This window comes from Lemur catta, chromosome 2 (assembly GCF_020740605.2).
Source record: "Lemur catta isolate mLemCat1 chromosome 2, mLemCat1.pri, whole genome shotgun sequence".
Classification (NCBI taxonomy): Eukaryota; Metazoa; Chordata; class Mammalia; order Primates; family Lemuridae; genus Lemur; species Lemur catta.
The window spans coordinates 107,543,245-107,646,593 of NC_059129.1; the positions used below are offsets into that span (position 1 = coordinate 107,543,245).

At 38.9% G+C, this 103,349-nt stretch overlaps 2 protein-coding genes across 7 annotated transcripts; both read left to right on the top strand.

Moving 5' to 3' along the window:
- Positions 1-4,862: 4,862 nt before the first annotated feature.
- Positions 4,863-72,779, top strand: DSE (dermatan sulfate epimerase). Of its 6 annotated transcripts, none has more exons than XM_045544225.1 (6): positions 4,863-5,076; positions 34,085-34,553; positions 61,344-61,597; positions 65,478-65,717; positions 67,862-68,069; positions 70,067-72,779. In XM_045544225.1, the coding sequence occupies exons 2-6, from the start codon at positions 34,138-34,140 to the stop codon at positions 71,820-71,822; spliced, it is 2,874 nt and encodes a 957-aa protein (XP_045400181.1). In that variant the 5' UTR covers positions 4,863-5,076; positions 34,085-34,137; the 3' UTR covers positions 71,823-72,779. The 6 variants fall into 6 exon arrangements, with proteins under 6 accessions (XP_045400181.1, XP_045400182.1, XP_045400185.1 ...); XM_045544226.1 differs by lacking the exon at positions 4,863-5,076 and adding an exon at positions 6,303-6,447; XM_045544229.1 differs by lacking the exon at positions 4,863-5,076 and adding an exon at positions 45,996-46,188 and having other exon boundaries at positions 34,477-34,549.
- A 19,258-nt stretch (positions 72,780-92,037) lies between these two features.
- On the top strand, positions 92,038-94,051 carry CALHM6 (calcium homeostasis modulator family member 6). Its single transcript, XM_045542295.1, has 2 exons — positions 92,038-92,750; positions 93,552-94,051. Exons 1-2 carry the CDS (start codon positions 92,217-92,219, stop codon positions 93,972-93,974), a joined length of 957 nt encoding a protein of 318 aa, XP_045398251.1. The 5' UTR covers positions 92,038-92,216; the 3' UTR covers positions 93,975-94,051.
- Positions 94,052-103,349: the final 9,298 nt, after the last annotated feature.

The following is a 103,349-nucleotide window of genomic DNA, read 5'->3' on the forward strand; positions in this document are numbered from 1 at the left end:
GCCAATTAAAATATATATATACAAAAAAAAAATTAGCCGGGCATGGTGGCACACGCCTGTAGTCCCAGCTACTGGAGAGGCTGAGGCAGTAGGATCGCTTAAAGCCCAGGAATGTGAGGTTGCTGTGAGCTAGGCTGACGCCACAGCACTCACTCTAGCCAGGGCGACAAAGCGACTCTCTGTCTCAAAAAAAAAAAAAAAAATGTAGGTAAATGTTTCCTTTTGTTCTCAAGATGAAAACTAAGCTCAGGAAGCTTGAGTCATCTGCAGTAGCAGCAGAACAGTCTCTGTAATGGGGAGGAGCAAGTCAGCCCTGGAAAAGTCAAGGAGCCAGACCTGAGGAAGGAAGGTTGGAGAAGTCTCTCGTGGATATCTGGTCAGGGCTGAATGCTCAGAAATGGAAGGAGAAACTACAGGGCAATATGGCTTGGGCAAACCAAAAGGATCATACCTCTTCAGTGACCTGAGGATGAGAGAATCTATAGGTGTAGGGTAAGGCAGTTTTACAAATAGAGTAATTTTGGCTTGAAGAAGAAAAAGAAAAAAAGCATTTCAAGGATTGAGGCAGTTGTACAGTCACAGACCAGCTGACTGGTTGGTAAAAGCTAAAGGGCAGAAATGTAAAACATAACCATAACAGCCCTGTAATATTGGGGTCTGTTAGGCTGGAGCCAAGAATAAACTAAGGACAACAAAAAATACATTTTTTTTGTTTTGTTCAGACAAGAACATGGAAGGGATGCCTCTGCTTGAGAGAAATGGACAACAAAACAGAACTAATTCCCTTTTTTTGTTTTTTCTATTATGAAAAAAAAACAAATCCTTAAATCGAAGGACAAAATAAACTTTTATTCAAAATTAATTGAAAACTAAGATCGGTAAAGAAACTTGTTAAGAAAATATAACTTAGCTCCCTTTAGCTTAACTTCTTTTGCCTAGAAAATTTACATCTCAGCAAGGAGAGTTCAGCAATAAGGAGTCTCAGCTGGAATCAGCACAGAGGGATCCTAAAAAACTGGAGGTGGACAAATGGAATTTCTGTTTTCAAAAAAGAAATTTCTGAAATCAAGACAAGAGACTTTTCACAGATATTGAGCAAAATTAATAAACTATCATTAGAGTAACATCTGGGCACTTAGAAAAGGAAGACACAATTTAATAGACATTAACAAGAATTCAGTAAGTAGTCATTTCCTTTTTTTGACAATGTTGCTATACCAGTAGAGCAAAGACATCTAATAGACAAAGCACAGCTGCTGTCTGTTTGGGGTAGCATGTGGGAGGAAGGAGTTGCTTTTTCCTAATCCTTCAGCTGGGGTGAGGGTGGGGGTGGCTTTTTCTAATTTCTGTAAAGGTGCCATGCACCCATGCACACTGGCTGCCACACTGGGACAAGGGAAGAAAAGATGGCTAGGTAACACGTGGGTTCTCAACTGATGAGAATATTCATCAATAGCATTCAAGTTAAGTTTCAGTTGGCAGTGGAAAGTGCCTCAGAATGAGAATAAAATGATGACCTGGCATACAGACCAAATTTACAGAGGACATGAAATTAGATGCAGAATTACTCAATTATGTAAATGGCACCTAACATGTCAAGAAGCAAAAAGAAGAGGCCCAATTTAATACAATAAAATTGAATAGCATCAGGCCAGGCGCAGTGGCTCATGCCTGTAATCCTAGCACTCTGGGAGGCTGAGGCGGGAGGATCGCTTGAGGTCAGGAGTTCGAGACCAGCCTGATCAAGAGCGAGACTCCATCTCTACTAAAAATAGAAAGAAATGATCTGGCCAACTAAAAATATATATAGAAAAAGTTAGCCGGGCATGGTGGCGCATGCCTGTAGTCCCAGCTACTCGGGAGGCTGAGGCAGGAGGATCACTTAAGCCCAGGAGTTGCTGTGAGCTAGGCTGACGCCATGGCACTCTAGCCCCAGCAACAGAGTGAGACTCTGTCTCAAAAAAAAAAACAAAACAAAAATTGAATAGCATCACATGTTAAGTGCTGAACACAAACTGCAATGAGTGTAGCCTGCGAAGGTGTGTCATAGCAGCAATTGTGAAAAAAACTTTCACATTTTAGGATTTTAGTAGATTGTAATATAGGAGTCAATAGGGTAATATTGCTGCCGTTAAAGTTCAACGATATACTTAGGGCAATACAGTAATTAGAACAAAGCCATTAAACATCTTTATATTCTGTTATTTGGATGAAACCATAAACCAATTCTGTTATTTGGATGAAACCTTGAATTCTGTTCTGCGATCAGATTTTGAGAGGGCCATTGGCAAAGCAAATCAACTCCTGAGAGCTTTCAGAATGGATGAGGAAAAGCTAATGGAATTAGTATGTACCTAGGCACATGGAAGCATTCTCCTGTGGAATCAAGGCTAACTTCATCCTGTAGACTCCAGAAAGCAGAACTGCAGATCTTTTGAGATGTACAGTAATGGGGGCCCTTTACAAGAGGTGGATGTAATCCAGAGGCAGATTTACAGGTCAATCAAAGGCAGTATCGGGGCCAGGGGAGCTAATGACTATGGGCACTGCCTCCTTTGAAGAGTTATCAATCCTGGTTGACATATGATCATCTGGAAAGAGACTTTAAAATGCTGATGCTGATGCTTAGACCATAACCTCAGAGATTCTGATTTATTGGTCTGGTGTGGGAACCCCATTAGAAAGAATTTATTAAAGCTCCCCTGATGATTTTAACATTCTAGGTTGGAGAATCACTGAACTAGAAGACTACTTGCTGGGAGGTTAAAGAAATAAAACCAGATTTGAGAAGATAAAGAGAAATTAATACTCATGGATAACATAATACAGCTAGGCACTTTCACCAGTTATCCTCTCTAATAACTGTAGGGTTTTTTTTCTTTTTTCTTTTCTTTTGTTTTTTGAGACAGAGTCTGTGTATTGCACAAGCTGGAGAACACTAGCATGATCATAGCTCACTGCAGCCTCCAACCCCTGGGCTCAAGCTATCCTCTTGCCTTGGCCTCCCACAGGGCTGGGACTACAGGCATAAACCACGGAGCCAAACCATAATAATTGAATTAACACATGTGATTCTCTTCGCACAGTGCCTGGCATGGTGTAGTAAAATCTCAAAAAAACATTAGCTATTTTTATTGTATCTTCTCTATAACTGTTCAATGGAAGTATCATATCAACACACTACAGATGAGGAAACTGAGGATCTAAAGTTGAGCTATTTTCCAAGGCCCACAGTAGTAAATTGCAAAGTAAAGACTTAAACCAGATTAAAGCTAGTTTTAGTTTCCAGAGCTCCTTCTCCTTTATAGGCTTCCTCTAAGGCATCAGGAAGTTTATACAAATCAGTGGTTTACCCGAGTGAACATTTAATTTTTTTTTTTTTAAACACAGGATCTCTCTCTCTGTAGCCTAGGCTACAGTACAGTGGCATCATCATAGCTCACTGCAACCTCAAACTCCTGGCCTCAAGCGATCCTCCTGCCTCAGCCTAAGAATAGCTGGGACTACAGGTATGTGCTACAAGGTCAGGCTTTCTATTTTTTGTAGAGATGGGGTCTCAACATGTTGCTCAGGCTGGTCTCTCACTCCTGGTCTCAAGTGATCCTCCTGCTTTGGCCTCCAAAAGTGCTGTGCTTATAGGTGTGAGCCACCACACCCAGCCACGTTTACAAAACTTAACAGTATCACTTCCTTCTGACCTGTTTGTGAAGAATCTCTCCTAAATGCAATTTGTGAAAAAGATAAGTATAAAAGTAAACATCCACAGTTTTTCCTAAGATGGTCAGATGGAAGTGCTTTCCTCTGTAGGTCTTGAGAACCTCTGAGATGGAGTTGGCCTTTCAGAATTCAAACAAAGCACCTGGAAGCAAACATGGAGAAAAGCACTGCTCCCAGTAAAACATTTCCTATTCTAATGAAAGGGTGAGTAACCTACACTTCTATCACTTCTGGACAATCAAGCTCTGCAAGGTTAATTACATGCTAACACTGAGAGAGGGGAAACTAGCCCTGAGGTGATGGCCCTGGTCACAGCTGACACCTCCCTGAGGTGAGAGTGTTTGAATGCAGTGGCTGGTTTTAAGAGAAGGGAGGAAATTTCTCCAAGAGGCTGTGACTACCAAGATTGTAAATGCTCCTCCAGAAGAACTCCAGTGGATGAGGTCTCTCACTCTCTCATCCCTGTGAGATCATTCCCTCTTGTGAGCTACATACATCAGATGCTCTGCTTACCGATCTTTTGTGATTGAAATCTGTCTGCAGGGCTCAGTGGTTTTGGATTTAGTGTATTTTGTTACTACCGTCAAGGCAAGAACTGCTTCTGCATAGGTGATTTCCCCCCCTTCTCTTTGAGAAGAGAGTAAAATCAAATTGGGAGAAAAGGGTCAGGGAACTATTTGGAGAAGGCGGAGGGGAGTGGGCACCAGATGGGCAGTAAGCTTCTCAACGTCCTCCTCGCTTTCCTCTCTCAGGGCTGCACGGAAGCATCAGCTCCTCCCCTTGGGCCTCCAAAAGTTATCTTTCCTTTGGGTGCGATTTCAGGGTCGAACCCAAAGCGTATGTGTCTTAAGAAACTAGAGCAATTTAGAGCCAAAGAGGCCTGGAGAGCGGGGGTGCGTGCAGTGAGGGCGAGTGGTGAAGGCCGAGCACAGTGGCGAGTCCTGGGGGAGGAGGAGGAAGAGAAAGCCGGGCGGGCCCGAGGTCGGGTGCGGCCGGGGAAGGGGGGGTCCCAGTTTCCCGCTCCCCATCCTCGCCTCCCCGGGCCCTGGTGACGTTGCGGTTTCCTCCTCCCTCGAGCGGAGCCTCAGCGCCCGCCGCGTCCAGCCCTCCGCCCCTTTCGTCCACACCCCACCGGCCCGCGCCAGCCGGGCTCTCAGTAGCGCCGCCCGAGGCTGCAGCGGCGCGTCACGGGGCTCGGCGCCCATCGGCACCCATGGCGCGGCGGGCGCGCCGAGGGCTCGGCTCCGAGGGAGCCGGGGGCCCGGGCACCCTGGAGTGAGAGGGGCCGGGAAGGGGCTCTGGAGCCTGGGCCGAGGCTGGGGAGGCGACACCGGAGAGGACGAGCCGCGGCGAGGAGCTGTAAGTCGAGGGGCGGGCAGGGGCGCGCGGCGGGCGCCGTTCTGGGCCCCGCGCGGCGCAACTTTCTTCCGGAGTCTCGGGCGGGTCGCGTGCGGGGCGGGCCGGGCGCCGGCGGGCGGCTGAGAGCCACGTCCCCCGCTGGGCGCCGAGCGCGGAGCGCCGCGGGCTGCGCGCCCGGCCAGGTCGGGGAGGGCGCCCGAGGCGTGAAGCCCCAGCCCTGGGCTTTCCGGCGGGCAGAGCAGCTTTTAGTCCCTTCCCACCCCTTGCACGCCCAGCACCGAGGCAAGAGCACGTATAAGGACCTGGGGATCGCTTTTGGAGCGCCGGGTCTGGCCGGCCCCGCCGTGATTTCCCTGACGGCCCACGGGGCTTCAGCTTCTCTCTGCCGGCTTGGGTGGCACAGCCCCGCGCCTTCTTTTCCCTGCGTACCCAGCCAGTCGTGGGGTTGGGGTGGTCGCGTGCGCCGATTGCGGAGCAGGCAGCCCGACCTCGCGGCTGCGGAAGCCGAGGAAGCGCGTCCCGAGCCTCCCCCAGACGCTGGATTCCGGCGCTCCTCGGCTCCGCCGACACCCGGAGAAACTGTTGGTAAACCTCGTCCCAGGGTCAGGCAGCCCCGGAGCGGGGACGGGATGGGGGCCTGGATTCACAGGCTGGGGAGCTCTGTGAGCGATGCCACCATAGACTCAGAGTCTGTCGCGGCTGGAATCTGAGCTACGTTTTTGCCCTGAGAACTTTTCCGTTTGCATCTCTCATTTAAGGCAGCAGCAGCCTCCACTTAGGCTGGCTGGCATTAAGATTGAAACCGAATCCACTGGTTGAAAAAATGAAGTGAACCTCTTTACCTGGGCTTCATTAGGTCAGGAGATGATGACACGTTTAGTTTCTAAGGATCTTGGTGTTATAAAGTCCTTTTTAAAAATTTTTCGTTCGTCATGGTGTAGCTAATAGTACATTAAATGTGAGAATGGACCTTCTCACTTAGAAAAATTTTCAGTATTTTTCACATTGTAAAATTTAACCTTTCGATAATCTCTTTAATGTTTTTTGATTTCTCAGCACATGATAATCTATGTAGAATATTGATGTGCGATATTTTATAGAGTATTCAGACTAAATGGGCTCACAAAAATGCAACGTACGTAGAAGAAATAAAATATAAGACTATATTTGAGTATTTATTTCATGTTTTACCTTTTTTTAAGATCATTATACAGATATAGGTCCTTTTATGGAATGTGTAGGTAAGCTCTGTTCTAGTAAAAATGAAGAAGAGGAAAGATTGACTTTGATGCCTCGATCACCTAGTGACTGCTCTGTGTGGGTTCAGCATAAAGTGCAAGACAGTGCTGGCTACTTAGGAGACATACAGAGGTATGTAAGACACAGCTTTAGTTCTTTTGGAGCTGCTAATGTAGAACTTGATAGTTTGAGCTGGGAAGAGTTCTTTTTCATTGACTGGTACATGATGTCAGTATCAGTTTCATCAAGTTTTAGTTAAATAAACACAGTGGCCTACAAAGTACATTTTGACATTAAAGTTAAAAAATATTGATATTCTAAGATGACTTTTGTGGAAGAAAAAAATACTAATAGTCTGATCACCAAATAAAAGAGAATTCTTGAAAAAAAGAAGTTGACAAAGAGGAAACTTTCCAAGAGAATACAGGATAGGCCTTTGCCATGTTGGCGTTATTAGGTTCTGTTCCTGGTCCTGATGGGTAGAGGCTGTTTAAAGTTCCTCCCTCTGAGGTTGGGGACCTGGTGGATGGAAAACACTGGGTAAAAAATCAGCTAGGTTTGCTATGTGAAGTCACGACCATCTTAGTGACTAATGTTTGTGTGTGCATCTACTTTAGTATTTATAAAATTAGTTCACAAATAAGCTAATACAGTTAATTTCAATGAGATTTGCGGGCTGCCCAGTCCAATGTTTAGCAGTGCTGCCCTGAGAGGACCTGCTAGTTATTCATCAGGTGAAGTTCTTAGCTTCACTGATGTTTGCTAGTGCCTCGTTACAAAAATCTTTTTTAATCTCTGAAAGTGTTTTAAAATCATAGATGAAAATGCATTCTGTAATTAAACAGTAAATTATTTGTTTATACCTTTCTTAATGTTATTTGTTATAGAATATTTTGGTATTTAGTTTTACTTGCATTGGCTCACACTGTGTTGCATGAAAGAAATTACAATCTCAATGTTATGATCTCAACGACTGATTAGAGAAGAAAAAAAGAAGATATTTAAATTTGGATTTTAATATATAGGTGATCTTTATTTTCAAAAGGAGTGAAGAAATTAGCAAAAGACTACCATGTTGTAGTTGCAGTATATATCAAATACTAAACATGTTTGAATCTTAAGTATAGTAAATATTCTTATCCTTTTTTACTGTTCCCACTGTACCCCCTGCAAATAAAAAAGAGAAATACTGTTATTGTCCTGGAATGTGTTTGTGGCAGGCCTTTGAGGAGAAGTAGGTAGAGGGAACTTCATCGTAGTGGATGCCATTAGTCCATTAACTGAGGGGGGCTGGATCTTTGCCATTCTGAAGGAGTGGCTAAGGCACCTGAGGAGATTCTACAACCAGTAAACTTACTGAAAGAATGTGTCTGAGCAGAGGACAGGACAATTCTTATTACTATATTAAATGTTATCTTAGTCCATTTTCTGTTGCTTATAACAGAATACCTGAAACTGGGTAATTTATAAAAAAAAGGAATTTATTTCTTACAATTATGGAGACTGAGGAGTCCAAGGTCAAGGGGCTGCATCTGGTGAGAGCCTTCTTGCTGGTGGTGAGGACTCTGCGAAGTCCTGAAGTGGCACGGGGCATCACATGGCAAGGTGTCTGTTCGTGCTAGCTCAGGTCTTTCTTGATATTCTTGTAGGAACTACCAGTCCCATTCCCATGATAACCCATTAATTGATTAACTCATTGATCCATGAATAGATTAATCCATTCATGAGGGCAGAGCCCTCATGACCCAATCACCTCTTAAAGGCCCTGTCTCTCAATACTGGCACACTGGGGAGTAAGTTTCAACATAAGTTTTGGATGGGACAAACATTCAAACCATAGCAAATGCCTTTAGGTTTTCTTATCTTGGAATAATGTTATCTTCCTCTGTAGTGATTTATAGAATAAAACTTGGGGCAATGGGGGGGGGGTGTCACCAAATTACCAGCAGATGTTTGAATGATGCAGAAAAATTCTTTAGACCTCAAGTTAGTGTTCAACATGGGAGTGAGGCAAGTGTATAAGCCCATACTACCAAAAAGGAAAATTATTTTCCTATGAAATTCATATGGTGAATTAGAATGGGAAGTAGAGACTAAAATCCCAGACTTATTCATGTTTCCATTTGGTGATAGCAATAATTAGAAATGGATATTTGAAAAAGTCTCCTCAGCTCTAATGCCCTTTTCTAACGGGAAATTTACTTTTAAAATTTATAATTTGCATTAAATGGATTTTTTAATTGAAATAATTATTCATTAAAATCTTTCTATGTGTATAGTAAATAAATGTAATCTCGAATTCTGATCATCTAACTTCAGTGTTTCACAACTTCTACTTATGTATAGAAGAGTGGTTTGGTTAGCTGATGGTGAAATGTTGCAGAAAAGAATCAAACTAGAAAGAGAAGTAGAAAGTATTGTGGATGGCATAACGAGGGACCCTTAGAATTAATAAACTCCTGCTTATAAATTCATTTGCATTTAGATAACTGAAGAAAAGGAAAAGCCACTGACCATACAGCCACATGAATACTTGCATTTTAAAATTGCCTAATACTTTTAACTTTTTCAAAGAATTGTAATATTTTCATACTTTAGCTTAGTGGAAATGCAGAGCAATGTAGAGGAGGTGTCTTACCTCATTTTAGGGGTATGGAATGGAAATTCTGAAGGTAAGAGACTTATCTTTCATTTTATAAGTAATTAGTGGCATAACTTAAATATGAAATTAACCTAAATTGCACGTTTAATTCTACTTTTCTCTTTTGTGACTCCAAATTCATATTATTAGGACTCCTACATCTCATTTTTCTGTAGATTATTATCCCTGTTATTACTCAGTACTGCCCATGAACTGTCAGCTCCCTAGAGTGCTTCTGTGCTTCCCAGGGTTCTGTAACTGGCTATGCACAGATCCCCTTTCTGCAGCCCCCTCCCCTTCCACTCCTCGGTATCTCTTCTCATGCCTTGTAAGGATTCCATTGTGGGGCCTCTTCTAATTCCTGCAGAGCCCTAGGCCGATTGTTCAGTTCTCGCTGGCTTCAGGTCTTTTCCCTTTACTGACTGTGTTGCTCACTTCTGCCATTTGTAGGCAAGCTCCAGCCTGTTGAAGGTGTGGATTCCAGATCCTCTTTCAGATGCCCAAAAGAGTATAAACCTGTTGGAAGAAAAGTGTTCAGAGAGCCTGTTAGAGATCACAAAGAAGACAGGGAATGGTTTTAATTTGGAAAGGGAAGAAAAGATTGTCTAGGGCATCTGTTTATTTCTTGAATGGAGTAGTTTATTCAGTTTTTAATTCAGAACAACACTGTGAATTTTAATGTGTATTTATTACCAGTGGATTTCCTTCTATTTGTTTCAACTCCCTTGGAGTATTCTGTACACATGATCTTGGTGAGTGTTGTCATCAAATGGTAGTAAACGATTGCTGAAAGAACAGAATTTGCCTCTTCAGTAATATGTAGAAGTTACAAACAATACTGATAATAAGCATGTTTTGCTTTGACATTTTATATTTGGGGATAGTTATAACCATTATATAAATATAGTCCTGTTATAAAAAATATAACAGAAGGCATACATGAAGTTAGCTTTCAGTTTTGCATACGTGTCATATCCATTGTGGATTGTGTCCATCTGCTTTGTCTTAGGATCATAAAGAGTTTGCAACTGAATGTATGTGTCTTCATGCCAAACAAACCTTTTTTATTGGTACTATTTATAGACTTACTAGTGCCTGTCTTCTCTCCAGTTAGTGTGGAAAGATAGCAGGATAATCATACTAAGGGTTTAAATTAATATTTGTGCTCTTTTAGTAGAAATTGAATAGATCCACAGTCAGTTTAAAATGCTGTCATTTACATCTTTCCATTTGAAACATTCATTGCATACATAGATGCCATAAAGTTGTAAAGCTGTTTCTTGATTAAATCAGGGCTTTTGTGTTTTCCTCATGTGTAAGGAACTTAGATACTAAGTAATAGGCATTTAACGCATGCCAGTTATACCACAAAAAAGTTGAATCATCATTTCCTAACTCTTAAAAGGAAATGGCTCACCAAGCTTGTGGGGCTGTGATATTTTTATTGATGAAGTACGCAGGGAACATATCAGCTTGCCGTCAAATGGCTATTGCAAGAAAAGTGAGGATGTTTGTTAGGAATTCCTGAAATAGGAGGTAGCAACATTATATATATATAATATATATAACATTATATATAATGTTAATTTATATATGTATAAATTTTGGTGTCAAATGTAGTAATCTGCAGATTACGTTGTGAATCTGGTACAGATTACTCATTTAGAGAAATAACTGACTAGAAATGGGTACTTTTGTTTACAGAGTAGACCTTTAAATTGAAGTATTGAAAGGGTTATTGCATTTCTAAAGTTACTTACATCCAGAAAATTGCCTGAGTGACAAGAGACTCCACACTTACTTTTCTACTTGCTGCGGCTGCTATTTTTGTTGTTTGAATATATCTAAGGACAGACTATAAGCGATGGATTTCTAGAATTCCACAAATTCTGGGGGAAAAAACTTTTCTTAGGGCCTTTGCAGTTTGCTATCATTCCAGGAAGGTTGAATGGGACAAGACTCTCCAACCCCTTGGATAATTTTGGAATCACCTGCAGTGTTTACATTTCTCCCAAGGGGGGAAGGGTCCTGGCAGGAAGGAAAAAAGTAGCCTGAAGGGAATGTTGAACAGCTGTTTTCCATCTTTCCTCAAGAAAAAGAAGGGGAAATTGACTTAAAGCAAGTATCAAGAGGGATTTATGCTAAATACAGGGAAGTTTTTCTCAATGTTTTTATCCTTTAGGATGGATTTCTGAAGGAGACCTTCGAATTCTTCTCTGTTTAGAAAGGTTTAAATGAGGTTGCCTTGAAGGGATGTTAGAATTTTTCTTCTGGAGCTCTAATTTATGACTTCTGCTCATCTGAATTTGAAAATCTTAAGAATTAAAAATGATTTAATTGTATAAATGGAGAAGAAATGGTTAGTTTTAATGTTTTAAATAAAAGATGCCTTTACATTTTCTACTTAGCATTTTTATTAGAACAAAATATTTATTGTTTTATTGCCTGATTACATATTGATCATATGTAACATTCCTTCAACCTTTCATTTAGGTAAACAGTACAAAACTCCTCTACTGTATGCTTTGTATGTTTTGTACTCTACTGTATGTTTTGTCACCCAAACAGGTCATTTTTCCTCACATTCCTTTTGTTATCATTTAAAAAAAAAATTTAAGAAATATCTGATTGACAAAGATTATATACACATCAGGGTGTATAACCCAATGATTTGATATACACTGTGTAATGATTGCCACAATCAAATTAATTGACACATCCATCACCACCTTAATGTACCTTAGATCCTCATCTATATTTTTTTTTATTCTAGAAAATCTTTAAAAAAAACAGCCTTGACAGCAAACTATGGCATTCCATTTGGACTGTCATTCATATCTTTACCTTTATCTACCCCATTTTCTATGATAGAACCAGACTGGCAGCAGGAGGGAAGGGATCTCAGTGGTCACATGAATGCACGGGGCATTCATCTGCCTTGTGGTCAATATATGGAGGTTGCCCATGTCAGAGAGGATCTGGAAACTTCTCTCATACCAGGCTTCTTGCAGCAGTGTTTATGGTTAAAAGCAATCATGGTATTTTTATAAATAGATTGTGGACTTTGTTTCATTTTGTTAAGGAAGGTAGAATCCCCAGGAGAATTAATCTTGTGGTTTTTAGGCTCATGGTTCTGCTTTTTCTCAATATTAAAATCAGGTATATTAAAACTAAGGTGGAAGTATCTTGAAAGCAGTTTCATTTTGATGCAGCAAAAGGTGTTTGGAAAATGCACTGTGACCTGACACTGGGTCAGTGGGTGTGAGGGTGCCAAGAAATGGAGCTCAGCAAAGTCACTGTCGTAGGCATTTAGAGTTAAGTGTTTCACCTTAGTTTTATAGCCTGTAGTTTTAAAGCAATTTTGAAATGCTTTTCACAATTGCCTTTCTCAAAAGGAACTCCGATTTTTGGAAACACTGAAAACCTACAAAATTATCTTAGGTAAGAGTGTCTTTTGCTGGCCCCTTTAGTTTTGAGGTTATTTCTTTTGTCTTCCTCCTCTGTTGTTACCTTTAGTCTTTAAAAGTTACAGCCTGTTGGTTCTACTGAGAACCCAGGAGAAATAGGGAGCAAAATAGAAATCTATCTATTACTTTTATCAATTTATTCCTTCTTAAATTACAGTGTGAAAGTTTAAAATCTATTTTTTTCCTGAGGAAACGAGTATTGTTCAGGTTGGATTTATCCTATTATCCATGTGCTCTGTTAGAGTCCTAAGATTTTTACCATTAAAATTTTTAGACTTAATGTGACTTACATAGAATTATTCTGTATAAAATTCAAATTAACAAATGGCATTTGAGTGTCTGCTATGTGAACTTTAAAGGTACAGTTTCACCTTGGCCTATTAAATTTCATCTTGCAAATTTTAGATTGTTGGACTATTTCCAGTATCTCTTTCTTGGGGAAGGTATTAATGACAGTATTTATACTACCAAACTGTCACAAAACGATAAACCCTGTGCCTAAAGAAGTTGAGTTTAGCTAGCAGTGTTAGGGTGATTATTTTACAGATCCTTCTTTGTGTGCTTGCACCTTTTTTTTCTTGTTGGTGAAGCAACCGACCTTCCATTCAGTGATTGCAAGTTTTAGAAAAGATAAATCTGTGTTACTTGGGAATGAATGCTTTGATACATAACTTTTTCCAGTGTACTTTTGAACTTGAAAAGTCAGATGAAAGAACATTATACTTTAGCAATAGAAATACTGAAAGGATTTAGTCATTCAGCAAGTATTTGCCAGGTACTTCTGTGTTTGAGGGGATATCTGGGTGGAGGGAAGGCGAGAGGCATGAAAAATAATTATGACATGGTTTCTGGCCTTGAGGAGATATAAAATCTGGTTGGAGAAGGACAACTGAGTATGAAACTTTATGAGAACAGTTAAATGCTGAAGGGAGATAAATGCATGCAGTAGGATTGCAAGAAGAAGGAGATCCAGAGGGTTCCAAGGGCAGAGAATACTCAGCTAGGAGGGGGAAGAATGAATTGGGCCTCAGGAGATTTTATGCCAAAAAGGGGAAGGGAGAAAGCATTGCCAGCAGGTCAGCCAGCAGAGCAAAGACACGGGAAGAGGAGCAAGCAGAAATGGCGAGGCTGCCAGATTGAGGCAAACGTCTTGGAAAAAGCATGGGAATTCACTCATCTCCTTTTATGACGTTCTCTTTTTTTTTTTCCCTTTCCTTCTCATATTCCTTTATTGTCCTCCACACATATTTTTTGAAGGCCCATATTGCATGTAATCAGTGGGGTTTAACACTAAAGGAAAGACAAAGCAGACCAAGGCCCTGCCTGCCAGCAGCTTATATGTGAGTAGGTGAGATCTGCCTCAAATCCCTTTTGGACCCAGAGAGGACTGAAACAATAATTGTGAGAAAGGGAGATAACATGTATACTCAAATAATTCAGTATGCATATAATTAATACTAAATGTATAGTAGAGATAATTAAAGCTGTAAACATTCTTATTCATCCCGTCTTAAGGCCCAATTCACATACTACTTCCTCAGTTCATCCTTCCTCCTTCACCCCAGCCAGAAGTGTTAACTACCCTCTGTAAATTTCAATAGTACTTTGTCATTCTCCTACAAAGTTACTTCATTTTTCTTTAGTGGTTTGCATAAATATTTTATTTCTTCCGTCATCTCATAAGATGACACAAGCACCTTTGTGGCTGGTACCATCCCTGAATTCTCAAAGAATACTGAGCAATGCATAGGTATGTTTTCAGGGGAGATCTCTGTGGAGTTGCCAGGAAAGGCTTAATTAGAGAACATTGTGTTCTTTGAGTGAGAAATGTACCAGGTTGGGTATGGAGCAGGTGGAGAGAAGGAATCGCATGAGAGAGAGTAAAATTGGGGATAAAGGACACAGGTGTGAGTGGTACTCAAGCAAGGGTGAGCAGGTGAGTCTGAAGGGAGAGTTTATGTAGAGAGGAAATGAGTGATGAGATGGAGAAGGTGGGCCAGAGCTGGATTGTGGGACTGTTAGGTAAGAAAGTAGTTCATTTTGCTGAGGGAAATAGAGGCTCTTGAGTAGGGAAATGATGTGGTGATGGTGACTTCTTTAGTTTGTGAGGCACTTTTTGATTTGTGAGATAGTTATTTCCTGAGTAGTGTTGGTCAGACTGCCTGGGTTGGTATCTTGGCTCCTTCACTTGCTGTGTGACTGTGGGTAACTTATTTAATTGGTTTATGCCTCAGTTTCTTCTGCTGTGAAAAGGGGATGAGGAATAAATAGCAAGGATTAAATGAGTTAATGTATGTGAAATACTCAGCATAGTTCCTGGCACTTGGTAAGCACTATATATTTGTTGTTTATTGGTGTAGATGTAATAAGAATTACAATGTCTCTTTTAGAAATGAGAAAATTGTAGAGCTTAGAATTCTATATTAATTTGCTAGGAATGCAGTAACAAAGTACCAAAACTGGGTGGCTTAAAGAACAAAAATTTATTGTCTCACAGTGCAGGAGGCCAGAGTCCAGAATCCAGGTGTCAGTGGGCTGGTTTCTTCTGAGGTTATGAAGCCTTCCTCCAAGCTTCTGGTGGTTTCTGGCAATCTTTGCCATCCTTGGCTTATAGAGGCTTCACCCTGATCTCTGTCTTCTTCTTCACATGGCATTCCGTCTGTCTGTCTCCACATTTCCCCCTTTAAAAAGATAGTAGTCATATTGCAATAGGGCCTGCCCTACTCCACTATGATTTCATCCTAACCAATTACATCCGCAATGACCTATTTCCAAATAAGGTCACATTCAGAGGTATTGGGGGTTAGGATTTCAACATATGAATTTTTGTGGGGCAAAATTTAACCCTTAATAGACTCCAAGTCAGATCTTTTGAATCTATGATACTACTCTATGGCCTACCGAAAGGATTGTAGGAAAGAGGAGGATTCTGTAGGTTTATATGATAATTGACTAATGAGCTCTCATTGGTTCTGTCTCCTGTTTGCCTGGACCTGCACCATTCCCTCAATAGCCACAGTGATGGGCGTGCCACAGAGGGCATGGCACTCTCTGTGGCTTTGTTCTGTTTGGGATTAAAGATAAGGATATTAAGATAAATTCAAAGACAATATACTTGGCACTGGATATTCTCATTCTCTCTAAATTTGGATGATATGTCACTGTCCCAGTGGGCAGGTGATAAGGGAAGAACTGAATGCCTTTGGAAAGAGGCAAAACTCTTGAAGTAAGTATCAGTGGTGAGGATTTTACTAAGGAGTCAGTTGGAGAGGAATAAGTGGGTAGGGGTACCGCTGTGCATTAAGATAGAAGTTGATACTTAACGGTAGGGATTGGGTAAATGGACAAATAGGACTGAGCTTTCTTAAGTCACTGAAGAAGTTAGAAATATCCCCAAAGCAATAGAATTTACCTATGAAGACTACAAAGAGTTCATAGAGAATACATAGACAAATGGTGATTTCAAATGAGGAAAGTGCCAGGAGAGTCCTAGAGAGTCAGTTAGAGAACTAAGGTGTCTCCAGGCATTGACGAGGCTGGCTCCATCTTGCTTGTGGACTGGGAGAATGTGAGATTTGGCCTCCAAGGGAGAGCACAATAAAGGACAAGGTGTCATTGAAAGAGTCAGTTACTTTATAAAATATTTAATTTTCAAGGGTCCTAAGTGACATTCCCCTCCCTGGCTCCCTGCCACCCTCATTTAACTCAGGAGTGACCTGACAGGTGGTCATCTAGTCTCCATATCCATTTAGGACAAAACATGAGAAGAAGTTTTGACAAAGATTAGTACAAGAGGGAGTTTCTTCAGCATGGACAAAGAGGAATTCATCAGGTTTGACCAAAAGAAGCAGCTAGGGAGAATCTGGCTGTGAGTAGACATGGGTGAGATGGGTAGGTGTTTATAAAAGTGTGGGTAGAGAAGTATATGGGGGGAAAGGTGAAAGCCTTGATTAAGAGATGCAAAGAATGGGGCTAACACTACCAGAGTAGGATGCTAAAGACAATAAAATGTACACAGTTGATTCTCCAAGACAAGAATCAAGGATACAGACTTTGAGTTAAGCATTCATGACCTTGTACGTGCACACAGACGTAAATGTTAAATATCTGGCCATGTGTCAGGCTCTAAGTTGGAGTATTTTTTTAAAAATTCATAATTATTAAGTACCTTTTATATGCCAGTCATGGCTCTGAGCACCTTGCTCAAATTATCATTCATCTTTCCTACAGTCCTGGGACATGGGCATTTCCATTGTCATGTTACAGATATAGAACTGAGCTGGAGCATGTTTTTCATCCTGTGGATCCGTGGCCATCAATTCAGAGATCATTCTCTTGTTCCACGTCGTGTGTGTATTTACCAGCCATCTAGTAATGCTTTGCTTTTCCTCAATAATTATTTCCTGACTGGTAACACTTTATACATAGAGCTTAATACTCACCGTAAGAAGTTTTTGTGTTTTTTTTTCTTACCACAAAATAATAGGAATGGTGTAGGTGTAGAAGAAATAATAATTAGAGTGTATCCTTATTCTTTTGAATTCTCTAGGTACAAGAAAAGTTAGCAATAGAGAAAGATTTTTTTTACACTGCAAATAGTAACACTAATAAAGCCCTCATACCAAACTGTTAAAAAAATAATCATAATCCTTGGGAATATGTTTAGAAGTGGGCACATGAAGGGAATCACTTTAAATTTCAAAACAGAACAACCTAAGTTAAAGTCTTAGCACAGGAACAATCATCCAGCAGAAGGGAGGACGTGGCTGGTCTGGGCATGGGTAGGCGAGGCAGAGTGGTGAGATGTGCAAGGTGTGCAAGGTGCTGAATGTTTTGAGGTGGCATTTACAAAAAGACCCTAAGAAGACTCATGAAAACCACCCATGGAATGTCAGGAAATAACAAGGGACATTCAGGGAGTAGAATGCGGTCAGAGGCATGTTAGGCACATTAATAATGGCATAGAGAGACTGGGGATAAAGCGAGCCACCTAGCAGACCGGGCTGGACTTAGTGAGAGCCTTGTGCCGCAGGGAGGGTAGGCAGGGCCCTGGGTATGACCAAAGCTCAGTCGACTCTATAAAAATCACCCTGGGTAACCTGAAGGTTCAATCAGTGTATAGTACATTTCACCTCTACATGGTTTGTCTTGGTACACAAAGATTTTTATTGCTTCTTTTTATGTAATTATATTTATGTAGTTGTATAATTGTCCCTGAGTATTTAAAGGTTTACATCTTGACATGTTAGTTAAATTTATCCATTCAATATGTATGTTCTGAGTGTTTATTAAGTGATAGGCCTTCTTTTAGGTGCTGGGGATATAGCACAAAGCAAAGTGCCCTCCTGGAGCTTACATTCTAGGGCATGGGAGCCAGGCACACATAAGAAATAAGTGAATTATATAGTAGATTAGAAGGTCGTAAGTGCCATGAAGAAAAATAAAATCCAAAGGGAGTTAGGGAATGGTGGTGGTTGGGTGTGGTAAGGATGTAATTTAAGTAAGATGGTCTTTGCTAGCCTCAGTGAGAAAATGACATTTGGGCAAATACTTAAAGGGGATGAGGGAGCAAGGCTTGTGGATATCTAGGGGATTCAAGGCAGAAGAAACAAGTGTATAGGAACTGAGGAGGGAACATACAGGAAAAGCAAGGAGGCCAGCATGACTGGAGCAGAGAGGGAGAGAGGCACAGGGCATGTTGTAAGACATAAGGCAGAGCAGTAGCATGGCCAGACCATGTAGGGCCTTGAGAACGGTTATCAGGACTTTGGTGCTTACTCTGAATGAGATGGGATGCCACTGCAGCAGAGCAGTGTCATAATCTGAATTGCATTGAACAGGATCACTCTGGCTCCTTTGTTAAGAATGCCCTTAGGGAAGTAAGAGTGAAGACAGGAAGACTAATTTGGAGCCTGCTACAGGCAAGACATGTGTGGCTTAGGCCCCTTGTGGTGGTGAAAGTGGCTGGATTCTGGATGGATTTTGGGGTAGAGCCAACGGAATTTGCTGATGGTTTGGATATGGAGAGGGAGGTGGGTAGGGAGGAGATGAGGGGGAGTTTGTGCCTGAATTGCTGGCAGGGTTGGTTGCTGGTAACTGAGATGGGGAAGTCTGAGAAGCAGTGCTTGTGTCTTTGGGTTAATTACATCTGTGTGTCATTGTTTTACAAACCGAGTCTGCGGTATTCTGAATTTCATTATGATTCATAGGAGAACATTTGGAAAGTATTCAGGGATTTAGATGCCAAAGAATTCACAGATTTTAATCTGTGAGACAAAAATGAGAATCAAAATAAGTACATATAAAAATGTTTAAAAATGTGAAAGGCAGCAAAAAGAGCAAATTTTAGCACTGAGTGGGTATTTGAAGACTGAAAAAAAGGGAAGAATGCTTGAATATAGGTAAGGGATGTAAAAGAGCTTCATGTATAGTGATAAAAGCATCAGTCCATGTATACTCATCCAGTAAATGCAATTTTCATTATAGGTTTAGTGCCAGTAAAGTTATAGGTTTAATGCCAGTAAATTACTTTCCCATAAATTTTCTTTAAGCCTTTTGATTAACATCTACATATTTCATTTTTGGATAATTTCTAAAACTTTCAAAAAATGTCTAAGTCCCATGTATTCTGCTGTGTCGTTTGCTTCAGCAGCAATGTTCTTGGGCAGAATCATTTTTCTGGGTATAAGTCAGAGAAAAATAGCAAAAGTTGAATAAAAAAAAAGATTTGGTGAAAGTATCATATTTTCTTTTCTTTTCTAATAGGACAGAGTATTATGGCAAGACTCATAATTCTCACAGGAACGTAGCTGATTCAACTAAAAAGAGGAGAAAGGGCACTTATGTAGGTGGGAGTCCCTGAGACCACCATCAGGCTTGGTGATTCACCAGAAGGACTCACAACATTGGCTATCAGCATGGTTATGGTTTAAACAGCCAAAGGGTACAGATTAAAATCAGCAAAGGGAAAAGGCACATGGGGTGAAGTTCAGGAGAAACTAGGTGTAACCTTCCAGGTGTTCTCTTCTAGCGGAGTTGCACTCCCAGCAATAATGTGTAACAACTTGTGCAAAGTTTTACTAGCCAGGGAAGCTCACCTGAGCCTTGGTGTCCTGGACTTTTATTGGAATTCAGTCATGTAGCCAGATAAGTACCATGTGACCCAAGGCTTCCCGCATATAAAAAAGTTTTTGTCGGGCAGAATATTCCAAGGGCTCTCAGAGCTCATCTCCCATGAGCTGATCAAGGGCAGTCCTGAAGACAGGCTTCTTTTGACAATGTGTAGGGTTTGAGCAAATCAGGCCTGCTGAGTTAACCCTTTCCACATAGCATGGAAGGTCCCTGAACATGGTATTAGTGCCACTTAGAGCCATTATTATTATTAAAGGGTAAGCTTATAGGATCTGATCCTGGAAGAGATGATAGAAGGACATATCCAAAATATACATAGTTTGAAGAAGGATTTAGCTAAATTCATTAAGGAGTGAACCAGAGGAGATGACATAAGAGAGGTTAGACATATTTTGTAATACTTCCTCTGAAAATCTACAATTGATGTCATGACTAATCCACAGAAGTTTGTAGAAAAAGGGCTAGAACAAAGAAGCTGACCTGCAAGTATAGGTGATATGGACTGGATTCAAGAAAGAGGTCAAAGGGAGGAAAGTTAGCCTGGAGGTGGATATTGAATCCTAGAACAAAGTCTCAGTCAGGAATCTATTTTAAAAATGCAAAGTAATGAAATGTTGCTTTTGGCGGGGTAGGTAGGGGGAAGCTTGTCTTTGGTGAGAACACTGGACGTAGAAGAAAAAGGATAGGAAGGAATGGAAGACGATTTCCAAATAATCAGTTTGAGTAAATATAGTGAAGAAGAATTTAAGAAAGTTTTGAATGGAAGATGAGCTTAGTGTTAGTTGTAAGACAGCACCTTGGGCAGCAAGTTCTAAGGAAGGAGGTGGAAGAGAGCATAGTAGTGCATAGTCAGGCCCCCTTCACATGCTGCTGTGCAGCTGTGTATTTGTGAGAAGTCCCAGGCTTGAGCCACTGGAGGCTGCTCACAGGGAGAGAGGAAGTGAGGCGTAATGGTTAAAATCTTGACTCAGACTCAGACCTGGAGTCAAAAATAAACCTAAGCACTCATGGAGCAATGCTGAGTAAGTTATTTAACCATTCTAAATCTCACCTCATCTATTTCATGCAAAACCACCCCATAAAATAATTTTGGGGATTAAATATTATGGGAAATGAGCATGCTTTGCACACACAGGACAAGTGATAACTATTTTCTGGGAAGGAAGCATAGGAGGGATTTGCCACAGAAGTATTAGGAGAAGCAGGAGAATGTGGTATACTAGAAACTAACTTCAGAAATTGCCAGAGAAGAGGGAAAATGCTATAAAATAATCATGTGTGGTGAGAGATTTTGGAGAGTGAGCACCAGGAAAAGGCCACTGGGTTTCTCTAAGGGGATTTTGAAAGAGGCCTTGGCCTGAGCAGCTTTAATTAGTATACTAGTCAGGGTTCTCCAGAGAAACATAACCAGTAGATCTATATCTACGTCTACATCTATCTACCTACGTATCTATCTATATCTAGAAAGATTATTATGGGAATTGGCTCATGCAATTATGGATGCTGGGAGGTTGCACGATTTGCCACCTGCAAGCTGGAGACCCAGGAAAGCTGGGTGGTGTAGGTCCAGCCTGAGTCTGAAGGCCTGAGAACAAAGGAACACTGAAGGTGACAGTCCGAGCCCAAGAACAGGAGAAGAGTAATGTTCCTGCTCAAGTAGTCTGGCAGTAGAGAAAAATGCCCTCTTTCTCTGCCTTTTTGTTCTATCTGAGCCCTCAATAGATTGAATGGGGCCCACCCACATTGGGGAGGGCAATCTGCTTTACTCAGTCTCCCGATTCAAATGCTAATCTCTTCTAGAAATCTCCTGGTAGACACATCCAGAAATAAAGTTTGACCTAATATCCCCAAACCCTATGACTCAGTCAAGTTGACACATATAATTAACCATCACAACTGGTAAAAAATGAAGTCACATATCTAAAAATTAAGAGGGGAGAGTTGGGAGTTGGTGATACAGAATTAGAGATAGTTTTATCTATACATTCAAGGAGTTACATTACCAATTGAAAGGTAATGTACATTGGCATTTGCGGGAAGTAGAAAATGTGTTCTGCATATTACCTGATTAAACATCAGGTTGTTAAAAATTATATTTACATTCATAAGTAATTTTTTCATCAGGACTGATGTTTCTACATTTAGGATGTTTTTGTGACTGTGTAAGCACATATATATCAGTATGATGTATCAGTAAGCTTTATGTATATACAGAAACTTTGAGGAAGTAATAGTATTAGATTTGAAGACTTTTTTCCTCAGATGTGTTCAGTTACTTGGAATATGTAGTTTGAAAGTTATAAACGTGCAGTTGAGCAGGAAGAAGGAGAAACCTCTTGGCATCAAATACTTTATTATTTGTCAAAGTATTTGATATTTTTAGTCTCTTGAGGAGACTGGAAGGTTGTGAATAAACAATGCATTGTACCTATTTTAAAAATGACATTCTCTGAGTGATAGTTTGTGGGCGTTTCCTCCTGGGGTCATGGCGTACTTCCTCTCAGTTGGACTGACCTTGGCATTCTCATTGAGAAGATGTCGATGGCTGCTGGTATTAATGGAACACTTTCTAAATCCCGGGTATCTTTTTAACGCTTTGAGTGTATCAGCTAATTTAAGCTTCACAGAAACCCTGTGAAAAAGGTACTATTATTTTATCCATTTTACAGAGGAGGAAACAGGAATGTGGCTAAGGATGTGATGGCGCTAGGATTCAAACTCCCCCATGAGTCTGGCTCCACTAATTGTGTTCTGAGGTGTATAATAACTACCATTTGTTTTTGAACACTTACCATAAAGTGGCAAGTGCTTTATAGGTGTTATCGCATTTAATCTCCCAACCAGTTAATGAGACAAATAGCATTTTATCTTCATTTTAAGTGAGGAAATCCGTTTAGATGGTTAGCTTCTCCAAAGTCACACAGCGGTGAACAAATCCTTCTGACCCCCCAGCCAGCCCTCTTAACCACCTCACCAGTCTGCCTTCATGAATCTATGGCAGGAAGGAAATTTTTACTTTAGTTTCTGTGAGCATGTCATGATTTAGTTTAACTGTTATTGGAAACTGTGTACAAGGTTGGGATTTAGCTATTGGCTTCATTATCTTTATTCATCCCCTTTGCTTAATTTTTTAACCAGTAGTGCCACGAAAGTGTGTTTTTGTAGTCAAAGCTATTGCTCAGAAAGCTGTAGCTGGTCCTTCAGACCCCAGAAAATCTTTGGTTACTTACTGTTTAGGGAAACTTTGAAAAAAAAGATCGCAGATTTTCTTTTGGGACCAGGTACAATAGGTTTAATAAATTGCTTTGGACTAAGGGAGAAGGCCTAATCATCCTTAATACCAGGCAGAGTAATATGATGCTGCAGTTTTAAAAAACCTCAGAAACACCAGTTTCTTAGATTTTTATCATATAGTTGTTTAGGGAAAGGTATAGTTTTTCTTTTTCACTTTGTGTCTTCAATGCCTAATGTAGTTCCTGGATTTCATGGCTGTTTAATATACAGTAGAATTCATTAATATTTACAAGAAATTCTTATTCCCAATGTGGATAGGGAATTGATATTCCAATTCTGGGTAACAATGCATTGTAATGCATAACATGCATAAATTACTACTTTTAAAAAGATTCAAGATACAAAAAAATACACTTCATTATACTCAATATTAAATTATTCTAAAAATGATACCAGAATAAAATATTCCCAAAATACTTTGGGATATTGTGTTCTGAGACCATCATTAAGAAAATCAATTAAATTGTAATCAAAAAGTACCAATCAAGCCCAAGTACAGGGGCTCATGCCTATAATCCTAGCACTTTGGGAGGCTGAGGTACGAGGATTACTGGAGCCCAGGAGTTTGAGGTTGCAGTGAGCTATGATGACACCACTGCACTCTAGTCTGGGAGATAGAGCAAAACCCTGTCTCAAAAAAAAGTGCCAATCAGAAGATGTCCAATTGTTAGACTGCTAGATAAGCTAGAATTTATTTATATCCTAGCTTAGAAAGTATAACCATTTCATTTACTCTTTGCCTTTTTGTAAGCAAAATTAAGTACCCCAGTAGTTTCATCAGTGAGTTTGTACACTTCTGCCTCTACCCTGTTTTCTCTTTGTCTCTATGAAAATGATACAGATTTTACTTCCTTTCTGCATTCTAAACGACAACCACTCTCTCAAAAGCTGGATCTCAATGGTTCTTAGCCCTGTAGTAATGTGCACCATGCAAACATCTGCTACTAAACTATGCATTTAGTTTGATGGCCACTAAGTTACTCATTCAGGTGACCTCTGGTGAATGGGGCATGGAGCCTTTAGAGTTGACATCAGAAAACATCTGTGGCCATTTTAAACATAATTTAGATGCATTATTCTTCTCACATAAGAAAGTTATAAAGTTATCACTGACGTTGGAAAGAAACCGAGCTTCACATTTTACTATGAGGAAATGTGGTATCTTCACGAAAACCGTCTAGGGGATGATATAGAAATGTTCTTTGATGGCCCAGTGCTGCACTTAACGTAAAACCTGACCTAAAGTTTCCCTAATGTTACGTGTGAAGGTGATGAACACCATTATTATACGTGCTGTGGTTTTGCTGCGGGGGCTCAGGGTTCTAATTACTTCTTTAGCAATGTGTGTAAATTCCTGGGCGTTCCATATGCTATCATTGCATATTGTGGATTTTTGTTTGGAAATTATGTTTTGGGGAGAAAAAGGAATTTCATTTTGGTTAAGGGAACTCAGTTTTTAAGATTTTCTTTATTGGCCGAGTCCACAGAGTTTACACATCAGGGAGTATAATTTTAGAGAATGATTGTATAGTACCAAAACCGTATGTTTTCTTAGTATTTGTTGTAGTTAAGAATAAAGTTAGATTTATTTCACTATAAAAATTTACCAAGGACAAAACGCTATGGAAATGGCAAATAATTACCAACATACTTGTTATTTCAAAAGTGTCAGGATAAAATCGGAAACACGATCCACACTTTTCACGTCTCACACGAATATGCACTTACCAACTCTGGAGATAATCAAATCAAACAGAGGGCTGACAGAAGCCCCGCACTTACACCCCGCACAGAAAGCTCAACTACGAGGAAGGATTCTGATGCTAAGGCGAGAAACTTGCTCTGGTTCTGAAAATAAGGGTGAAACCATAGTGGAATAATACTGAAAAGAACACTTTCTTTATAGGCTCTAGTACCAAGTATTGGAAAAGCCAAGTTTACTGGGCCTCAGCATACTTTTGTCTGTGAAAACTCTCGTATGCTTAAGGATGCAGAGACCAACCTTATGACAATTATGGTGAAAAGTGCTACAAAAAAAATACCCAATAGTTCTCAACCTAGTGGTTATTTCAAAAGTTGTGCCGCCCACCTCTTGGAAAGATCGAGTTACTTTGGCCTAGCCTTCGATTGGACTAGAGAAGGAATCGCCATTCCTAGCTGATGAAGCAAATGATTCTGAAAAGAACGGTGAACAGTGCGGATCCTCTTTCAGAGGATCCGCACTGTTCACCTCTCACACAAATGCGCACTTCTCATGTCTGGCAGTAGTCCAATCAAAGCCAGGACAGACAGAGGCTCCGCACTTGCCACCCCAGAAAAATATCGCATCTCCAAGCAAAGATTCTTATGCTAAAGGGTGAAAAGTGCTCCAGTCCTTGAAATAATGGTGAAAGGATGGCGAAACAATACTCAAAACAATGGTTTCTGCAAAGGCTCTAGTACCACCTATGAGAAATACCAAGTAACCTGGGCCTCAGGTGAGTTTTCTCTGCGAAAACCACCATAGGCTGAAGGACGCAGAGACCAACCCTATCACTATTATTGTGAAAAATACTATAAAAAATGGAAAATAATTATCAACATAGTGGTTACTTCAAAAGTGTCAGGCCAAAATCTGAAACAGGATCTGCACTTTCACGTCTCACACAAATGTGCACTTCTCATCTCTGGAGATAATCAAATCAGAGCCAGGACTGACAGAGGCCCTGCCCTTACACCCCACACAGAAATCTCAACTACAGGGGAGGATTCTTATGCTAATGGGCGAAAACTGCTCTGGTTCTTAAAATAATGGTGAAAGGATGGTGGAATAATACTTAAAAGACTGATTTCTTCAAAGGCTCTAGTAGCAAGTATTGGAAATGGCAAGTTAGCTGGGCCTCAGCATAGTTTTGTCTGCGAAACCACCTTCGGTTTAGGGATGCAGAGACCAACCTTATGGCAATGACGGTGAAGAGTGGTATGAAAAATGGCAAATAATTCTCAACCTAGTGGTTATTCCAAAAGTTCTGCCACAGAATGCTTGGAAAAATCCAGTTACCTGGGCCTAGCCTTAGATTGGTCTGGAGAACCAGTCGCGATTCCCAGCTGATGAATCAAATGATTCTGAAAGGAACGGTGAACAGTGCGGATCATGTTTCAGTCTTTAGACTGAAACATGGTCCGCACTGTTCACCTCTCACACAAATGCTCCCTTCTCATGTCTGGCGGTAGTCCAATCAAAGCCAGGACTGACAGAGGCCCCGCCCTGGCCACCCCAGAAAAATATCTCATCTCCAAAGAAGGATTCTTATGCTAAGGTTTGAAAAGCGCTCCCGTTCTTGAAACAATGGTGAAAGGATGGTGAAATAATACTGAAAACAATCTTCTCTTCAAAGGCTCTAGTGCCAGGTATGGGAAATAGCAAGTTACCTGGGCCTCGGCAGAGTTTTCTGTGCGAAAAGCATCATAGGCTTAAGGATGCAGAGACCAATGTTATCACAATGACAGTGAAAAACGCTATGGAAATGGCAAATAATTACCAATATACTGGTTATTTCAAAAGTGTCAGGATAAAATCGGAAACACGATCCACACCTTTCACGTCTCACACAAATATGCACTTACCACCTCTGGAGATAATCAAATCAAACAGAGAGCTGACAGAAGCCCCGCACTTACACTTGGCACAGAAAGCTCAACTAGGAGGTAGGATTCTGATGCTAATGTGTGAAACTTGCTCTGGCTCTGAAAATAAGGGTGAAGCCGTAGTGGAATAATACTGAAAGGAACACTTTCGTTATAGGCTCTAGTACCAAGTATTGGAAATGCCAAGTTTACTGGGCCTCAGCATACTTTTGTCTGTGAAAACTCTCGTATGCTTAAGGATGCAGAGACCAACCTTATGACAATTATGGTGAAAAGTGCTACAAAAAAATACCCAATAGTTCTCAACCTAGTGGTTATTTCAAAAGTTGTGCCGCCCACCTCTTGGAAAGATCGAGTTACTTTGGCCTAGCCTTCGATTGGTCTAGAGAAGGAATCGCCATTCCTAGCTGATGAAGCAAATGATTCTGAAAAGAACGGTGAAAAGTGTGGATCCTGACTGAAACAGGATCCGCACTGTTCACCTCTCACACAAATGCGCACTTCTCATGTCTGGCAGTAGTCCAATCAAACCCAGGACTGACAGAGGCCGTGCACTTGCCACCCCAGAAAAATATCGCACCTCCAAGCAAGGATTCTTGTACTAAAGGGTCAAAAGTGCTCCAGTCCTTGAAATAATGGTGAAAGGATGGCGAAACAATACTCAAAACAATGGTTTCTGCAAGGGCTCTAGTACCAAGTATGAGAAATGCCAAGTAACCTGGGCCTCAGGAGAGTTTTCTCTGCGAAAACCACCATAGGCTGAAGGATGCAGAGACCAACCCTATCACTATTATTGTGAAAAATGCTATAAAAAATGGAAAATAATTATCAACATTCTGGTTATTTCAAAAGTGTCAGGCCAAAATCTGAAACAGGATCTGCACTTTCACGTCTCACACAAATGTGCACTTCTCATCTCTGGAGATAATCAAATCAGAGCCAGGACTGACAGAGGCCCTGCCCTTACACCCCACACAGAAATCTCAACTACAGGGGAGGATTCTTATGCTAATGGGCGAAAACTGCTCTGGTTCTTAAAATAATGGTGAAAGGATGGTGGAATAATACTTAAAAGACTGATTTCTTCAAAGGCTCTAGTAGCAACTATTGTGAAAAATGCTATAAAAATAGAAAATAATTATCAACATACTGGTTATTTCAAAAGGTTTTATTTTGATATGATATTGAAGAAAAATTCTTCTTCAAAAGAATCATTTTATTTATGCATTTATTCAAGCTGAAATGTAAAAGTAAGGAGAACGTTAAAAATAAATACATTCGATTAATTAAAATATGTGGATACAGTGAAGTAGTACATGTAAGTGAGACCATGGCAAGATGTTCCTCAAGTATTTGGAGGTAGGTTTTTCTGAGAGTTAAATCCTAAAATGAATCAGAGAAGGAAATGTGCAGCTCTGTCTATGATACACTAGTGCTCTTAGGCCATCAGAGTTTGTCCACAATCTTATTAGAGGCCTAGAGGAAGGGGGAACTTGGAATTAAATGGAAACATGAACAAGAGTCACAGTGGCTAACTTCTGCAACGTCTGCACATTCTCCCATGGAGAGGGGACAACGTCAGGAAAGTTCAATTGTCAGGTATGCCTGTTTTAGCCCTTTCTTGGATATGGGCACATCAGTGCTAGTGTGGGCGATGTTTATTAATAACTCTCCTAATCATGTGACAACTGTGGGCCCATCCATTGGTTTGGGCAAACTAGAGCAGCTACTCTTGGGGTGAGCTTGGTGGCTGTGGTGGCAGGCACCGTAGGGGATGTACATTTTGCCCTTGTTTTATAAATATCATTACAATTCAATTTTAAAAATTTTGCCTTTAATGATACCTGAAGGACATCTGTGGTAGCTGCTGGCTATAGCCTCCTCAAGTGCAGTTAAACAGTGATCTTAACTGGCCAGGGGGCCGCAAGCCCAGGGCCGTTCCCATTGCCTTAGTTCTTATTCAGTCCTTGCTTACCAGGCAATTGTCTAATAACTCACTTCCTGTGTCAGTTTCCTACGAATTTAGAAAATATTTCCCAATCTGCGTGACAGTTGTATATATCGTAAATGAATATGCTGACATTCTGCTTTCATATCTATGGGGGCAGGCGGAGTTTGGTTAACGTTAGGTAGCATCTCATCCCAGGGTGATCCCCTGAGATACTGATAGATACACTGACAGAGCCAAGACCAGATCCTAGACTGAGGTTAAGTCATCACCTCTAGCAGTGACAGCAGATGTCCCCTGAGTATTCATATGCTTCTTCCATAATAAAAATGTACTGTTGCTGGGAAACAGCTTCCCAGACAAAGACTGTATTTTACAGCCACAGTTTTATCAGCAAGCCTTTCTCTTAAAAGAACACAGTAAGAAGCAGCCACCTTTTATACATCAAGAATTACTGGCCTTGAGAAACAAACTCAGATAATAGTTTATTTAATCTGTTATTCTTTTCTTTGGGACAAACCCACCATCAAGTACTTGAAAAGTGTCAAAGGTCATGTGCTTTCCTTTCCAGCAAGTGATGAGCTTGCTGTGAATGATGTGTTGAAGAGTCAGAAGCATTGTGTTCCAATTTCAGCTAAGTCTCTAACAAGCGGCATTACCTGGCCCTAGTCAGTTAACGTCTCTGGTTCTCTCTCTCTCTCTCTCTCTTTTTTTTTTTTTTTGTGCTTATAAAGTATAAAGATTTAGTTTCTTGCAAATAAAATATTTTCTGGATAAGTTAACATAATCTTGTATGTCTGAAATTTCTTCCCTTTTATTAAAAATAAGTATTTATTGAGCTTTTACTTCATGTTAGGTTCTATGCTAAGTGCATCATACACGTTTAATCACCCCAGGAAAGTGCGTTCCATTTTATGGATGAGAGAGTGGAGGTTTGAGAGCAGACATCATTGATCAAAGCTAGGAGGCAGCAGAGCTGGGACTTATAATTGTCTGCCCAACTCCCCACCCCATACTGTTGATCATTATGCTGTATTCCTTAGATTTGGAACAAATTAGAAGAGGATTTTTAATCTATCTTAATTTGGGACATGTTTTACTTTCAAGGTGATTTCTCTCTTCCCTCCTTATATTTTCTAAAGCCTGAGGAATTGAAAGAACTGTTATACTACCATGTGTTTCATTCTATAAACAGTCCCAGACCGTTTGGAAACCCACATTTCTTTTGAAACTCAATGTACTAGTTTAGTGTTTCATTTTTTCCCCTCTCAGCATACTCTTTCTGTGCTTTCTTTGTGTAAGGATGGCAAAAATGGAACTTTTAATGTTGTCGAACATTCTTATAAATTAGTTTGGTTAAAGGAAAAAATCTTGGTTTAGGATTTAGGAGATTCGAGTTCTAGTTCTGCCTCTGAAATTTACTCCATTATGGCAAAAACAATTAATACTGTTTTTCCACATTGTTATTATAAAGTAAAAGATCAAATATGGAAAAGCATTTAAGATCATAGAAACAAAGTTTCTGTGTGTGATTGCTGAATCGTAATAGCTGCAGTGGATTATTGGAACCAGACTTTAAGCAAAATAATTTTGGGCTTATTGTTGCTTTGTGAAGATCTATTTAAGATAACTATAATTCATTTGGCTTGGCCTAAACATAATGCCAAACTTGGACTGCTGCAAATTTATGTAGGAAATACAGGCAGAGAGATGATCAAATTACTATCTGAATGGTTGTAGTAATAGAGTGATTCTTAAGTGACTATTGTATCTATCGATTAGGTAAAAATTAAGGAATGTTTTTACTGTCCAAGTTGCAGAAAGTGAGACAAAAGATTGGGAAGGAAAATTGGATTATGAAAGTTAATGTACTAGAGTGGAAGAGAAGAGCAAAAAGAGAATTTCAGGGGAAATAAGGCTCAATAGGGTCATTGAGACACATCCTGAGAATTGAATTATGGATAAACTATGTATTAGTAGGATCAGCTGTCAGCTGTCAGCTCTTAAGTGTGATTTTGCCATATTGAAAATGTCATGTTCTTGAACTGAGTCAAGTGCACCTTAAAGAAATTTAAAGAAGTTGGCAGTGCTCTGCTATTTTTGGAATACAATGAACTAGGGGGTGAAATAGCTTAAGAGATCATCCACAGACATGTCAACAGTTCAGACTTATTTCTCCAAGACACGAGGCATGAGAGATAGTGTGTGTATGTTTGTGCATGTTTGTTTCATGGTCAGAGGAGTAGGAGTGTTGGGTTGGCCATTCTGGCCAACTCATTAATGCGTGTTGTTTCACTGAGCATTTTCAGCATCTCCCAGACTATGGTCTGGGACTACCTTCAGGTACTGCCTTCAACAATTTTTGTCATACCCATATCCATTTCCTTTTTTTTTCTTTTTACTTTTAAACATAAATGTATGTTAAGCAAGAACTTTTTATATTTTTTGAAATCTCAGGTTTGTTGTGGTAGTTTTTCTAATGTACATTGAAATAAGTTTACAAAATTAGCATAAAACCTGTCCATTTGTGGGGCCACCTAAAATTATCTTGAGAAACGCTCCTTTCATTTAATTTTGGCTCTTGGCTTTGTAGAGTGGGTAGACAAAGTGCCTAGAGTAGAAAGTCAAAGGGGAAATCCAAAGTCTGGAAATGCAGATTTTTTCGGTGAAATTTTCTAGACATTTAAAATGATGGATGGGAATTAGGTCTCCCTTTAGGTTAACCAGCTGAAAACAAGTTTGGATTAGACTTTAGTTAATTTTAATTTCTTTCCTTCTTAACTACTGATTAGTTTTTAGGCTATGGAAGTTTCTAGGATTCATGAGTGTTTTCTCCCATTTATTTCCTAGCAGAAGTGTTTTTCTGGAAAATTCCAAACTTGCCTTGGCTTTAAATAAGGGAGAACAAAATTTCTCCTTACTCATTTTAGTGATGAGATCTACTCAACCAGCTCCTAAGCTCAAGGGTTTAGTTCAGTGCAGTCAGGGCCCTGCCTTTTAAATGTCAGGTTCAGTGCTAAGCTCTCCCTGGTGCAGAGAGGAAGAAGGTTCCTGCCTTCTGTGAGGCATGGTATGTAAACCATTGAAAGAGTCCAGACACAAGAGAAATCAGCTCTTTGGGGAGATCAGCAAAGCTGGGAGAATAGTGGGGGTTGGGCACATTGAGCAGGCTATGAGGACAGTAAAAGTTTGTGGCACTGAGAAGAAGCCACAGGCAGGGGCCTTGGGCAGTCTTTCTAGAGGATTGTTCTGTAGAATTTCTGTGGGTTCTGCATTGGCCCACGTGGTATTCTGAAAGGAATTAATGTTTTAAATGTGTGGTAACTCACAGCCTTGCTGCTCTGACACCCTCATGTTGAATTTGTAGCAATAACTAGGGAACCTTCAATAACAGCACATTGACATGGCATCATTCCCAAAACAACATCTTAATGAGGTTCTGTGCTTCGGGAGCAACTCTTTCTTTTTTAAATATACTCAGGCGTGCCCTGTGTAATGGGAAGCAATGTGGCAGAAGTGGCCGGGGTCATGGTGTAAGTTTGGTCAGGTTAGGCACGTACCCACAGTGTGAGGGGCTGGAGCAGCCCTGACGGTCTAAGTGCCTCTGTGGCTGAGTAGGAGGGTGGTATGTATCATAGGGGAGGAGAAGGAGAATAAGATGGATCAGAATCTGGGGATGTCAGAATCTGAGAGAGAAAAATTCTAGTCTCCATGTGTCCTCTTACCCATCCCCTCATAGTCTGAGCCACCCCCGTACCCACCTATAACTTGAGCTCTCCCACACATTCCAAAACCAGTAGACAAGAGATCTTTAATCGCATGCATGTGAGGGTCAGTTAGAGGAGAAACTGCCAACCTGTTTTCACTCCACAAGGCTAATTGCATTGAAGACTGCATCCATTCTTAGATTTTGGGGGATTTTTATAGACATAGGCTTTTTTCCTTTTGAAAAATTGTTAGCAGTAGTATTCTCTGGAAGGAGGGAGAAATAAGCCCCTGGGGGACTGAGTATGTCTTCAGACCCAAGGACTTCTCTCTGTTGCCAGAGACCACACCCCTCCTCAGGCGTGACCACAGAAGACTGTTTCTTTTGGCCGGGTCTCTGACCTTGAAAGATCCAGCCAGCCAGCCGCCTTGAAGCTTTGGGTGCTAGACATAATACGGTCCGAGTCCAAGAGTTATTTCTATTTTATATGTCTTATTTAGCATGGCTATATTAAATTTTTTTATTCATCAGAAGTCCTGCTCTTGAAATAAATGTAAAACACTTCACAAGACCATTGCCGTTGAGTTTCATATAGATGTAGTCTAAGGCACATTTGGAAATATGAAGAATTCCAGAATAAGGGATCATCCTCAAGTGATGCCTTATTGCCTTTCTCTTGGAGATGCAGCAAGTTGAGAGTGTGGTTTGATCTTCAGTGTCTGTTAAATTCTTAGTTTTCTTTCTTTTGAATGTGACGAGGCCATTTTTTTCCTTGGAAAAACAGTTTGTGTTCAGCTTGGGAGGTTGATTTTTCACCATCAGTTTTTCCCTTTAATAATTGAAAACCACTGTTCATTATTTACATAAAGCTGTCTTTTTCTGGTCTGCTTTCTGTAACCTTTCCCCTCTTAAGAATTTTAAGAATTCTCTGACTTTCCTCTGGGGGATTTTATGCCTGCTTTATCCCAGATGTGGGACATAGACTACTAGGCTGAGGTTTTGTTTTTTTTTTTTTAGTGTTTCTACATTTGAAAGACGTTCTTTTAACCAGTAAGCAAATCTGCCACTGAGAAAGAGGCTTATAAGAAACTCAAATGGTTAAGAGAATATGTGAGCTTGGTTTAAATTTCTGACCTACTGAATGACACCAAAATCCCATATGCAAAATGAAATAGCAGATAGTAGTTTCAAATAAAGGGAAAATGCACACGTGTTATTCAGCCTTTTAATTCTGGGATTTTATTTTCTGGATGAAGGCATGTCAGTTTCTAGTCCCAGCAGCTTCTTGTCTGCTCTTCACTACACGTTTGCTGATGTCAGCCCCGAGGGACCCAGGGTTTCGGAAATGTTTATTCTGTCTTTGTCTTCTCTGTCTCCACCTTCTGCTCACATAAAGAGGATACTTAGCTTTATTCATAATATTTTGTCTGCTTACATTCTTATAGGTGTATTGATCCTAATCCCTGGCTCAGAAATTTTAGGAGAAGGGGATAAGTTAGATTGAAAGAGGCTATATTAAGGAATACAGGATTTTCTATTTTTTTGTAATGTCTACTCAGATTCCCAGATGACTGCTCATTGCTAGCTTTTGGTTATTGTGGTTTATATATTAATGTCTAAAAAAACATAAAATCTAACATTTTTTGAATGATAATATGTGAGAAGAATTCCAAGGAGAGTTTTTCTTCCCTACTTGAACAAATATACATTTTCCCTTAGTCCAAAGTTCTGTTTTCCATAATGATTGTAGTTCTAACGTATCATATTAATTCGATAAAATCAGAACTTATGGATTTAGCAAGTTTCTTCCTAATTCAAATTATTATTACATTTAAAATCTAAATTCATAAGCTTTATTTAGTCCTTTTCCTAGTAAGCAAGGCCCCTACCTATCATGTTTCCACCTATGCCCTGTTCCCTTGGCTGACAGATGGTTTTTTTTTTATCTCCTGTAGGATCTTTCGAAGATGGTTTGGCTGCCTTGGAGATTTGGAGATCTGATGCCACGATGAGGACTCACACACGGGGGGCTCCCAGTGTGTTTTTCATATATTTGGTTTGCTTCGTGTCAGCCTACATCTCCGACAAGAACCCAGAAGTCATGATTCCCTTCACCAATGCCAACTACGACAGCCACCCAATGCTGTATTTCTCCAAGACAGAGGTGGCGGAGCTTCAGCTCAGGGCTACCAGCTCACATGAGCACATTGCAGCCCGGCTCACCGAGGCTGTGCACACCATGCTGTCCAGCCCCTTGGAGTACCTCCCTCCCTGGGATCCCAAGGACTACAGCGCCCGCTGGAATGAAATTTATGGAAACAACTTGGGTGCCTTGGCAATGTTCTGTGTACTGTATCCTGAGAACATCGAAGCCCGAGACATGGCCAAAGACTACATGGAGAGGATGGCAGCGCAGCCTAGTTGGTAGATTTTTGTCTTTTTCTTCTTACTGTATTAACTCTACAATATAAAGAAATGAATCCATATGAAATCTCAGAGGCCACATTGTCACATACTTCTTTGTGTGCAGGGGCCAGTGAGGGGGTTTTACTTGTTGCTGGTGTTGCCAGTGGCTTATGAATGGCCTATAGTTTCAAAAGACCTAGTAACTTCCATGTTTAAAGTTAGAAGGAAAATATTTAGATGCAACCTAACTAAAGAAAAAAATATTTTGCCAAATTGAGTAAACAGTGTCATCCTGATTGTTGAGAATTCTTTCCCCTTTGCTTAACATGCATATATTACCATCATCTGTTGTTAGGTTTTGATAGACTTCCATGTGGTTAAGACTTTTTGCCAGCAAGAAATTTCAGCTAATTAAGACATATTTGCATTTTATGACAAGGAGCTAAAAGTCAATGTGATGGGATTGATTGGCAATTTATAAATAAGATCCTATCCGATAACCAGCAGATTGCCCAAACCTGTAGGAAAACCAATGTTGTAGTGTAATTGTGTGAGGAATTCTAATTATATAATAGTTTACTTTCAGAAGTTCAAGATTCGAGAACTTCCTGTCTCTTTTTGGTTAGCTTAAATTTATTTTGTTTATAATTAATGTTTCCATCTACTTCCAAATGAGCTGATTAAACAAGGGATTCTCTGGGTATGTTTACTTAAACTGTGTTTTAATACAAATTTTTGGTTCAATTGTGCTAAAAATTTACAGATTATATGAAATATTCTTTTAAAATTATGTAAGCTGCTGCTTGTCACAGGGATGGAGAGAGCTCATTTTTAAATGCTTAGAAAAATCAGTGAATTCACTGAATGTTGTGATGAATTATATCTTACATGAATTACATCTCATATATCAGAGGTGAAGAATGGTGGTTTGTAAGTTTTCTAATAGATTTCTGGAATTTTGTAATGAAAAAGATTATGGAAGAGTTGGCATTCAATCCATATCAGAGCTGATTTTTTAGACTTGTTGTTAAGTATATATAGTCATTTTGGAGCTGACAGTATTTTGATTGGAAAAACTTTTTTATTTGATTTGTTTCAAAGGTCAGCCATGTAAATAGTTTCTGATTTTGACTCACATTAACTGATCTTATTCTATTCCTGACACCAAGAAAGAAAATAAAAGATATATGAAAACTTACTGATATTTGAACTGCAAGATTATATTATTAAATGGTAAGGTAACTCATTAGTTGATTTGTTCAATCTATTAGGTTAATAATGGCAGCCATATTTACATTATTTAGGAAAAAAACCTTTGTTGTTTGTAAAGTTACTTTCCCTTTTAAAGTCCTTTTTGTTTTACACAGACAGGTGGATTCTGGCAGATTAAGATATTGATGTAAATGTTCCAGAGTGATAGTTACCATGAAAAGCCATCTATTTCATCTCACAAGAGAGTAACTGACTGTGAAATACCATTTTTTATGGAGATTTTTTTTAGCACAAATACAACAACATTAAGAGAATTGTACAAGACTAGTATAATTTTCTTAATATAAAACATTCAGGTGTATAGATACCATTGAATGAATGCTGTCATTAAAGAGGATTAGATTCCTTCTATGATAAAAGAAGAGAAATAATTTCAAAAAAAATTTGATTTTCACATAGTTTCTACAAGTTCAGATTTACTGATCATTGGAGATGTGTAGAAATTTACTAGAGGACTAGTACTTTATTCATGGCAGTATGGATAAAAATAAGTAAAACTCTATGCCATTAGCCAGTAGCCCAAAAGCCAATTTTTGACATAAGAGAGGTAGACAGTTGACTTCTCTTGACCTCCAAGAAGCTGAAGGTTAGAAATTGAGAATTTACCTCTACATCTGGTTTCTAGTTCCAGAAGTGATGTTGGCATAGAAAGTTGAGCTACTTAAGTATAGCCAAGAGCAAAATGCTTCAAAAACTGTCACGAAAATAAGAAAATGGAAATAAAAATTAATATTTGTTGTCTGATTAAATAAAATCCAAATTGTTTAGCTTAAACAAAAAAGAAAAGAAAGTTTGAGCTATTTATTTTGTCTTGGCAGGTACTATTATTAGGTTGTGCTTTTTATTAATTTTATGGAAATTTTTTTGAAACTACCTCATCTAACCCCTAGACTCTTAAATTTTCATTTAGATTCATGGATGAGCATAATCACTTTTGAAAACTTTTAAAACACTGTTAAGTGTTTTTACAGTTCTACTAACTCTCTTTAAATTGCTCAGTGAAATGATATGTCCTCACTACGTACAAAGAAGAATATTGTGAGTGTTGTCATTCTCTTAGCATATAGTTCACATATATTTGATTTAAGAAAAAAATGAAAAGACTAGCTCTTATTTACAAAAGAGATCAATAACTAATATTGTAGATTTAAAAAATAATTCCTACAGTGGCTTCATCAGACTGAATGCACGTGCCATTTTCCTTGAACACTTCTACTGTTTTGAAAACCAATGACTAAACTGTGTTCATTCACTTATTCATTTAATCACCAGACATTTATTGAACATCTACTGTGTATCATGCACTGTACTGGATGCTGGGGATTGAAAGATGAAGACATAGCCCAATAATTTTGCACCCAGGGTAAGGGGTGCAAACATTGGGTACTTAAAACCTAAGCTAGGAGTATTTCCTCTGTTCAGAATTGAGTTTAAGGCTCATTTAGTAAGGGGTTTCATTGGTTTGCATTCATGACTGACTGAAATATTTGTGTCATGCCGCACTCTAGTGTGGTGGAAAAGCACCAGCTTTAGAGTCACACTGCCTGCATTTGAGTCCCAGCTCCCCCACTCTTCAGCTGTGTTACTTCAGGTTAATTTGCTTACTTTGTGTGAGCACTGGTGTCCTGATGTGTAATATGGCAGTAATGGCTACATCTGTCCCAGGGTTGTTAGGAAGATGAAGTGAGATAATCAATGTAAAGTATTTAGCATAGTTCCTATCACATAGTGACCCCTCAATAAATAAGAGTAATGACAATAATGATAATTATTGATACCACTATTTTATCTAGTATTTAGATCCTCTTTGGTTTGTAATTTAGTATATGTAGGCTCTAAGGAAATAGTATTTGATTGAAGATTTTACTCATCTTTGTTCAAATTGCTCTCAAAACTGGAACATCTGTTTAACTCATAAAACTTTCTTTTTGGCTTTGTTCCATGAAAATTTTTAGTGATGTTCCCCTGGGCCCTTTTTTTATGCATATAGGAATCTAATGGTAACACCAGTGAAAAAGGCTTGGGGGGAAGTAATAGTGATGTGTCTTTGGTGTTAAAAAGAAGTACATATGAGATATACATTCATACAAATTTATCAATGTGGATCATTTTATTTGAGTATTTAGTAAATAAAGAGATTAAAGTTCACATCTATAGATTCACTGAAGAATCTTGGGCCATTGTAAAAGAAAAGTTAAAGGGAAAATATTAACTGATTGTACTGTGTCCATCTAATATAGTACAAAGTAGAAAGGGAATCTGATAGATTAATAATGTTGGTGCTGATTGAAAAAAAATCACAGCATGTATTATAATCGTGTGTGTCTCTGAGTATGTGAATGACTGGGCACCGTAGACAGTTGAGAATTATCTTTGTGCTGTATCTGCTTTTGCAGGGTGTCCATATCCTCTCTCAGAAGCTCTCTCCTTTGTTCTCCCTTCTGCTAAAGCTCCACATTCTTCATCACAGCAAAAGTAACAAGAGTAATTTAAGCTTATGCTTAACTTAGTTCTAAAAATCAAATTTAAAAAAGATATTATCTTAACCTAATATACAGTGGCAAATTATTATTAATTAAAAAACTATAATGGCAAAGACATCACCAATAATGTCTTTGTTTTCACTCTTAATTAAGCCTTTTTTCCCCTATAGATCTTGTCTTCCAAATGAGAGTTAGGATTCGGTTACAGTTGGCTCTGTGTTATATAAAAGCTTGATTAGAAATTAACTTACAACCATTTTTAGAAAGCTTAATGAGCTAATAAGATCATAAATGTGGGGCTGGTAACAATGGAAAATACATTTTATCACACTCAAAGTGAACTCACTTTTTTTTTATATAATATTACCAAGACACAGAGCATACAAATTCTGAATATGCCAATAAGTACCATGTGGCCATCCTCATTTATTATTGGTTGCTTTCTGCATTCAATCCTTATGTAGTTAAAAAAAATGGCTGGATTCCAAATAAGTAAAAATTCTCCATCAGTTTTTTTCCCCCAAGAGCTTAAACTTTAAGGTAGGAAAATAATAAACAGAGTGCACAGTAGAGATTTAAAAGGGATTTAAAAAAATCCATTTTTAGGATAAGTTTTTGGAGTCAGCACAAATTCTACTTCCTAAAATTTTCGTAATATGCATGTGCATTTTTCTTTTACTTTTTTGTACTTATTTCTACTATACGTTCCCCCCCTAAGATTAAGGAAACATAAAACGCATGATTTAAGTTAGAAGTAGCTGAGAAAGATAAGAGGGGGAAGAAAGGGCTGGGGATGACTGGACAAGGAATGAGACAATTGCTAAAATGCGTCTAACACACCATAAGCCAGCTGCAAGTGGGCCCTGAGATTTTTTTTCTCTTAGTAGCAAAGAAAGTAGGCTTAGTCAGTTTTGAAGTTTAGACTGTCCCTGAGATCAGTTACTCTGTAGAAGAACTACTCTTAGCCCAGAGGTCAGAAGGAAATTTTTCCTGGTGTTTTCATAAAGAACCCTCACAATTTTCTCATAAGCATCCTTACAATGTGTGTGTGGCGAATTGCGTGGTGGTATTTCTTTACACCAGCCTGTACTGAGAGCAATGCCATGCCTGTTTTGCTCAGATGCATATTCCTCAATGGAGGATCTCAGAAGGAAAGTTCACGAAAATCTGGACCAGGGAAGGAGTCGGGGTGAAGGGGCTGGATATATGGCTTAGTCCAGGTCCCCTTTTTTTTCCTAGTCTAGCTTAAATCCTTTAGTAGAATTTTGCATATGTAGAAAAATGAAATGACTGCATATCCATCAGGCAGCCTCTCTCTATATGTACATTATGTATCTCAGCCAAGCTCTTGGTAGATGGGCTGTCGTTAGCTCAACATCACACTGCTCAGCAAATTCTTACAGTGATCTTCTAGAGCTGACAACAAACAAAACAAACAAAATGTGCTCAATTCCTGGAAGACATTACAGATCCTGAATCCCTTTAGAAAGGTGCAGTTAAGTTTACTACACTTCACTTAATAATCATATGGGAAGATGAATGCATTTAAAAAAGATTTAAGATAGGATTGTAACAGAGAGGATTTATTGTTCAAGCCCTAGCTGATGGCATAAGAGTTACCCAGTGTGCATTTCTGAGCAGCAGACTTTTTGGGGCTTTCATCTTAAATTGTAAACCCTGGGGGATGGACCTGGCCTAGTGCTCTTTGGATGCAGATCCGTGCTTGCATGTTGGCTCTGCCACCATATTAGCCATGTGTCCTTTGGCAGGTTCCTTAACCTCCATAAACCTGTTTCTTCTTCTATGAAATGATTATTCCTCCCATGCAAGGGTGTTCCAAGGATTAAATGAGATAATGCGTATAAAGCTCTTAGGATTATGTGCCTGGCACAGTTTTACTAAAAAGTTTATTATTATGACACAGAAATAGGTATGAATATGCAGCTTTATTTTTGTTAAGTTTCTTGGTACACAGTACTGTGTTTTGCATATTCTGTCAACCTAGAGTTGTGTCTTTGAGAAGTATTTGTTGTGAATCATTTTTTTCTCCCTTTCTTTATAATATTTTTGCTTACTTATCGTCAGACAGAAAATAAATCACAGAGGAAAGAAATTACTTCACTCTTGCCTTGGAGCCAGTTAGCTACAGGAAATCAGGAGAACTGGGGAGGGAAACAAAAAAGTTGAACTTTTGGACAGAGAAGTAATTGTATTTTTTTTTTCCACAACAGACTGAGAGACTGAGTATTAAACCCTTGCTTGTGGATTGCAAACTTCTGGATAGTGAGATCTGAGGGTGTATTTGCAGAATAAAATAAAATAGTGAAATAAAATAAAGAGAATAAAAGAAAAACCTCTGGCATTTTGAAATGAGCCAGTCAGTTTCATTGCTGTGCATATGAAAACGAAGAGTGTGCCTGCCCTTCCCAGCATTGCCTGCTAGGCTCCAAGTGCAATTCCCTACAGCTGTTTCTCAGGCTTTTTACTTTTCAAAATTGCAATTTAAGGCTGAGAATCAAAGGGGGGAGGATGTAGCTGGGCCCCAACATGTGGAGCCACAGCACTGTGAGTAAAAAGATCAGGTTTTCCTCTCATGACCTTACAGTGACGAAGGCTGGGGGAGGCTGAGCCTGGAATGCACCTGGAGTCCATTAAAGTGGACTCGTGGAAACAAATGCTGGGCTGTCAGAAAACCCAGCCCCCAGTTCCCCTGGCTTTTGCTCATTCACATTTTTCCTTTCCCTTCCCCTTCCCCCTCATTCTCTCTGCCTCTCTTTTTCTCTGTTCCTTTCATTCTGTGTTTACCCTGCTGCAGACCCTTAGAAATAGAAGGGTAAGAGAAAAGATGACTAGGAGGCTTTTTACAGTGATCAGATTCTTTAAAATTTACAGAAACACATGGCCATTGGGAATTCCCTTTTTGAATGCCGTTTGATAAGCAGGTTGTTGCTAGCATCATTACAAATGGATTATTGGGCAAAAATTGAAGTCATGTGGCCTGGGCAGAGGAAGCATGTGAAGAGGAGCTGAGGGGGAGGTGTAGTTGGGTGTGCCGGTTAGCTGGAGCCCGGTTAGAGTGCCATTGGGCAATTGTGTGCTGCACACTCACACCCTAAACAGGATGCTGCGCTAACCTAAGCTCTTAGTGCTCAGCTGACTTAAACTCTGAGCTCCTCCCCATCTATTTCAAATGCAGAAGAGGATAAAGTAGTTCTAATCATGCTTCTTTCTAACAATAACTATAAGTTGTTTTATGATAGCTGTAATCATACACAATTGAGAAGAAATCCAAAGTTAATTTTCTTTGTTGGGTCTGTTTGTTTGACTCTAAGATTCAGTACTGGTATGGCCTTGGCCTCCGACTTGTCTGTGATGAGTGACTCACTCTCTCCTACCTCCTACCCTTTTGGTGTCATTTGTTGCCTTTTAACATGCAACAGGCACCTTCCGAGTTGTCAGAGGGAGCTGTGCTCAAGGCCAGAGCAGTCCTCTTCCCTCTTTTAATTGGGTTCTAAGTTAGTGCCCCTCACCCTATATAAACAAACAAAGACAACATGAATGTATTAAGTTCCACACAGTCTTTACAATCTGGCTCTTAAATTTTTTTAATATAAAAACTTGCAAGCATGATGTCTGAATTTTGTGCATTCCTTGCCCCCTATTTTGAGGGAAAATGTTAGTTGGCAAGTGCTGCACATATTATGTCTATATTCTGTTTCATTGATGCTTCATAATCATTTTTTTAAAGTTGGATTTATCTATCAGATAAAATAAGTATTCACTTCTAATACCACTTAAGATGTAGGGTTTTGCTGACATTAAGTTCTCACTATTGGTATACAGGTATGTATAACAACAGGAGAGTAATAACAGCATGGGTGCACTCGTGGGGTCTCTTATAAAGCCAGATAGTTCATTTTATCTTGGATACTTTCAGAATGGCCTTTTACTTCTTCACCTGCTTCTGCTATGTCCATTAAGGCAACATGTTTTAGCCACACTTAACAAAGTTTCTCTCATCCATCTTTCCTTTTCCTTTCCAGTGTTAACATGCTGGTTCTGGACAGCAGGAGGAGACATAGTCAGGAGCCAGATCGTTGCTGATCCCATATAAGCCTGTGGTTTAGGAAGCTTTGTGTGTAGGATGGCTTGACTATAGTATTAGTCAAGGAGGGAAAGGAAGACCACAATTAAGACTGTGAGAGGGGGGAGAAGAAGGAATGAATTTAAGAGGCATTTATTTAGGACACAAAATCTACACTGAGATTGATTGGAGATGGGGTGCTATTTCTCAAAGTGTGATTCTTTCAGCATATGGGGTATCCTTAAAAAGACAGATTCCTGGGTCCCACCCAGACTCACCAAATCATGACCTCTTAGAGTAGGCCAAAGAACATGCACTTGTAACAGGTCCCCCGTGCAATTCTGATACACACTAAAATTTAAATTGTAAGGAAGAGGGAAATGTCAATGATGGACCTGGATGCAGGTTGCATACTGATACCCAAATGAGATAGGGAACATTGGACAAGGGAGTGGTTGTATGGGAGAGAAAAGATAATTCAGTTCGTACATGTCTTTTTGTGTTATTATCTCTTCTGTCTACTTTATCTCTTTATTGATTTCACCAACTGTGTGGGCAGATGACTTTCAAAGCCCTCTGTTATCATTACAGTGGTTCTTAGATATCCTTGGCAGATATCTTGGTGTATATTTGTTATTACAATTTTTAGGACCTCCTGGCCATATCTGCTAATTCTTATAAGTTCACCATCTTCCACTTTCACTTTCACCTGTTCTGTGGCTTCTGCACTGCTACCACTACAGTCTTTACTGACCCGTCATCATTTCTCTCCTCCCTTCCCTTATCTGTTCTTCACTCTTGCTAGGCTATGAATGCTTATGCTGTTGGTGATTCTGTCATTGATGGATGTAGGTGAGGTAAAAAAGATCAGCCTGTTGTCATCATCACCATAAAACATGCATCCTTTCAGAGCTTACAGATTTTTTTAAAGTCTTTTTTTCTAGAATTTTTGACTTTATTGTTTTAAAGCTTTTCATTGACAGGGATTGACATGTGATCTCCCCAGTGGTCCACTTGGACCAGGTGCCCCATCGTTTTCCACTCTGCCGAGTCTGGGCAGTGATAAGTTTATATACAATCCTTGAGCTGGCTTTTTAGCCTGCAGGAATCTTAGACTCATCCATCCCTTTCCTTCCTCCTTTCTCCCCAATCCTATCCAAACTTCATGATCCAGCTTCTTCCTCCATTACATCTTCTCCCCCTCATCCCTCTCAATACCCATAGTTATTTCTCATCTAACTCATTGGCTTGCAATAGTGACTGGGTTACTTCCCTGGTTGTCTGACCAGGAATGCACATTTTAGATGCAGCTCCAAAGAAACTTCCTTCTAGAAACCTCCTGAACTCTCCCTTCTACTCCTACCCTGGCAGTGTTATTCAGATGCTCCAAGGAACTCCTGCGAAAATTTTACAGGATGTTTCACCTCCACTGTAATTCTTGGTGTATTTGTTTGTCTTCCTCACTGCCACATAAGTTTATTGAGGGTAGCCCCAGCATTTTTTACCTTTGAATCCTGAGAGCCCACTATAGTATATGGTATACCTGCCACAAAACACTAATAAATTATATTGAATGAATCACTTTTTTTTTTTTGAGACAGGCTCTCACTGTGTTGCCTGGGCTAGAGTGTAACCGTGTCACCATAGCTCACTGCAACTTCAAACTCCTGAGCTTAAGAGATCTTCCTACCTCAGCCTCCCGAGCACCTGGGATTACAAACGCACACCACCACATCCAGCTAATTAAAAAAATTTTTTTTTGTAGAGATGAGGTCTTGCTATGTTGCTCAGGCTGGTCTTGAGCTCTTGGCCTCAAGTGATCCTCCCACCTCAGCCTCCCAAAGTGCTAGGATTACAGGCATGAGCCACCACTCCCAGCTCATGGATCATCTTATTTTGATTGAGATTCCAAGCTTACCAAGAACAGAAATCCTGGCTTTATATACAACTTTGAACATGACTTGGTATGTGCTATGGCTGCTCTTATTTGTCTGGCCTCACTTTCACTCTGAAGACCTGCCTGTCATCAGCCCTTTGTCTGTCAGCCTGTAATCACAGAGACATTATGCCTTTGACACGCTTGGAGGGGTAGGAGGAATGTTAGGATTTGACGTCTTGGCGCATAGCTCACCAGAGCATCTCAGATTACCTGCTCTTTCAAGTGCTACCGCACCTGGTGTTCTGTCCTCCCTGATCCCATGCATTTTGGCATCCATCATGTATGTAATGTCCACGTGTGCTCCTTACCAGGCAGCCACAACAGAGTTTTGTTTTTACTCAATTAAAGCCTCCTGCTTCAGTCTCTGAAATGAATGGCAGTGGCATTAAGCAGTGGGGGGTGATACTTTATTGGAATTAAGAGCAAGGACTTTGGAGCCAGACGGCCTGTGTTTGTCTCAGTTATTAGCTGTGTCACCTTGCACATGTTACTATGCCTCAGTTTCCTCATCTGTAAATTGGAGATAAATAAAATAAAATAATGTTGTTTAGAGGATTAGTTAACAAAACAGTACATGGTATAATGTGTTAGCTGTTATGGTCTTTGTTGCTTTGCTTATATTTTGTGTTCTTATAAATTGATGCCAACAAAAGCAATTTTCATTTACAAATAAATGTATGTACATATTCACTTTATGTAAGTTTACTGTATTCTTATTATGTTCTAGGCATTTTGCTAGGTATTGAGGATATAAAAATTTGAGGGCATGTTATACGTCTGTCTTGCCTGGAGTTGTTGGTCTATGGAAGATATAAACTAATAGACGGTATCGATGCAGGTGGTAAATGCTGTGACTGGGAAAGCACAGTGTACAGTGGGAAGGCCTGGCGTACTTTCCGGCACTGGAGCATCAGGGAAGGCTTTCCTGCTGGGGCCAGAAGGACAGGTAGGAATCAGCCAAGTGAAGGGAGAGAGGAGCTGTGTTTGACTCGTGTTCCAAGAACCAGTAACTGAGGCACAAAGGCCTGGAGACATGAAAAAGCAGAGTGCTTTTGAGGAACTGAAAATTTTGACATAGGGAGGGAACTAGCAAGCGTTGAGGCTTTGAGCAGAGAACCGCTGCTGCCTTGTCTACCATGTGAAGGAGCTTGGACTTTTCCTTACAAGTACTGAGGCCATTGAAGCGTTTAATAGGGCAGTGACATGATCAGATTTGTGTGTGTGTGTGTGTGTGTGTGTGTGTTACCCTTTTCATTGTAAAATAAAAGTAGATTATATGAGCACATGTGCAGCTTAATAAAGTATTTTAAAGCAAACACCCTGGTAGCCACAACTGGCAACGTTCACCCCCCAAGTCTCCCTTCAAAGGGGGATCCATTCCAATCACACGTCCCTCCTGACAGAGACTACCGTGACTTCTACTGCTATCATGTCCTTGTGATCCTTTAGAGTTCATCCAGGTGTGCATCCCTAGGCATTATACTTCAGTCTTGCTCATTTTTGAAATGTTTTGAAGGCTTTTTTATCTGCAGTTTCCCTTGCATGCCTTTATTTTCTTCACACTTTATCTGTGGAAGAACCTGGGTCCTCTGACCTATGTCACTTCCCGTAGTCTAGATGTCACTGATTGCCGGCCCAAGGCGCAGGTCAGTGAATAATTCTGCCCTTGGTTTTTCCTGCAGATTGACAGCCGGATGCCGAGGCTTGATCCACTCAGTTTTGATCACTCAGACACAAGCATGTGTGGTGGCCGTTCTCTCATCAGGAGGTTTCTCGTGTGGCAGACTCTGTTCTAGGAAGAATCTCTGACCACGTGTGGGAGTAGATTGTGGAAGCCAAACCCAGAAGACCTGTAGGCCTTTTGTGTTTATCCAGGTGAAAGTCTGGAACAGGAAAGGAGTGATAGGGTCCAGTGATAAAGAATTAGCACTTAAAAGACTTGACAGTTGTATTGGAGGGACAAAGAGGACAAAGAAGTTTCTTTATGGGATATGGAGGGGATGGTGGGACCTTGCCGTGAGCTTGTAACACTTGGAGCTGTTAGAGAATGTTAATAAAGGTTTAGTGTTGGATATACTGAATCGAAGTGCCTATGTACCCAAGAGGAGATGTTTAGTTCACAACTCTCAAGCTTTATTTTTAGCAACTTCCTATTTGCCAGTGGTATATTGTGACATACATATATGTATATATGTAAAATATATTTATATATTTTATTGTCACCAGAAAAATTTTTTATCCAATATAAAATATACTTTCAGGTACAATAGACATAGTTTCTGTTGATGATAGAGAAATGCAGAAGGAAAGTTCAGAGAAGGTGAGATTTAATTAAAGTAGTCCTACCCCAAAAAACAAATGAATAACAGCTGGAAAAATGAGAAGAAAAGTCGAGGTGCTAATACAGCGTTGCAGCCACGTGGGTGTCCTCAAATCACTTTCTGGAGCTGAAGCCAAAATGAAACATCATGCAGGCTGCGCTCTGGGAGGAGAGTATTAGCTTGAGTGAATCGTGCTGCTGCTTCTGAAGTTAAAAAGGAAAAAGAAAAAAAGATTCCTGATTAAATGTGTATAGTGATTTGGGCTTGTACCAATTTAGTGACTAATTTTCAGCTCATATCTGTGATTCATTTGTAGTGAATTCACTATTATCAGCAAAAATCTGATCTGGGGAAAGAAAGAGATAAGAATAAATAGAACGTGCACATATTGTTAAAATTTTATATTAACTTCAGTATCGTCCCATCCTAAGCTCTTAGCAATAATTTTTAAAAACCATATGAAATTGACTATTTTACCTTCTTTCAAGAGCCTGTTGACATGAGAAAGATTTTAAAGTATTACTGAATCCACTTTGAATCTTTTGCCTTTGCTTTTCTGTTCTACTCTGGTCTGTCACTTGGTCAGAGAAGATGGAGAGAATGTGATGACATTCAGCATTTCGGGTCAGCTTTTATTTTCCCTGTGATAGATAACTCTAGATCTAAAACTTGGGAAAGTGTTTAATGCCTGGGGCCTGTTGAAGGCAGCTCACAAGTTTGGCTCATAATTTAATTTAAATTTAGTTTGTTTATCAATTCTGCTTTCGTGGCAACATATGAGGTAACACATCCCACAACATTTATGATTCACAAAGAAAAGTTCTGAGCTGACGTTTTTCTACTCTACATCCAAATTACTTTTAAGATGTACTTTTTGAAGTTGCATCCCCGGGACATAAAATAAATATTATTGGTAAAGGGTGCTGTCACGGGCATTAGTCATTACTTCTCTTGAATGTAAACGGCTTCAAAGCCAAGCAAAATTGTTTTGGAGGGTGAGGGATGCTTTTCTTATTGTTTTTACACACAGTAATAAATTATTTTTCCCTTCCTGAATTGACTGCCAGAGCCCTTGTGGTATCTTCCCATCTGCCTCCATTGTGCAACACTGGAGGTTCCGTCCTCTACTTTGAACCTTCAGAACTTCTCTGGTTTCCTGGGCTCCTTCCTGATGATCTCACAGTGGGATTTCCCTCAGTGCTGGCTCCAGACCCTCTGCAGGGAAGCGTCTGGGTAGCCTCTGTTTCAACCCCGCACCTCCCACTGAAGCAGCCCTGGGCCCGGGGCCTCTCTGCTGGCAGGATAGATGTGGTGGGTGGCTTATTTTGGATCACACTTACCCTCTCAGACAGTGGCATTCAAACCTCTTTTGACTGTGACTCATAATAAGCAACAAAATTTCCAACACAGCCCAATGGACACATAACTTTAACTTTACATATATAAATATGTAAGTAAAAGTTTCAGGAAATAGCTCTCATATTGAAATTATGCTTTATACTTTGCTATTTTCTGTTCCATTCCATGCCATTAAATTCCATTAAACATGAACTAGCCAAACCTATTATATTCATTTCCCAATCTATTTATAGTTTAAAAACCCTGCCCAACATTCTGATAAACACATGATTCTTTTCCAAAGAATCCCTTCTTAATATCCTTGAACATCTCCAGTGAGGGGACTGCTCCACTCTTTGAGGTGGCCTTTTTATTCTATAATTCTAGTGTTTAGAATGCTTGTTGCCAAAATATATTGGGAAGCATCTTTATTTCATTAAGAAGCAGTGCAAGTCTGTGATTAATGATTACACTTCAGGTTTCCAAGACGGAGTGGAATGAACTCTTGCAGCACATTATTTCCTATTGGCGCACAGAATAAAATCAGCCACAGTTCATTACTGTTTTTAAAAGGCCTCTGGATTTATGAAGCTCTAACGTAACTTCAGCAAAAACTTTAAAAAGCATATTTTTATATAAAAGAAAAAATTTGATAAAACATTAAGAAGCAAGAATCTTGGGTAAATATTAACCTTACTCCAAGACACAGTAAGATACCATTTCATGTAGTCTAGTACTTTAAAGCCTGCCTCACTTTGGTTTTGATATTTTCCTACTATGAGGATAGCAAAGATTTAGCAATTTGACTACAGTTTTGCGGGGGGGAGGGCAGTATTTTTGATGGGGTCTTGCTCTATTGCCCAGGCTAGAGTGCAGCAGTGCAGTCACAGCTCACTGCAACCTTGAACTCCTGGGCTCAAGAGATCTTACTGCCTCAACCTCCTGCGTAGTTAGGACTAAAGGCACACAACACCCTGCCTGGCTAAATTTAAAAAAATTTTTTGTAGAGACAGAGTCTCACTATGTTGCCCAGGTTGGTCTTGAACTCCTGGCCTCAAGCAGTCCTCACACTGCTGTCTCCCAAAGTGATGGAATTACAGGCATGAGCCACTCTGCCAGGCCCAAATTTTGCCATTGTTAAAGTGTCTCTCACATTTTATAACTTTATACTTCAGGTAATTCTTTGCCTTTTGCATGTTGTGTTGGCAGAATACTAGGGCTTACTCTCAGGTAATCAAGAGTAATGTGTGTTCAGGTAGCAGCAGGAGGGTGGAGGACGGGGATACGAGATGGCAGAGATGGCAGGTCACATCATTTAATGTCAGTGTATTTTTTGCTACAGCTGCTGTACCAAAGTACCACAGACTAGGTGGCTTGAACTAACAGAATTTATTCTCTCATGGCTCTGGAGGGTAGAAGTTGGAATTCAAGATGTTGGCAGGGTTGATTTCTTCTGGAGGCACAACAGAGAAACTCTCTCAAGCTGCTCTCCTAGCTTCTGGTGGTTGTGGGCAATCCTTGCAATCCTTGATGTTCCTTAGCTTGAAGATGCATCATTGCTCTCAATTGTACACAAATAGTTTATAATTTTAATTACAATAACGATCTGTCATATTTTATAGATAAGCTGTAATTTTAAAGACCTTAATAAGACATTTTTCTTCATCCATCTTCTTGGAGAAGAAGATGCTGCAGCCTTTTGACTTGCTATGATCTGTTAAATAGATTGCTTGAGCACTAGGTCTGCTGTACACTTGTTGCCTTATACTTTTCTCTCTTGTGTTGGATTCCCCATGCCATAGGTTCTGTGCTTTCTTCTTTTTTGATATACATCCTAATTTGGGTGGAGAAATTCTCCACTGGTTTCCTGAGATAGGGTTTAAAAGAGGTAAATTTTGAGATGTTGGATATCTGTATGTGTTTATTCTGCCCTCATGTTTACATGGTTGCTTGGCTGGGTATGGAATTATAGTCTGAGATCATCTCTCCAAGTTTCGGAGGCATTGATCCATTGTATTCTGGCATCTTGTGTTGCTGTTGAGATGTCTGATCCTACTCTGATTCTTCTTTTTTTTTTCCCCTCTTTTTCTTTTTTTGGTAGAGATAGGGTCTCACTCTTGCTCAGGGTAGTGTTGAACTTCTGAGCTCAAGCAATCCTCTCACCTTGGCCTCCCCTACTCTGATTCTTAATGTTTTGAATTAAACCTCACTTTTCACTCCAAAGCTTTTAGGGTCTTTTCTATGTTACCCAGTGTTGTGAAATTATAGGGTGGTGTGTCTGGGTTTGGGTTGGGTCTGTTTGCAGCCATGTGCTGTGCGCTTGATGTACTCTTTCAATCTGGAAACTCATGCCCTTTAATTCTAGGAAATGTTCTCAATATATTTGGATTTCTTCTCCTTTCATTTTCTTTGTTTTCCTTTTTGGCTCTCTTCTTGTTCAAATGTTCAAATTCTTGGCCCAGTCTTTTTTTTTTTTTTTTTTCTCTTCTGTTTTTATTTCATTATTTTATTTTTCTGCTTTCTCGAGATTTCTTCAACTTTGTCTCAACCCCTCTATTGAGCTTACCTTCCTGCTATTTTGTTTTTCATTTCAAGAGCTTCTTTTTGTTGGTTTGTTTTGAAATTTCCTTCCACTTGGCTGATTTAATTTCTCCCAAGCTGCATTAATCATTTTGTTCATTTGGGGCTCTTCTGTCCTATTGTGGGATTTCCTCAAATCTCTGATAGTCTTTGACTGTCTAACTGTATATCAGAAATGGGTTTTATATTATTAATAGTTTCCTATTGGTGCTGTAACAAATTGCCACAAACACCGTGGCTTACAACAACACAGATTTATATTATAGTTCTGTGGAAGTCTAATACACTGGGCTAAAATTAAGGTGTTAGTAGAGCTACATTTTCTTCTGAAAGCTCTAGGGCAGAATTCTTTCCCTTGCCTTTTCCTAGCTTCTAGAGTTCACATTCATTCCTTTGCTTTTGGCTCCCTGTCTCCACTTCAAAGCCAGCAACCTTGCAACTCCTGCTTAGTCCTCCATGGTGACATCTCTCTCTGACCACAGCCAGGAAATCTTTACTTTTAAGGACCCATGTGATTAGATTAGGTTTACCTGGATAATCCAGGATAATCTCTTATCACAGGGTTTTAATCACATCTGCAAAGTCCCTTTTGTCGTGGAAGGTAACGTATGCACAGATTCTGGGGATTAGGATGTGGACATCTTTGAAGGGACCATTATTTTGCCTGTCACAGGTTCTAAACAGCTGATTGGTCACTGTGGGGGGAGGGACCTTTTGACTTCAGTATAATGTTACTAACAATTTGGCTAAACCTTTTTCCCTGGGAAACACTGGGAGTCAGAATCTTTAGATCTGTATCCTTTGTCATAGACCTCTTACCCTTCTTGAATCATGTAATGTTCAAAATAGGTGGTATGTTTTTGATATTCCATGTTATAAAATTTATATTGAATTTTTATGTTTAATAAATAAATACATCAAGTACACATCATTATTATCACTGATCAGTTACTGTCAGAGCCAACATTTATAAATTATGTTTTCTTATCTGGCAGGGCCAGCCACCTTGTATCATCCTGGCTATTCTTGAATTTTTAATTTTTTTCTTAAAATTATATTTACTGCTTCTAGGTATGGTTTCTCACCTGATCACTGGATGCTTGCCTAGTCATTGACTGAAGTGATGACATCAATAAGCTGTCCAACTGAACTTTTGAAACATATTTTACATTTTACACATATAAATGTAAAGCATGTTAAACATTTAAAATACCAAGATACTTTTTTAACACATTGACTGCCACACTAGAAAATATTTTTTTCCCTTGGGCCATGGTATTTTATTATGAAAATAGAATAAAAACTTTGAAAACAAAATGATCCTTTCTAATTTAATGAAAATTTGTTATTTTTTATTGTTTTCTGTGCGTGAGTTATATGCACCTTGAAAAATAGTTCACTCGGCTCAAGGTAAAGAGATGTGTGAGTTACATATGCTTCATAAGGCCCCAGGCCTGAAACTAGCATGAGTTAAATACAACTCACATGGCGGTTTTAGTGTGTTAAATGGGCAAATACCATTTCATTATGCTTTTGTGAACAATAGAGACAAATCTAGTTATTCCCTCCTGTCACCTTTCCAGGTCTCAGAATTTCTCCATTACAACAGATTCTTTCAAAATTTGTCATTAGAATTTGATATGTAAGCCTATTTTAACCCTAGTCCTTTGAGCTCTGCCATCCCACCAAAACAGAGGTCTTATTACCAAATTTGCGTAATTTTACTTATCGTGTAAAATTAGCTTTTTAGGATGAATACTAGCCCAAAGCACACTGTGTCAGTTAAAAGGGATTATAATTATGAATGCTGTTTGATTCCATTTAAATAGATTATTGTTGGGTAGCATACTTAAATATTTGGATAAGACTTCATGTCATTGAGTTAAACATTGAAATAATGACCTGGCAATACCTTTTCCCATTTAACAACCCTACTCTACATTTTATTTGCATTAAATTGGCATATTTGATACTCAGATTAATTCATTTTACCTAAAAATCATCTAAAATACTTTTCATTTAAGTAAAACATTTCTTTTAGTTTCTGCTTTTGCATATTTGACTCCTCAATATTCTTCTTGAATGGGGGCAAGCTGACTTAAATTTTATATTTTAGAATTTAATATTTGGGATATTGAATTCATAGCATTAAAATGAAATTAAGTGGTAGTATTCTGCTATATTAAATCCAGTGATTTAATGAATATAGAAATATAGATTATGTAAAGAAATGTTCTTTTACATTTCAGGACCGATAAGTTATTTTTCCTGGAGATGTCTTCATATACAATCAACTCCCATTCTGTCATACTCTTATCCTTCTAGCAATTGTTTTCAAATAGGGAAAGTCATTCCCAAAGAGGATGTTGAAAAAAGAAAGCTCATTGTCCATTTCTGTGTACTGTAGCGCTGGTCAGTGTCAAAGATAAACAAAACTGGACAGTAGTTAAAGTAGTAAGGACAGACTTCAATCAGTAATAACTATTTCAATAAGGAAAAGAGTCCAGTGTAAATTGATCTGAGCTTCGACTTGTATGAAGGTGAATGAGTGTTTTACAGGGAGAATGAAGGCATATGGAGGTGGGTAAGCAGGGGCTTAGTAGAGCCAGGGAAGTGAGGAATTACAAAGGTCAGTTAGTGTGCATGTGGTTGGGCCAGCTGTGTGTGCTAACTGGCCATTATGGAAGGTAGGGTTCTATCCTCCCACACAGACTGGGAGACAGAGACGGTATGCTCAAATGTTGGCTGGAACAAACAATACTCTTTTTTAGCAGCCTGGAGTTCCTCAGGCAGATACTTCAGGGGAGATAGGGTCATCTTAGGGATGTGGCCTTGAGCTGTTAGAAACTATGTTAGTGTTTGCTCAAGTCTTCATAGAGCAAGGTTGAGGCCTAGTCAAGAAGAGGAAGCAGAGGAACCTGACTGGAGTCTGATCAAATAGAGAATCTTTGTTACCAGCTTAAGGGGCCCACATTCTGAACATGCAAGTCAGACCCAACCTCTCCTGGGCCAACTCTACCTAGAATAGTGCATTAGCTTCCCCAGGCTCATCGGGTCTACGGGGAAGGGAAGGGTTGTTTCAGGAATTCTACATGATTGGTGTCTCATGGTCCTTGGGTGGGCCCTGAGCAACGATATGAACACAGAGTCATAGTATCTCATCTTTTAACGTCTGCCCCTTTTCTCAGATCTCATGCCTTGTCTCAGCCTTAGTGTCATGAAAATAGCAAGGCTTAGAACCCTGTGTTGTGTTTGAGCATTTAAGTACCCTACTGCCTCGCTCTTTGAAAGGTCAGTAACTCTGGCACTGTCCTCTGACTAGGTTCTTCTTGCAAACTGGTGACTTTGAAAGCACAGTGCTTCCCCTCACCAAGAAGAATTAAAAACAATTCTAGATTCAGATAGTTCTGGATTCCATTCTTGGCTTCACCATTTAACTTAACTATGTAATCTTGAACACGTTACTTTCCTATCCAAATTCTGTTTTCACTGTCTATAAAATGTGGTGTAATACCTAATGTGAATTATGAAGATGAAATGAACTAATGTATGTAAAGAGTTTAGCATAGACTATGTGCTTAATTAATATGAAGAACAACTTCTCCCTTCCCTCCCAACAATAAATACGGCATTTGGTTCATGGCGCCAATGCCAACCTTTAGCTACCTGATCAAACACTTTGAATATGGATATTAAGCCAGGCCAGAGTTTAAGCCAGCATGCCCTTTGGACTACTGACCACCCACTCAAAGCGCCCTAGATCAAGTCTCTCCATATTCCAGGCTTACTCTGTTCCTCTTGGCAAGTCACTGCCAAGGCCTGGTGTGCTTCACAGGTGAGAAATCCACTTCCTTTTGGCTAAATTTTATAGGAATTACTTACAAAAGTTTAACATATTACTGACATTTAACACTCATGGTTAGTTTTCACATTTAAAACAAAGGAAAAGAGATGAATCGCTACTGCACTCGTCATGTTTTTAAAAGGAGTTGGGGATACATGACTCTCTTAACTTATTGGAGGTTGTTTCCCAATGTACAAAGGCATTTGGTTGAAAGTTGAATGACTTTCTATCCAGTTACTGTCTTCAGGAAAGTTTTAGAACCAATAGACTAATTTACTTTTAAAAATAGAATTGACCTTATTTTGGCGTATTCTGGTGGTGTGACCAAGTACACACTTGCAGGCAGAGGTGTGGCGTATATACAGCAGACAGCTGCAGTGAAGCTGGCCAGTGTGAAGCTGGTGCAGCTCTACTCTGTTAAGTCTACAGTTTGGAGTTTCTAGAGGTCACTGTTGTGTTATGAATTTAAATTGATAATTCTTTTAAACCTTGTTTCATTTTCTCTTAAATTTATAGTTCCATAACTATGTAGTCTCTAAAATTAGATTTTAAACATAAATCTTCTACTTTATGAATTTACTAAGTGCACATATTACAGGTTTATAAAACCATATGTTATTTTGAAAATGAGAAAAAGGTGGATCATTTTTGTTGAGTTCTGCTGCTTTGTTGGAAAGCTATGACAAATGGTAGAGCCTCATTTAAACACACTTTTAAAAATACATAGAGTTGCCTATACCATGGATCATATGATGGCCTTCAGAGCATAGCTACATATGGAAAAGGCTGGTATAAAATTGTTAGGCTCTGAAAAGTGTAGAAAATAGGACTAAGAACCATGATAACATAATAAAGGGAGTTATGAGTTGTTACGTTGTTTTTAGTGTTTATTTCTTATATATTGTCAATTAACTTAAATCAGTGATCTCTTGGCACCTCTTAGATTTTAAATTCCTAACTTCTTTTTATTCCAAGTGTTTATTTTGACAGTATTTATGTAAATGAAATAGATAGTTGCTATGAATTGAATGGCTTCCCCCCAAAAAAATACATGTTGAAACCCTAACCCCTAACATGGAGGTATCTAGAGAATGGGGACTGTAGGAGGTAATTAGATTTAGATAAGGTCATGAAGCTGGAGCCCTCGTGATGGGATTAGTGCCCTTATAAGAAGAGACACAAGAGAGCTCTCTTTCCCCACGTGCATGCCCCTAGGCAAGGCCGTGTGAGCACACAGTGAGACAGACGGCAGCCTCTAAAAGCCAGGAAGAGAGCTCTCACTAGCACCTGACCGTGCTGGCACCCTGATCCCAGACTTCCAGCTTCCAGACTTTGAGAAAATAAATTTCTGTTATTTAAGCCACCCACTCTATGGTATTTTGTTACAGCAGCGTGAGCTAAGAAAACAGTATAAAAATTTAAGCAATATTCTGTGAACCCTATAATAGTAAATACTAATCTTTTCACAGATAGTTATGGTTTATAGACTGTCTATATATGTTTAAACTATACGAGAATTTTAAAAATAGAATCATTTGATCACTTTTACTTTCAAATCTATACCAATAAAGTAGATACTGACATTGTTATTAGACTTCATTTTATGGGTTATTTAATCAAACAAGCTATCAAGTTTTAAGTAATCCAGACTTCTTAGATTATCTAATGATGTACTTTGTAGAAAACAGTTCAAAAAGTATTTGTGATAATAGAAGCAGTCTGTCCATTTAAAATTCTTATAAAATTGTGATTAATGAGGCTGCTAAATTTTGAAAAGATGTTTATGCCGATTTCTTCCTTTTATAGTCACAGCTTAATTCATGGAACTAGCACAGTCATGATAAACTTTATGCCTTTCCCCACCGACACCCAACCTTTCAATCCAGGAAATCAATAGCTCTTTTTGTGTTCAAATTATTCTATTTCATGCTAGGCACAATGGCTCACGCCTATAACCCCAGCACTTTGAGAGGCCAAGGTAGAAGGATGGCTTGAGACTAGGAGTTTAAGACCAGCCTTGGCAACATAAAGAGATTACATCTCTACCAAAAAAAAAAAAAAAAAAATCAAAAAAATTAGCTGGGTATGGTGGCACATGCTTGAAGTCCCAACCACTTGGGAGGCTGAGGCAGGAGGGTCACCTGAGCCCAGGAATTCGAGGCTGTAGTGAGCTATGATTGTGCCACTGCACTCCAGCCTGGGTAACAGAATAAGACCCTGTCTCATTAAAAAAAAAATTACCTATTTCACATAAATTCACCTTTGAAAATATTGTAGGCACTAGTTTTCAAACTTTCTGGACTCAGGACCCTTTTATGGTCTTAAAATTAATGAGGACATCAAAGAGCTTTTTTAGTTAGGCTGTATCTATCAAAATTTATCACATTAGAAATTAAAACTGAGAAGTTTAAAACATATCTATTTATTCATGTTTATAATATTTTTAAAATAATAAGTTCATTTAATGTTAACATAAATAACATTTTTAGGAAAAAATAACTGTATTTTTGGAAAAAAATACTTGGAAGGCATTATTTTACATTTTTGCAAATCTTACATGTCTGCTTCTGCATTCAGTTTGTTAGGATGTGTTGTTTTGGTTGAAGTATATGAAGAAAATCCAGCTTCATACAGATATGTTCGCGAAAAGGGAGCATTGTAATAATCTTTTCAGTTAATTATGGATATTCTTCTTTGATACAGTACTAAAACTTGACAAATACTGATTCCATAAAAATTAATTGCAGTGTGGAATCTAAAGTCATGTTAATGAACTCTTCATAGTTTTTTACTTTAAAATCCACTGTTATATTTTGCACTTAGAATAGCTCTTTTATCCATGCATGGCTTTTATCATGCCTTTGTTATTTTGAATGTTTTGTTCACTGAGTTATTTCAGTTTTCCAAATGTTGACCCATTTAGTTATGCAATATAAAAATAAATCACATTCATTAATGTTCTCACTGATTTCATCAGAAGAGTTTTTAATTATTCGTAAGCTCTTAAGCTCTCAGTGGTGGATACAAGTTTTCCAAAATTTTTATTTCAGCTTAAAGGCTCCAAGTTTGTCGTTGGCAACAGAGGCTTTCGGCTTTCCTTGGACTGGCAGGACAGCCTTGTTTATTTTCACGAAAACTACTTTAATACCCAAATCTAAACAACTGTAATTTGTCAGTCACCGATTCTGTCGTGTAAAAATGATGTTTCGTGGAAAAAAAACAAAAAAGCTAGTTCAGCTCTCAACCTGGTGGATGATTTCTTTTCCTTCTGACACTCATACTTTGGTACTCATTCTACTTTTTACAGATTTCCCATTTCATCACACAGGATGTCAAAAAGATGTATACTCAAAAGGTTGAGATTTTTAAAACATTATTCACTCTTGCCACTTTATCAAGGACATTCTTAAGTAAAGCAGGCTTTTTGTTTAAAACTGTGAGTACATGGCAGTGCAAAATCATACAAGGACTACTAGGGCAGTTTAGTGCCCCTGCTTGGATTCTTGCTAAGGCACCAGCATTTTTACCCACTACTATTGTTTTTGCACCATCAGTGCAAATATCAACATGTAACATATTTATATTATTATGAAAATAACTTGCTTGTGGATCCCCTGAAGGTGCCTCAGAGATCCAGGGACCCATAGACCTTACTTTGAGAATAGTTGCTCTAAGGGGAGCAAGTGTAGCTTACTTACAAAAGAGGAATGTAGTGCAAATTTTCTTAACTAACCTTCTCTTAGCTGGCAAGCCAATGAAATTAACTTCCATTCTTTGTATAACATGGTGGCTACTCTCATGGAATGCTGAATGTCAAGGCTGATGGCAGTAGAGTTCTGTGCTTAGCAAGTATCAGCTGTATTTGTTCTCAAATCAGTTAATGCCAGTTCCATTAATACCTGTAATTACACAATTTTAGTAATGTTGTATAAATAGATGAAGTGTGAGTTTAAAAAAAGTTAATGTTTGTAAAACCAATAATGTTGTGTAAATAGATGAAGTGTGAGTTTAAAAAAAGTTAATGTTTCTGAAATCAACTTAAATGCTTTGGAATGACTTACTGTAAAAAATTGCTCACGTGATTTAGTGTAGATGAGATTTGTAAAAGATTAGGGGAAAACGCACAAAAATCTGGAAGGATTCTGCATTCCTTTCTCAGGCATTTTTAATTTCTTTCTGTATTACAAAGAAACTAAAGCTGGAAATTGTGATGATGTGTTATGTGTGTTCTTTGCAGGAAAGAACAATGAAACTCCATATGTAGACCCATTTCAAAGAATAGGCTTTGACTCACCTTCAAAAGATTGGTGAATGTGTGTACATATGGATATATTTTAAATTGAAACAAAATTCACAAATTAATATCTGTATTTTTTTACATGATTTCTCACTTAACCAGCTTTTCCAGTGAATTGATTAACCATTGGTCAGGATCACATTGAATATGATAGTTTCTCAGCTGTTATCCATGAGCTAGGAGCAAATTTCCTTTGGTTTCTATGACTACAAAATATGGCTTCTTCCACCATTGCACTTTGTATCTGAGGCTGGGTAAGACTGTATTGGTAAAGAATTTCTATAACCTTTTAGAAATACAGCTATTACAGGCCAGCTTTCATAATGACATAGGGATGAACGTGAAGGTACCATAAACCTTTTTTATTAGTGTGCTAGTGTTTTGTTGAATTGGAAATTGCTTGAAATGAGCAAATTACATGTTGGGGCTTGGAAATTTTCACAGAAATTCGCCTAACAATATCTCACAAAGGGTGATAATTATGTAAAATGTTCTATTATCTCTAATAATAAGATCGTTGGCTAATCATACCTGTGAGGGTTTGGTAGGTGGTAGCGGTTCATTGATGTCCTGTACACCCAGCTTTATCACGGCTAGGTGCACATACTGTCATTTATAGATGCATCATGACATGGTACGATGACACAGGGCTGAGAAACAAATGACTTGGCTTGTCTGCCTGGCTCACCGATCACCAGGAGTCAGTGAAGAGAGTTCTCAACTCCCTGGCAGTGAGCACACAGTATGAGTTGTTTTTTTCCTAGAAGTAGGGAATTAATTCACAGTCTGGACAGACACTGGACACACACTGGAAAGCTGACTGGCTGGAGCAAGGCAGCTTTGTCTGTGACCAGATGGTAAAGAAACTCATCAGTCTCAGTCTTTTTAGCACCAGGCTGTATCACCAGTACAGCTAACTAATCCCTGAAATTGTTACTAAATACAAGGGGATCTCTCCATCCCTCCAGTTTCCTGACTTCATAATGATCACATTATCATTGTTAACAGTGAATACAACAGAGAAAAAGAAAACCCCACCCTTTCCTACCCTTGTAGAAGTTAAATTCTAGTAAGGATACACACGCACACATTTGTTTAGGCGGACAAAAAAAAAAAAGGAAGGAGAATGAAATATTGTTAGTTGGGCATGGGGGTGATGAAATTATGACAAGGTGACCAGAGAAGGCCTCACCAAGATCACTTATTTAGCATAAACTTCTAAAGGAAGAACATAGTCTTGAAGAGTTAGTATCTCAGAACATTTTTAAGTATTTTTAAACTCAGGTCTGTGGGGTTTATTTGGGGGAAATACTGCATTTTAACTTTTACTAACTCTAACTGAAATCTAGCATTGCTTCCACTTATGAATAGAGATAACCAACTGTAATAGCATTGGGAGAATCTGTAGCTTGGTTATAGATAAATATCACAGATATTTTTCTATCACATTACAGTTGTTATAGACATTTCAAAATTTATGCTCATCACCACTTATAAATTATGGTGTTTACTATCCCTGCTGTTAAATGTTGGTATTTAATACTTTAATACAGAAGCACTTTTATCATTATTTTATAAAAATATATGTATTACTTATATTTCAAAATAATGGACTTCCTTGTATTCTTACATATTATGTCTTATGAATTTTAAAGCATTTCAAAAACAGGCTAAGGCTTCATTAGATTGCCAAAGGAGGTTCACGGCATAGAAATGTTAGGCTTTAGCTTAATCTCTAATTGAGGGCTTTCTTCCACCTCCCACAGGTACAGCACTGTCTTCATTTGTTTCCCTCTCTTAGAGATTACTCAGATATATCCTGAACAATGCGAAGGCTTTTCTGCCATAATTCCTTAGAGTTCTGATCATGAAAGATCCTTTTTTGCTTCCTGTTTAATGCAGGCCACACACTATTAAAATATTTGCAGAATAATGTCAAAAAGAAATTTGGCTTCCTAGAAAATGGCAATGTAATACATCACAGAAGATCAAATTTGGACTTCTCAGGAAGACATTCGAAGGACCTTAAAGGCAATGCAGTTCATTTTAGGGGAAAGGACGAGATGTAGAAATTCAGGGTTAGAATCAGCTCCCAGTCACATCAGCCTTTCAGCCTCACTTCCCACCATGGTGTTGACCAAGTAGGTCTGTCCAGCTTGAGAGGTCACGGATTGTAGACCACTATACCTTCATATTGACCAGCTGTGGGAAATAAGATGGAATATATATGCTCAACTGTCTCAGTAAGGCAGTCAACCTGCGAACTTCTTATGCAAGTGAAAAGGGAAGGGTGAGCCCTGGTTGAATAGGTACTTGAGAGCTATACCCTGCCACTGCTTGTTCTGTGCTTTAGATCTCTTTGAATATATTCTACCACCTTTCATCATGAATAAAAAATCAAAAGTAAAAATTCTCAAAATCTTGATGTTACCAGAAACCTGGGAAGAGAACAATGTTAACTCTATAATTTTCTCATGAGACAAACTTTATGCTTTTGTCTTATGTAGAGGGAAGTTGATTCTGTGTCATTATACTTCTTGGATTATATCTTCCATTCTGCCCTTTAGTTCTGAGAAATAGACATTTAAGAAGTGTGATGAAAGCAGTGAGCCTTGATGAACTCATTTCCATGGTTTGTTTTCCTTTACAGGTTGGTGAAAGATGCTCCTTGGGATGAAGTCCCGCTTGCTCACTCCCTGGTTGGTTTTGCCACTGCCTATGACTTCTTGTACAATTACCTGAGCAAGACACAACAGGAGAAGTTTCTTGAAGTGATTGCCAATGCCTCGGGGTATATGTATGAAACGTCCTACAGGAGAGGATGGGGATTTCAATACCTACACAACCATCAGCCCACCAACTGCATGGCTTTGCTCACAGGAAGCCTCGTGCTGATGAATCAAGGTACTTGTGTGTACAGCCAAGATGACGTCTGAGCTGACGCCAGTCAGAGTTGCCATGTTGTGAGCAAAGTATTTCTGTAACTGTTCTTAGGTACATGTTCATACTTGGATCCTAACTAAGGCCATGAGATGAAGTAATACCTAGGGCATCTCTTAGTTAATTGAGGGAACTCTCTTCCTTACTTTCTGCTAGTATATTAGCCTGCAGGTTATCTAATTATGGCTTAGATTGTCCCAGGCCATATCCTCATAGTACAGGGTCAGTGATGAATATTGAGTTTTCCAGAGAATTTTGACAGTGAAGACAGCCAGCCTGGAATAAGTGAAGTTTTTAAAAGCTGAACAGGTAGTTTGTTATTTGAAATGAATATTCCTAGCACATGGGTGTGAATCATAACACCACTATTCTTTTTTTCCATAAAGAGAACAACCAATCTAGATTATTTACATCAAAATTGGAAGCCATTTTTGTAGATTATATAGCTACTTTAATGTATTATGTAATTGCCAATATTACTTCTTTTGTTCTTATAACTCTAACTTGATTACAACTCCTGTGGAAATCTATATATTAAATATATAATTGTAGCTAGGAAATATAACAAAATTTAACTCTTGATTACATCTCCCATAAGAATTAATAAGCATTTCATCAATTATCCAATATCAGATTTTACCCAAATCTCGCTTTTTCCCTTGTCACATCAACCATAACTTTTAGTTAGGTCTTAGAGGAAAAGAAACTGAAGATTAATTGAACACATGACATGTGCTAGTCCTTTTCCATATTTTATTTAATTCTCACATAAACCAGGTAAGGTAGCTGCGATTTGGACCCAGTTCTGGCCAACCTCAAAGTTCAATTTCTTTCCACTATATTTTATTGCCTCTCTCACAACAGAAATCCAATTTATAATAATTTAATGAAAGCTTAATTAGCAGGGTAAATTTTCATCCTAGCTGCTCTTGCCCCCTGCTCTCACAAAAACAAAAACAAAGTTAAAAAATCAAAGTGCAAACAATGTGAGAACCCACTTTCAAACCATTTGTGAACCCCAAGGCCAATGAAAAGACATCATGAAATGGTGAGAAGAACCCTGGAGTGAGCCAGATCTCAGCTTGGGGTCTTGGATTTTAGTCTACTATAGTTGTATTTCCTTAAATCAGTTTTTAGGTCTTTAAGAGCAGGAATAGAATTTGTTTCTTCATTCTTCATCATAGATAAAATCATTCCAAATAGGCAGATACCTCTGAAATACTGTTTTGAATTGGATCAAACTGTGTCATTCTCCTCTGGCAGGAGTTTTCCTATGCATTTATTTTCTAAGGAAAGTTGTGGTGGCTCTGATATACTGTCTTCTGGAGCTCCCACATAAGTAGTACACACATTTATGAGAAGATTGGACAGAAGGAGGGGTGAAATCTCTGGTCCTGCAGATCTCAGTTAATAATCAGACTAATAGTCCTGGCTTTCTTGGCACACTCTTTGACTTTAGGAGCTTGGCTGGGTTATTTGAATACTTCCGTGTCCTCTAGGCCAGCCCTGTGGTTACTGCCTGAGGAAGCTTAGAGCGCACATGTAGCTCTTATTGGGCTTGTGAAAATTTTCAAAAGTGGAAGAATTAGGATTTTTCCTCTGTTCTACCAACCCTGCCTAAGGCTTGGTGTGCTGAGACCACAAGGAACACATGCAAGGGAGTTGGAAAGAAGGCAGGTGTGAAATGTTTAAAATGATTGCACAATAGTTATAATGGGCCTGGCGTGGTGGCTCACACCTGTAATCCTAGCACTCTGGGAGGCCGAGGTGGGCGAATCGTTTGCGCTCAAGAGTTCGAGACCAGCCTGAGTGAGCAAGAGCGAGACCCCCGTCTCTACTAAAAATAGAAAGAAATTATCTGGACAACTAAAAATATACAGAAAAAATTATCTGGGCAGGGTGATGCATGCCTGTAGTCCCAGCTACTCGGGAGACTGAGGCAGAAGGATTGCTTGAGCCCAGGAGTTTGAGGTTGCTGTGAGCTAGGCTGACGCCACGGCACTCACTCTAGCCCAGGCAACAGAGCAAGACTGTGTCTCAAAAAAAAAAAAAAAAAATAGTTATAATAGAGTGGAATAAAAGATGTCATGAAGAGCCTTATGGTTAAATATCAAATGAGTGTATTAAGTTTGAATTAAAGAGAACAGTGTTCTTTCTGTGAGTTTAGGAAAGTTCAAGAAACTTTGAAGGATGGGTAAGACTTAAATAAGTGAAGATACTAAAAAACATTCCAGGCAAAGAGTATGAATGTTGGGAAAATACAGGGCATTGCTTCAATTAACAACAATATCAGTACCAAGCATTGACAGAGGTTTGCAGTTTACAAAGTGTTTTGACAGACATTGCCACATATCTCCTGAAGAGGGTTGTTATAAGGAACAAATAAGGAAAGTGAGGTAAGGTGATATCCAGGAAACAGTGGTCTGATTTTAGACATCGGTCACATTGGTATCTGGTTGGAGCTGGAGGACACAGAGAGAAAAAAGATGAAGGTGATTGGAATTTTAAACCTGAATGATAGAAAATGGAAATTGAAATCCATAAGACTGGCATGTCAGGTATGATACTAGATGACAGAAAGAGCTGGAATACAATTAGCAGTCACTTCTGCATAGCCAAGCCTGAAAAAGCCATGCTGCCTCCATGACATGGGAGTCGTGTCTTAGCCTGAGACCTTAATTTAGACCCAGAGCTGGTGGGACCTGAGCCTCTGGAAGCCCCACACCCGGCACACCTAGTAGTCCATGGTAGAGGGTCAGCTCTGATGATGATACACGTTTGTGAGAATAAAGCAATATGACTTTACCCGCCCTGGGAAGCAGCAAGCTTAATTTCATCCACAAGGGTTGTGTGTTTTAAAACAAGCAAACAAAACAAGCTAAACCTTACATCTGAAGACCTAGGTTTATATCAAAATTCTGTTCATTTTTAGTCATGTGCCAGAGGTCTTGAACAAGTCAACCTTTCTATAATTTGGGGGTAATAATGCATAATTGGGTTGTTAAAAGGATTAAGTAAGATTCTGTCCAGTGCTGTGTAAATTATAAGTGTTACAGAAATGTGAGGAGTTGTTACCTAAATGTAAGAATTCTAGAAAGATAGCATTTCTGAGTCAAAAGGATTTTATAAAATTTTCTAGACTTTTAATTTTCAGTGGGGAGATTGAAAAATGTGACAGGTCAAAATCTTGAACAAAATCTTGTAGCTCATATTGGCAGGTTCAGGACTCCTAGTTGATTTTGTCATGGTTAGATTGCCTTTCCAGTGGTTTCTCAGCCCTGCTGTGCTGCCTTTTCAGATGCTGTGGAATCTCAAGCACATAAAGGAGGAGAGCGGTTGTCTTCTAATGACAATTCAAACTGAAGACTGTTCATTAAGCATTTATAGGATTTGCAGCCTATTGTTAAATCCTATGAAACAATGGTGCAAGTTTTTTAAAGTGATAAACTTCAAAAAAATTTTTCAAGTAGTTTTTTTTTTAGGAAAATTGAATAGAAGTGTCCATAGAGAAATCTTTTCTTGCAAACATAAAGTTACCTGCCTTTGTGATCTTATATGTGATATAGTTTTACTTTATTAAAAGATTGGAAAATGATACTCATTTAAAAGTTTATCTTCACTTAGTAAATTATCTGTATTCAAGAACTTCTTAACTTGCATCATGGACCCATCACAAACCTGGATTAACAGGATGTTATTTATAACATTGACAAGTGAGCATTTTACAAAATGCAATTTGTGATATAAACTGGTCAGATAACTCAGAGGGTTTTATTTTGCCATATTTTTGTTTATGCTTTGTTACAGCTTTTAGTCATTGTTTCCACGTGTTTTCATCCTTCAGGGTATCTTCAAGAAGCCTACTTATGGACCAAACAAGTTCTGACCATCATGGAGAAATCTCTGGTCTTGCTCCGAGAGGTGACGGACGGCTCCCTCTACGAAGGAGTTGCATACGGCAGCTACACCACTAGATCGCTCTTCCAGTATATGTTTCTCGTGCAGAGGCACTTTGACATCAACCACTTCGGCCATCCGTGGCTTAAACAACACTTTGCATTTATGTACAGAACCATCCTGCCAGGTATCATGAGGAGTCAGAAGTGGAAAACATTAGACTATTATAATTTTTTCTGATTATGAAAATGAGCAAGATTAAGAAAGGAAATGAGGTCTGTGGGGTTTGTCATATTGAAATGAAAGGGATTTTTCAAAAATCAAAGAAAAATTGAATTTAAGAGTTATATATAGCCAGAACATTTGAGGAGCTAAGTGAAGATTTGTAATTTAGGTACTGTAAAGCTTGGAGCATAATGGAGCAAATATAATTTCTAGCCCCCACGGTACTTTTAGTTTTGTATATATATAAACTTGAATACATATTTAAACTCTTTTTATGAATCTAAAGAAAACGTAAACAGTTATGACTATATTTCAGTTTTCCTTTATGAATGATCCTTAATCTTAGTTTTTAGTTTCTAATTTTTTCTTCCAGACTGAACAGACATGATTCAAAATAAAAAATTACCTACCTGTGTGTGTTAGAGCTTAAGTATTTTTTAAAATATTTTCTTGAAATAAACAGTATAGGATATAGAAAATTAAACAAAACACCAATTGCTATAAAACTTCTAATTTCTTTCTAAGAGAACTAGCTTTAAGGAAAAGATATATATGATTTAATAATTTATTCATTTCTAGGAGAGCTTTGTAAACTCTCCTTACTTCTAAAATAGGACAAAGATGTTAGAAAAAGTTGGGGAGGTAAATTTTCAGCAGGATGGATTTTTCTTCCCCCAGGAAATGCAATATTCTAGATAGTTGTTCTAGACCTACAACAAAGAATCCAATATTTAAATCTTCTTGCTCTAGTAGTATACATATGGATTAGATAGAGTCTCCCTTATTGTGTTATCCAAAAAATATTGCAGAGCAAAAGAACCATTTTAAGATTTAGTTGAGACTTATATTCAGAACCATGTTGCTTTATTGCTTGTTCTTAGACATACAGGAGAGGTCTGTTTTGCAGTTCATCTTGGTAAACAAAGGCAATCTAACGCAAGGCACCTTTAAGAGGTCTGGGTGCGTTGTAATTTGAGCTGAGATCTAACAGCCAGCCACACCAGGGCTTGTGTCTGCTGTGAGCTGTGTATGTGGCTGTTTCCAAAGCTGGAAAAAACAATATGAACATCTCTAAGAGGAGCATATATATGTTTGTGTTAATTCAACAAAACTTTATTGAACATCTATTTAGCCAGGCACTGTACTGAGCAGGGGATTCAAAGAAGAATAAAACAACACATCCTCTGCTTTCAAGGAACTCACAAACTAGTAGAAGATTCAGAAAATTGCATTTTATATAATAGAGTTTGCGTAGAACATCACTTACCGAACTGTTAGGAACAAAAACATTAACTGTAAATTGTGTAAATACAGTCATGGGAGCATTTTAGAAGAGATTTTGTATGAAGTTAGTCTGTTTTCAAACTACATTTCTTTTTTTTATTTCTACGATTGATATTCTAGTGGCGATTTTCTCTGTCTGCCCCAGAATTTTCTCCCATGCTGCTTCTTTTTTCAAGAAACCTGGAGCATATTCAGTCTTAACATTACTTTTATTTGTCTTCCCTATTCCAGTAATAATACCTGGCTTTCTGATCTTTGCATTTTCTCTCCTTTAACTTCCCACGGTACATACTGGCAGAAGCTTCTCTGGGAATTAAGTGTTCTTCCTATAGAAATTCCTTCTCTTCCATGAACCCTATATACAGTATAACTTCCACTGTATTGGAAACCAAACTGAAGCACCTGATGTTATTATCTTGGCCCAGAATGCAGGTTGAGTTGTGGGACAGCTAGTGCTCATTCCAGATTCAGAAACTCACTATGTACAACAGGATACCCCATGTATATATGCAAACATAATTGTACATAGCATGGACATTGGAAAATGAGGAAAGTGGACAATATACATACACTTGAATAGGTGTAGCACCTCCATAACCGATGACAAGTAGCCACATAACAAACACAAGCTTGCACACTTTTTGAGGGATTCTGATTAATTGACTTGGGATACAATGTGGACATTGTGGTTTTGTTGATTTTTATCCAGTCAATTACACAATTGATTCTAATTCGCAACTAGGTTTGAAAATCATTGTTTAGATCTGGATAGTAGTGTGAAGTTTTAAACTTACCTTAATTCTTTTCAACTTCTTTCCCTAGGGTTTCAAAGGACTGTGGCTATTGCAGACTCAAATTACAACTGGTTTTATGGTCCAGAAAGCCAGTTAGTGTTCCTGGATAAATTTGTCATGCGTAACGGCAGTGGTAACTGGCTGGCTGACCAAATCAGAAGGAACCGTGTGGTGGAGGGTCCAGGAACACCATCCAAAGGGCAGCGCTGGTGCACTCTGCACACAGAATTTCTCTGGTATGGTGCATTGGGCTGGTTTTAAAGAGAAATGGTACCCAAGGGTACTTACTGTTCATTCTGTACGCTAGTTTTTTGCATTTAAAAGGAAAAACTAATCTAAAACACTTTTTAAATCGTTTCTCCATGCCACCTAAGTACATGCAACTTCAATTCAACTCATATCCCACTGTTTGAAACTCTGTTAGAAACATTTCTTTTTAAATTTAAAGTCTAATTACTATTTGCATTTTTTGTTCTCTTATGTTAGAGATGTCCTAGGCTTGCACTGTTTCATGGATAAACATGTTTTGATTTTACCTCATTTTTTAAATCATACAAAGAGAAAACCACAAAATTTAGACTGGGTTATTCTGATAATCACACCAAAAAAAAGTAGCAAAATATTTTGTTTTGTTTTGGTAAATGGAGCATTATAATCTTCTACGAGCAAAGCTGTTACTAAATTTTCAAAAGTCTTTAAAAGTGTTTGACGGTATTTGACAGCTTCACTTTGATACTAAAAGGACCGTGTAATTTTTTTTGCCTTAATCTTTTAAGCTCAGGAGAAGCTTGGGTCTCCTTTTTTAAGTATTGCCAAATATATTGCTGGCATCCAATAAGTTAAAATAAAAATTACAGGGAACTGGATAATCATTAATTCTTGGTGTCTTTTCAAGCTATTGAAATTTGCATTCAACTCCAAAATAAGCTTTCTTATGATTTGTTTCTCTTTATTGTTTTTTAAAAAAATTTAAATATTAAGGAGGAAAAATATTAGTAAAGTGATAACTATCTATGGTTCAACCAGCATTTTTAAAAACTATTTTCACAGATAAACTAGATATATTAATATATAACTATTCCTGAGTCCTTTTAAGTATAAAGTAATTACTTAATAGTGTTACCCATAAATATTCAACCAAGAGAATTCTATAAAGCTAACTATAGGATTAATATAATAGGACAGATTAATATATAGGTCAGATTAATCCTAAGTCTAACTTAGTTAAAAAACCTACCTTTACAGGAATACGCAAACAGCCAAAAACTGAGAGAAGGATAGCCAATTGAGCTTGTATCTGTATTTGTTAAATCACATTAAGGCAACATTATACTAGACCTAAGTAGAGACACAATTTCTGATGTTCTATAACTGAGACTCTAGAACAACAGATGAAACAGCCAAAATCAAAACCCAGTAAGATTCACTCTACCATAGGTGATTTATTTACTTTAGACAAAAGTATATAAGAGCTAATAATAAACATTTATTATAAATAGAAATAAGAAGACATTTATTGTCCAGGAAGCATGGCATCATCTTCAGATTAAAACAAAATAAAACCTTTGAATCTGATTAGGCAGTGGTAGCCACAATTATAAAACCTCCAATATTGTATAGTTTCCTGGAATTTCATTTCATCCATTTATATTCTTAGATGTAGTATTGACAATAAATTTTATCTAATATGTGAAGTTCTAGTCTATTTCAATTAATTTTCTAGAGGGAAAAAAAATGTGGAGGAAGAACTGATTTCAAAGCCAAACATTGAATAATGTCAGTTACTGCAGAACAATACTTTATTATAACTCAAGGCTTGTTAAGAGTCCAGATCCTAACATGGGGTTTCCTAAAAGAGGAGCCCCCTCAACTAGAAATTGGGATGAAGTGCTTAGATCTATGCTACGAGCCCTGGTAGTTTGGGTGGCCGCTCTGAAATCATCAAGTGAAGAAGGTCCATGTAGACAGTAGCAGTAGAAATGTCAAGCCCAAACCCAAGGATCAAAAATTATAAAGAAATGCTCCTCTCCCAGTCATCAGCGGTTTCCCCTTGGGCATGCTTACTGTCCGTGGGTGCTTTCAGAAATGTCCTTAGTACACTCTCCACTGCCACTGCTCTGGGTAGCATTTGCGTGTTGTTTCTTCCAGACACGTTACCATGTGGCATCACAGTTCTTGTGCGTTATTTTCACTTCCATCAGAAAACCATTTAATTTTTTAAAATTAATTTCAGGTATGATGCCAGCTTGAAATCGGTTCCTCCTCCAGATTTCGGCACCCCTACACTGCATTATTTTGAAGACTGGGGTGTTGTGACTTACGGAAGTGCACTGCCTGCAGAAATCAATAGATCTTTCCTTTCCTTCAAGTCAGGAAAACTTGGGGGACGTGCAATATATGACATTGTCCACAGAAACAAATACAAAGATTGGATCAGAGGATGGAGAAATTTTAATGCAGGGCATGAACATCCTGATCAAAACTCATTTACTTTTGCTCCCAATGGTGTGCCTTTTATTACTGAGGCTCTCTATGGGCCAAAGTACACTTTCTTCAACAACGTTTTGATGTTTTCCCCAGCTGTGTCCAAGAGCTGCTTTTCTCCCTGGGAGGGTCAGGTCACAGAAGACTGTTCATCAAAATGGTCTAAATACAAGCATGACCTGGCAGCTAGCTGTCAGGGGAGAGTGGTTGCAGCAGTGGAGAAAAATGGGGTGGTTTTCATCCGAGGAGAGGGTGTGGGGGCTTATAACCCCCAGCTGAATCTTAGGAAGGTTCAGAGGAATCTGATTCTCCTACATCCACAGCTGCTTCTCCTTGTGGACCAAATACATCTGGGAGAGGAGAGCACCCTCGAAACAGCAGCAAGCTTCTTCCACAATGTGGATGTTCCTTTTGAGGAGACAGTGGTAGATGGTGTCCATGGGGCTTTCATCAGGCAGCGAGACGGGCTCTATAAAATGTACTGGATGGATGATACTGGCTACAGCGAGAAAGCAACCTTTGCCTCAGTGACATACCCTCGGGGCTATCCCTACAATGGGACAAACTATGTGAATGTCACCATGCACCTCCGGAGTCCCATCACCAGGGCAGCTTACCTCTTCATAGGGCCATCCATTGATGTGCAGAGCTTCAGCATCCACGGGGACTCTCAGCAGCTGGATGTGTTCGTAGCCACCAGTGAACACGCCTATGCAACATACCTGTGGACAGGTGAGGCCACGGGACAGTCTGCCTTTGCACAGGTCATCGCAGATCGTCAGAAAATTCTGTTTGACCGAAATTCAGCCATCAAGAGCACGATTGTCCCTGAGGTGAAGGACTACGCTGCTATTGTGGAACAGAACCTGCAGCATTTTAAACCGGTGTTCCAGCTGCTGGAGAAACAGATACTCTCCCGAGTCCGGAACACGGCTAGCTTTAGGAAGACTGCTGAGCGCCTGCTGAGATTTTCCGACAAGAGACAGACTGAGGAGGCCATCGACAGGATTTTTGCCATATCACAGCAACAGCAGCAAAGCAAGTCAAAGAAAAACCGAAGGGCAGGCAAACGCTATAAATTTGTGGATGCTGTCCCTGATATTTTTGCACAAATTGAGGTCAATGAGAAAAAGATTCGACAGAAAGCTCAAATTTTGGCACAGAAAGAACTACCCATAGATGAAGATGAAGAAATGAAAGACCTTTTAGATTTTGCAGATGTAACATATGAGAAACATAAAAACGGGGCATTAATGAAAGGCCGGTTTGGACAGGCACGGATGGTGACAACTACTCACAGCAGAGCCCCATCACTCTCTGCTTCGTACACCAGACTGTTCCTGATTCTGAACATTGCTATTTTCTTTGTCATGTTGGCAATGCAGCTGACTTATTTCCAGAGGGCCCAGAGCCTACATGGCCAAAGATGTCTTTATGCAGTCCTCCTAATAGACAGCTGTATTTTATTGTGGTTGTACTCTTCTTGTTCCCAATCCCAGTGTTAGCACTGAAGCTATAAATTGCTTGATCATTTTGTGATCACAAGAGTCTATGCAAAAAAAAAAAAAAATTGATGCCTCAGTTATTGGATTTTTTTCTCAGATTCATTTTAACAAATTAAGGGAAGGTATCTTAACACAAGAAAGCAGGGATATGGAGAAATCGGAGTTGGAGCAGGCAAAGAATTTATCAAAGGAATAAAAGTAGCGTGGTTGTGCCATGGTGTTTCTGGAAGTATTTGGCTTTGCTAATTTAGCAATTCGTACAATACTACTCTTGGAAAAAACAAAAAGTCTGGTTTTTTAAGTAATAATTTTTCTTAGAAACAGAACAATTTAGATGGAATTGGGTTTTATTAATATTAATTTAATGCAATTACCGATTTTCAGATACTATAGTATGGAAAGAACACACTTTTGAGAAATGCAGCATTTTTTTTTTACTAGTATAGTCTTGTCGAGAAATAAATGTTGTTAAGTCTTGGTATGGTGGTGTCAGCTTCCCTGGGGAAGTAGTTCTTTAGCTATGTGCTGCTTAACAGCATCTGTTACTATAGGATCTGGATGACTATTCAGACAACATAGTAAAAATGATGGCAGAAGATCATTAAAAACTTAAAATATATTTCCAATAGAAAACTTATATCTATTAAAGAATATTTCCTTAATGAGGCTGGTCTCTGAACACATATAATTGGTTGCTTATAGACATTCATTGGTTGTTCAATAATTAGGACAATGATAGATAATGTAATATTGTATTTTCCTTATGTGGAAAACTGTTGTAGATCCAGTGACTAAACTTTTCAAAATAAAATATTTTATATCCTGAATGTTGATTTTAATACCAAAGAAGATGGGGAATCTAAAATTTGAATATGATTTTTATGTTTTTTTAATAGAAAACTTTCTTCAAGTTTATTTTGCTAAATAAACAGATCATAATTGTGATTTTTCTCTAGTGTCTTTCTTCTTTGTTCCACTGCATTCAAAATGTATTAACATTTTCCAAAATCTTTGAAGAAAGATCTTTATTTGGACATGCATTCATTAAATGTATAAAGTAGTTTTTGAATCAAAAGAAGTAATTTCTCTTCTTATTTTTGTTGTTTGAACATGTTTTAAACATTTAAAACAATAGCCAGCTTCTGATATTTAAGTAACACCAACCTTTTAAAAACATAAAATTTGTATCATTATTTTTAATCAAGTCCTCAGGAGGTAACAGCAGCATAGAATACCGAAAACATAATCCACAGTTTATATTTGAGCATAAGAATATAATATTCTTAAAAGGAACTTATGCATTAAACATATTTGAGTCATATATCTCTCCTTTGAAAATAGGAAATATGTTCAGCTCAAATTCTACAGCAAGGACATATTCACTGATTTATAAGTTTAAAGTAATAATTATAATCTTTCTTTTTACTTGCCTTTTTGGTTCATGAAAATACCAGTGTGTAACCAAAAGACAAGAATCAGAGAGACATATGAGCACCTTTTTTTCAGTTCTAATTTTGAACTTCTTACATAAAGAAAACACAAATTTGACTTTTAACTGTGCTTCACTTATTATACTTGGAATCTAGAAAATGACTTCTGAGGAAGTATTTTTTTTTCCACTCTCATGGAAAGTCTCTAGGGAGGATGTCATTACACACTGTTTAAAAAGAATAATGTTTTCAAAAGAATAATGCTTCCGTTTGTCCTGCATGGATGCTGTTACTGGGATTTAAACTTGCTTTATGTGACAGATTCTCCGTTTACTTAACCTCATTCAACATTCCTCTCTTCTACTCTTTCTCATTCAAAAGGATGAATTGTCTGAAATGATCAAAAGGAATTTTTTTTTAAAAAAAGGGAAAATTACTCTTTGAGGCTACCAAGCAAACCTGATCTCTGATCCAAAACTCAGGCATACTTTCTAACAGAGATGAAAAATGCAAGTGAGTGCCAAATCCAGCTTTCCTTTTATTTTCATTAGATTAAGGCTAGACAATACATTAGTCACCATAGCATGACCCAGTCTAACATTAGCTCATTTTTTAACTAATTTTTTAAAATATGATAATCATGTATCTTTAAAACAAAATGAATTAAAATCACATGAGTTTTTTTTTTTTCTTCTCGTGGACCTGGTATTTATTTCACTTAAAAAGAAATTTCTTCAGGCAGTGACTTCAGAAACAAATCACAGCTCTTCATAATGAGACGTGTTTTCTATCAGGGATAGTGCATATTTGAGTAAAACTAAGGAACTCTTTGTAACTTCAAGAAAACCAAGCAATGTTAAATCTCCCTTGAAACTGAGTAATCAATTATGGAATCTGTTTCAATGCTGCTCACTATGAAAGGAGTGTTTCAAGTTCATTGGATACTATGTGAGCTGCTGTTCGGGGTGTTGGCAGGACTTTTGGTCCTAGACTTAAAGAAAATTTGAGAATCATTAGCATACAGAGCTTGTCTGTGAAGTGGAAGAGGCACATTCCCTTGTAACTGATTAGCTCATAAACAGCCATGATGGTGGGTGAGACCTGGAATCTGAGAACATTCTTCGGAGAACACGGTTTTAATTCTAAAGTCAGGTGGAAGCCCTTGTTCTGGGACTGTTTTAACAATTAAAATTCATTGTCTCATCTAGAATATTAAATTAATTCTTCCACAAATATTTTAGTCATAGCTTTTAAGTCCTACATGTCCTAAGGTTATGAGAAAATACGTTTTAACGGAATATTTTGCATACTGAATAACATATTTTCAAAAAGAAAAATTTACATTATGACTGCCTTAGTTTTTTTTAAAAATTCTTGATAGTTCGTTCACAAACCACTCACAAAGGAATCTGAAATTTCTCCAAATGTTAAGAGAAAGCAAGCTACACGAGGTTATACTTGTAAGCTTAAAAGTGAATTTATATGTCACATGCATATATTTTATCTATATTTATTTTATATTTCTAAGGAAATACTACATGGGTAAGAGGGCTGTGAAATTTATCTTCCAAACTGGGACACTTTTGAGAGTTAAAGGAGGAGCAATTAGTCATTATTCCAGGACAGCAGATAGAAACCAGGACTGTACTCAGCAAACTGGGACATATGGTCATTTTTGTTATGGATTAATTAAGGAAAAAAGTAGTTAGGGAAGTGTGTGAAGGTCTAACTCAAAGTTTAGTGCTAAAAAAGGAAGTTGAAATGACCTGATTGAGCCCCCTAAATCTGCAGATGGGGAAAGTCAGGCTCAGGCAGGGAGCTAGACCAGACCCTTTCCCTACTGCCTGCCCTGTGGTTACTCCATGTCTGCTGGCAAAGCCCGTTGGCTTGATTCTCTTCTCTTTAGATTCATGTTGAGAAGAGGTTAGTTTCTACAGCTTATTTAATTCGCTGGCAAAACTGTTGTGTTTTTTTCCAGCAGTGTTTCAGCTAGATACCTGCTTTATGCTATGTAATGTCAATGAAGTACTGACAAGTATTCAAGAAATGACTGAGAGAAACCATACATTCCACTAAACATTTAGTTTTTTGGTCATCTATTTTAAAATCCATTTACTGTCAATTTAGTGGGGTTTTAGGAAAGAACAGAAATGAATTTATATATTGAATCCAATGTGTTTAAACAGAAGCCTCATACCACTTTTCAGTTGAGTTGACAAATCACAAGAATGATGATGACGCATGTTTACAGGATGCCTACTATGTGCCAAGTACAGTTTTAGGAACTGAAAGTGGAGTAGAGAACAGCAATAATAAAATAAATGCTGGCCCTCGGGTAGTTTATGTTCTAATGTGGGTGGGTTGGAGGAAAATAATAACAACAACAATAAAAGATGTCAATTAGTGAAAAGTATGATGGAGAATGAAGCAAGGAGAGGCAGTATGAGGTTATGGTGAGCTGGTGCTGTTCTATGAAAATTGGATTACATGTGAGCAGACACTTGAAAGAAGTGAGGGTGTGTACTGCAGGGATATGTAGGAGAAGAGCATTCCAGGCATAGCAGCAGTTACAAAGGCCCCGAGCTCAATATGTGTTTGAGGACCAGGAGTTCCATGTGGCTGGAGCAGAAAGGGTGGGCAGAGAATGATGGAAACAGGATCAGATCATACACAGATTGCAGCAGAGACGTGGATGATGAGATAGGAAGTCAGCTGGAAGAATGGAGCTGCAATGAACTGAGACGCTGATGCAGGAGGAACAAGTAGTGGGAGGTAGGGTCCAGGAGCTTGCTTTAGTCATGTTGAATTTAAGATACTTTCTAAACATCCACGTGGATATGTACAAACCTGGAATCCAGGGGCAGGAAATTTAATTGTTGATGCCCTCTTAAAGGTTGAATGTACATTCTCCAGCTACGTAAGAGGAGAAATGCATGTAAATGTAAATGGAATCTCAGAAAGAAGTATGAAAAAGCAAGTCTGGTTCAGGAATTCCCCCAGATAGGTATTGTTGGCCCCCTGGAAGTGCAATGGGGAGTGGCTGAAGACGAGATTGCAAAGGCAAGCAGGGAGGTGTTGTGCATGACTTTGTAGGGCGTGGGAGGGAATATGGACTTTTTTTCTGCAGTGAGAGCTGCTCAAACTTTCTTATGCTTTAGCACAACAGGGATACAACACAGCTGTCACTCAGCGAGCATGGCAGCGATTCTAACGGGGTGGGAAATGTGTATGGGGGGCAAAAGGGACATGGGTGAGGGGAGGAGAGGATGCCATACACACGAGTGTGTGTGTGTGTGTGTGTGTGTGTGTGTGTGTGTGTGTGTGTGTGTGAGGTTTTGAAAGATCCTTGAGGTGGTTCTGATATGCCCCCATATTCCATACATTTAGTCTATGGAAGAGTTTCCCTCTGACTGGAAATCACTGCAAGCAATGGAGAACCATTGAAGGATTTTTCTTTTTAAATAATCAGATTTTAGCTTCAATGTAGAGAATAGACTCAGTGGGGAAGAAGTGCAGAAGGCTGTTTCTATGGTCTAGGGAGGAGATAGCTCCTTCATTAAGTCTGGAGAGAGAATATTTAAGGCTCAGCTCACAGGCAAACATGTGACCAAAGAAATTTATATTTTGTGGAAGTGTTGGTCAGGAAGATGATGAACCAAGGGTTCCTGATGGTGTATGTGTCTCTGAGTCCTTTCATTATAAGAAGAGCATGGTTGCCTGTCATGGCTCTGCCCCAGTCACCCCAGCTGTCCCTTAATAAACCCAGGAAGTTGTCAGATCATCCTACCATTTCTATTTTCAGCTTGCCTTGTTCAGAGGCTTCAACTAGATTGAAATGGCTGGAGTGTAGGGTGTGTAACAGAGGGTGATGGAAAACAAGACTGAAAAGGTAGACCAGGCCGGGTGAGGGAGTGGGTTCAACCCCTTTAATTTAAAAAAGAAATAGCACCAACTGTATAAGCATTTTGAATACCCCAGGTTGTTGGAGTACTTTCTAAATCAGGAAAGTGAGAGTGTTCTTTCTGCATATCTCTAGAAATTCGTTACTGGGAAGTGTTTGTCATGGAATTCTCATATGATTTCAGTGGTGATTCTCAGTGGAAATGATTTAGGATGGGCCCTTGAGGCTTTGGTTTAAGGTAGAATTTCTTAAGGCAACAGCTTCTAAAAACATTCCAGTCAGCCCAGCACATTCCAAATTAAACAATGAGAAGTGTTTTTAGTATTTACTTAGGAATTATTGTCTGAACAAAAAAATGTTTAATGGTTTAGGTACTTTCTTTTTCTTCCAGAGACATGGTAATAATAGGATACTAGAAGTACCTTTTTTTGTGTGACGGGAACATCTTGTCCCATTTTCCCTACTCTTTACTTTTCAGCCTTTGTTGTTTACCGATTTTTGTCCAGGACACAATAGAAGAGATAATCTTGATTTCTAATCTCCTTCACCCTACTCTCAAAGGAATTTGTTTTACTGACAAAAGAATGGATCAATGCCATTTATTAGAGTTTTGAGGAGAATTCTTAAAAATGCTGTATATATTTAAAGCTCTGTATTTTTTATTAAAAAAAGGACTGAAGAAAGGAAAATGTGATTATTTTGAAAGGTTCATTCACAGAATTTTTATCACAGTTGAAATAATAGCTGCAATAACAATTTAAAACTGATTGCTGTTACTGAATACTGTTCTTGGGTGGCTCACACTTAGGAGACACAAAAAGATCATAAAAATAGTTACTCCATCTATCTACCTCACTGGACCACACTCCTTCAAGGCAGGGATCGTGTTTCTTGCTCATTGTATAGACATGGTTCTTACACAGTGCCTGGCACATATTTGGGATTCAAACAATGCTTGATGAGTTGGTTAAATGAATGAATGGAATACAGAAGACTTTAGTATAAGAAGACCTTAACACCAAGCTTGCTATAGACCGAATGTTTTTGTGTTCCCTCAAAATTCGTATGTTGAAACCAAATTCTCAATGAGATGGTATTAGGAGGTGGGGCCTTTCGAAGGTGATTAGATTGTGAGGGTGGAGCCCTCATGAATGGGATTAGTACCTTTATGAAAGAGACCCCAGAGAGATCCCTTGCCCTTTCCAATATGTGAGATTACCGTAAAAAGATGGTCACCTATGAACCAGGACGTGGGTCCTCACTAGACACCAAATCTGCTGGTACTTTGATCTTGGACTTCTCTGCTTCCAAAACTGTGAGAAATAAATTTCTGTTGTTTATAAGCCAGCTAGTCTATGGTATTTTTGTTATAGCAGCCTGAAAGAACTAAGACAGAGCTTGGTTCTTATAATGAGCTCTCTCTCTTATAATCAGCTAACATTACTAACCTCCCATGTGGCTGTGAACCTGGGCCCTGAGAGATGCTCCAACTAGATCCTGGGGCCATTTCAACATTGTCACCTCTGAGCTATGTGGAGACCCTAAAATTCAATCTGCAGGACGAGGTACACGTGAAAGACAGATGTTAAAAATGTATATAAGCAGTTGCTATATTGCTGCTGTACTTGGGGTGGTCCCAAATGGGATGGAGAGCCCAGATGCCAAAGCACAACTTAAAATAACACACCATTTGTGTGGGATGCTGTAAACCACCAGTAATCAACAGGCTGTTGCTAAGCTTTAGCAATTGCCCATGAGAATACCTTTTGAGTTCATGACATTGTACAACCCCAAAAGCAAGGCCACGCCAGCACAGCAGACTTCCTAGAGAACACGGGACAATGTGGTGTGGGTGTGAGGAGTGTGGGCAGGCAGTGTGGTTGGGAAAGTTGGTTATTCAGCTGGCTTTTCAGTCACACCTGCACATGTGGAGAGTCACACCAGGGCACATTGGAATACACCGTATTTCCTGAAAAAGACTCTGGCAAGGGAAATATCTCGCATAAGTTACTGCACACTTTCTCTACTTCTAAATAGAGTTTCTGTGTTGCCTAGTGAGTGTTTTAAGAGCCTTACAGATGATGAGAGAACCTTTGTGAATTCACTACTGAGGACAGGTTGTTTTTTATTAGAAAAAATAATTTGGATGCCAGAGGAAGAAGTAGCAAATGAAAGAATATTTGGTAATTCTGTAAAATAAGTTTTGTTTCTTAAATTGTATATAACAAGCCCACATGCTAGCCTTATTTTATAAAATATGCTAAAATTCATGAAAACATTGCCCAGACCATGTTTACACTATTGTTATGTTAAAGCATAACATAGCAGTGATAAACAGTAGCCACCTTACTGAGGCCTAGCAGAGTTCAAAGAACCTTATAGACATGCGCACACTGTAAGGACGATAACAGCTGCAGCCCCATCTTATAAATCAGGAAGATAGGTTCAGAAAGGTTAAGAAATGTGACAAGAGACACACAGCCAGAAATTATTATGGGTTATTGTATAAAGCTTAATATAAAACAATGTTCTATTCCTTATATTTTAATTTTGGAGTGTTCAAAATGCCACGTTATAATCATTTAAGGTATTGAGTCGTAAGAATAGTTATATCAAAACTTAAATTTTCACTACGATTTTTTTACCTTTAACCTTGTGAAACTTAAAGGAACATGCAGAAAATTTCTTTTCAAAGTAGATTATCTTTATTAAAGGTAGGCTGAAGGACACGCTCAAATTTTAGAAATTACTACAACTATTTGTCATCTATAGTTCAGGATCTCGCAGCGTGGCTGACAGAGAGCATAAGATATGCTACCAGTTACAGAAACAGATTTCACCTCTTTATGTCTAGTTTCATCTTGCACCCAAACTATGAGTCACTTTGAGCTTCATAAACAATTAAAATTATTTACTAATCTTTTCATCTCCATCCATTAAGTTTGTATTGTTCCCTGCATTTTGCCTTTAGTCATCAATGCTTGTGGTTTTTCAGGTGGGTGAAGGGAATGAAGTCATTGTAAAACTACAGTGCTTTCAATCATCTGACTAATGCTTTATATAAAATAAGCCTACTTTGTCATCTTTTTCTATAGAAAACAAGGTTTGCCTGGAATAATTATTAACAGAAGGTGTGGAGATATAGAAGAGGTAAGAAAATATTTCACAATCAGTACATCTTTCAGACAGCCAGTCATTTGTCACTCATATTGCTTTATTAAACCCAGCATACCACAGAAGGAAAAAAATGGGAATTGTAGTTCTGTTTGGGCAGATTTAAATTTTTTGTTGTTATTGTTTTTTTAGTTTTGTTCAAATTTTGTCACTTTTTGGTCAAGTGGTTTTTTTTTTGTTGTTGTTGTTGTTGTCGTTTTAATAGAGGTCATGCTTGTTTCTTTTCTTAAATGAGCTAGAGTTACGTATTATAAAATGCTAGAATTGAATGGGACCCTGAAGATGATCCAGTCCAACCTTTCCATTTTATAGCTGAGGAAACACCTTGTTTGGCATTTTTTCATTTGAAGGCAGGTTAGGGCATCGCCAAAATCAACATGGCCTGCTTTGTTCTTCCACTACTTGTTAATCAAACCCTAAGTTGGGGAATGTAGACAAACAGGGACAAAAACAAGTGATAGAATGCCATCAGCTGTCATCAGTCTGGCTGTTGGCTTGTTCTTCCCCCAAATAATTTCAAATACATTATAGACGTAAACACTGGAATTGTATTAACTTATTTCGTTAAATAAATATAGCTGATGTTTTGCTCACTAAACATGTTTCTTTCTTTGGTTCTTGGTTAGATGAGCAAGTCAAATGTTAACTCCCCAAGCACAATAGCCTATCATACAACAGTGAATTAGCGCCCTCTAGTACATTTCTGAGTCACCACTTTTTTTTTTTTTTTTTGAAACAGAGTCTCACTCTGTTGCCCGGGCTAGCGTGTTGTGGCATCAGCCCAGCTCACAGCAACCTCAGACTCCTGGGTTCCAGCGATCCTCCTGCCTCAACCTCCTGAGTAGCTGGGACTACAGGCATGTGCAACTATGCCCGGCTAATTTTTTCTATATATGTTTTTAGCTGTCCATATAATTTCTTTCTATTTTTAGTAGAGACAGGGTCTTGCTCTTGCTCAGGCAAGTCTCGAACTCCTGAGCTCAAATGATCCTCCCTCCTCGGCCTCCCAGAGTGCTAGGATTACAGGTGTGAGCCACCGTGCCCAGCCCTGAGTCACCACTTTTTTAAAAAAAACCTTTTATAAAATGTAACTGTGAAATTATTATAAAATGTTCTAAATACTGTGCTGGGCTTTTTATACTATCTCATTTTAATTCTCAGAAAAATTGTGTAACATAAGTGGAGCCAGCTCTGTACATAGGCAAAGCTAATATGCAATGTAATGAGAACAGCTTTGTGTGTGAGAAGAGTTGTGGGCGGAAAACCACTGACTCTACTGAGGGAGGCAGTGATGAATAAGAGATCCCAGATCCCTGGGAGCTCCCTGTATAGTAGGAGAGACAGAACTCTGGAAAGGAATATTGCAATAGGCACATTAAGAATGACTGCACTGTTATTTATTTTTAAATGGTACGAGAACAATGAAGCAGAAACACTAACTCTGGCTGGGAGTTTTGAAGAAGACTTCAATGAAGAGGTGACATTGAACTGAGTGTTAAATGAGGAGAGTAGTTTGCCAAGTGAAGAATAGAGAAATGTCAATCAAGGCAGTGAGAAGGGCAAGTGAGAAGGCAGGGTATTGAGGAAGACTGTGAGATATATGCACAGGAAATGTAGGGCTGTTCACAGTGGTGTTGGAAACTAGGGTGCATGGGAAAGGGCAGAGATGTGTGGGGCGAGACCAAGAAGAGCTTCTATGCCAAAGTAAGTGTACGGAACTTGTCCTCTGGGGAACTGGGAGCACTGGGATTTTGCAACTGGAAAATAATGTAATTGGATTGCTTTCTTTTTCCTCCCTTATAAATAGAGAAATATAACCCATAGTCAGAAAAAAAAAATCTAAAACAGTTATACTGTATAAAGCATAATTTTAAAGCAAACATTACTGTAACCCTTGCTCTGGTATAGAAATACAATGTTGCAAATACCCCTTTCCTACTCACCAGTCATAATCTCATTCAAGCCCCAAAGGTGATACCCTGTCCTGATTCTTAATCCCTTATTTTTCTTTCTAGTTTTACTTATGTATATATCCACAGAAAATAGAGTTTAATTTGGACTATTTCTGAACTTTTCATAAGTGGAGTCACACTAAGTATATTCTTTGTGTTTGATTTTTATGGCTCAATATTACATTTTAAAGATTCATCCTTGTTGATGGTTGCTACAGCAATGTTCATTTTACATTGCTGTATAGTATTCTCTTGTTTGAATATTTCACAGTTTATCTTATCTGCTGTTGTATATTTGGTCTTTCATTTTTTATACCAGTTCTTATATTTATTTTACTAGTTTTTATGTTTATTATCAGTTCTTTTTTTAACCAGTTTTTTTTACCAGCAATTATGAACAATACTGCTATGAGCTTTTGTACTCTGTATCCTGTTCACATGTGCATAACAGTCTCCAGAGTATACTCAAATTCATTTTTTAAATGACTTTTTTAGAGCAGTTTTAGGTTCACAGCAAAATTCAGAGGAAGGTACAGAGATTTCCCATCTACCTCCTGCCCCCACACATGCACAGCATCCCCCATTATCAACAGCCCCCACCAGAGAGGTACATTTACTACAACTGATGAATCTACATTGACAGATCATAATCACCCAAAAAACACAGTTTACATTAGGGTTCGCTCTTGGTGTACACTCCATAGGTTTGGATGAATGCCTGACAACATGTATCCACCATTATAGTATCATCCAGATTTCTTTCACTGCCCTAAAAATCCTCTGTGCTCTGCCTATTTATTCCTCCCCCACCCCTAACCACTGATCATTTTACTGTCACCAGAGTTTTGCTTTTTCCACGATGTCATATAGTTGCAATTATATGGTACATAGCCTTTTCAGATTGTCTTCTTTCACTTGGTAATATGCATTTAAGTTTCCTTCATGTCTTTTCATGACTTGATAGCCCATTTCTTTTTAATATTGAGTAATATTCCATTGTTGGGATGTAACAGCTTATCTATCATTTATCCATTGACTTACTGAAGGACATCTTGGTTGCTTCCAAATTTTGGCAATTAGAAATAAAGCTGCTATAAACACCCATGTGAAATTTTTTTCTGTGGACATAAGTTTTCACTTCCTTTGGGTAGATATTGAAGGAGCTCAGGAAATTTCACCCCAAAATATGACTCCTTGTTATAAAGAGTATTTTGACTTGTAGTCCCCTCTAGATCAGCAAAGCATTGGAGGGGTCTTTCCCTCGATCTGCATAAACCAAATTGACCGATCAAAAAATCAAAGGGGGCAATTGATTTCCCTTCCTCTCCCTGTTCTCTCAGTATATTGCAGAATGCAACCAGACCTGGCCCAAATTATTTAAAACATGATACCTGTCTCTCGGGTTAATTTATGGGTCAATCTGTTTTCTCTATCCATTTATCCTCCCTAGCAACTGTCTGTCACCCCTAAACAAAATTATCTATATTCCTCATTTCCCCCGCCCCTGCCTCTGAAAGGCATGTATAAAAATATCTGAACTTCATTGTGATATTGGGTAATCATTCTGTGATTCTCCCCGGGTGCATGGTAAGTAAACCTTTCTCTTATTAATCTGCCTTAACTGTGAGTTGATCTTTCAGCGAAATTTTAGGGGAAAGGGCAAATTTCCCCTCACCCCTACAATATCAAGGAGCACAATTGCTGGAACGTATGGTAAGAGCATTTTAGTTTTGTACGAAGTGCTAAACTGCCTTCCAAAGTGGCTGCACCATTTTGCATTCCTGCCAGCAATGAATGACATGTTGTTGTGGCATGAACTGCAGTGGGGTGAGGTAAGGTAATAAGGGCCTGGACCACATTCAGTGAGGGTGGAAAGGAGAGATCCAAACTGAGGGGTGGTCCTGAGGCAGAATCAAGCTGCACAAGAAATGAAGCAGCACCTGCCAGTGACCCTGAGTTTTCTAGCTTGAAAGACACCAAAACTCTGGAGGAAGAATAAGTTTTAACATAAAATGAGTTCTGTTTTTGGGTTGGAGACGATTTCTGAACATACAAGTGTAGATGTCTGCTAGGAAATTAGAAATGCCCGTGTAGAATTTGGGAAAGGGCAGGGCCACAGATGAAAATTTGGAAATGTTAACAAACAGTTGATTGTCCAAGCCATGGGAAAGGAGAATTATGAAAATTGCTGACACTTTTGAGCATTTACTATGTGCCAGGCACTATTATAAGAATGTTACATGTATCAGCTCATTTAATCTTCACAACAACCCAGTGAAGCAGGTAATATTATTTGCCATTTACAGACAAGAGAACTGGGCACAGAGATTAATTAGCTTGCCCAAGGTCACATGTCAGTGCGGGAGCCAAGAGGAGGTTATTCAGGGTGTATAAATGGAAAGGACTGAACTGTAGTGAGTACCAATATTGATAGTTGGGAAGAGGAGGAAGAGCCTGGGAAAGAGATTTGGTTGAATAGTCATGGAGTTAGGAGGAGAGCTAAAGAGTGGTATCAGTAGCTAAACTTAAATTAGCTTAATAAGAAAGATAAGTACAGCAGGTGTGTGGCACTTCCAGAGGAAGTCAGGTATAGTGCCAAAGTAGAGTCACAGATAGCCAAACTCTTAATCTAGCTGTAAACAAAACCTATTCAGGATTGGTTCATTGCTTCCAAGAAAGAAAGAGAAACTTCTTTAAGGAATCTAAAAATAAAATACAGAAAAATTGTTATTGCCCTTTGGTTGCTTTCGCAGCAAAAGTAAAAAAAGAAATCCCTCCTTTAAGTAGTTTAGTTATAAGTGTGGAAAGACGGTGGAGAATGGGGGAAGTAACAGGGAAGACAACTGTGCTGAGTAAGCAAGACAGAAGCAGCTGAGCTGAGCAGGGAGGAGAGCAGGAAGAAGTCTGGGAGAGTCCCTGCTCTGCCCAGGCCTGCATCTCTGCCGTCCCCCACTGTGGCTTGGTGACTCTGATGAGAGTGGGTGGAAGTAGGTGTCCAGGTGGCCCTTCAGCTACACCTGGAACCTGCCTCATGACCCTGTCTTCTTCCTCTCTGGCTAGGCTACCTACTGTTTGTCACTGGGTTGGCAATTCAAGATGCCTCATGTTATTCTGAGCTGTGTAGCAGGCTCAGACAGGCATGACCTGTGCAGAAGGGCTCATGTTCTAAGCTGAATACAATAGGCCTGGTGCTGGCTGTGCAGTAAGAGAGGAGAAAGTCTAAGTCTCATTCGTTCATTCCTTCATTTGCCAATTTACACATTATTCCCACAAATATATATTGGACACCTATAGTGTCCTAGGCACTATGCCAAGACTTGTGTAACCAAAAGAGGATTAAGTCATGCATGATCCTTGCCCTCTTGGCACTTATAATCTAGTTGGGGAAATGAACAACAAAATGGTAAAATAAAATACAGCAAATAAAACTGTCACATGTAATAAGGAGAAAAATGCAGCTAAGGAAGATGAAGGGGTGGGTGAGGAATAATTTAGAAAGACTGTTCATGGAAGATATGGCAGAGACTTCCTGTGCTTACCGATGCCCAGTTTTCTGCCTTTAAGGCATGTCCCCATACTTCCCCTCTCCCTTGCAGTTCGGTGAAACTCTGTGGCTAGTTCTAACCAGATATTGGTATCAGAAGCAGGGTGCTTCCATGATAAAAAAAAAAAAAACCCTAAAATATGTGGCATGTGCTTGGCAGTCCAGCAGTGGACAGAATAGAAATTGGTGATGGAGGCTAGAGAGATGACAATTCTTGTTATGTCATGGTTGGTAAGACTGACTTCTGTATTAACTTGGAAGGAAGATTATGTAGCTAAAGAAAATGTGACTTTAAGCAAAGAGGTTGGAAAACAATGTTTCTAATGTGTGTTGGCAGCTACTGGCTATGTTTTGGGAAGGACTACAAGCTGAAAAAAGAATTGGTTGATTGTAAGCAAATGTGAAAAGGAATAGAGATATTTCAGAAAATTGAGGTCTTGCAAATTTGGAAATCCTAACAAGCTTTAGACTCTAAACACTAAGACAGAAATTGAGAAAGCCTTGAAGGACAAAACCCATTAAAATAAAACTATGGAAAGATCAAATTAAAAGTATGGCCTCTACACCTATTCATAATGCCTCTCAATATATTAAGGAACTTCAGGGCAGATAAAATTAAGGTATTCAATTGGATAAATACTCAAGGAAAATATCAAATTAAGGGTGTGGCTTTTCCACAGAAAATCATAGACTCACGTAGATTCAGGGTACCTGTGAAGGTAAGAGAGAAACAGAAATGGAGATGGAGTAAGGGAGGGAGACAGGAAGGAATTTGGGAGACAGAGAGAGAGAAAGAGAGAGAGAGACTATGAATGGGGCAAGAAGGAAAAAGAATAGAGTAGGTTTGAGAACCATGTCTTGGAGAGAACTGTGAATCTTGGCAAATATAGTTTACTGGAATCAAAGAGATAAGAAGCTTACTAAATTACCACTGGACAAAAGCCATCTAGTCCTCTAACTTGAGGGTTCAAAAATATTCCTTGATTCTCGGGACCCCACCCTCTGGAAGGTTTTCTTCTGTTATCTTCCTTGGCCATATACTAATGGACATATGTCCTTATTGGTGACTGAGTAATTTTCTTAGTCCATGTCCAACTTATATAATGTTGGAAGACTATAGGTCCACTTGGGCTTGTGGTTTCTTTGATTTTAAATCTCTCCCAAAATTTATTATAGCAAGCTTCTTATCTCTTTGATTCCAGTAAACTATATTTGCCAGTATCCTCAGTTCTTTTTGAGACATGATTCTATTCTTTTGCCTTCTTGCAAAGTAAATTTTCTTTTGTATACAAATGGATTTATGAAATGAAATTTTTTTACTTGCCTTTTTCAATTAACATGTCTTCTGTGTCTTTTCATCGATACCAGCACATACAGATCTACCTCCGTGGTATGAATCTACTTTTTATTCCATTGCATAGATGTACCATAATTTATTAAATACTTCTCTACAACTGAAATATGCAGCAAACTTCGAGTGATGCATTCTTTCAGGGAAGATTTTCCATGACAGTTTATGCTCTCCATTGAGTTAATTTAATTTTTTGAGATTTTGTAATAGTATTGTCTATAATTTATAGAACCCCCAATTTTATTCTATTAGGTTATTTTTATTTTCTTCATTTTTATTCTTTAATCTTACTTGTTATTTATTACTGTTTTCTTTGCAAATCCAAATCTTCCATCACAGATCATACATTATTAGTAAAGCAATTTGAGGTCAGGGGAATAGGGCTTGTGATGAAACAAAGTATAGGTGGCCATTGACAATGAAGCTTGAGCACACGTTAAAATCACCCTTGAAATAACAATTTGATTTGATGGATGTTATGGTCTGAATGTTGGTGTCCTCCCAAAATTCATATGTTGGAACCTAACCTCCAATGTGACAGTATTAAGAGGTCAGGCCTTTTGAGAAGTGATTAAGTCATGAAGGCTCTGCTGTCATGAATGGGATTAATACTCTTATAAAAGAGGTTGAAGGGAGCTGCCTTGCCTCTTCCACCACATAAGGACACAAAGAAGGTGCCATGTATGGGGATCAAGCCCTTTCCAGACACCAAATCTGCTAATGTCTTGATTTTGGACTTCCCAGCCTCTGGAACTATGAGCAATAAATTTCTGTTTATAAATTACCTAGTCTAAGGTATTTTGTTATAGCAGCCTGAACGGACTAAGACAATGGAAAAACAATTTATTTTACCAAAATTGCTAATAGAAACAGGTTTTTAAAACCTCACAAGGAAAACTAGGGACTTTAATAACCTTAGAGTATGAAGATGATGTGAATGATGATGGCAACAACAACAATGATGACAATGATGACAACAGATCAGCCACATCTGGGTTCTCTGAGTTAAAATAATCATCTGCTGCAAGAAAAAAAATTTAGTGTGTATCAGTGAATATTTAAACTTTTGTGATAGGTTTAGGAATGTCATGCAAAGAAAGGGAAAAAACATCTATAAAAAGGTTATTTGAAATGTCATGGCATTGCCATTTAACGAATGACACCCGTGTGCCAAGGAAGGAGTCTGATCTTTCCCTCCTTCTGCTTTACAATTCCATAGGAAGAACTTTTGTAAACATACAAAAATCTTAAAATAATAACATGTTCTAGATTTTCAAATATACTACCTAACATAAACAATATATCCACAAATTTTAGCATTCAGAAAGATATTCTCTTTAAGATTGGCAGTGTCAGACTTTCTAAAGTAACTTAATTTTGGTATCTGATATTGTGTCTTGCACATGGTAAATACTTAAGATATTCAAATCTTAATTTGATTTTACTGTTTTTGGTGGGTCTTGAGGCCAGGATTGATACTTTGTTAGAATCTAACAGTCATATTCCAAGCAGGGTCTGTGTTCTCATGAGAGCTACAGAAAATAATGTTTGAGAACCAGCTTACTTGAAGACAATTGCAAAGAACTTTCAGATTCACAGCATGAACATGCATTTCCTTTCAAGAGTCTTCTTTTCCGAGAAATGTTTTGTGGTTTCTGAAATCCATTCTTGACACCAATAATGACAGTGCTGAGGCACAACTGTTGGCTGTCCAGAGTGATTAACATGAGACCCTCCCACTCATTTCTTAACAGCCAAAGCACATTGGTGTTAGAATCACACATTCTCAACTGTGTAAAAGTATTTTAAATATTATTTAGCCTGCTCTCAGATAAAATTCCTGAAACTTCTACACACCATTAGCATGTTAGTTTATTTCCACGAAGGGCTAAACTTATGACAAGTGTTCTCTCAGAACAGAGCTGGGTGTGGAGGACTGGACAATCTTCAATAGACCCAGAACTAGAACTGGCCATGGATCCAGAGGCGGGGTGGGGGCAGGGGTGGGGATGGTAGGGCATGAGACTCAATGGTAGGTGCTGGAGAACATTCAGGCTGGCAGGCAGAACCTGGACTCTGAACAGTAATGGAAACCTGGACTAAGTCCTGAATGATCATCATTGTCTGGGACATCTGTGATTGGGAGAGCATAGAAATAGCAAACCCAGAAAGTGACTGGAGACACAAGCTGACAGGACAATATGTCAGGATGCAGCTCCGTCTGTAGTGAGTTTCAGGGGCAGAATTGCAAACTACATATTCTGGTCTATGAAGCACCTAAACTCGACCTAACACCAGCAGCTTTGTCCTCATGAGTGTAACCTTGCTTCTCTCCCTCAATTCTCCCATCACTCGCCTTTCCAACCAAGCTCCTTTGCACCCCAGACTCTTTGTCAGTCATATTAAACGTCTTCACTTCCTAGAGGCTTTCTCAAGACACTCTCTCACTTATACCATTTTCTTTCTCTGCATAATCTTTAGAATCCCCCCATCACCCATTTTCTATGTCCTCTCCACTATAAGCTCAAGGAGAGCAGGGTACCTGATGGTCTTGTTCCTTTCTGTATCCAGCAATATCCACTTTTTATAGGTACCTGGTGGATTCTGGGTGCTTATTAAACATTTAAATGAATGACTGAATGAGCAAATGAACTAATTAATAAATTGGTTAACAAAAGAATTAATCTAGTCAGGGGAGGGGGCTGAGAGATGAAAGTTTATGTAACTAAAACTATTTGAAACAAAATCCTTCACTAAATAACAGGAGACAGAGAGAAGAAAGTGGTTGCCTTTATTAAAGTTTTAATAAACAAAGAGAAGAAAACAGAGGTAGAAGTGAGGAGGAGGAGGGAGTAGTGCTAAATATTAATAGCTTGGGGCTCAGTGGAGGATAAACTATTGCAGGATGGTGGTAAAGTCCCGGGTTGGGCGTCATAGTGGATAACCAGAAGAATGCCAGCTCTCCCTCTTGGTTTGAGAAAGGCAGGAGAATAAATAAACCTCACTTAAGAGGATGGCGGAGTGCATTTTAGTTAGGTTTCATTTAAGAATATTTAGATAAAGCCATCTGCAGAAAGGTTGTGGCTATACTGAGGTTTGTCCATGATGGAGTATGGAAAGTGTGGAGAAGGGAGGCAACATCTTAGAGGAGTGGGATGGGGGTGAACCAAGAGTCTAGCAGTAAGAAGAGAGTTACTCAAGGCGCAGGGAAGGGAGATTTTTTTTTTCTTTTTTTTTGGAGATGGAGGATTACAGAGCTAATAGTCATAGCAGAAATGATGTGCCTCAAACATTCAACTTTGCTGCAAGTTCATAGAAAGCCTGTCAGTACCTGGTCCAATCTCAAAGAAAAGTGCCCCAACTGTCCTGCACTACAAGAAGGACCCTGATCTGGGGTTGGCCACTAAACACGCTGAAGGAATAGCTATTTGTCACACCACTGTGGAAAGGTGGTTTTGTGGCACGACGCTAGGCACTGGTGATAGTGGTGGTGGTGGAGTAGTTAAGAAGGCAAGTTGGCCTAAGAAAAGAATAATGTGTTTCTTGTCCCTTTTCTAACAATTCACTTGTTTCTATGGGCTACTTATTTTTCCCAGATAAAACAAGGTTAGCCTAGTGGATGGGGCCCAACAGCAACCGGTTCACTATGAACTGCCCACTCAGACTCCATATGCGGAAACCCTCTTTGTGGCAAGCAGGCAGCTAAGGGGAACACCAATTCTCTTAAGGTAGTAGAGAGTTACTGAGTCACTGAATACAATTATTGGTCTACAATTTGGTATTCACTTGAATTCTTAAGAAATGTACAACATGGTTATTTGTTGTCTATTCCCAAGGTTGCAATGCAACAGGTAAACCCATGTCACACTGAGCATTCATTTAATAGACATACCCTATCTGTAAAGGCACTTTACATATGATCCTCAATTTATTCATCACGACAATCTTGACAAGTGGGCATTATTATCCTTCTTTTACAAATGAGGATGCTGCATCGTAGAGGGGCATACTTGGTAAACCCACATACTGATACACACACACAATGCACCTGACTTCAAAGTCCATGTTTTCTCAAGCACATCTCACCTCACTCTGGAGACACACAGAGTAAGGCTCAGTGTCACAGTGTCACAGTTTGTGTCAGAACAAGGCCACCTTGAGGAAACTGAAGGTGGAGGCAACAGTGTTAGATATGTAACTGCAGTTTGAAGTTTTTGGTTCAAATAGTATTCTTTGAACAATCATGTTCTGTGCTGATCAACTTGGTGGTCACAGAATAAGAATTGGACACTCCTCCAGGTGTTGACAGTTATGACATGCCTGAAGAAAAAGCATTGTGTTGATGAGTAAATCAATAGAATATATTCAGTCTAATGTCTTGGGAGGGATCAGGCAGAGGAGAAAACAATGTAAACTAGGCTGCTGGTTCCATCTAGGAGGGAGACAGGGAAGGGTACAGGGCATCATAGAAGCACTAGACCTTGAGCTGGGCTTTGCTGTGACTTAACTTATGAAAGAGAAACCAGAAATTTGTCTTTGAGTAATATTTACTGTAAGTGACCAGGGTTTTTTTTTGTTTTTTTTTTTTTTATAATTATTTGGTCTTACTGGGAGTTGGCTTAGTAACTAGGGTGGGTGCAATAGAGGAACATGTGGTGTTTCCCAGTTTGCCCAAGTGGCTGCACTGGGTCAGGAAGGTCTTCTGGTTCTTTGTCAGTTTGGAAGAAACAGTGGTAACAACAGAACAGGGACTGTCTCCTGGCAGAGTTCCCGAATTGGGGGAGAAAGGAACCTTAGCCCTTTGGAACCGGGTGAGTAGCAGGGAGGTCAGGCGTACTGGGAGTGTTTGTTTGCCTGGGTCTTTTTGTCAACCAGAACTGATGTGGTTGAAATGAGAAGTGAAACTTCAGGGACGCCTTTAAAAGCTGCTGCTTATCTAAGCGTAAAGCCCCAGACCTCAGTCCACCCAACCATCTGACAAGCAGGCAGCGAAGGGGCAGAAGCACCTGGGCCTGTGCGAGGGCCCCTATGGGACGAAGCCAATGGAGAAGTTTCAGGCAGTGCTGGACTGGCACCTCAAGCACCACAGGGCGCTGAGCTATGGCCTGGTGACCCTGCTGACGGCGGGCGGGGAGCGCATCTTCTCCGCCGTGGTGTTCCAGTGCTCCTGCACCGCCGCCTGGAACATGGCCTACGGCCTGGTCTTCCTGCTGGTGCCCGCGCTCGTGCTCTTCCTCCTGGGCTACGTCCTGAGCGCGCGCACGTGGCGCCTGGTGACCGGCTGCTGTCGCCGCGCGCGGGGCGCCCGCTGGAGATGCTGCTCGGGGCTGCGCCGCGTCCGCGTGTGCGCGGAGCTGACCGTGGCCGCCGCAGTCGCGCCCCTCACCTGGGTGGCCGTGGCGCTGCTCGGGGGCTCCTTCTACGAGTGCGCGGCCAGCGGGAGCAGGGACGTGGCGCTGCACCTGTGCGGGGGCCAGGACGAAGACTGCCGCGCCCAGCTGCCGCTGGTGCCCTGCGGCAAGGCCGAGGCGGCCAAAGTGCAGGACTTCCTGCCGGTGCTCAGGGCGCAGTCACAGGTCAGGCGCTGGCGCTGGATGTGGTTGGGAGGGACAGAGGGGGCGAGTCTCTGGGGAGCTGCTGGGCTGAGAGAGAAATCAGTGACTTCCCTCCAGACATAGGACACCTTAAGAAAATCTACAATGGCTCCTTGTTTCTAATGAGCCGACAAGCGAATATTTCAGCAAAACGATTGAAAAGGAGAAAAAGCATTCCTGTAAGTTTATGGCCCTGTAAGTGAATCCTAGAGAGTGAGAGTGGGCGCACCTACTTTTTGCCAGATACTGCGCTGGGCTCTTTACCTCCTCCATTATTCTCTGACGTCTGACAAGAGCCCCGTTGGGTTATTAGTATCGTATCTCCACTATATAGGGAATACATTAAGTCTAGGTAAAGTTCTTTGTCCAGCCAGGAGAAAGCAGAAGAATTGTTATCGCTAAATGAGTACGTACAATAAAATGGGTCTCCCCGGCTCTAAAGCCACCACCCCACATTGTTTCTGAGCTTGCAAAGCTAGGAGGTTCTTTAAAATGAACCTTCCTTTCACTGGATTTGCAGAAATTGCACGTTCTGGGTTCTCAGGGAGTGACAAATGGGATCCTCCCTAAGCCCTTGACAGGACTTGGACTATGACTTGCCAAGCAAGCAGCTGTCCTGGGGGAGTGGGGAGGTGACTGCCCCTGCTTACTTCTAAGGGATTAAGACCTAAAAGTGTTATTTGTTCGTCATCATAACTGGTGAGTCGTTTAAACTTTATCTGAGGATTTTTAAATGTCTTACAAAAAAGTAACTAAATTATTATTTTGTTGTGTTTTCTTAAGGTGACAGGCTGGCTCCTGATAGCAGCTGTTATCGTTGGCTTTCTGATTTGTACCTGTGTCTCCCGATGCCTATCTCCAGTTAGTTTTCTGCAGCTGAAATTCTGGAAAATCTATTTGGAAGAGGAGGAGAAGATCCTTAAAAGCCAAGCCACAGAGCATGCAACTGAATTGGCAAAAGAGAATGTTAAATGTTTCTTTAAGCACTCACGTCCAAGACAATTGAACACCCCAAGCATTAAAGACTGGCAGCAAATATCTTCACTATATACTTTCAACCCAAATGGCCAGTACTACAGCTTGTTGCACAAGTATGTTAACAGAAAAGAGGAATGTGACAGTATCAGATCTTCTGAAGGAGATGCAGTGATTCCTGTTCTTGGATTTGTAGATTCACCTGGTATAACTAACTCTCCTCAGTTATGACCTTATGAATGAATAGAAAAAAAAGTTGTTTTGAATTCTTGCTTCATTTTAAAAAAAATAAACACTGGTAATGTTTATGACTGCTTCTTTTTTCTTCCAAATCATGGATTTTTAGATCTGAAAATAAAATATAGAGCTTAACCTCTTTATTATATTAATTATTTAAAACAAACAAAACAAAAAAACAAGGGAAGGTGATTCACTCAAAGTGAGAAACTGGAGCCAGATTAGAAGTCTTATATTTCTATTCTAGGGTCCTTTTCAAATAAAAGATTTTAGTCTTTTATAATGCTGTTTTCAAATGAAATATTTTAGTAGCAAAAACAGTGAAAAGCAATTGAACTTCAGACCTTTCTGTTAGGTTATCTGATGTTAATTTCAAGTTCACTTTCTTGCCAACAACACCTTGTTGGGAAGTTAAAAATTATGGCATTCTAGCAAGCTCTAGGGTGCAATAGGTAACTCATTGGACTTCCAGCCCAGCCTGCCGTGGTCATTCAAAAGTTAGAGAATTTTATGGCCGTAATATGGTTACAATAAAAAATTAGTCATGAAAAAGAAAGTGAGTGTTCTTAAATATGAAATATGAAAAAGTCGTTTAGGAGAATTGCAGGCAATAATTTGTTTTTAGTTTGTAGGATCAGAGGAAAACTTTTAAAGCTATTTGTTATGGTAAATTTAAAATATACATAAAAGGAGAAAAGATAATATTATGATGCCCCTGCCCCCAAAGTAGTCATTATGCAGCTTAAACAGAGTTGGAAAGTCAGATGAAGCCCATACCATACAAATACATGTGTAAATTGTGACCTGATTTAGATTAGGAGTGGAGGAGGTTGGGGAAGCCTGTGAAAGACAAATGTATAGAATAAGGAGCTGTGCACTTCAGGCAGAAGTAGTCTGTGCAAAGACAGGTGAGAAAGATTTTAGGATTGGAAGCCTTAAAGGCAACTAGAAGAATGAACAAGGGGCAGATTGTTCAGTGCCTTGAAACCATGGGAAGGATTTGGGTTTTCACCCTATGAACATTTTAAGAAGACTGATCTGCTTTTCTTGAGGAAAAAATGCATTGAGGGGGAAGAGGGAGAGTCAGAGTGGAAGCGGAGAGACTAGCCAGCCAGGAGGCCACCATGGTGGAAATAGGCTGGAGTGAACTTGAACTGATTTCATGGTGACCAAAATGGGAAAAATACAGAGATTCCAGATAGATTTTTGCACATAGACATGACAGAATTTGTTGATGGAAAGGATGCAAGGATTTAGTGACAGCAATCATATCTACACATAAAATTTTGTTGCTTGGAAATGACAGGGCTTTTCAAGGACGCTTATCTTCCATTCCTGCCCAGCCTCCAAATTTATGACTGTTTTCTGCATTTTAGAAAATGAGATGCAAAAACTTTAAAACAATTGAGCAGTGATCATACTTAGCTCTTCTTTCTCTCTTGGCAGACCCTTGTGCTCCGCATCTATTTGCGTTTTTGGGCATAAGGCCTTTACTAGTCAGCCGTGCTGAATATCCTGTTGTTGAGAATCAAACACAACAAGAAACTTGGTGGCAGTTTTTTTCCATTCTCTAAAATTGAAACTCTTAACATGTCTACTTTCATTTTTGTTTCTTTTATTTCAATTTCCAGTTTCTTTTTGTATAGTCTTCCCTTTCAAAAGTGTTTTTTTTTTGATCTACTATTTATACTTGCATCTTCAATAGTATCATATTTTCCCCATTTTGTTGATTTATGCTCAACTTTTTCTAGCATAATTTTTAACAACTATTGTGAAAGTATGTGTGTGTAAAATATAATAGTAGAGAATAATGTGAAGTGCAAAGTACAATTACCTCATTTCTTTGCAATATTTTTTTCCCAGAGGTAGCCATGTACTCTGCACAAATATTGTCATAATATAAATGTTGTTCTGTAACTTTTTCACATAAAATATCATTGTTCCATGTGAGTATATAACAATTTTCCTTACTAAATAAATTACTGCATAGTATTCTGATCATTAGGATATGACCCCTTTTTTGTTAAAACACACACACACACACACACACATTCACAAAGTGTATAAAGATAATTGTGGTCCCTTCTGGAGACTAAGATTGATGAAGGGTATGTTTCTTAAACCTCATGCACTTCTGATCTTTGGAATTATTTTCGGTAAGGAATAATGAAAATTAACTGTGTGAGTAGAAAAGGTTATAAAGTGTTCTTGCATTGATGTAGGGTTTTCTAGTTAACAAGCAATTTTGCATCTTTCACCTCATTTCATTTTCACAAGTTTGCAGGATACCAATGAAACATATCACTCATGTTTCCAAGTGAGGAATCGAAGTTGGAGAGGTTACATTACTAGTCCGAGGTCATATAGTCAATAAAGGCAAAACTGAAGCTAGGGTGCTGATTTTCTCTAGGTCACGTGGTTCGACGGGACCACTTGGCAGTTTTTATTACTGGATCAAAATTTTCCCCTCTTAGCCCATGTGCCTTTGTGAGCAAAAGAGATGCAGATGTCCCGACTAACCCTTAATATTTTACATTTCATCTTGAAACTTGGCAACTGCTGGTAGCTAAGACCACTTTGAATAAACACAGTGAGACTGAGACACAGTACAGTTATTTCTTGATGGGAACAAAGTCACTGCTGTTTGGCACGGCCTACCACTCCTCTGGGCCTAGCCCCAAACAAGCCACATTATGGGCTCAAAAAGCATTGCTACACTTAGTGTGTATTTTCTTGCTGATTTGCCAAATGATTCTTTATCATCACCCTCAGCTTCATGCTGTCCTAAAAGCTTAACTTTAAAAGAGATTCAGACACAGCATCTGCTATTAACATTTGCTGAAAAATAACGTTATAAGAGATGATTCTACACTGTATTGAGTACTAGCAAGATGATACAATTTACAAGGCATAAGATTAAGCATGGTCTCCTTGCTACATCCAAAGCCATGGCCAGAAATATCAATGCTCTGTGAACTGACTAAAGAAGCAAGTCCTGAGGAAAGAATTCAAAAATAGAATTAATCAAATATTCAAATGTCTCTGGCTGAAAAATATCTTGGAACCCCAAAGTTTCACAACATCCTGTGTCTTATCTACCAGGTGGCCTATAGTAAATAATTCTTCCTAAGACAGAAGGTGGAGAAATGCTCCCTGTCTGCATCAGCCCTGGCAGCAGTGCAACCAAAGCCTATTTTGTCAGCAGCAAACTCCCACTGAGTGCCTACCATGTGTCACACACCGAGCCTGCCCCCAAACCTACGCCTTGAGTTGATCACATTCTGTCCCTTCCTCTTCATTACCTACCTATGAAATAGTTCTTGGAAATTGCAATGTAAGGGCTATGGAATTGACTTTATCATATTCTTTATCCAGACAAAGAGACCTGAATCAAAAAAGGGATATATTCTGTCAAGACCCTTTGACACAAGGACCAGAACATTAAAAAGTTTCCAATGAAAGAAAAATCCTACAAGATCAGGCAATTTATTACCATATTAAAAATTGTGAAATATTAAACATAGAGAAGAGTGTATGAAACATTTACATACAATTTAAAGAATAATTACAAAGCAAACATCTATGTTACCACCAAACAGGAGAAAGAAATAGTATGTTTCTAGTACCCCCTGGGTTTTCTTCTAAAATTTTTATGGTTTCAGGTTTTACATGTAAGTCTTTACTGCATCTTCAGTTAATTTTTGCATGTGGCTATTCAATTTGCCCAGCACCATTTATTGAATAAGGCATCCTTTTTCCAGTGTGTGCTTTGTTGAAAATCAGTAACTTGTAGCTAAATAGCTTTATTTCTGGGTTTTCTATTGTGTTCCTTTGGTCTATATGTCTACCTTTATACCAGTACCATGTTATTTTGGTTACTTTAGCCTTGTAGTGTAATTTGAAGTCAGGTAATGTGATGCTTTCAGGTTTTTTTTGCTTAAGATTGCTTTCGATACTGAGGCTCTTTTTTTGGTTCCATATGTATTTTAGGATTGTTTCTTTCTAGGTCTATGAAAAGTGACATTGTTATTTTGATGGGAATTACACTGAATCTGTAAATTACTTTGGGTAGTATGCACATTTTAACAATGTTGATTCTCCTAATCAATGAGCATGGAATATTTTTCCCTTTGTTTCATCTATGATTTCTTTCATCAGTGTTTCATAGTTCTCCTTGTAGAACTTTCCCTTCCTTGGTGAAGTATGTCCCTGGGTATTTTATGTTCTTTGCTGCTATTGTAAATGCTATTGAGTTCTTGACTTAACTCTTAGCTTGACTGTTATTAGTGTATAGAAATGCTACTGATCTGTGTACATGAATTTTGCAACCTAAGACTTTCCTGAATTTATTTATCAATTCTAGGAGTCTTTAGGGTTTTCTAGATATAAGATCATATTACTAGCAAACAGAGATAGTTTGACATACTCTTTCCTGATTTGAATGCCCTTGATTTCTTTCTCTTGTCAGTTTGCTCTCCCTAGGACTTCCAATACTATGTTGAATAGAAGTGGTGACAGTGGGCATCCTTGTCTTTTCCTAGTTCTTAGGGGGGTGTTTTCAAGTTTTCCCCATTCAATGTGATTTTGGCTGTGGGTTTGTTGCATATGGATTTTATTATTTTAAGTTAGGTTCCTTCTATGCCTGATTTGTACAGGATTTTTTCCTGAAAGGGTGCTGGATTTTATCAAATGCTTTTTCTGCATCTATTGAGATGATCATATGGTTTTTGTTCTTAATTCTGTTTATGTGGTAAATCACATTCATGTTGAACCATCCTTGAATCCCTGGTATGAAACCCACTTGATCATGGTGAATTATCTTTTTGATGTGCTGTTGGGTTCAGTTTGCTATTATTTTGTTGAGGATTTTTGCATCTATATTTATGAAGGATATTGGTCCATAGTTTTCTTTTTTGTTGTCCCCTTTCCTGGCTTTGATATTAGAGTGATACTGGCTTGTTAGAATGAGTTAGGGAGGTTTTCCTTCTTCTCAATGTTATGGAATAATTTCAGTAAGCTAGGTGCCAGTTCTTCTTTGTAGGTTTGGTAGATTTTGGCTGTGGATCCATCTGGCCTGGGCTTTTTTGTTGTTGTTGGGAGATTTTTTTATTACTGTTTCAATCTCGTTACTCATTACTCGCCTGTTCAGGATTTCTATTTCTTCCTTATTCAAGCTTGGGAGATTGTGTGCTTCCAAAAATTTATTCACTTACTCTATATCTTCTAATTTGTGGGTATAGAGGTTTTCATAGTAATCTTGGATGCTATTTTGTATTTCTGTAGTATCAGTAGTAATGTCTCCTTTTTCTTTCCTGATTGAACTTATTTTAATCCTTTCTCGTCTATTCCAGATTAATCTAGTTAGTAGCCTATTGATCTTGTTTATCTTTTCAAATAACCCACTTTTTGTTTCACTGATCCTTTGTATTGTTTTTTGGTTTCCATTTTGTTTAGTTCTCATCTGATCTTTGTTAAATCTTTTCTTCTGTGAGCTTTGGGTTTGGTTTGTTCTTTTTCTAGTTCCTTGAGGTATGACTTTATGTTGTTAATTTGTGATCTTCCTGCCTTTTTTATGTAGGCATGTAGTATTGTGAACTTCCCTCTTAGCACTGCATTTGCAGTGTCCCAGGGATTTTGCAAGCTTTTGTCATCTTTGTTGTTCAATTTGAAGAATCTTGATTTTGTAATTGACTCAAGGCTCCATTCAGCAGCAGGTGGTTTAATTTCCTTGTATTTGCGTAGTTTTGAGAATTCCTCTTGGAGTTGATTTCTAGTTTTATTCTACTGTGGTCTGAGAGGATAAAAGGCATGAATTCAATTTTTAAAATTTACAGAGTCTTTTTTTGTGGCCTAACATATGATTTACCTTGGAAAATGTCCCATGTGCTGATTATAAGAATGTATATTTTGCAGTTTTTGAGTAGAATGTTCTGTAAATGTCTGTTCGATCCATTAGTTCTAGAGTTCTGTTTAAGTCTAGCTTTTCTTTGTTGATCTCCTGCCTCAATGATCTGTCTAGTTCTGCCAGCAGAGTGTTGACTTCCCTGGCTGTTATCATGTTCCTGTTTTTTTCTTTTCTTAGCTCTAGTAGAACTTATTTTATGAATCTGGGAGCTGCTGTGTTAGATGAATATATATTTAATTGTTGTATCTTCTTATTAATTGATGCCTTTATCATTATATAATGACACCTTTGTCTTTTTTTTTTTTTTTGCCTTTTTGAATTAAAGTCTATCTGTTCTATCCAGCAATACCACTACTGGGCTTTTACCCAAAATAAAAAAATGACATTCTATAAAAAAGACATCTGCACTAGAATGTTTATAGCAGCACAATTCACAATTGCAAAGATATGGAAATAACCCATGTGCCCATCAATACATCAGTGTATTAATAAAATGTGGTATATGTCTACTATGGAGTACTACTTAGCCATAAAGAATGGTGAACTTCTTATATTATCCTGGATGGAGCTAGAACCCATTCTTCTAGTGAGGTATCACAAGACTGGAAAATGAGCACCACATGTACTCACCATCAAATTGCTATTAACTGATGAAAACTTATGTACACATATGGAAGTAACATTGACTGGGTGTTAGGCAGCTGGAAGGTGAAAGGAGGGGGATGGGTAAAGTCACCTAATGGATATGGTACATGCTCTCTGGGGATGGGTATACCTGTAGCTCTGACTCAGGTGGTGCAAAGACAATTTATGTAACCAAAGTGTTTGTACCCCCATAATATTCTGAAATTTAAAAAAAAAAGTCTATTTTATCTTATATGAGAATAGCTACTTCTGCTTGCTTTTGGTTTCCACTTGCATGGAATATTTTTTTCCAGGCCTTTACCTTGAGTATGTAAGAATCTTTGTGAGTTAAATGGGTTTCTTAGAGATAGCATATATTTGGGTTTTTTTAATCCATTCAGCCAATCTATATTATTTAAGTGGAGTATTAAGAGGATTTACATTAAATGTTAGTATTAATATGTAAGATATTGTTCTGTTAATCATGTTGATTATTACCTAATTGCTCTGTTTTGTCCCTGTTTTAATGTTTTATAAGAGTTGTGGATTTTAACTTTGAGGTGTTTTTACACAGGTGGCAGTCAATTATTCTGATCCAGTTATAGAGCACATTTTTTTTTTTTTTTTCTGAGACAGAGTCTCACTTTGTTGCCCGGGCTAGAGTGAGTGCTGTGGCATCAGCCTAGCTCACAGCAACCTCAAACTCCTGGGCTTAAGCGATCCTACTGCCTCAGCCTCCCGAGTAGCTGGGACTACAGGCATGCACCACCATGCCTGGCTAATTTTTTCTACATATATTTTTAGTTGTCCAGATAATTTCTTTCTATTTTTTTAGTAGAGACGGGGTCTCACTCAGGCTGGTCTCGAACTCCTGACCTCGAGCAATCCACCCACCTCGGCCTCCCAGAGGGCTGGGATTACAGGCATGAGCCACCTCGCCCGGCCTAGAGCACTTTTAAGAATTTCTTGTAGAGCAGGCCTAGTGGTGACAAATTCCCTTAGCGTTTCCTTGTCTTCAGGGCAACATGTTTTCCTCTGGCCCAGAGTGGGTCTAGAAATGCCATCCAGGAACTACGGCCTAGAATCAGGGGCTTCAGGAGTCCACTTGGTACTTTATTTTACTGTGGCTGAGCTGGTACCCAAGTTATGAAACAAAGACCTCTGAACTCTGTCCTTTCCTTTCTCCAAGTGGAAGAAGACTCTCCCTGAGCTGCACTGCCTGTATTTGGGGGAGGGGTAACACGGGCACCAGCTTAGCCACCACCGCTGCTGTCTCACTGGGTCATATGCACCCCAGGTTCACTGGGTCTGAGCCAGCACAGACACAGGAATTCCCCGAGGACTGCAGACTTTGTGGCCTCAGTGCCCTAGGAATTCATTCCAGCTCCAAGGCCACTTTTTGTCAGTTAGTGATGGGGCTTGCTAGAACTTGAGTTTTAGGGTGGAGGATTTCCTTCTGAGTGGGCTGGCCTAAATGTTCTCTCTGTGGGCCCTGGCAGATTTCTGCCTTGTGCTGTATTCCACTGTGACAGGGTGGCCCTGGGTTCCAATGACTTTTCTGCCCCTTCAGTGCCTCTTTCCTTGATATAATGTTAAAACCACGTACTGTGATCACTCACCTGAGTTTTGGTTCTTTTGAAGGTGCTTCCTTGTGTGGATAGTTGTTGAATTGGGCATTTGTGCAGAGAGACGATTGCTGGAGGTTTCTAATTAGTCCATCTTTCCCTATTTTCAATCCTTGCAATACTCCTACAGAGTGGGATATTCTGTGTCTTTCCCCCAAACCAGACAATTCTTCCTTCGCTTATATGTATCTGAATCAATTTAACACCAAACTCCTACTCTGAAGACTTTTTAATCTCTGCAGCATCTTGTCTTCTATACCTGTTCATTTGAAGGTGATTTCTTATGTTATTTGTTGGTCTTTTGTGAATGGCACTTCCTTTCTTAAGGGCAGATTATAGCATAAAAATTATATAAATGTATTTAATACTTTTTTACATATAGTAAAGAGATGAAATTTAAAAGATAATAATTTTTTTTTCATGGAGTATCTACCGATTTAGGGGTTATTGACATTCTCTAGAACACAGTTCAGAACACCGTACCTAAGATAATCAGAGGCAGATGGTCACCAACTGTTGTTAGGTTTACTTCACAATAATCTTAAATCATCTAGTCTAAATCCAAAAGTACTAACTTAAATGAACTCAAACCTGAGACATGGTCAAGTTGTGGGGCAACTTAGTTCAATGTCCAGGGAAGTGGATGGATACATAGGGAACTCATTTAGCTGTAGTGTATTTTATGGAGACTAGATCATCATGTGTCTAGGTGTCTTCAAAGACACTTAAAAGTACTTGGAGTGAGGGCAGTACCTAAAATCTAAAACAGATGTTTTTCCTCTTAAACCTCAAAACAATCCTAAGCCCTTTGTCTGCATCCAGCTCTGCTCAAGATTTCTTCATTAGAAAACTGTTCCTATCCAATTCATATGCAATCTAAGAGGACTAACTTTAACAAGTCCACATTCTTTAACTTTTAAGTCTGCTTGCCACTGTTCATACCAACAGAATTCCACAATCTTTCCAGGCTCATAAGCACATTTATCCCAGCTGGAAGCTGCTTAAGTCTCCCTGCAGATGTACAGTAAATCTCAGTCTTTAAAGTAGTAATTTTATTTTCTTAAAATCTACACCTTTTTCCCCAGATCCTCTATATTCCCACTCCAATCTGAGATCCAAGAATTTATACTTATTAAAAATAATGTTTGGTAAATATGATTATTGGCAATCAAAATCAATTGGAAAAGGTACTTTTGTTTAAAACTGCTGGTTTGA

Excerpts from the sequence above, each read along its gene's own strand:
- DSE (XM_045544225.1), top strand. The coding sequence starts at position 34,138 with ATGAGGACTCACACACGGGGGGCTCCCAGTGTGTTTTTCATATATTTG. Across the intron at positions 34,554-61,343 it reads ATGGCAGCGCAGCCTAGTTG|GTTGGTGAAAGATGCTCCTT; the intron begins GTAGATTTTTGT and ends TTTCCTTTACAG. Across the intron at positions 68,070-70,066 it reads CTGCACACAGAATTTCTCTG|GTATGATGCCAGCTTGAAAT; the intron begins GTATGGTGCATT and ends AATTAATTTCAG.
- CALHM6 (XM_045542295.1), top strand. The coding sequence starts at position 92,217 with ATGGAGAAGTTTCAGGCAGTGCTGGACTGGCACCTCAAGCACCACAGG. Across the intron at positions 92,751-93,551 it reads TGCTCAGGGCGCAGTCACAG|GTGACAGGCTGGCTCCTGAT; the intron begins GTCAGGCGCTGG and ends TGTTTTCTTAAG.